General features: G+C 39.5%; 1 pseudogene; it reads left to right on the forward strand.

The window, feature by feature from the left end:
• The first annotated feature begins 20,032 nt into the window (after positions 1 to 20,032).
• LOC122814294 lies at positions 20,033 to 76,830 on the forward strand (annotated as a pseudogene).
• The last annotated feature ends 67,349 nt before the right edge of the window (positions 76,831 to 144,179 follow it).

Consider the following 144,179-nt stretch of genomic DNA (forward strand, 5'->3'; position numbering starts at 1 on the left):
GTCTCCTATCCTGCTCCAATCTCACAAAACTGGTCTCAAAGCCTATCTCTGTACATTTTGCCTATGGCAACAGATTGTGACAGGTGCATGGGTATTAAAGATAGTTCAGGAGGGATACAGTTAGCCCTGGATACAAAAACATCCATTCAAGTGAGTTCTACTCCACCCTCTCAGCCAAACAGAACGTTTTCCTCCAGTTCTTCAGCACTAGCTCATCTTAAGGATCATAGAACCAGTACCATTAAATCAAAGTGGAAAATGTATCTATTCCAGAATGTTATTGTTACCAAAGAAAGATTATTCTATGAGACTAGTTCTACCTTTTCCTTCCTAAATATGGAAGTTACAAAATTCAAGATGTTGACCCTTCATAGTCTTGCTACCTCTCATTCCTCATGCAAGCTTTATGGTAACATTGGACCTAAAAGATGCATACCATCACATTCCCATAGCCAAACACTTTAGGAAATTTCTCAGAGTTTCTGTGTCTGGGTCACACTGTCAGTTCTCTATATTATGCCTTGGGTTATCTTTAACTACTGCTGCAATGAATTTTATAACATGTCTAGCTCCATTATAACTCATTCCAAACTGAATGGCACTCATATTTCTCCTTATTTAGATGGTTTGATTATCTTTGCAGAGGCTTTTCCAAAGGTCAGGAGTCCTTAACATTAGTTTTCTGTCTCTTCTAACAAATTTGGGATTCCAGATAAACACTGAGAAATGCTCCTTGACCCCGTCAAACAGGATTGTCTTTCCAGGATGTGCTATAGACTGTGATGAAAGGAGATACTGCCAGCACAGCTAGCTGCAATTTTGTAAATAGTTATATGTCATATAAGATGCTTGTGTTACAAATGTATTAGAACTATATGTCATATGTATATCAAACTTATTTGTTCAGATAAAAGACAAGAAGGTAGCAAACCCAGTAAGTATTTCAGAAATAAAATAAACCAGGTGCTTTAGCTAGGCACTCGGTCACCTGTGTGGGGTTTGATAAATTTATGTTTTTTGCTGTAGAACAAATTGATTTGGCAGCATACTGTGGGGACTGAAAGAATAAGTTGTTACTCAAAGAAATGCTTTCGCAGTTGAGATTCAATGCCACTGTGCTACCAGGCTTAAATGAAACAGATTCTACTGCCAGAGAGTTAAAAGAAAGATCAACAAAAATATAGGTTGTCTAAATGTAGGTTGGCAAGACACAAATTGATGCAATATACATAAGAACATGTGATTGTTGCTTGTTATTGTAGTATGGCTTCTGCAAGCACAGTTTGTATATATGTATATTATTTTATTTATTTTATTCATGATGTATTATGATTTATTATTTTGTAACCTTTTATAACATGCATTTATTAAGGTGAATGCTAGCTGAGTATGTAGCTTTAAATACAGGAATTGGCTTCATGATTTGTTTCCAATTAAGGGTGTGGTTTTGGATATAAAAGCCTAGCTGCTCTAAAGGCAATGGTTCTGATGACGTCATTCACTTGAAGGATGAAAGCGCTAAACCTGTTTGATTTTTTTACAACAGCAGTTTGTTTTTAAACTTTTATAATCTGTAAAATAAACACTTTGTGGATATGAGTTCTGATCCCTTGAAGCACCTGGCTTATTTTATTATTGTATCCATAGTGTGCCCTACTAGAAGAGAACAGAAATGTAATGCACTATTGTAACTGTTTAAATGTATACGTGAACAGAGGAAACTGGAGGGTTAACCTCAGTCCAGCAAACTTTAGGGAATATCTTAAATTAAATTACTTTATAGGCTACATAATAAAGAAGCTTTTTGACAGGCTTCAATGCAGCCAGAGACTGGGAAACTTTCTGTATTGTCTTTAGGGTGAATTACTAGTCTTGAAAGCATGAAGAAATGCAATTGTATGACTTCCAGCATCTGCCAAAGATCTTAGCTAAAGCCCTTATATAAGTATTTTTACAGCTAGATGCTAAATTCTTCCAGCTGCCATCAATAGGTGTTTTGGCCTGGGGTCTAGAAGTCAGATGACAAGATGTGATGTCATTCTGCAAACTATCCCAACAGTAATATTTGAGATATTAATTTGAGTAGTCTCTTAGTGAGACAGAGCAGTCTGTATTTGGTCTTGGACCTGATAAAAAACTTTCACCACATCTGCCTTGTTCTAATGAAGTAAGTTTCTAAGGCACAGTATAACCCTCTTAGATATGGTCAGGAATATAGTAAATCTTAGTTTAGATATTATTTTTCTTTATTTATTTGAGACTGTCCTTCAATGTTGTTTTAAATATTTCCTGTGGTTTTGAACTCTGATGTCAATGGGAATATATATTTAGTATTGCTTTCTTCTTTTATTATTTATTATTAAATATATTTAAACCTTTCATTGTGGTTGATCTGTGTAGAGCTATTCAAGTTTTGAGAGTACTTGCATATTTACTTAGTAACACTGTGTGGGCCTCTCCTAATAGCCTTGCTCTTGGTCCAACTACCATTTGTATTAATATACTGAGTGTTATTAATATTAATACAAATGGTAGTTGGACCAACAGCCTTGCTCTTGGTCCAACTACCATTTGTATTAATATTAATAACACTCAGTATATTTGGGTACCCCTGGAAAAGCCTTAGGATAGCTGGCAGGAGTGACTGGTGGCAGTGAAAACTATCTAACAATCTGGAAAGAAGGGGACATAGCTAGTAAGTCTGTGCCAGCCTTTCCCAGGTTTTTGTGTGTGTAAATCAGACCTCAAGGGGGTGTCAGCTACTTTGGCAGGGACATGAAGAATTGGTTGGAAAAAGAAGGTGCAGGAGGTCTTGGCTTGGTCACTCAGCTGAGATCTCAACTCTACAGCTGTGCCAGTGGGGAGCCTTACTGGGAATCTGAAAGAAGAGTGAGAAACCAGCCTAGGACTGACTGTAGTCTCTGTGTGCTCTTAAGGGAAATTGTGCTTGATGCAGAGAGCTGCATCTGGAAATACTGTGTGTGTACTTGTCATCCACCCAGTGTGCGTCCCCCTCAGGAGCCAGTGGTAAGGATTGACTCTCCTTGATTACTAGTCCAGTGGTGGGTCATCACATTTGATGGCAGTGTGGGATCACCACAACACATATTGGGATTCAGTGATGTGGATATTGAACTCCTGCAGCCTGTAAACAGTAGTCACTAAAGAAGGTGTTTTAATGTCAAGCAGCCACGCAGTAGACATTCAGAGTTTCATATCACAATAGTTTTGTTTATTTTTTGTTAGCTTAGTTAGTGAGGGACAGCAGACAAGGATGTCAGCAGAGGCCAAGCCGAAGGACTGGTGCATGCCAACCTGACTAATGGAGAAATGACTCCAGCCTTAATCACAGATGCATCACATACCAGCAACCAGAAAGACAGCTAGACTAGCCTTTGAAATGTACAACTCTCAGAAAATGGATAGTTCAACTTTGCTCAGAGGACTTAAAAATCCACCTCGAGTTAAACAGACTTGAACTGGAGGCCAAACATTTGGAAATAGAAGAAAATTGCACAGGTAACATGAAAAGGAAATGGTGACTCTTCACTAGGGTCATGGAGGCAATGGGGAAGGGAGTAACTGAACCCCAGAAGCAGTAAAGGTCAGATAATTTCTTCCACAATTTACAGAGGGCGATAATTTTGATAGTATTATTCATATGTTTGAAAGGGTATGTAAACAATCTAATGTTGACCAAGGGCTCTGGGTACAGTTCATGACCCCCTTACTGCATGGTAAAGCTGTAACTGCTATTTCTAAATTGTCCGATACTGATTGCTTAAATTATAATACAGTTAAAAATTGTTTATTAGAATGTTTTAAGTTAACACCTGAAGCTTATAGAAAAAAGTTTTGTGAGCATAGATGCAAGGCACATGAAAGTGTGTGTGAATATAATGCTGAGTTAAGCACTTATTTTTATAGGTGGGTGAGTGGATGTCAGGTCACCACTTTTGAAGGTCTGGGACACCTATTGGTGAGGGAACAAGCCCTTAGCACTTTGCCTGAGGACATAAGAATGTGGTTGGCAGATACAGAATGCAATACTGCAGATGAGTTGGGGAAGAAAAGAGACCTATACCTAGCAAGCAGGGCATCACTGCACAGGAAAGGGATACCCAGTGCTGCACATGGATCTAAGGGAACCCATGGTGGGCAGCCTAAACCACCCCAACAGACTCCACAATTAGCAGGGGAAGCCACTAGTTCAGGTAGATGGCCAGGATCAAGGATTAAATGTTTTAAATCTAACCAGTTGGGCCATGTAGCATATAGATGTCCATGGAGGCAAGGTGGACAACAGAAGGTAGGGGAGCCAGCAAGTGGGAATGACAGAATGCCAGTGGTAAGATGTCTAGAGACAACAAGGGTACCAAACTACCACAAGAGTTTATATCCTATCTTAGTAGTTGGGAAACAGGCCATTGCCAAGTGAGACCCAGCCTCTGACCTAACCACTATGAAGCCTGCAATGGCTAAAAAGGAGAACTACTTGCTTGGGTAGTCTACTCCAGTCAGAGCTTTAGAAGGGACCCCAATCCAAATACCTTTGGCTAGGGTTCACCTTGACTGGTAGGGTGGAAAAAGAAGAAGAAGAAAGCAATTGGGTATGTTTGAGGATATCCCTGCAGATGTTCTAATAGGAAATGATTTTGATAATACAGTACCTTGTATGCATGCAGTTACATGCAGCCAGGCTTGGAAACAATCATGTGAATTTGGTAGCCTGGGTGGGACCCAGACAGACTGCACACTTGAAGCCAGGACTGGTGAGGTGTTTACTTCAGAGAGGGAGCTACCCTGTAGCAGTGAGATTGAAGGTGAGCCACAGCTGCTGGTGGGTACTGATGTTTTCTTGGACAGAGTGACTGAAAGGGCAGAGGTGATTAGTAGTACCCAGGCTGACAGTGAGACACCACTGTCAGACGATACCATACTTCCTGTGGAAGGGGAGCTGGAAAGGGTTACAAAGTGAGGGTTTAGACAAGCTCAGCTCTCAGACCCTACACTACAAGGTTTGAGGGAGGTAGCTAGGAAGGCACCTGATTCTCAAGGAAAGGGGGAATTTGTATACTGGGACAAAGGGTTACCTTATAGAGAGTGGGCCCCTGAGAGAGGTCTATAGGGTGAGAGAATACAGCAGTTGGTAGTGCCCAGAGCCTACCATCTGGCACTTCTAGCCATGGCCCATAGCATTCCCTTTGCAGGTCATATGGGCATAAAGTGTACCGAGAGATATGTTATGCAAAACTTTTATTGGCCTGGAATTTCCAGGGATGTAACAGGGTCCTGCAGGAACTGTGTGCAGTTCCTGCAAAAAGTAGGCAAGGGAGGAGACAAGGTCAAAGCTCTTTTGATGCCTTTGCCTGTGATTCAGGAGCCATTTCAGAGGGTAGCTATGGATATTGTGGGGCCTCTGAGTACCCCACATTCCACAGGGAAGAAGTATATCCTAGTGGTAGTAAATTATGCTACCAGATACCCTGAGGCAGTGGCTCTGTCCTCCATTGAGGCGGATAAGGTGACAAATGTTTTGTTAGAGATTTTCAGCAGGGTAGGTTTCCCAAAAAAAATACTAACTGACAGAGGTACCAATTTCATGTCAGCCTTGCTGGCTTTCTTGTGGAAGCATTGTGGGATGACGCACCTAAAGACCACCCCCTACCATTGCCAGACTAATGGTCTTGTGGAGAGGTTAAACTCTACACTAAAGACTGTTATACAGAGATTTGCAGACCAGTTTAAGAAGGAGTGGGACAAATATTTGCCCCATCTGTTGTTTTCTTACAGAAAGGTACCCTAGGAATGCACAGGTTTTCACCCTTTGTATTGCTCTATGGGTATAGGGTGAGGGGACCTCTAGATTTGTTCCGCTATGAGTGGGAGGGTGAGTGTGAATTCCACAAAGAGTATGTTGTGTCATATGTCCTAAACTTTCAGGACAAGGCTCAGGGAACTCATGGGCTTGGCCCAGGAGAATCTGACAGGAGCTCAACATCAGAAAAAGGTTTGGTATGGCAGGAACGTTCAACTTAGAGTATGCTGTGGAGCAGCAAGTTATGGTTCTCATTCCTGTTAGACACAACAAGCTGCAGGCAGCTTGGGAGGGACCCTTCAAAATGGTGAGGAAGGTCAGTGATGTTAACCGCATGGTAGAACTGCTAGGCAGGAGGCAGGGGCACAAACTGTGCGATGTTAACACCATGAAAACTTACCATGATAGGGAGGCCCTGGTGCTTAGTATTTGCAGTAGTAGGCAGGAGGAATATGAGGGGGATCTATGGCTACAGAGAGCCAGCCAGAAAAATCCCAAGTTACTATGATGGAGCCTAGGGTTGCAGGCATATGATATGACAGTGCAGCTCTGTACAGGGTCAGCAATGCAAAGGCATCTGGAATTTCAAGACAGGGAATGGGGTAATGTATTCCCAGATAGGCTCATCCCTCTCAAGCAACATTTCTCAAGGGTCACTTGAAAAACTAGCTTAAGTCTGTGAAGGGGAAAAGAAGTGTGATGAAAGGAGATACTGCCAGCACAGCTAGCTGGAATTTTGTAAATAATTATATGTCATATAAGATGCTGGTGTTACAAATGTATTAGAAGTTTATGTCATGTGTATATCAAACCTATTTGTACAGATGTTTGTGTTGAAAAGGGTATTTGTGAAGGGCTGTGTTTGAGATGTATCCACAGTGTGCCCTACTGGAAGAGCACAGAAATGTACATGCACTACTGTAACTGTTTAAATGTATATGTTAACAGAGGAAACTGGAGGTTTACCTCAGTCCAGCAAACTTTAGGAAAATATCTGAAATTAAATTACTTTATACGCTACATAATAAAGAGGCTTTCTGACAGGTTTCAATGCAGCCAGAAACACAGAGTATGTACTGAGAAACTTTCTGTATTGTCTTTAGGGTGAACTAATTACTAGTCTTGAAAGCATTAAGGAATGCAATTGTTTTATGACTTCTGGCATCTGCCAAAAATCTGAGTAAAAGCCCTTATCTATATATCTTTACAGGTAGATGCTAAATGGTACCAGCTGCCGTCAATAGTTGTTTTGGCCTGGGGTCTAGAAGTCAGATGACAAGAAGTGATGTCATTCTACAAGCTATCCCAGAAGTAATATTTGAGATATTAATTTGAGAAGTCTCTTAGTGAGACAGAGCATTCTGTATTCGGTCTTGGACTGACAAGAACCATTCACCACACCTGCCTTGCTCTAAAGAAGTAACTTTCCAGGGAACAGTATAACTCTCTTAGATACAGTCAAGAATATAGTAAAGCTTAGTTTAGATATTATTTTTCTTTATTTATTTGAGACTGTCCAATGTTGTTTTAAATATTTCCTGTGGTTTTGAACTCTGATGTAACTGTGAATATATATTTAGAATTGTCTTGTTCTTTTATTATTTATTATTAAACATATTTACACCTTTCATTGTGGCTGATCTGTGTAGCGCTATACAAGGTTTGAGAGTGCTTGCATATTTATTAGGTGGCACTGTGCGGGCCACTCCTAATAGCCTTGCTCTTGGTCCAACTGCCATTTGTATTAATATTAATAAGATTTTAAGTCTTCAGTTTGCTATGCTACCTGTATATAAGACTAGGTATCGTAATTGCACTCTCATTGTATACAATGTCACTACCTGCTACTACTGTAAGAACTGTCTTCTAGAAGCATTGTTATACAAGATTATTGGTCTTGTCTCCCACTTGACCAATTTATTCTGTTCTAGTCTTTTTACCATTACTATTTTTTTCTTTATTGTATTATACAATTTTCTTTCTACTAACAAAATAGTTTACTAACAATGGTGCTTTTCTTCCCGGGCCTCTGCTGAAAAAGGGTTTTATGCCCAGTCGGACTCTCCCAGTAAACAAATGTAAAATAAAATAAACAATAATATTGCTCAGTATATTGGGTACCCTTGGAAGAGTCTTAAGGTAGTGACTGGTGGCAGTGAAACTACCTCATAGTCTGTGCAGAAGGAGGCATAGCTAGTATGCCTGCATCAGCCTTTCCCAGGTGTGTGTGTGTGTGTGTGTGTGTGTGTGTGTGTGTGTGTGTGTGTGTGTGTGTGTGTGTGTGTGTGTGTGTGTGTGTGTGTGTGTGTGTGTGTGTGTGTGTGTGCTTGCGCGCATGTGCATGTAAATCAGACCTCATGGGGCATGTGTGTCAGCTACTTGGGCAGGGACATGAAGCACTGGTTGGACAGAGAGCATGCTATAGGTCTTGGCTTGGTCACTCAGCTGAGATCTCAACTCTATAGCTGTGTCTGTGGGGAGTCTTACTGGGGATCTGGAGGAAGAGTGAGAAACCAGACTCAAACTGACTGTGGTCTCTGTGTGCTCTTAAGGGAAATTGCACTTGATGCAGAAAGCTGCATCTGGAAATACTGTGTGTGTACTTGTCATCCTCCTAGTGTACATCCCCCACAGGTGCCAGTAATGAGGATTGAAGCTCCTTGATTACTGGTCCAGTGGTGTGTTGCCACATAGACAATCTGCAGCAAAATCCCTTTTTGATGCAGAAGAAAGTGATTTTTTATCTGGAAACCTTCCTCAGGTTCTTAGCTCAGTCTTAGTCTTCAATCAGTGAGTTTCTCAGGATTCTGGGGTTTGTGTGTCTAAAATTCTCCTAATTCCTTCTGCCAGGTTATATATGAAAAAAGATTCAATGGTATCTAAGAAAACACATGGACCCACCTTTGCATCCTCTGGCTTTTCAGATATCTATCTTGGCCTTTGTAAAAAAGGAAATGCAGTGGTGGAGACTACAAATGCATGCAAATGCAGGTCTCCCCTTTTCTCCTTAACCTATAAGTCAATCTGTAAGATTAGGGGCAGTTTCAATTGGGGTAGCAAGGCCTGTTTAATTTTTCAGAAAGACCAAAGCACATAAATATAAAGGATATGTTGAGTGCGATCAATGCCTTAAAATCTCATCAGCTATGGTCCTTAGGACCTCTCCAAGTGACTACAGAGAACACCACAGTGATATACATCAACAAGCAAGGGGGCACAAGGTATTACTCTCTGTGCAGGCTAGCTATCATCACTTGGACATTCGCTCTTCATCACTTTTTAACCCTCAAACTACCTTATATTCTGTCAGAGCAAAACATACTGGCAGACCAACCGAGCAAGACCAGGACAGACCCTCACAACTTGAAATTCAATGAGTAGTACTTCCAAGAATTGTTCCATTTGTGGAGAACATCTCAAGTACAACTGTTTGCTTCCTTTCAAAACAGATAACTCAGTAGACTCTGCATCAAGACTCACAAACAGGACAGGAAAACAGATACTTTTTCATTCCCTTGGATAGTAATGTTCCTTTATGCATTTCCACCCTTTCCACTGATATCCAGAGTAATTCTGAAGATTCTGAAGGACCCTCCAACAATAATTCTTGTTATTCTCTTTTAGCCCAGGCAACATTAGTTATCCCTTCTTATGGACTTGGCCAAGGGCAGTTACCACAAGCTTCCTCACAATCCTGACCTATTCACACAACACAGGGAGAGTTTGATACATTCCAGTCATGAATATCTTCAACCATCTGCCTGGGTGATTCAGTTCTAATACCTTTAGGCACCTCTTTTCAGAGGGTGTACAACAGGTACTAAAGGGGGAAAGAGAATGTGCTAGTAGAAAATCTTATATTGGCATGTGGAAGAAATTTTCTTGTTGGTGCCTAGTCAATAACCAGGGCCGTATCAGGGATACGGATACTCAAATGTTTGTGTGTGCTACTAGCCTCTGGCCTTTTGCACTCCTCTGTCAAAGTATATTTTACAGCAATTTCAGCATGTCTTCCCAAGAATCCTCTGCTTTCTTAATACTGTTAGTGAAACAGTTTCTGAAAGGAGTGTTGTACCTTAGACCTGCAAGCAAATAGGTTGTTCCTTCCTCAGATCTTAACTTTCTACTTGAAAAGTTGATCATATTTCCACCTGGACCTTCACATCAAGCATATTTAAAGTTCATTACATGGGAAACAATTATTATCATTGGGCTGACATCTGCAAGAATAGTATCTGAGTTACAAGCTCTTATGGTAGGTGAACCCTATCTGGTCTTCCAGAAGGATATGGTGTCATTAAGAAGAAATCCCTCATTCATGCCTAGAGTTGCTTCAGAATTTACTTTGAATCGGGCTATCAATTTTCCAGAGTTCCAGCTTGAATCACAGAATGAGGTTGAAAGGCTTCTACAAACTCTATATATCCATAGGCAGCTCAGGCACTAGCTTTAGAGAACCAAGCTGGAAAGCCTGTGTCAAAGCAGAGTATTTCCAGATGTTTGTCCTCAGGTATTGATTTCTGTTAGACCCATCATGGTAAATCAGTTCTAGGCAGTATCAAGACACACTCTATGAGGGCCTTGTCTTCTTTGAAGCGTATTAGGAAGGGGTGGATTCTAGAAGTATGCTAGAGGCAGCTATATGATCCTCTATACATACCTTTATAAGCCATTACAAACTCAATTTTGTTCTCTAGATCTAGGACTGGCTTTGTTAGGACCATTATCCAAGGGCTTCTGGTTTCATATCCTTCCTCCTCCCATGTTGGATAGACTTTGGTAATCATCCCTTATAACCTAAAGGCTACTGCAGCAGTAGGAATGATGAACACAGTATACAACTATGTATGTTGCACTGACCAATAACAGTAAATATTTGAACTGCTCACTGCTGCAGTGAGAATGATGAACACAGTACAGCTGTGTAAATTGTGCTGCAGTAGGAATGATGAACACATTACAGCAGTGTAAGTTGTGCAGCAGTAGGAATGATGAGCAAAGCATAGCAGTGTAAGTTGTGCAGCAGTAGGACTGATGAACACAGTACAGCTGTGTAAGTTGCCCAGCAGTAGGAATGATGAACACAGTACAGCAGTGTAAGTTGTGCAGCAGTAGGACTGATGAACACAGTACAGCAGTGTAAGTTGCCCAGCAGTAGGAATGATGACCACAGTACAGCTGTGTAAGTTGTGCAGCAGTCGGTATGATGAACACAGTAGAGTGGTGTGAGTTGTGCAGCAGTAGGAATGATGAACACAGAACAGTAGTGTAAGTTGTGCAGCAGTAGGAATGATGAGCACAGTACAGCAGTGTAAGTTGTGTAGCAGTAGGAATGATGAACACAGTACAGCAGTGTAAGTTGTGCAGCAGTAGGAATGATGAACACAGTACAGCAGTGTAAGTTGTGCAGCAGTAGGAATGATGAACACAGTACGGCAGTGTAAGTTGTGCAGCAATAGGAATGATGAACACAGTACGGCAGTGTAAGTTGTGCAGCAGTAGGAATGATGAACACAGTACAGCAGTGTAAGTTGTGCAGCAGTAGGAATGATGAACACAGTATAGCAGTGTAAGTTGTGCAGCAGTAGGAATGATGAACACGGTACAGCAGTGTAAGTTGTGCAGCAGTAGGAATGATGAACATGGTACAGCAGTGTAAGTTGTGTAGCAGTAGGAATGATGAGCACAGTACAGCAGTGTAAGTTGTGTAGCAATAGGAATGATGAGCACAGTACAGAAGTGTAAGTTGTGCAGCAGTAGGAATGATGAGCATGGTACAGCAGTGTAAGTTGTGCAGCAATAGGAATGATGAGCACAGTACAGAAGTGCAAGTTGTGCAGCAGTAGGAATGATGAGCATGGTACAGCAGTGTAAGTTGTGCAGCAATAGGAATGATGAACACAGTATGGCTGTGTAAATTGTGCAGCAATAGGAATGATGAACACAGTATAGCAGTGTACGTTGTGCAGCAGTTGGAATGATATACACAGTACAGCAGTGTAAGTTGCACTGACCAATAACAGTAAATGTTTTTACTGCTCACTGCTGCAGTAGCCACACCCATTCTCCACCCCCTAGTATTGTATATGGTTACTGCTGGGGAAATAGTGTGGTGGTTATTTCTTGTTTGTTTAGGTCAGGATGAAAACACTACTGTTTAACATTTAGGCAAGAAAGTCTTGAAGATTTTTCATTCTGACCACTGATTTTCCCTCCTCGAGCAGACCAATCTGCAGTGAGGAATTTGAGCTCCTACTATGAGTAAGTGCAATTTACAGAACTGTACTAAATGTATACCATCCGCAATGGATTACATGTAAGATCAGTAAGGTTATTAGCCATTGTGGAAATCACCTCAGTGGTACCTGCAATGGAATCTTCACCTTATCTGCAAAGAATCTCTCCTACATTCAAACACAATGTAATGCTGTCAAAATCTCTTTAACTAGGAATATCTGCAACAAACACTGAAAATTTTCAACTACTTCTTCCACAACTGGGGATAGAGTACCACAACACAGCAGAGCACATTGCCTTGTATCTCTGCACATCACTGTGGTCTTATGCATGGGAATGCAGAGACAATGATTTTAGCTCCTCACTGTTACCAGTCTGAAATGCAACAGCCCACCCTTTGCATTGCAACTTCAATCTGCATGGGGGGGTCTCTTCTGGAGTTCACATCTCTTTCCTATGTGCAACTATACCCTTTGATATCCAACAGTTGTTTTTTTGTTTGGCTGGGAACTGTTGTATAAGTTTCACCAATGATGCCAGTTGTATACTTTTGTGGCTCTCCAACAACAGCTGTTTTTTTGAAGGTAACAGTAATAAAAGAATTGGTAACCCAGGTCACCAACAGTTATGTCCTAAACTCACTAACAGCCATTATGCCCACTTTAATACGCATTATTGTTAAGCTTCAACAAACAGTCTTCATTTTACTTAGCAAGCACAATGAACTGCATGACTGCAAACTAAAAAATACAGGCAGCCCATATTTTCCACATATATTAACTTATACATAAAACCAATAAATAGTAGTAACATTTTTATTATATACCACATTAAATACATACTTATTGCTATTATGGCCAACATACACAAACAACAGTTATGCACACTTGATATGAAATGTTTTATTCTATTTCACAGCTATATCTACTATTCACATAAATTTCAGGCAGAAGTCAAACTTTCATAACTAGGGAAAAGACTGATTGTATTATCCCCCACATTATAAGAAAAGTACACACCATCAAAAATTTTAATCCAGACCTGTTTCAGACTGAACTTGGGTTATGTAACTGGAACCCCTTAAAAATGCTTCCTCTTAAAAATGCGGTAATCTACTTTAATACAACTTTTTTATCCATTCTTGATAAACATGCTCCTGAACATAGTATTAGAATGAAATCTAATTCAGCCCCTTGGCTCTCCCATGAAACTAAAAAACTTATTCTTACTAGAAATAAAGTCTGGGCCTCATGGAGATCCCACAGAAATAACCCTGACTTTTTACACTTCCGTCAGCTTAGAAATTTAACTAAAAAGGCAGTAATATCTGACAAAAAGAAATTCTACCTTGAACTACAGCAAAATCATCTTAATAATTCTAAGCTCTTCTGGTCCTCAGTCAATAAACTCCTCTCCCCAGGAACCTCTAAAACACCTTCCCCAATTAATGCTGACCCTAACACCCTTCAACAAACTGCAGATGCTTTTAACTCTTTCTTCACTGAAACTATGCAAGCTCTAGCTAAACAACTAAATGCCAACAACTTCTGTCTACCAAGTAACCTAACTAACTCCTCCTTTAAATTCTCTCTACAACCTATCTCTACATCTTACATTTATAGACTCCTTCTCAAACTAAAACCTTGCACCCCCTCTGCTGACAAGCTCCCTTCACTATTTCTTCAAAAGGCTGCCAAGGTCATCGCATATCTTATATCTATTCTCATAAATAGGACCATCAAAGAAGAAACCATCCCTGATATCTGGAAGGCCTCTCATATTATCCCACTTCATAAAGGTGGAAACTCCACTGACTATTCTAACTATAGACCTATTGCTCTCCTCTCACCCTTGGCAAAAATTATGGAAAAATGTATCCATCATCCACTTGTGCAATATCTCTCTCTTCACAACATTATAGCAGACTGTCAACATGGTTTTAGACCACATCACAGTACTACTACTGCCTTGCTTTCCTTTGTAGACACTATTAATCAGAACAGTAACAACAACTTACTCTCTTCTGCCCTCTTCATTGACCTTTCTAAAGCATTTGATATGGTCAACCACACTTTATTAATTAAGACTCTAGAATCTCTCTCTTTTGATACCTCAGCCATTACATGGTTTAATTCCTATCTCACAAACAGAAAACAGGCAGTTCTATGGGATAACCACATTTCTTCTTTTTTGCCTGTTTCTATCGGAGTTCCTCAAGGCTCTATCCTTGGCCCACTTCTCTTTTCTCTCTTCATTAATGATCTTCAAACAATAATCCCTCAAGCTACATGCATTCAATATGCCGATGATTCTACGCTCATCTGCTCAGCATCTTCCACTTCAGAACTGATCTCTCTTACCCAAAATGTCTTTAATACCGTGGAAACATGGTTCTCCAGTCGACTCCTCTTACTAAATGCTAAAAAAACTAAACTTCTTCTCTTTACTCCCACTTCCAGGACCTCCCCCTTAAACTTTAATATCTCCTCCAACAGTGCCACTGTCATCTCACCTGACTCTACAACTAAACTGTTAGGTATTACCATTGATAATAATCTCTCTTTTGACCAACATATTAACAACTCTATAAAACTAGTCAACAGAAAAATAGGATCCTTGTATCGAATTAGACCATTTCTTACACCAGCTACTAGAACTAGGATCACTCACTCCCATCTTATTTCTACTCTTCTTTATGCTTCACCCATCTTTACCAACCTCAAGAAAAACAACCTTAACAAATTGGCTACCTGCTACAATAACATTGCTCGCTTCACTACTGGGAACCCCTACAGAACCCATCATTGTCTTAACCTGAAACTACTAGGCTGGCTTGAAATTCAAAACTATCTTGCTATCCATCAACTCATTCTGGCCCATAAAATACTGTACCAACCAAATAACACCCCTATACTCTCCCAACTCATCATCCCCTATAACAATCTAAACTCTCTCCGCTCTTCTAGTAAACTCTTGACTACTTCTATAAAATCTAATAACACTGCTGGTAACTCCCTATTCACCAATTCTGTAGGTACAAAATGGAATTTGTCACCTACTAACATAACAATGATTTCCTCTCTGCCTCTTTTCAAACAAAATATTAAACGACACTTCCAAAATCACTGGCTTTGTTCCTGTTGTAAACCTGATTAACTTTCCACTAGTACTACTTATCTTAAACTATCTCTCTTACTCTGGTTTCACTCTATTCTCCACTGGGCTTTTTCTTTTCTCCCCTTTCATCCTCTCCTTGCTTCTTTCCCTGTTAACTATCTTAACTTGCTTTCTTCTCCTCTAACCCCTTCATATTCCTTACCCCATTCTTATTGTTCTACTTTTGTTACTTATTATCTTTGTATCTTTATCTCCAAGTATTTTTATTCCTGTATGATGTTATTTGGAATTTCTCTGTGTGTGGTAGTAATTAATTCATGTTATACTAACTTATTAGAAGAATTTTGAAGAATGTTGCTGTTTTGTTATTACTAACCTGATTACTAAATGTCTTATTGTTATGTATGTTGATTTTTATGTATGTATAAATTTTTACTTCTTTGGAGCTTTTCTCCTCGGGCCTCTACTGAAAATGGAAATATCTCCAGCTAGACTAGCCCGGTCAACAAATGTAAAATAAAAATAAAAATAAATAAAGTCTATGGTATATTTCTGAAAATACAGGCAAATTACACTAACAACTCTTACATTTCAACAATATAAAATAAAGCTTAAAGTAGCACTTGCATATAAAATAATCAACATGTTCCAGGAACATGCAATAATACACATTATGTAAAACTGTTATAGCTATATATAAATACATAGAGGCATACACCATGGAAAATGCTTACACATACATGAAATCACTTTTGCAAATAAAAACCGACAATCACTAGAAGAAAATATTAAATACTGAAAACACTTCTGAAAACTAAACTGAAGTGAAAAAAGAAAAAAATATCACTGAAATAAAATAAATTCAAACCCTCTGATGTGTTAATAAGCTTTTGTTCCTTTACTGTGCTGGAACTTCTTCAGAATGAGCCAAAAGTAAAAAAAACTGTAACTTTAACAGTCAGAAAACATCAGAACTGTAACTATGTACACACTGTCCAATTAAACCTCCTTAGAATTTAATGACATAAATGATGAAGAGATTATAGTAAAAGTGGGTGGGTAAGAATATAAAATTACACAATATAAGCATGTAGAATACAGCTATAGAAGCCATCTCAGTGCACATTTAAGATTTAAAGACTTGTTTTAACATGGGTAGAATTCAGCATTGAGCCTCAGTTGCCACTTCAGTTCAAGCAACTGTAAAAGGTTATCAGAATCATCAAAAAAGTCAGGAACTTGTTCTAAAACAAGGAACAAAAACTTTAATGAAATCAGGGCACTTACAGCTATGTTTGCCAAGTTCATTTGTTAAGTCTTTGTGTCTGATGGCTGCATTATGTTCTTTAATTCTGTCACTTAACTTTCTCATAGTCTTGGCAACATAAAAGCAATGGCATGTGGAGCAAACTGCAGCATAGGCCACCAAGGAACTGTTGCAATTAAAACTTTTAACAAAATTAATTTTAACATTACAATGTTTAAAGAAATAGGAGTCACCTCTGAGAATAAAATCACAGCAAACACAATGGCCACAAACTGTCATTTCTTTAAGGGTGGAACTACTATCTTGACAAGACAACAAAAAAGGCTGGGCTTTGTTCTCAAAAAATGATCTAAGAGTTTTAGTTCTTTTAAAAGTGAAATTAGGATATGCCCCTACTAGATCCTTAATATTGCTTTCACTCTGAATAATTTTCCAGTTGTCTGTGATGACATCCCTGATGGCTTTTACATCTCTCTATATAGGGAGAGAAAAACTCAGAGTGTGGTCATCTTCTGTAAGAGTTCTTGGAGAAGGAGTGAACCCATATTTTAAGATAGGTTTGAATTTGATGACCCTAGAGAGTCTAACTTCATTTCTAATGTTGTGCAGTAAAACTGCAGGGTAATGCTTCTCTTTAAACAAAGAAATCAACTTGTCAGACCCTAATTCAAAAACATCATCTTCGCTTAATAGTCTGGATAATCTAATGAATTGGCCTTTAACTACATTTTTCTTCATGACGTGTGTATATTGACTGTTAAAATCCAAATAATTGTTACAAAGAGTGTCTTTTCTGAAAATAGTGGAAGAAATCTTCCCTGTATTTTTATTAATCGAAAGGGTGGTGTCTAAGAAAGAAACTGAAGAGCCTTTGTTAGCTATGACAAATTGCAAAAAAACAAGTGAGGACTGCACGAAAAAAAGGAGCTGCTGTTCAGTCCCATTCTACACAAAAATATATATAGTCAATATAACGTTTGTATAGCTGGGTGAGGTGATAACCTGGCAGATGTATAAGAGTGTCTAGCTCCCATTCACTCAAAACCAGATTAGCAAAAGCTGGGGCCATTTTAGATCCCATAGCCACACCATGTACTTGTCTGTAAATGAGCTTGTTGAAATGAAAAAAAATTATTCTGTAAAATTAAGGCCATAGGTTGGTAAAGGGTATCTAGATTCTTCTTCGGGAACTTGGCAAACTTATAAAGAAAGTGTTTAATGTAGTTAAGACCTTTAGTGTGAGGCATACTGGTGTATATAGCAACTACATCTAAAGTGACCAAAATGCTGTTGGAAAAATCTAAGTCAGCTAAAAACAGTTCATTCAGAAAGTCCCATGAGTCCCTCATGTAAAATGGGGTGGCTTGAGCAAAAGGATTCAAAATGTAGTTTATGTATTGTGAGATGCTTTCAGTTTTGGTTTGCTTGTTAGACACTATCAGTCTGAAGGGTGGGTCTAACACATTTGTATGAACTTTGGGGATCCCAAATAACTTTGCCAGATTGGAGTTGGGGGTGTTCATGAACAAAAATTCTTCAGAGGTTATAAGGTGATTACTCTTTAAAGTATTAAGAACATTGCCAATGTAGGCAAGCTGCTTATAAACTATGTCAATAGAAACCTGTTCATAGAAATCGTCTTTTAAGGTGGCTTCAATTTTGTCAATGTATTTAAGTTGTTGCATGAGTACAATGCCAGTGCCCTTGTTTGCTTTCATTATTCTGAGATTGTTGTCTTTAGAAAGATCATGAAGGGAAGATTTCTCAGAGGCACTAAGATTAAACCACTTGTGTGAATTATGTGCACTAAGAACTTTCCTGAAATCAGTGTCGCAAACCCTTAAAAGGGAAGATAAGGTATGATGCAAAGGAGGGTTAAATAAACTTTTCTTTTTCAAAACAGACACATCTAACTTGTTTCTGTGAACTACTGGGGAACTGGAAACAGCAGAAGACTGAGTGGACACACCATGAGTTTCACTGCCATTATCATTAAAAATAACTTTTAAATTCAGTTTACGAATAAACAGTCTTAGTTCTAACAATAAATCTGGCAAACTAGCTCTTTGAGATGGAATGAAAGTAAACCTTTTACTAAGAATACTTAAATGGTCTACATTAAGAATTTTGTCAGACAAATTAAATACTGGAGAAACATCAGTAGCTGGAGAACCTTTAGAGGCTGGATATGCATCTTGGCTATTGGCTAAACAAGAAATGGTAGTAGCCAAAACAGAATAACTGCTAAGTCTAAGGAACAATTAATTTGTAGCTGCTCCTCGTGCCAATATGCCTTGGTGGAATAGACATGATCCTTTTCATTCTGCCTTTTCCTCTCCCTCTTGTAGTGCTTCTAGTATCTGACCTTCTCTGAGTGTCTGATTCGCTGGTGATCTGAATAGGAGTCCGTGTGGGTGACGTTAAAAAAGGATGGACTCCACCAGTCACTTCTGTTGTTGTGTAACAGTTGAATTCAGGTAAAGATGAAGAGAGTGGCTGAAAAGACTGGCCCTGCTGAGGAGTAAAATCAGGTTGGGGGGAGCTGAACAGACTGGCCTTGTTGATAAACATTGTCAGACCTAAGATAAACATTTTCAGACCTAAGAGATGGGAAATCATTTGGGTCTAAAAAGGAGTTACTCTTAGAACCGTTACGTACAGTCCTAATAACGTCAGAGTTTGAAGGCTGAGTACTCTGGTGCTAAAATGGCATCTGACGAGAATCACTGAAGCCCTGCTGTTTACCTGCATGAATGGGATAAGTTTGATTCATGCTGTACAGTTGCAAATCCCTGTCTAACTTTTTCTTTTTCTTATAAGCAACAGTAGCAACATGCCTGGTGATTTTAGGAGAAATAGAGTCATAAAGATGCTTATACAGGATGAATTGTGAATGTTGAGTGATATCAGCCTTTAACTCAATTAGTGTATTAGTGTTATCAGCCACCAATATCTTTAAGCCACTTAATCCAGCTTCGTTGTAAACATGACATAAGTTCTTGTATAGATCAGAATTAATAGTGGTTCTGTTGGGAAATTTGTTGAAATGCAGTGCCTTATGCACTGTACTGTGTTGAATGCAAACCTTCAAATAATGGTTGCCTACTTCTATACTTTTGAAAGTCAAAAGAAGTTTTTCCAACTTAAAAATCCATGGCTTACATTCAAAAACATTGTTCTGTCGAGAAACAGAAACATGCTCTTGATTGCGGTAGTAAACTGACTCTAAATCAGTAGAGAAAGGGTTATGCTCACTGTTGCTTGTTACAAACTGCAGTGGGTCATTAATTAAAGTGAAAGCATTCCTCGTAGTAGAAGCAGGGCAGGAAAATCCTGAAGCAACCATTGAGGGAACAGTAAACATCCCTATGTTATGCTCAAGAGAAAAAGCATCAGGATTAGAGTTAAAAGCAACTGTAAATTAATTTTCACTAATTAAACTGGTGGAAGAAAGGCCAGTAGTAACACAGTTCAATGTATTCTTAGCTCTCAAAGCTTCTGTAGTAGACGCTGTGTCAGGCACCACTTATGCAATAAATTGAATATGGTTGGCATCATTAATATTAGAAGCGTGTGCTGGTTCAATAGATAAAATGTCAGTAGTAACACCAATAGGAGAAGAAGTACGAATTGACCTTGCAAAAGACACAGATGTGTTAGACACAGATGCAGCTGTGTTAGACACCGATGCAGTGACAGAAGCACTCATTACTGTCACTAAAGCTTCCTTGTGTATCATTGCAGAGGTAGGGTGAGCAGCGTACACTTGGACATGGCTGCTAGAGAATTAAATCACTTTTCCCAGCTATGACATTTGCTACAGATTTGTTAACATTTATAAACAAGGGTTACCACTCTTTCAGATGAGTCATTAAGTCAAATGTCATACTCTCTCCTGCATTACTAGTATTTGGAATGCCTATCACTATTGAAAAATAGGCTTATGAAAATGTGTAGCTAATGCAATTCTTGCTAAATGGTGTTCTTTTCCTAAGGGCTTGGAGGGAGACAGTCCTAAGTTAAATTTGAGGTTTCTCATCCATTCATTAAGACAGTGTTTTAAGACGTTTAGGGAGCTGCTTTGTTTAATACAGAAATGCGAACTTTTGTGGGACAAACCACCCTGACTACCATTGCAAATGAATGGACTTCATTTTTCTGACAAAATTAAAGCACATTACTGTAGAAATTGAGTTAATTGTTTTGGTTAATACAGTATCAGGTGAAGGGGTAGAGACAAAATAACTGTTTTATGCAGGCATTGGAGGATACTTAAGAAATATTTTCCATCCTAAAATCCCAGGGCATTTGAGATTTTCATGTTTTTTCACAGGATCCAGCTGCTGGATAGAGACTGTCCTGCTTAAAGATAGACAGGTGGTAACCCTGGTTACAGACTTTACTACCAATACCACAAGGCACCAAGTCAAGTGTGATGCAGCAATCAGTGGCAAGCAACACCATCTGACACTGATGAGTCAGTCATAACATGACTTTAGTAATTATAGCTCACACTTTGCAATCAATTGTACTGTTACACAATCACTTCTTCTTTAACATATTCAGTTTTAGATTGGTGAAATGTCACTTAAATATTGCAGTCTGCGCAGTGCTGCAAGACTACAAGTACATACATTTTATTTAGATTTACTCAAAATGTTTACTATAATACTGCCATTGCAACAGTTTAGTATTGACACAACATTACAACACAGAAATAGCATTGACATATCCTGTGCCAACCCTCTATTATATTTGTATTTTTGTAATAGTTTGACAAACAGCTCTGCTATTCACATCACATACATGTATAACTGCTCGTGATCTAACAATACATACAAACAAACCACACTTCGCGTGTTGTTATATCTGAAGTCTAAGACAAGTACATATATAAGTTGTAAAGGTATAAACAAAGCTGTTAGTAAAACAGATAGGTTTGTACTTCCAAAGGTTGTTGCTAGGCAGTTGATCTGAGAGGATAATTTGTACCCTAAACAGTACAATTTCCACTAAATGTTGCTCCTTTCCATGCCGGTTTGGAGAGTGGCATTCCTGGGATATATTTGTGGATTCTCATCCATTTGTTGAGGTAGTATTTAGAAAGGGTTAGGGAGCTTTTAAACTGCATCAGGTCTTCAGATAGTTGTAAACAGGTTTGCTTGATTTGGATCCTTACAGATACTGGGGTGTGACAGCATATTGAGATGGGTTCTAATGGTCAGGACCACCAAGAGTGTGTAGAGCACAGTGGTATAATGTTGCTAATAACTAAGTCAAGTAGATTTCACCCTCTAATACACCTGCTCAGCACCAAGATAAACTATATCCCTAGATGTGAATAAATACCTGTTCATACCTTACATCTCCTTACTCTCCCTTCTTTGCTCACTTCCTTACTTCTATCAGTTTCTCACCACCCTAGCTTTCTCTCTGAATATACCATAAGCTTGATTTTTCTCTCGCTTCATATTGCAATTCCAGTTTGTAGTATACTAACTTACCTTTCATTTCTGTACAAACTGGCTAAAATTTCTCTATTAAATCAACAACATCTAAATTATATCTATTCTTAACCTATTATTTCATATTATGTCTAAATTTGGTATAATTACTTAAACTGTAGTTATTTTTTGTATTATTTTTAAAGATTGTAAATTATTGTTCTTAAATGTTTTGCAATACTTTGGATATTTCTCTCTGGGTCTATAGAGAAAACTTTTCCCCAGGTCACTTCTGAAAAGGCACTATGTGTCCAGCATCCCTACCTAGGTAACACATGGGTATTATTCTTATTCTTATATTCAGTTAGTCACACCTAGTCAAAAGGAATTAGGTGAGGGGAGTTAGGTCCAGCTGCACACAAGAAATTTGGTGGAGGAGAGGTTTGCTTTGGCAACACATTTGGTTCAGCTGTCAGGTTTAGAGGCTGCAGTAACAGTGAACTGAGGTTTGAAGTCTTTAATGAAGTAGGAATAAAGTAAAACCCTTCCACAGTGCTAAAGGGAGTTATTTACGAGTAATCTGGAAGCATTGGAAGAACAAATACAGGGAGACTATATTCTGAGTTTGCCTCAATACGTTTGTGCCCACAGAGTGCGCTGTATGATATGAAGTTTGCCTCGATATGTTTGTGCCCACAGAGAACGCTGTATGATATGAAGTTTGCCTCGATATGTTTGTGCCAACGGAGTGGACTGTATGATATGAAGCTCTTTGGTGCCCAGCCAAGTGGAGCACAGAAGCATACAGGTCACAGTTTTCTAAACAATAAATGAGGAACAGACTGCACTAGTCCTAGGGATCTGGATTTAACCAAGGGTACAGCTGAGTTTCTTTGTCGTACAATGCATTTGATGGTTCATAAGTTCATAGGTAACCTGCAATGCTAAAAATCTGGATAAAGGCTCATGAAAAGCTGGTACATCTGACTAAAATAGTGAGCACTTCCAGTACATTTGTGGAGTACCACAAATCAGAAGCACGAGTTTAAAAAACACTTGGGTAACAAAATGACAGAAAATATAACCTCACTTTACTATAAGAGAGATGATATGACAACACTAGTAATTATGAAGACAGATAATATTTGCATATCTCAGCAATAAAATAAGGAAAGCAAGTGGAAGTACACACAATATATTAGTAGACAGTACAGCAAAATCCCTGAATGGATAAATACCCATCAAAGGAAAAACTGAGCTGATGATAACGCTAGCACAAAACTTAAAAAAAATGGCAGATATGATGAAACCAGCTACACTAGCACATATGACTTCAATAATTTCATAGGGAAGAGTTCTTTACAGAAATTGTGTCAGTGAACCAGCTGTGATGTTACTCCTCTGGGCCAGTTATCAAGAACCTCAATCCTCACCACTGACACCAGTGGGGAATGGTCACTGTGAGAAAAACAGACACACACACACACACACACACACACACACACACACACACACACACACACACACACACACACACACACACACTATTTTCAGATGCAGCTGTCTGCACTAAGTACAACTTCCCTTAAGAGCACACAGGAAATGCACACTCCAGTCCAGAGGATGAACTTTCTCTACAGGCCCCAAATAAGACTCCCCACTGACCACTATAGAGCTGAGTCCTTAGCATGGTGCTCCAAGCCAAGTCCTCCACCTCCTTCTCTGTGAAATCAGTGCTCTCAGTGTCCTTGTTCAAAGTAGCTGTCACATACACTCCCTTTGATATTTCATTTTCACACACACACACGCACACACACACACACACACACACACACACACGCACACACACACACACTTGGGAAAGGCTGGCACAGCTTACCCACTCAGCCACCTCCAATCCATTTATAAGATAGATTTACTGTCACCAGAACACCCAAAGCCAGCTACTTTAAGGCTCTTTGGGTACTCAGTTGACTTGGTAAAATTAATACTTATACAAATTGTAGTGTTTAACCAAGCAGCAAGACTTTCAGGAAAATTGCCACTAAATAAATGTAAGTACTCTCAAAGGTTAAATATTTTCTAAAAGACTAGCCACAATGAAAGGTTTAGATATATGTAATAGTCAATAATAAAAAAAAGAAACATGAACATACTGAATATCTGTTTACAATATACAACAGAGTTGCAATCACAGAAAATAAACACCAAAGGAAAGACTCAGATACAGAAAAAAACATTTAGCTTATCTCATTATATTTTTTAACTGACAAAAGAATTACTGTCCCCTAGTTACTTATTAAAGCAAGGCAAAAGATGAAAGTGGATGAGTGTCTTGTCAGGTGCAAAAACAGAGTGCCCACCCCACATCTTTCACTAGTATTCAAACACAATTTCAGTGCTAGCTACAGAATGACATTACATCTGGTCACCTGACTCTCTGAATCTCACACTATCCTCTCACTAGAAACTGAGCCAGGATCTGGCACTGATGTGTCACATAGAACCTTAGCTAAGATTTCTTACAACATCTGGAAACTGTAAACTATTCCAACACTTCCACCCTTTCTGCAGAAACTAACAAGCCACTCTCTGGCACCCCAGGGTAGCAATTAGTTCACCACTAAGGACAATAGAGCATGATCCCAGCCCAGGCTTTTCACAGACAGTGCATCTCTGGCTGCATTCAGACTTGAAAGATAAAATCTTTGTGGCCTAAACCAAGTCATTTAATTTCAGGCCATGTTTCTTAGGGTTAGCTGATCTAAGCCTAACTCCTTCCCTTCTAGTATCATGTAATAAAATATATACATTTCATCAGTTACAACAATACAGTATGACATACATGTATATTTCTTTTCTGTCCAGCAGGACCCACTGTTGATACATATTAACACAAGCAACTTTACAAATACATTTTTAACACAAGCATCTGTACAAATCAGTTTGATATTCAAATGACATATAATTCTTTACAGAACTCCAGCTAGCTATGCTAGCATATGATCCACATCCACTGTCCTACTCCCCCTGGCACAGCTGGCACTACCTCACATCATCACACCAGCACTAGGAAATAATGTGTTAAAAATTATTTAAAAAATACATCCTTGCATCTCCTGGACAGAAGACAGATAAATGTGACTAGAGTACCAAAAAAAAAAAAATTAAAAAAACAACCTGATACTTAAGCAATAATCCATGACTGTGCATGGGAATATCACAAATTACCTACAGTTGGTGTGGTTTGCTCATGAGGGCAAAGCTTGACTGATTAAATAAAGCCAATCATGGTTAAATCCTGATATATTCACAAAAAGAAGTGGATTATTGCTTTTATACATGTCACACCTCTAGCAACTTACACACATCTTGCATTCCTGAACATTTTCTGAAAAGTAAACTTAAAAAGCATTACACAAACAAATGCAAATATTCTGTGAACAGTAAAAGCTGGAAAAACTGTACATATAGCAATGTTATCAGAAAGAAGTATTATTTACAGTGATAATAGTCTGTGCATTCATAGTCCTTTCCATACATACTGCAATACATTATAATGCACACAATCCCCAAATTATATTTTTAGTAAACTTTCACAAAAAATGTTAATATCTTGAAAACTTAACAGCCCAGACATATATTGTTAGAACATTTGTGTTAACCAGATATAAGGTTTCACATGACAACAAGAAATTCCTCTATAAGTGCATGTTTAACAAAGACAGTTTTCTTCAACAATATCTAAGGTTTCATTTAATGTCACATAGCAGTTTGTAAGTCACTTGGTTTTGGAATATTAAGTACATATGGAAATATTGCTTATTTTCATAATTACTAACAAACAACTAGCAATATGGTGGATAGGCAACTGGCTCACAGACAGGACCCAGGAGGTTAGGATTGGGGAGTCCACCTCTACAAAGAGGCCATTCAAAAGTGTAGTCCGTCAGGGATCAGTTATTGGACCGCTCCTTTTTGGCATTTGCTTTTCAGAAGTCAAGGCCAATGTCAGTGGTCTCTTGCTGACTAAATTTGCAGATGACTACAAATTAGGAGCTGTCATTAAATCTCACACTGACCCAAATGCTGTCCAGGAGGGGCTGACACAGACAAATAACTGGTGTCACAGCAATGGACTAAAACTAAATGCCAAGAAATGCATAATAGTATCCTTTGGGAAGTTATCCATCCCTGGTAACTATCATAATAACAATACACCCCATAGAGTTGACCCAGTAGTCAGGGACGTAGGGACACACTTAGATAGTAATCTAGCCTTTGATCATCACGTGTCTACAGTGGTGAGGAAATCATTCTATGTTGTGGAACTTATAAACAAAGGTATAAGTCCAGGGAAGTCATTGTTCCACTGTATTCATCATTCATCAGATTTATCATTGAGTACAATGCACCCTTTAGTATGTACCTAACCAGGAATATCCAACAACTGGAATGTCCACAGGGGGTTCCTCACTAAAAGAATATGGGGCATAAGTAATATGTCCTATGCAGACCACCTGAAGGCTCTAACCCCATATTCTGTCTCCTGCAGGCTTTTGAGGGAAGATCAATGCCTGGAATACAGGGCATTGTCAGAACCCACTCTGACGGACCTCCTGTATATCCACAAAACAAACAGTGGCAGAATTATCCATTCTAAAGACTTAAACCTTGCCTGTGATATAAATAGGACCTGCTGGAGAGATATGTATGTATCCCAGAGACTACCCTGTCTATGGAATAGGCTCCCCATCCATGTGAAGCAGAGTTCCTCCCTAACCCAATTCAAGTACAACTTGGACAATTGGATGAGAAACTGTAAATTAATCCCTGGTTTTACACCTATGTCTCTAATGGACACAGGTAACCTGTAAATGGTTCATCTCCAGGCCCACGCTTACACTCATCAAGGGTATCAAAACTTGTCAGAGATTTGGGATGCATGGCTAGGCTTAAAAAGGCCCTTGTGGTCGTTAGCCTAGTAAACATCTGTGAACCTCTGAACGTATAATATTTCCAGTACAGTGCAATATAAACCAGCATTTTCATTGAACCGTCCTATCTCCCACATTAGTGTTTCACACCATACACCTCAATAAAATGTTTGTCTCTCAGTTATGAAAATATGAGCATAAATATGTAAATTAGAATAATAAGTGGCAAAGATTGATTTGTCGACTGCAGGGCATGTTGGACTAACCATCTTAGTGTCATTTTGTTAAAAACTCATTGCCCTTTCTAAAACTGCCTATTATTAGCTGGTAAGTCACTTAAAGAAATCAGACTCCCGCAAAAAATAGAAGTATACTAAAAAGGCATTATAGGCTTGAATGAGTTAAGAAAGACATTGTTTATCTTTCTTAAATAAATGTCTTTGTATAACAAAGTTATAGTAGCCCTCCTCATTCTTCCTTGATTACTGCGCATGCATATGGGACTTTCCATGCTTGTACAGTACATCAGTGACGTGCAGGAGAAGCAACAGAGAAAACAGAATCTCTTACTGTTTTCTTTTTTTTTTCTGTTGATATTTTAAGAGGGGCATTGCAGAAATACAAGGAAATTCAAGTATGTTTCTGATTTGTAACTGATTTTTCTCATATTTTGTTCTGTCCTCTAAGTGTATGCCAAAGGACTGGGGAGACTTTTTTCTGTTGGTATATTCTCGATTTACAATGGGCAAACCAGTTGCCAATCAGCATGTGTGTTTTTAAATACAATGAGCTGTTATTGTATATTATAGCAATAACCCACGCCTGGGTGTGGGTAATGCTGGATTTACCCACGGTTGGCGTGGTTTCGCCCTCGGGACCAAACAAAGCCAACCGTGGGTAAATCCAGCATTACCCACACCCAGAAGTGGGTTATTGCTATTATACAATGACATTATTTAAGAAAAATAATAATTACTTTTCTTAAATAATGGCATTGTATAATGCCTCCTTGCTGCCCTTCCGCCACTGTCTGTTATCCGCGGCAGTTCTGATGTACTGCGCATGCGTAAGCCTACGCAGTACATCAGAGCTGTGGGCAAAAGCAACGGAGATCTTCTCCGTTGCTTTTTACTGTTTCACTATGTTAAATGGGTTTAACATAGCGAGACAGCTTTAAAAAAAGCAACGGAGAATCTCCGTTGCTTATTTTAAAGCTGTCTCACTATGTTAAATGGGTTTAACATAGCGAGACAGTTTTGGAAAAAGCAACGGAGAAAGCAAGATCTCCGTTGCTTTTTACAAACTGTTTCACTATGTTAAAGGAGTTTAACATAGCGAGACAGCTTTAAAAAAAGCAAGGGACATCTCCGTTGCTTTTTTTAAACCTGTGTCGCTATGTTAAACTCCTTTAAGATAGCGAGACAGTGTTTTAAAAAAGAATTATACTAATGGAAAAAGTCCGGGTGACTGGACCTTTTTCCATTAGTATAAGTCGATTTACAACATGCACGCTGGCCAATCAGCATGCACGTTTTAGAATATTAATGGGGGGTCATGGTATAATAAGCAATAATGCTACTATTGGCAGGGAATGAGCAGACTTAAAATCATAATAGGAATATTCAGCTGTGATGGAACAATCTTTTATCTGAAAATGAATAAAAAATATTGTACAGTGAGATATTTTGCAAGGAACTTAACTGCATATTTGCTACAATTCAAAACTGATTTTAATTTTGTATGTCATCAGCAGACAGATATTTTCACATGCTTCTTGGCACAGTTCTGTTTGTAGGTCTACAGACTTACGGTTCCAGGCCATCTTCAGACTACACTACATGTATGTTCATTTTGTGTCCTACTTTTACTCTTCAAAATTAATTCATTCATACCTTACGCATCTTGGAAATTGCAAAGACATTGCTTTCCCCTCAGAATCTACCAACACATTAATTTTAAATATAGCTCTTGTTACTGAGGAGTTCTTGGGGGTGTCAGTTATTTACTTTTTCTGCATGGAGATCATATAACTGCAGCATAACAATCTGTCCTCAGTGCATTGTTTGAGGCTTTAATGGAAGGTAACTCTACCGACAAAGGCCATGAGTGGCACTGAATTGCAAATCGCATTCGTTTCTTCCACAGCTAGCTAGTTTCAGTATATAATCAGCTTTCCAAAAACAAAATTTCTATGTTTTACTGCATTGTTTACAGCTTTAAATACCTATATTGAAGAACAGCCATTTCTGTTAAACAGTAGCTATATTTACCTAGGTCTATTCCCAATGTATAGCATGAGAGTCAGTCTGTGCATGTGTGTGTGTGTGTGTGTGTGTGTGTGTGTGTGTGTGTGTGTGTGTGTGTGTGTGTGTGTGTGTGTGTGTGTGTAAATATATATATATATCCACAAACCGAAAAAAGACCAGTAGTATCTTGTTCTTCCATTGATTAAACATGTTTTTATTCCAAAGTAAAAATCTCTTAGCGCCTCGGCCACAATCAGCCTTTACAGAGTAAAATTCTTTTCTTCTATAACTTCCCTCTTATATATTAACATCACAAATTTACTTTCAATTAATTAATTACACTCAATTAATTAAAACTCAAATAGATTTTTCTTAAAGCTAAAACATCATTAAACGAAACTTTGCCAACTACATTCTTTGTTCAAACTGTTAGGCTGTAAAGTATTATATTTGATGATAAAAATAGATTCATTTTTCCTAAGTGAATGCTTTAACATTTCTACATTTCCAAATAGCTGTAAAACCTGCTCCAAAACTGTTACTTTTAAATTCTTATCACCCAGATGTACCTTATTAAAGTGTTCTGCTATGGGACTTGCGCTTTATTTTTCTTAATGTCTCTAATGTGTTCTTTTATTCTCTCACTTAAGCTTCTTTTAGTTTCACCTATATAATATTTGTTACATGAACATTCTATAGCAAGTGTAATTAATTAATTGAAAGTAATTTTGTGATGTTAATATATAAGAGGGAAGTTATAGAAGAAAATAATTTTACTCTGTAAAGGCTGATTGTGGCCGAGGTGCTAAGAGATTTTTATTTTGGAATAAAAAAACGTTTAATTAACGGAAGAGTAAGATACTACTGGTCTTTATTGGTTTGTGGTTATAAGGAACTGTTTTTGTGGTTTTATAATATATATATATATATATATTAGTTAAATATGTTATATGAATTTATGAACTCAGAGACCAGAGAAAAAAATGAGACTCACCTTTGGTAGTGGACAGCACACTGACTAGAACAACGACAGTCTGTTAGAGTAGACTATTAGATGAAGTGATATACTGCTGCTAACTGTATTTGAGGCATAAAAGAGGGAAATACATAGCAGGACCAGGGCAGATGGGTCAGAAAAGACAGAGAAAGGCAGCCAAACAGATGGAAGTACAGGGAGCACTGATCCAAGTCTAATAAGATGGTCAACATAGTTTACAGTACAATAAATGGTGCAGGCAGTATTAAGGAGTACCACACTAGAAGTCATTATAACCTAAGCAAGGGGATAGTGAGATACTCACCAGCTAAATGACGTACATCTTTTACATCTACCCAATGTGGGAGTAAATGAGGAGTGAGTGCCCCAAAAGGGAAGGTAGGACTGTATGTAGAATCACACAGCACACTGTCCAAGATACTACAGAACAAAAGGATACCACAGCAAAGGAACAACACACTGCTGACACCTTAAGCAAGGAAAGGTGGGACTGTATGTAGAATCACACAGCACACTGTCCAAGATACTACAGAATAATAGGATACCACAGCAAAGGAACAACATACTGCTGACACCTTAAGCAAGGGAAGGTGGGACTGTATGTAGAATCACACAGCACACTGTCCAAGATACTACAGAACAAAAGGATACCACAGCAAAGGAACAACGTACTGCTGACACCTTAAGCAAGGGAAGGTGGGACTGTATGTAGAATCACACAGCACACTGTCCAAGATACTACAGAACAAAAGGATACCACAGCAAAGGAACAACGTACTGCTGACACCTTAAGCAAGGGAAGGTGGGACTGTATGTAGAATCACACAGCACACTGTCCAAGATACTACAGAACAAAAGGATACCACAGCAAAGGAACAACGTACTGCTGACACCTTAAGCAAGGGAAGGTGGGACTGTATGTAGAATCACACAGCACATTGTCCAAGATACTACAGAATAAAAGGATACCACAACAAAGGAACTACGTACTGCTGACACCTTAAGCAAGGGAAGGTGGGACTGTATGTAGAATCACACAGCACACTGTCCAAGATATTACAGAACAAAAGGATACCACAGCAAAGGAACAACGTACTGCTGACACCTTAAGCAAGGGAAGGTGGGACTGTATGTAGAATCACACAGCACACTGTCCAAGATACTACAGAATAAAAGGATACCACAGCAAAGGAACAAGATACTGCTGACACCTTAAGCAGGAGGAGTGTTTTCATTTGTTTCTCTATGCAGCAAGATACAATTATTACTGAAGATCCCTACACTTAATATGCTGGACAATTCCAAAGTATATCACTTTTGTATTTTTTGCCAATGTGATGCATGCCATATCCATCTCTCTCTTTTTCTCTGAATAAATATTTACCTCTCCTCCACTAATCTATTACTTATGTGTGCAACCCTTTCCCTAAGCAAATACTTTAGTAGCTTACCACCATATTTATTCTTTTTTTCAGTTTAACATTTCCTTCTTCATTTGTAAAAAAAAATGGTTCTTGGAAAAAAAAAAAACTTTACTTTCCACTGACATGAAACATTCTAGTGCTGGTGTCCTTCAGGCACAATCAACCAAACAATTGCATCTGTGCATGTGTGTGTGTGTGTGTGTGTGTGTGTGTGTGTGTGTGTGTGTGTGTGTGTGTGTGTGTGTGTGTGTGTGTGAAAATATATGTATGTGAGGCTTGTTCGTTTGTGAGGCATTCATTATAATATCTGTGTGTGTGTGTGTGTGTGTGTGTGTGTGTGTGTGTGTGTGTGTGTGTGTGTGTGTGTGTGTGAGACACCACATGTTCATAGCTATGTATAATAATACTAAGCTATTGATACAGAGGACCATTAGTAGCCTTGCTACAATACCCCATATTGTAGGTGTCCATTGTCATGACTAATTTATACCTAGTTTCAACTACTTTCACTGAAGACTGGAGCGAGAAGACCTAGGATGCATTTACACTAGCCCATTCTTTCATCCAGGTTATGTTTAGGGGGTCAGGAAGCTGCTTTCCTTTATCTTTGAAGGAAATCTATTTCATAAAAGAGGTTTCTCTGGGATATATATCAATCTTGCCAATAGGTCCTGTTTATGTTTTGGTAGAAGTTAAGATCCTTTGAGTGGGTATTTAATGAGTTATTAGCTTTGTGTAAGAACAGGAGGTAATATAGGACTGAATTCTTCAAGGCTAGGTAGGCCTGACAGAGGTCACCTCTCAAGAATCAGTTGGAGAGCTTTAAGGTAGTCTGGGTAGCTCAAGGAAGACATATCCCTGATTATCCTAGTGAGGAAAAACTGCAATCTCTCATGCTGGATAATATGCTTAGACAAGTATATACTAAAGGGGTTCTTATACTCTATTATGGCCTGAAGAGGGAGGAGAAAGAGTAGAGAGGGATGAGAACTTCTTTAGACCTGGAAGAAATATTCCAGTTGATTAGTATGGCTAGTTAAAAGCATTTCATACCAAAACTCGATACATTGTAATCAAGGAATAGTTCATTGTTAATGGAAGTACTCAGGTATTATTAATTGGGTCAACTTTCAAAGAGTATCACCTATGTGGTAAGAATACAGGTGACCACTTTTGGCAAAGAACACAACGGCATATTTCTTGTCATTTACTTTTAGGCCATGGTGCAGGTACCACTTATTGATGCATATTAGTCCCTCCTGCAGAATCAGGAAGTCAGATGGAGAGTTAATGACAGCTCCCATTTTACAGCCATCTGCAAACATGATCAGCCACAGGCCCTTGATGTCATCCGTGGCATCAGAAAAGTAGATCCAATAGAGAAATGGTCTCAGAACTAATCAATGGGTAACACCACTGGTAACTACTATTTTTGAAAAGTCTATGCCTCCCACATTAATAGATTGGGTTCTGTCCATTTGCCATTATGCAATCCAGTGGGTAACACAGGAGTTTACATTTAGTTTAATTAACTTATTGATAATGCCAGAAGCTGGGATGGTATCAAAGACCTTGACCAGATCCAGGTGAGCAGTATGAACTGAGTTGTCTGAGTCTAATACATCACTGACTTTCTCAAAGAAGTCCATCAGGTTCATGAGGGAAGATCTGCCTTTAACAAACAGAAATTGGTTTGGGTACAGGCCTTGTAGACCGTCAATGTCCTTGTTAATAACTTCCATAATAATGCGTTCCACTGGTTTACAGATATTGCTGCTTGGAGTCATAGCTCTGTAGTTTCCTGGATCAGTAGTAGCGCCCCTCCCTGTGAAGAAGAATGCATACCTCAGTTTTCCATTACTTTGGCATGAATACAATAGAGAGACTGAGGTTGAATAGGCTTAGTAGCGAGTCTACCAGATACTGTTTGTGCTGACAACAATACAGCCTGGTACATTATCAGTACTCATGAGGTTAGTGCTTTTACACACATATATACAAATATTTCAAGTATGGGCATTAATGCCCTTCTAGACTGCTAATATACCAAAACACTTGTTCCATAATGTGTCCTGGCTGGTCTCAAACATTTCTAAACTAATAGTTGCTTTAATGTAATTTGGTAGTCTGTTCCATGCATCAGCTTTTGGCCTTGGAGAGGGCAATCAGGACTTGCTTGGAGATGATCAAACAGGTTGGTGTGAGTGTGCTAATAAGTTGGTCAAAGTTAGGGTAGAATAGGGCAGTAAAGTTAGAAGTGAATTTGTCTGCTAATATATTGGCTATGTCCTCAGGGGATATGTATGTCTTGTTGCTGTGTATTAGCTTGCAAACAACTTGCAATATGTCTGCAACCACTCAAGTAACCCACATACTGTTATTAACATTTTGTTTATTCAGCTTGGAGCTTTCATATGAGGCTACACAGTTCTGTCTGTGCTTAACTGGTTGTTGAGATATTTAGAAAAGAATGACATTTATGACAATATAAATAAATATTATAGGAACAAAAATTAATATCTCTTTACCCGCAGTAGACAGAGGTCAAATATCAACACAGTTGTGTTTACATTGTGTAAGCTTTAAGATGCAATCTTTTAATACTTTGTATGTAGCAGACTTTTAAAATTATTAATGCAAATATGAATAACCAATAGCTGACACCTAGAGACGTCAGTTGGATGTAACTGCAGAAACACCTACAGGCATCACCCAGCTGTAATGCATTATTTATACTAGGGTTCAATCATAGAGGTTTTTTTTTAATTTGGTATTGTAATTGTATTTTATGCAGACAAATGCCTTGATACATATTTTGAGGTGGGCATGGAAATTATCTGGGAATGTGTCAGTGTGTGAACCGAGATCATTGAGGTGAAGAATGTGCTTAAATTTCATCATTGTATCAGATAGCTGGATTGTTTGCTTTAGAGTAGTCACTAAAACCAGAAGGGTTTTGTGGTCAGATAGGTTTTACCATCATAGTGAGGGTTAGCGAATAGTGGGGAGAGTTGAGGGTAGCTATATTGGCGAGAACCAGAAACAATATTTTTGAACTTCTAGTTGAGACTTGAACCAGTTGGTCTAGGGATTTGGCTTTAATGAAATCCATGAATTCTTGTAGGTATTTGTTTGAGGTGGTTCAGGTTTCACAGTTAATGGTGCTTAGTTGAAGTCACCAAAGAGAACAGTGTCAGGTACACTATGGAGGAATATCAGTTTATTTAGATATACCTCATAGCCTGCAGGTGACAAAGAGAGGGTACAGAAGTTGGCTATGATAAGCTACACGGTTCTATTTACTGTGAGACAGATCTGGAGGAATTCAGTGTTATTGTCCTTGCTTACAAGTCTGGAGATGAGAAGGTTTCTTAGGAATACTGGCATGCCTTCTCCAGCACCACTGTCATTTTCCATATTGGGTCTGAAAAAGTGGTAGGTGCTATCACTGTTCTGAAACTATGCCTAAGCTACTCTGTAGACATCTATATTTTAAGAGTTAGGAATGTCTGTAGAGTGCAACTTCTTGTTTAGGCCTCTAGCATTGATCAGTGTTACCTTTATATATCTGATTTTGATTAGCTATATAGGTTATTGGAGGTGACTGACCTTGCCTAAAAAACTGCACTACGGGGGAGGAGAAAGTCCTGCTCAATATGTGGAAGCAATGAGCAGAGAGAGATGCAGGCCATCCTTAGTAAAGCAGCCAGGGTTGTTAATCATCTTCTCCCAGGCTGATGTATATTATATCTCCTTAGAATGACACCAATAGCTAAGACAATAATTGAAGTCAATTATCTTTTGTCTGTGTTGTGGCATCATTCTTGGTGATGAAAGATTCTTCCCAAAGCTACTTCCACACCAATTTCAGATGCATATTCTGGCAGCTCCATCAAGTCCCTTTGCATATGATTAAGGAAGTACATCTCAAGTCATTCACTCCCATTTGCACATCTATTCAACATATGTGAATTTAGGGTGAAAAGATTTGAGGGCCCTAATAACACTGTAGATCCTGACACTAAGTGGTAGCTGACATGTTCCTCTGTCCTTGCTCAGCCTGATGAGTGGTGCATCTGTGTGTCTGCTTATGGAGACACCTATGACTAAGACATTACCAGATGTACTCTCTCAGCCTTGTTGTCTTAAGGGCTTCAGCCTGCCCAGTTGAGTGACCCTTTCTGCAGTTGTGTTTTCTACAGTGTCTGTGTATGTTGTTTTCCTGTTAGTATGATGCTGTGTCCTCTATACAAAAGTTTTGTTTAGGAGGTCTTTGTGATTTAAACAGGGACTTTTTTTAAAGTACCTCAGTGTAAGAAAGCTAATTTGTTTATCTAGGATGTGGTGGGCGTGGTTGTGTGAGTGTTGGACTGACAGCATGCTGGCTACAGTCTATCGACTTTGAAAAAAGGTCGGACTACAAGGTTAGTAGATTCTTGAACTTCTCATATATAGAATAATTTATAGGAAGAATCAAACAGTTTTCATTGAGCATGTCAGGTCTTGCATTGCCTGAACATTCCTGTTACTATAAGGCCGACAACAGATGGTGAGGTATACTGTGACTTCATGATATTTAGTGCCTTGTGAAACAGGGAGTATTAATGAGTGCTAAGGAAATGAATTTGTAGGAAGGATCTAAATACTAGAACTCTAGGCTGATCAATGAGTCAAAGCAGCAGAGTTGTAATTATATACATACAATAGAAATAAACAAAGGATATTAAGCTTAGTAAAAGTGTAGCAATGATGAATCGATATGGCAAGCATTAACTACTAGTCTGTCTCATTGTCACAGCAAGAGCTTAGTACAAGTGATTTGGCTCTGTTGCTACAACAGCTTAGTACAGTGAGGAGACAATCAGTACTCTGCAGCTACAACTGGACTCAGGCTTTGAATGTCTGCAATAGTCAGAAAATAGTGAATGCAAAAGACAATAAATGCAACTGCAATAAACAATGGTTTCTTTAAGATGACAACTTTAAATTGGCTTGAATGCCCTGACATTAATTTTACTACAAATTTACAGATTACAGGAAGGATTAGATTTAGGCTCTGAATCCTTGCAGCTAGCAAAAGTGGTGAAAAAGAAAATAAGCAATACGACTACAGCAAGATGAACTCAGCCTTCGTGGCATGCCTCTGTGCAAGTGTTCTTAGGTGCACACAACTGTGCTTGCACATCTACAGCTGTCCACAAGTATGCTCAGTCATCAACAGAAAAGTGTGGTTGTGCCCAGATGGATACTGCTGTCCCCTTAGATAACTGTCAGAGGTAACACTTCATAGTTTATTTTTTTCCAGTAAAAGAAAGTGCAAACACTTGGGATTCTCATAAATAGTTATAACCAGTATGCAACCCTGAGTAGAATATGTGCTACTTCCCAGATACAGTGGAGTTTGGTTATGAGGTCGTGTCTGATTAGGTCATAGGCCACAAGAGAAGACAGACAATATTTGCAGAAACCTTGAGACTAATGAACAAACCAGAGCACACAGGCCAAACAAACAAAAACTTCCCTTGCAACCAATATTAGATTTCAAGACCAGCCTCTACTCTTAACAGGAGATAGCTTTTCCTAAATCAGTTCTAAATGCAGCAATGCAGCATAGCACAAAGAATGCAGAAGAGTATTTATATGTACTAGCCCACTGTAATTAAAGAGCAAAAGCAGAAACTTGAATTTCCCATGATTAGTGAGGTTTGTTCTGTGGTCAGATATGATTAAGTATCCTCATATAGTTGCAGGCCAGCAGATTATGTACATGTGTTAATATGTATGCACGTGTATGTGCAAATGTTTGCGTGTAAATGTATACATATACATAAATATATATATATATATATATATATATATATATATATATATATATATATATATATATATAAAACCTGCATGAAAGCTGAGGCCTAAGCCTTCTACTCCATACAGGGTAGCAGAGCTGTTATTAGATGGATGCTATCTTTTACTGAGCAGCTGTTCAGTGCAGATGGAGTCATTCACTCTTACTGATTTTCATGAATACCAGTGAAGTCAGGCAGCAACAGGACTTCTGTGTTGAGTCTATGTACAATTTCTCTTGTAAAAGGTATTTATTGTTTCGGCTTCAGAAGACATTACCAGTATAAGTGTATAGCTGAATTCAAAGAAAATGGAAATTATCTTTTACCTGTGCATGTTCTAACACTGGCAGGTTATTATCTCCTCTCCCCCAGCAGCGTGTGCATTGCACAGGCATGGAGATTTTTTAAGTCCAACAACTCTATTTTCTGGGAAATACTGGACAATTGAGAGGTACATAGGTATAGCCTTGGTTGAGGAGTGAAGCGAGACCCACATTTCACTGGGACAAGAACAGCACCACCTTGGCAGAGGATGGTTGAAGCAGATATAAGATAATCTTGTGGTTGCCTGGATGACAGTCCCCTTCAGACAGATGTCACATCTATGACTGGTAATCTGTGCAAGGAATGAATGGTGGAGGCCTTGATGGTGGGTAGGCCTAGGGGCAAGCAACACCTAAAAAGGGAAAAAATACAGGTGGTTGTTTCGAGGATAACTTTGTTAAATGTTACACCTACCAAGAGAAGACAATCCCTCACTTGTTTGAATTTTCATATATTAGATATTGTTGTGTTTCCTGAAATAAAGCTTAAATCCCTGGAAGCCCAAAAGCTGAAACATAGGTCAGGCAGGTACAGAGCAAAATTTATGCTCACAGTTCTGTATGTGAGGGTATCTATTCTAATGAAAAAGAGAAAAAAACTTGAGATGGCAGAAGACTTTAGGATAGCACTGGTAGATGGATAGGAGTTTGTGCCATAATCCAGGAAGGTCCCATTTTTGTGCTTAGGTCATAACTCCTGACCGTGGTATGGCTGATGTATTGGAGACAGGAAGATCATTCAGGATATTGAGGAGTGCAGACAAGGTTCTCTGGAGTGCAGACATCATTCTAACTCTGAGTTATGAGATGGACCTGTGAGATGGTTCACACACTTCTCCTTTAGTGGATGTTTGGAGCTTATATTACCTTCTTAGGTAGAATTTACATGCCAGCAAGTGAATTTCAGGATGTTTAGTTATTTGAACATATTTCTCTATCCAAACCATTTTGTTCTTTTGGTTAATTCTTTTGAGACTATTCCTTGTTTTCTGTTGGATGAGGCTTTTGTTGTCTTTACCTTAAAGGGGAAAGTAGATGCAGTGTAGCTTTTGAATGCTAAAGTCTTCTCTGATTTGTTATGAGGAATTCTCTTTTTAAGCTAGGAGTGCAGTGTTGGTATGTCTTGACATAGTGAAGTCAGACTCATTTCTCCAACACTTTAGTTCTCCAAAGGCAATGGTTCAGGGCAGAATGATGAAAGTACAGGTGAGGCATATGGGAAAAATACTAAGGTCCAACAGAAGAGAGAGCTCTAGCTTGTGGGGAATATTCTCCAGATCATAACAGGTGTATTCTGCATTGCATTATATGCACCAGATGTACAACAAATGAGTTAAACGGTATAATGCAAGGGGAGAAATAATTTTCTTACTAGAAGTTGAACAGGAATTTCTAGACAGTGAATGGGAAACATACAAAAGACTTTTGGACAGCAACCGGAGGAAAAGTGATTCTGAAAAGCATTTTGTTGTTCTAAAGGGCACAAATGGCACACTTATCTATGACAATGTGATGACTGTACAGAGTTTTTGGACATTACACCTTTCTGTATACAGATGGTGAGGCATCCAGTTTGTGCATAGGACAAAACACTCCTGAGTGCACAGTAAAATTTCTAGACACTCTTCTGATCAAAAGGTAAGAAGCAGGTTTCATTTACATTGTTTGAGATTCATAAGGAGATTAAATATTTATGGCCATACAGAACCCTGGGGCAAGACAGACTTCCTAGTTAATTTTGTAACTTGGGTTAGAGAGCAGTGGCTCCTGTTATTTTTGGAAACACACAGCATGACTTTTGAAAACTGGTACTTTTCCAAGAAATTCCTGGTTTCTCATATTGCTATCCTGGGTCTATATTAGAACACTGAACTTTCAAAATTTCGAGTGTTCTAATATCGAACCCTATTAATCGAAAATTTAAAACATCGAACATACAGAACAGCGAATTTTTCCCTAGGGAATAAATTTGCTGTTCCAAAACACATACACACAACACAAGCACACCAAACAAACAGCAATCCACACACATACACCTAAACTCTTACACCTAACCCTACACTAAACTATACATACACCACTAACTATCCACTTACCTTAACCCAAACCCTAACCCTAAGGTCCGTCACTATCACACAGTCACCTCACCTGCGCCCTAACCCTAACTCTCCTACCCCGCCCTAACCCTCACGTCCGCACAATCGCACACTTAACTGAACCCGACCTGTAACTTTCCACCACAGCGCAGAAAATACCGAAGCAACAGAAACAGACAACCAAATTCTTTCTCTAAGAAAAAATTTGGTTTTCTGTTTCATTGATATTTTCAGTGTTTGCTGAAAATGGGTCGATATTAGAACACTCGAAATTTTGAAAGTTCGGTGTTCTAATATAGACCCACTATCCTTCACAAGGCTACCAAATAACCTCAGAAGGTGAGGGTGGGTTACAAGCTTATGTGATTAATTAGTGCAGATGTTAAAATATTTGCAAATATTTTGATGGCCTGTCTTTCACCGCTTATCTTGGATATGTTCCTTACAGGTGGGATTGGTCAGTGGCAGGAAGAGTGCAGAGAATGTAGGGCTTCTCCTTGATATGTTAACTGCTCTCTGCAGGTCTGCAGTTGGCAGGAAGGGATTTGCATTTTGACAAATGATTTTCATATTATCCATTGGTCTTATTTGGTTAGTGTCTCATTGTGATGAAATTGATTTATGTGATTATGATTGGGTCTCTGATCATAAGTAGGATGTTTATGTGTTCAAGACGTGGATGTCAAGAAATTCACCTTGAGAGTGAAGTTCAAGAGGTGAATCTTGACATTCACGTTGAGAATACGTAATTAGTTATGATTGATAAGACCCTTTTATAATACTTTCTAATGCGTGTACCTTTACCCTTTAACTGCTTCAACATACTACCAAACGTTTATATATATATATATATATATATATATATATATATATATATATATATATATATATATATATATATGTTGTGTCTTTCGGCTTTTCCCGGTTAGGGGTCGCCACAGCGGAACTCCGGTCTGCTAATGATTGGCAGTAGATTTTTACATGCTGGGTTGCTAGCTCTGACGCACAACCTTCAATGAAGGTATGCCCATTCACGCATGTCTCCACGCAGAAGATGCTCTAGCTGAGAATCGAACCGGACAGCGTCTTACTGTGAGGCGAACCTTTACATCGACATATATTCAGTGAAGCAGAATGGAACCCAAACGTAACTAAATGAAACAAACCCAAGTAGGGATTTCATCCCCCACACCCCACCTAACTATATATACCAATATACCATATCCGGGATCACACTACAGTGGGGAAAAGGACAAACTTGTGTTGGCCAACTACTTCATTGCCGTTGGAAAAATCAGCAAATTGTGAAAGTGATTTTGCTGAATATGTGTCAAATGGCTTGGCTGAACATGCAGTTCAAAGTGCAAAACAGCTGTTAGAGAAATCCAAATGTAATAATGCCAATATTTTTCTCAACTTGTTAAATCTCAGAAACATTCCTCATGATAAACATCTTGGTTCACCTGCCCAGAGACTTATGTCGAAACAAATCAGAACCGCATTACCAAACAGCAGTAATTTACTGGTTCCAAGTGCTAGAAACAACAAAGCAGTATAAGCCCATCTGTTGAAGAAGCATTTGTCCCAGAAGTCTTCCTATGACAAAACCAGCAAACCACTCCGTTCTTTACTAAAAGGGGAGATAAGACTCCAAAAGGTTTTGATCGCATTGGATTGGTGAAAAGTTTGTATCCAGAGCTGAGAATGTACATTGTGGAATCACAAGGAGTGGAATTCAAACAAAATCAGAAGCATTTGTTACCAGTGTCTGAACCAGTGTAACAGCATCTTGCCTGTGACAAACACTCTAGTTGTCAGAGTGACATGTCCAATGTTACTGTTCCAAGAACATTCTGTCAGCAATCCCCACTCCTGAGAAAATCCCTGAGACTCCTCAAGCAGAACATTCCCCAGTGACGGTCCCTGTTGTTAAACCCAGTCCTAACTATTATGTCACGAGATCAGGTCGCATCTCAAAACCTACTTCCAGATACACAGCAAGCTGGACATGACTGTTGTTTTTCTTTATTAGTGTCTGTATAATTGCATGCCTATTGAAATGTCATTGTTTATATGAGACAGCTCAGTAAAGATGGAGGATGTAGATCATAGTGTGGGATACACCTTTAAGAAGCTTTCCAGTGAGCCAACACATGCATGTAAGTACTGAGCACGTGCAAGCAACAATGCCATTTTTTTCAAGCAGTGGATTCTCTAGGATGGTTTATCTAGGTGACCCTAACTTTCCTTCATTGGACCAGTTAGACAGACACTGCAAAAGCACTGTGCACTTGTTTATGTGATGATTCTCCTACAGTAGAGGCAACCCTTTTTAGGTGCTTTAGGTATACTGGAGAAATGTAGTAGTTTTTCTGGTCTTGCCATTAATCTGTATAAGTAGGATCTGCTTTGAAACCTCTGAATCCTAACATGCAGTAGGTGAGTTGCCTACGAAAGCTGTCAGGTTTGTCATTTACCTACTGCTTTTAATACCAAGGGGTGAAGAAAACATACAGTTAAGAACTACGCCACACTTCAGGAAAAGGTCAGGGGAGTATTGGCAGGACTGAAGAACTTGCATTTGCTCTTTATTCTTAGGTAACTAACAGCAAGATGTTACTGTGAAGGACAACTTCATGGCACTGAAGGGTGAAGCCCAGAAGTTAACTAAGAGAAAATGGAGGTAGTCTAGTTTGTTGCAAAACGTATTCTCACAAATAAGAGGGAGTACAGCAGACAGTATACTGTTAAGGGATGTGTGCCTTGTGCCAGCTGTGAATGCAGTACCCTTATTGGTGAAAAAAACGTATACAGAGGGGATTCTCATCTCCCATCTTTCTTTCTTCTGCTCTGTATATTTGTTTATCAGTCACCCCCTCCAGCACTTTCATGCAGGGTTACAGGAGTTTGATGCCTCTGTACTGCCCACATTTGTGTATGCCTTCTTTGTTCTTGTACACTGGTATTAGAGGAGTTTGTGTATGCCTCCTTTGTTCTTGTACACTGGTATTAGAGGAGTTTGTGTATGCCCCCTTTGTTCTTGTACACTGGTATTAGAGGAGTTTGTGTATGCCTCCTTTGTTCTTGTACACTGGTATTAGAGGAGTTTGTGTATGCCTCCTTTGTTCTTGTACACTGGTATTAGAGAAGTTTGTGTATGCCTCCTTTGTTCTTGTACACTGGTATTAGAGGAGTTTGTGTATGCCTCCTTTGTTCTTGTACACTGGTATTAGAGGAGTTTGTGTATGCCTCCTTTGTTCTTGTACACTGGTATTAGAGGAGTTTGTGTATGCCTCCTTTGTTCTTGTACACTGGTATTAGAGGAGTTTGTGTATGCCTCCTTTGTTCTTGTACACTGGTATTAGAGGAGTTTGTGTATGCCTCCTTTGTTCTTGTACACTGGTATTAGAGGAGTTTGTGTATGCCTCCTTTGTTCTTGTACACTGGTATTAGAGGAGTTTGTGTATGCCTCCTTTGTTCTTGTACACTGGTATTAGAGGAGTTTGTGTATGCCTCCTTTGTTCTTGTACACTGGTATTAGAGGAGTTTGTGTATGCCTCCTTTGTTCTTGTACACTGGTATTAGAGGAGTTTGTGTATGCCTCCTTTGTTCTTGTACACTGGTATTACAGGAGTTTGTGTATGCCTCCTTTGTTCTTGTACACTGGTATTAGAGGAGTTTGTGTATGCCTCCTTTGTTCTTGTACACTGGTATTAGAGGAGTTTGTGTATGCCTCCTTTGTTCTTGTACACTGGTATTAGAGGAGTTTGTGTATGCCTCCTTTGTTCTTGTACACTGGTATTAGAGGAGTTTGTGTATGCCTCCTTTGTTCTTGTACACTGGTATTAGAGGAGTTTGTGTATGCCTCCTTTGTTCTTGTACACTGGTATTAGAGGAGTTTGTGTATGCCTCCTTTGTTCTTGTACACTGGTATTAGAGGAGTTTGTGTATGCCTCCTTTGTTCTTGTACACTGGTATTAGAGGAGTTTGTGTATGCCTCCTTTGTTCTTGTACACTGGTATTAGAGGAGTTTGTGTATGCCTCCTTTGTTCTTGTACACTGGTATTAGAGGAGTTTGTGTATGCCTCCTTTGTTCTTGTACACTGGTATTAGAGGAGTTTGTGTATGCCTCCTTTGTTCTTGTACACTGGTATTAGAGGAGTTTGTGTATGCCTCCTTTGTTCTTGTACACTGGTATTAGAGGAGTTTGTGTATGCCTCCTTTGTTCTTGTACACTGGTATTAGAGGAGTTTGTGTATGCCTCCTTTGTTCTTGTACACTGGTATTAGAGGAGTTTGTGTATGCCTCCTTTGTTCTTGTACACTGGTATTAGAGGAGTTTGTGTATGCCTCCTTTGTTCTTGTACACTGGTATTAGAGGAGTTTGTGTATGCCTCCTTTGTTCTTGTACACTGGTATTAGAGGAGTTTGTGTATGCCTCCTTTGTTCTTGTACACTGGTATTAGAGGAGTTTGTGTATGCCTCCTTTGTTCTTGTACACTGGTATTAGAGGAGTTTGTGTATGCCTCCTTTGTTCTTGTACACTGGTATTAGAGGAGTTTGTGTATGCCTCCTTTGTTCTTGTACACTGGTATTAGAGGAGTTTGTGTATGCCTCCTTTGTTCTTGTACACTGGTATTAGAGGAGTTTGTGTATGCCTCCTTTGTTCTTGTACACTGGTATTAGAGGAGTTTGTGTATGCCTCCTTTGTTCTTGTACACCGGTATTAGAGGAGTTTGTGTATGCCTCCTTTGTTCTTGTACACTGGTATTAGAGGAGTTTGTGTATGCCTCCTTTGTTCTTGTACACTGGTATTAGAGGAGTTTGTGTATGCCTCCTTTGTTCTTGTACACTGGTATTAGAGGAGTTTGTGTATGCTGCCTTTGTTCTTGTACACTGGTATTAGAGGAGTTTGTGTATGCCTCCTTTGTTCTTGTTCACTGGTATTAGAGGAGTTTGTGTATGCCTCCTTTGTTCTTGTACACTGGTATTAGAGGAGTTTGTGTATGCCTCCTTTGTTCTTGTACACTGGTATTAGAGGAGTTTGTGTATGCCTCCTTTGTTCTTGTACACTGGTATTAGAGGAGTTTGTGTATGCCTCCTTTGTTCTTGTACACTGGTATTAGAGGAGTTTGTGTATGCCTCCTTTGTTCTTGTACACTGGTATTAGAGGAGTTTGTGTATGCCTCCTTTGTTCTTGTACACTGGTATTAGAGGAGTTTGTGTATGCCCCCTTTGCTCTTGTGCACTGGTATTAGAGGAGTTTGTGTATGCCCCCTTTGCTCTTGTACACTGGTATTAGAGGAGTTTGTGTATGCCCCCTTTGTTCTTGTTCACTGGTATTAGAGGAGTTTGTGTACGCTGCCTTTGTTCTTGTACACTGGTATTAGAGGAGTTTGTGTATGCCCCCTTTGTTCTTGTACACTGGTATTAGAGGAGTTTGTGTACGCTGCCTTTGTTCTTGTACACTGGTATTAGAGGAGTTTGTGTATGCCTCCTTTGTTCTTGTACACTGGTATTAGAGGAGTTTGTGTATGCCTCCTTTGTTCTTGTACACTGGTATTAGAGGAGTTTGTGTATGCCTCCTTTGTTCTTGTACACTGGTATTAGAGGAGTTTGTGTATGCCTCCTTTGTTCTTGTACACTGGTATTAGAGGAGTTTGTGTATGCCTCCTTTGTTCTTGTACACTGGTATTAGAGGAGTTTGTGTATGCCTCCTTTGTTCTTGTACACTGGTATTAGAGGAGTTTGTGTATGCCTCCTTTGTTCTTGTACACTGGTATTAGAGGAGTTTGTGTATGCCTCCTTTGTTCTTGTACACTGGTATTAGAGGAGTTTGTGTATGCCTCCTTTGTTCTTGTACACTGGTATTAGAGGAGTTTGTGTATGCCTCCTTTGTTCTTGTACACTGGTATTAGAGGAGTTTGTGTATGCCTCCTTTGTTCTTGTACACTGGTATTAGAGGAGTTTGTGTATGCCTCCTTTGTTCTTGTACACTGGTATTAGAGGAGTTTGTGTATGCCTCCTTTGTTCTTGTACACTGGTATTAGAGGAGTTTGTGTATGCCTCCTTTGTTCTTGTACACCGGTATTAGAGGAGTTTGTGTATGCCTCCTTTGTTCTTGTACACTGGTATTAGAGGAGTTTGTGTATGCCTCCTTTGTTCTTGTACACTGGTATTAGAGGAGTTTGTGTATGCCTCCTTTGTTCTTGTACACTGGTATTAGAGGAGTTTGTGTATGCCTCCTTTGTTCTTGTACACTGGTATTAGAGGAGTTTGTGTATGCCTCCTTTGTTCTTGTACACTGGTATTAGAGGAGTTTGTGTATGCCTCCTTTGTTCTTGTACACTGGTATTAGAGGAGTTTGTGTATGCCTCCTTTGTTCTTGTACACTGGTATTAGAGGAGTTTGTGTATGCCTCCTTTGTTCTTGTACACTGGTATTAGAGGAGTTTGTGTATGCCTCCTTTGTTCTTGTACACTGGTATTAGAGGAGTTTGTGTATGCCTCCTTTGTTCTTGTACACTGGTATTAGAGGAGTTTGTGTATGCCTCCTTTGTTCTTGTACACTGGTATTAGAGGAGTTTGTGTATGCCTCCTTTGTTCTTGTACACTGGTATTAGAGGAGTTTGTGTATGCCTCCTTTGTTCTTGTACACTGGTATTAGAGGAGTTTGTGTATGCCTCCTTTGTTCTTGTACACTGGTATTAGAGGAGTTTGTGTATGCCTCCTTTGTTCTTGTACACTGGTATTAGAGGAGTTTGTGTATGTCTCCTTTGTTCTTGTACACTGGTATTAGAGGAGTTTGTGTATGCCTCCTTTGTTCTTGTACACTGGTATTAGAGGAGTTTGTGTATGCCTCCTTTGTTCTTGTACACTGGTATTAGAGGAGTTTGTGTATGCCTCCTTTGTTCTTGTACACTGGTATTAGAGGAGTTTGTGTATGCCTCCTTTGTTCTTGTACACTGGTATTAGAGGAGTTTGTGTATGCCTCCTTTGTTCTTGTACACTGGTATTAGAGGAGTTTGTGTATGCCTCCTTTGTTCTTGTACACTGGTATTAGAGGAGTTTGTGTATGCCTCCTTTGTTCTTGTACACTGGTATTAGAGGAGTTTGTGTATGCCTCCTTTGTTCTTGTACACTGGTATTAGAGGAGTTTGTGTATGCCTCCTTTGTTCTTGTACACTGGTATTAGAGGAGTTTGTGTATGCCTCCTTTGTTCTTGTACACTGGTATTAGAGGAGTTTGTGTATGCCTCCTTTGTTCTTGTACACTGGTATTAGAGGAGTTTGTGTATGCCTCCTTTGTTCTTGTACACTGGTATTAGAGGAGTTTGTGTATGCCTCCTTTGTTCTTGTACACTGGTATTAGAGGAGTTTGTGTATGCCTCCTTTGTTCTTGTACACTGGTATTAGAGGAGTTTGTGTATGCCTCCTTTGTTCTTGTACACTGGTATTAGAGGAGTTTGTGTATGCCTCCTTTGTTCTTGTACACTGGTATTAGAGGAGTTTGTGTATGCCTCCTTTGTTCTTGTACACTGGTATTAGAGGAGTTTGTGTATGCCTCCTTTGTTCTTGTACACTGGTATTAGAGGAGTTTGTGTATGCCTCCTTTGTTCTTGTACACTGGTATTAGAGGAGTTTGTGTATGCCTCCTTTGTTCTTGTACACTGGTATTAGAGGAGTTTGTGTATGCCTCCTTTGTTCTTGTACACTGGTATTAGAGGAGTTTGTGTATGCCTCCTTTGTTCTTGTACACTGGTATTAGAGGAGTTTGTGTATGCCTCCTTTGTTCTTGTACACTGGTATTAGAGGAGTTTGTGTATGCCTCCTTTGTTCTTGTACACTGGTATTAGAGGAGTTTGTGTATGCCTCCTTTGTTCTTGTACACTGGTATTAGAGGAGTTTGTGTATGCCTCCTTTGTTCTTGTACACTGGTATTAGAGGAGTTTGTGTATGCCTCCTTTGTTCTTGTACACTGGTATTAGAGGAGTTTGTGTATGCCTCCTTTGTTCTTGTACACCGGTATTAGAGGAGTTTGTGTATGCCTCCTTTGTTCTTGTATACTGGTATTAGAGGAGTTTGTGTATGCCTCCTTTGTTCTTGTACACCGGTATTAGAGGAGTTTGTGTATGCCTCCTTTGTTCTTGTACACCGGTATTAGAGGAGTTTGTGTATGCTCCCTTTGTTCTTGTACACCGGTATTAGAGGAGTTTGTGTATGCCTCCTTTGTTCTTGTACACTGGTATTAGAGGAGTTTGTGTATGCCTCCTTTGTTCTTGTACACTGGTATTAGAGGAGTTTGTGTATGCCTCCTTTGTTCTTGTACACTGGTATTAGAGGAGTTTGTGTATGCCTCCTTTGTTCTTGTACACTGGTATTAGAGGAGTTTGTGTATGCCTCCTTTGTTCTTGTACACTGGTATTAGAGGAGTTTGTGTATGCCTCCTTTGTTCTTGTACACTGGTATTAGAGGAGTTTGTGTATGCCTCCTTTGTTCTTGTACACTGGTATTAGAGGAGTTTGTGTATGCCTCCTTTGTTCTTGTACACTGGTATTAGAGGAGTTTGTGTATGCCTCCTTTGTTCTTGTTCACTGGTATTAGAGGAGTTTGTGTATGCCTCCTTTGTTCTTGTACACTGGTATTAGAGGAGTTTGTGTATGTCTCCTTTGCTCTCCTACACCGGTATTAGAGGAGTTTGTGTATGCCTCCTTTGTTCTTGTACACTGGTATTAGAGGAGTTTGTGTATGCCTCCTTTGTTCTTGTACACTGGTATTAGAGGAGTTTGTGTATGCCTCCTTTGTTCTTGTACACTGGTATTAGAGGAGTTTGTGTATGCCTCCTTTGTTCTTGTACACTGGTATTAGAATGCTTATTCTCTAGTCATCTGTGATATGGCTTTCTGTCCATACTATGGTAAGTATCCATAGGAGCCATTTCTCCCCTTACTCTCCCAACATCTTGATAATATCTGTTGGGACTTCGTCTGAGCCTGCTGCTTTCCCTCACTTCATTTTTCTTTGTTCTTACTTCCTCTTGAAAGGTAGGTTCTTCTTGCACGTTCATTGTAGGTTGTGCTTGGGGCATTATAACTTGTATGGAATTTTCTTCATTTAGAAGAACTGGAAGTATTCTGTCCATCCTGATGGCCTCTGGCCTGGTGAGGAGATTGTTGCTGGCATCTCTTATGAATGGTGTCTGATGACTATCTGGTTTACATTTCGGTCTTTGCCTTGCAACCTGATAAGTCTCTTTGTGCAAACTGCTGAGTCCCTTTCCAGGAGCTGGTGTAGTGCCTTTGATGCCCTCTTCTTCATCTTCCTGTCCTTTCCTTACAGCCTGACAGAGTTCCTTTGTGCCCCCTACTGAGTCACTTCCAGAAGTTGGTAGAGTGCCTGTCAGTGCCTCTGATGCCCTCTTCTTTGCTATTGCAGCTCCTTTCATAGCTTCTTTGTTAGCCAGCCAGTATTCCTTCCTAACCTGGTCCATCCTTTCTATCTGTCACTTTCTGCTGCACTCCTTTCTTTTGATGATTTCCTGGACTTGTGCATTCCACCTCCAGTTTTTCTTATGTACCTTTTTTCCAGACTGGACTCAGCCAAATATCTCGTTCTGTAGTGCTCACACATAATGTTTTGAGGTGCTATCATTCTTCTTCAGCTCCACCTATTTCTTCCTGTGCTTGGGGTGCTAGAGCCCTGAGTAATTCCTTGAACTTTTATACTTTCTCTCCAGTCAGCTTCATGGTCTTTAGCCTGGTCTCTGTTGACCTTATAGACTTCTCTGATGACTGATTGCAGCAGAATGTGGCAACCAGTGATTTATGCTGTGGGCCCACTGTTTTACTGGGAATGACTTTGCAATCACTGATTCTACCCCATTGCCCTTTTCTTACTAGGAGGAAGTCTACCTGAGTTGCATGTTGGCTACTCTTGTATGTGATCTTGTGACTGTCTGTCTTTCTGAACCATGTGTTGGCTACTATCAAGCCATTTGCTAGACAGACATCTAGAATGGCCTCTCCTTCTTTATTTCTGTTTCCCCACCTATGTGGACTTAGGCAGTCCTCATATCTTATGTCTGTCCTGATATGTGCATTCAAGTCACCCATTATCAACTCCAATCCATGTTGTCCTGCTTTATCTAGCAGGTCCTGCAACTGCTGTATGAATGCACTCTTTTCCTCACTATCCTAACCCTACTGTGGGGCATAGGCTGATGCCCAGTCATTACATTGGAGTCTGATTGTCATGAGTCTGTCACTCATTCTGATGACATCTCTGACTGCCTTCTGAAACCTGTCAGTCACTACATTTCCCAGACCATTTCTAGCATGTCCACCTTCTGAGTAGTAGAGTCTGGATCCCAAGCCAAGTGGCTTTGCCTCTTCCATCTTGTTTCTTAGATACATAGGATATTCGGTCTTCTCCGTACCATCATGTCATCCACTTCCAAGCTCCATCCTGTCAGTGAAGCTACACTGAGTGTAGCAATTTTTAATTCATGTTTGTCAGGTTGGCTGGTTTTACATCCAGCTTTCACTCAACACAGCTATCCCATGTAAGCCAGGCCTGGCATCTGGACACATTCGAAAGCCAGTATCATATTGACTTAGGGCAGCAGGGCTTTATTGCAGGTACACACTGGCCCAATAGGGGCACATACTCACCTCCCACCATTAGCATGGATCCCTAACAAAGGTTGGAGTAAGCCAGGTCCTCACCTCACGTATCACCGGTAACTTCCCATGCCCATTTGGCGACATTAGTTCAACATGATAGAAATCACCTAGAGCCATATTTTACACCGTCAAGTGGCTAGCCCTGCCACAGAATGCAGTCTGTGATCCATGTTCTCTCATCTTGAGGCTACTTTGCACCACAATAGATGCCCAAAGCGGTTGGTCGGTACAACTCTTCCACCTATAGAGCACCATGTAGAGTTTGTGCTGCTGCCCACAGCTCCACTCATTGGTGAGTTTAAGATGGAAACACTCAGCATGTTTTTTGGAGGTGGAAGGAACCCCACAAAGACACAGAGAGAAAATGCAAACTCTGAACAGGCACTGGCTGGAGGTCAGGGTCAAACCTTGTACCATGTGTAGGAGAGGCAGACCTTAGCCATTATACCAACATAAAGGTGTTATTTTGGATTTTGTGGTTTTGGTAAGGTACTTAAAATGGTGTGAATTATTTCTAGATGACAACAAATAGGCATGATACAGCCATGTTAAATATACCTCCAACCTCATCTTTTTTTTTTGCTGCCATGCACCATTGTTCCAGCATCTTTTCAACCATTTGCATTCTCTGTGTAGAAGGAATATTTGTATTTTATTAAGACTATGTTTGCTATACCTCTCTGCTGTCTGCAGCTAACAGTGGGGTATGAAGTAGATTAATCAAGTTCTTTGGTGCATGTTATATTAAATGGAATGTGTTTCTGGAAAAGGTAGAGTTACACAGCTTATCTACGAGATGAGCATTTTTTGCTTATTACCAACAATCACAGTGTAGGTTTACTCAGGTGTTATAGGTTACTATTATGCTGTTGGTTATACTTATGCATCTTTTGTGGAAAGATTCTCTAAGCATCACCCTGAACATGTCAAATCCATCTTTTTGTGATTAGGAACCATTCTGATTCCTGGTGTCCAAGGTTGCATTTTTTACACTGCTGAGTTCTTATGTCATGTAGTGGCTTTCTGTAGCCATCAGTTATAGTAGTATCTGAATCTGAGGATATTTTCTACAATTGGTCATATTATGACTCAGTAATCTAGTTATAGAATTACACAACCACCCACATTAGCTGTAGATATTTCCATGTAGAAGAACTTCCTTTAAGTTATTACTTACTTGCATTCCCTTCTTCAGTTAATGCTATCCAATTTCTTAAGTAGCACAGTTCCATTTTTTTACTGATACACAGCAGAAAAATGTGTTTGTTCCGGCATTATTGGATGTGTTCACCAATACAAATCAGTGATTTTTTTTTTATACACATACACTCATGCATAAGTCACAGCAATACTAGTTTTGTATTTATTTCAGCAAATAACAATACATTGTGCAACACTGGTACTGCCAGATCATATCAGTGACTGCTGTTTAGCAGTCATCAAACAGCAGGAATAAGTCACTTTCTCTCATTGAGGAGTAAATGAATACCAGTCACTGTCACTGATTTCATAGATATTCCTTGATTTTGCCTCATAATTTGCTCTGTCCTTCATAAAAATAAAAAATAAAAATAAAAAGTTTTACTTGCAGGCAAATCATTTAAGATTACAGACAGTAAATCCAGACATCATAGTTTTATACTTCTTATTGTCCAAAAAATGCATGTTGTTGCAAAATGTGCTATTCTAGTAACTTTTTAAGTGAATTAGAGCAATATTTAAAATATGATCCTCCTTTTGAGCATTTATTCTGCTATTATTTTTGGCACAGAGCAGAATTCTTCAGCAAAGACATTGAGAGTTACAGTGTCTGGTGTTCTGGCAGCATTTATTAAATTTCTTGAAAGAGAACGCATCCCTGAAGATCAGAAGCATTAGCTCTTCTGAAACTCTATGATGTGCACTGAAATCAGTCACTCGGGCTGCTGATCTTTCTCTAGTTCTAACATTATTCATGTTTATTATCAGCTTTATCCTAACAAGGTCATATCACAGCCTGGTTCCGATTAAATAGTACAAGCAAAAATTAATTACATTTTTTTCTCCTCATTTTTCCTCAACCAAGAGCACCTTTTGTGGGGCCCCCACACAGTCAGGCATGATTAAGGTCCCCCCGGCAACCGCAAGTGTTGTAGGTACCTACAGCTAGTTATGTTGTTAGTTTTAGTGGAGAGGATGTCCACCAGCAGGGTTTAACTAATCCATGGTCATTATGTCAGTGGTAAAACATTTAATGTAACTGTGAAGCCTGTTACTTGGCAAAACACTGTTACTATAACTAAAGATCTTTGACTTTTGAAGGAGATAAAAATAAGAGTTATTATTAAGCCCCCCCCCCCTCCATTTATTAAGCATACAAGATTACTGTACTAGCTTTTGTTGGTTTAACAGACATGTTACAAAATATCAGGATACGATAACTTGCTGTGGTTGGGGGCGCCCCCAGTGACCGCAGGGTTCGCTGGTGCCTAAAGCCGGCTATGTATATAAATCTTCACCAGCAGATAAATAATACACTGTAGAAAGATAGGTTCATTATACAGTGACTTACTCACCTGTAGAATAGACTCCCACTGCAAATTAAACTGTGTGATACATTATTTTCATTCAAACATAAAATGGATAATTGGATGGGTAATCAGTAGTTCACCCTTGGCTTGATTGGCCTACACCTCCTTAAAAAAGAAGGTATGATCTACTGGCAAGGTATAAATGGTCACAAAACTCAGTTGCCTTGTATTTCCTATAATCCTATGAAATCACAGTACCTTGAAGAACAGGGATATACCCCAGTAACACTTAAATTGTCACAAGTTCAAGGAGTGCACTTACATCTTCAAATTTACTATATGGTCCTCTATTACAGATACATAAAGGAGAAAAAAACTGAACAAGAGATTGTACAATAGAATTAAATAGATGAAGGGTAGGGCAAGGGGAGAGCTAAGTATTTTTTCAACCTGAACTTAATGAGACAGAACCTCTTGAAATTCAGGAACTTTCCAAACACAGCAGTGACTTTTTATATAGCTTATATAACAGTCTGGAATTAGTACAGTGCAACACACAAAAAAATCCTTTGTTTTATATTTTTGAGTCTCCATTTCATCTAATTCAGCATATGAGGACTTCTCTTACTAACACATGAAAATCAGATCTCATAATCAGATAATTTTGCTCAGTGTTCATGAAGGACAGTTTGTAAAAGAAAGCAGTACATAAAAAGTTTAGCTGAATCAGTAAACTAATAGATGCAGGTGAGTCTTTCTATATTGTGTGTGATGTCCCTATGCCAGGCCAGTAATCAAGAAGCCTGAATCCTCACCACTGACACTGGAGAGGGATGTGTGCTTGGAATAGAAATAGATACACTCAGTATTCCCAGATGCAGCTCTCTGCACCAAGCACAATTTACCTTAAGAGCACACAGGGAATACACTCAACCTGGGGTCTGGATTTCTCTAGATCTGTCTCCTGCCAGATCCCCAGTAAGACTCCCAACTCATACAGCTGTAGGGTGAGGTCCTCAGCCAAGTGTCTAAGCCAAGTCCTCTCTGTGAACCCAGTGCTTTGCGTCCCTGCCCCAAGTAGCTGACACACACACACACACTCTTTGAGATTTAATTTTCACACACACACACACACACACACACACACACACACACACACACACACACACACACACACACACACACACACACACCTGGGGAAGGCTGGCATAGATTACCCACTTTACTAGCTTTGCTCAGACGATAAGGTAGATTCACTGCCACCAGTCAGTTACTATAAAGCTCTTAAAACGGTATCCAATTATGCTGAATTAAGTTAATATTAATATAAATGTTGACCAGACAGCAAGGCTTTCAGTAGTGACCAGAGTTATCACCAAATAAAAATGTGCAAATTCTCTCAGAGCTGAAATATTTTCGAAAAAAAGACCAGCCACATGGAAAAGTTTAAATATATTTAATAATAAATAGTAAAAGAACAAGAAAATACTAAATATATATTTAGAGTACACAACAGAGTTCAAATCACAGGAAATATTGAAAGTATCATTGATGGACAGACTCATACAAATAAAGGAAAAATAATCTCTAAACTAAGCATCACTATATTCCTCACTGAATCTAGGAGAATTACTATTCCTTAATAACTTACCCGATAGAGCAAGGCATAATGAAATATGTGAGCAGTCTTTCTACTCAGGTTCCCCAAAACAGAATACTCAATACTCAGAGATTACTCCCTGTAAAATATAATATCCAAGGTGGCTTACAGAATGACCTCATCTAGTCACCTGACTCTAGGTTCTCACAGTATCCCCCTTTGAAGCTGGGACAGAAATTTAACATAAGCGGCTACAAAACACATCTAAATGTTTATGGCAGTGCCTGGGGCTTCCCCCTCTTTTTACTGAGCCAATAAACAAAGGCTTCTTCCAGACCCATAATCTCTGGTCCTATTCAGTACTGTGGGGTATTGTTTTAATGGTTTAACAGCTCTTGTACATGTCCCTTATATTTCTTAAAGTAAGCTAGTTGGTTAACCTCTGCTATCCCACTATCCTCTATTAAAAACATATACATTTAATTCAGTTATAATAATACATGTACATTTTTTTATTCCAGCAGGGTGCACTGTTGATACATTTTAACAAAAGCAAACCTCACAAATACATTTTCAGGACAAGCATCTATACAAATCAAGTTGATATGCAAATGACATATAATTATTTACAAAATTCCAGCTAGCTGTGCTGGCACAAGTCATACATCCACTGCCCTACTTCTCCTGGCATAGCTGTCAGCACCTCCTATTGTCACATGGTGTACTGTTATAAACTGAATGAATAGCAGCAGTGGAAGTTTATGTTGCACTTGGCATTTCTGGTGCCATGCTGAGGGATGCATACTTGTTTACACTATTGTTACTTCACTAACTGCAGTTTTTTCCCTATTAATTGCATTGCATTGCATAACCTATCCACCTTGACTTTTGTGTCGCATATAACATTGTTTATAAGAAATGGTGAATAAGCAGCAGTTTGAGCATGCTTTTAATCTTTCTTTCTTTCTCTGTGGCTATGATACTTGGGTGACACAACAACACCATTGTGGCTCTAGTAATTTCCCAGCAATGAAATGGAAGATCACTAAATTACTATCAGTGCTGCTACTGAGGCCAATGTCATCAGCATTAAGGCAGTAATCCTTATGCATCAATTTCAGTGGACCGAATACTGCATTTATATCTTTTTTGTACTCCTATCTAATTCTTATTCACCACTAATTCTGCTGTAGGCTAAATGGAATTCTACAGAAATGCATGTTGGTGCACTTCAGTAAAGCAGATCTATCACATGCTAATAGTCACTATCCACAGTGGCCTCAGTAGCAGCACTGATAGTAATTTAGTGATCTTCCATTTCATTGCTGGGAAATTACTAGAGCCACAATGGTGTTGTTGTGTCACCCAAGTATTATAGCCACAGAGAAAGAAAGAAAGATTAAAAGCATGCTCAAACTGCTGCTTATTCACCCTTTCTTATAAACAATGTTATATGCGACACAAAAGTCAAGGTGGATAGGTTATGCAATTCAATGCAATTAATAGGGAAAAAAACTGCAGTTAGTGAAGTAACAATAGTGTAAACAAGTATGCACCCCTCAGCATGGCACCAGAAATGCCAAGTGCAACATAAACTTCCACTGCTGCTATTCATTCAGTTTATAACAGTACACCATGTGACAATAGGAGGTGCTGACAGCCATGCCAGGAGAAGTAGGGCAGTGGATGTATGACTTGTGCCAGCACAGCTAGCTGGAATTTTGTAAATAATTATATGTCATTTGCATATCAACTTGATTTGTATAGATGCTTGTCCTGAAAATGTATTTGTGAGGTTTGCTTTTGTTAAAATGTATCAACAGTGCACCCTGCTGGAATAAAAAAAATGTACATGTATTATTATAACTGAATTAAATGTATATGTTTTTAATAGAGGATAGTGGGATAGCAGAGGTTAACCAACTAGCTTACTTTAAGAAATATAAGGGACATGTACAAGAGCTGTTAAACCATTAAAACAATACCCCACAGTGCTGAATAGGACCAGAGATGGTGGGTCTGGAAGAAGCCTTTGTTTATTGGCTCAGTAAAAAGAGGGGGAAGCCCCAGGCACTGCCATAAACATTTAGATGTGTTTTGTAGCTGCTTATGTTAAATTTCTGTCTCAGCTTCAAAGGGGGATACTGTGAGAACCTAGAGTCAGGTGACTAGATGAGGTCATTCTGTAAGCCACCTTGGATATTATATTTTACAGGGAGTAATCTCTGAGTATTGAGTATTCTGTTTTGGGGAACCTGAGTAGAAAGACTGCTCACATATTTCATTGTGCCTTGCTCTATCGGGTAAGTTATTAAGGAATAGTAATTCTCCTAGATTCAGTGAGGAATATAGTGATGCTTAGTTTAGAGATTATTTTTCCTTTATTTGTATGAGTCTGTCCATCAATGATATTTTCAATATTTCCTGTGATTTGAACTCTGTTGTTTACTCTAAATATATATTTAGTATTTTCTTGTTCTTTTACTATTTATTATTAAATATATTTAAACTTTTCCATGTGGCTGGTCTTTTTTTAGAAAATATTTCAGCTCTGAGAGAATTTGCACATTTTTATTTGGTGATAACTCTGGTCACTACTGAAAGCCTTGCTGTCTGGTCAACATTTATATTAATATTAACTTCATTCAGCATAGTTGGATACCCTTTTAAGAGCTTTATAGTAACTGACTGGTGGCAGTGAATCTACCTTATCGTCTGAGCAAAGCTGGTAAAGTGGGTAATCTATGCCAGCCTTCCCCAGGTGTGTGTGTGTGTGTGTGTGTGTGTGTGTGTGTGTGTGTGTGTGTGTGTGTGTGTGTGTGTGTAAAAATTAAATCTCAAAGAGTGTGTGTGTGTGTGTGTGTGTGTCAGCTACTTGGGACAGGGACGCAAAGCACTGGGTTCACAGAGAGGACTTGGCTTAGACACTTGGCTGAGGACCTCACCCTACAGCTGTACGAGTTGAGAGTCTTATGGGGATCTGGCAGGAGACAGATCTAGAGAAATCCAGACCCCAGGCTGAGTGTATTCCCTGTGTGCTCTTAAGGGAAATTGTGCTTGGTGCAGAGAGCCGCATCTGGGAATACTGAGTGTATCTATTTGTATTCCAAGCACACATCCCTCTCCAGTGTCAGTGGTGAGGTTTCAGGCTTCTTGATTACTGGCCCAGCATAGGGACATCACACACAATATAGAAAGACTCACCTGCATCTATTAGTTTACTGATTCAGCTAAACTTTTTATGTACTGCTTTCTTTTACAAACTGTCCTTCATGAACACTGAGCAAAACTATCTGATTATGAGATCTGATTTTCATGTGTTAGTAAGATAAGTCCTCATATGCTGAATTAGATGAAATGGAGACTCAAAAATATAAAACAAAGGATTTTTTTGTGGGTTGCACTGTACTAATTCCAGACTGTTATATAAGCTATATAAAAAGTCACTGCTGTGTTTGGAAAGTTCCTGAATTTCAAGAGGTTCTGTCTCATTAAGTTCAGGTAGAAAAAATACTTACCTCTCCCCTTGCCCTACCCTTCATCTATTTAATTCTATTGTACAATCTCTTGTTCAGTTTTTTTCTCCTTTATGTATCTGTAATAGAGGACCATATAGTAAATTTGAAGATGTAAGTGCACTCCTTGAACTTGTGACAATTTAAGTGTTACTGGGGTATATCCCTGTTCTTCATGGTACTGTGATTTCATAGGATTATAGGAAATACAAGGCAACTGAGTTTTGTGACCATTTATACCTTGCCAGTAGATCATACCTTCTTTTTTAAGGAGGTGTAGGCCAATCAAGCCAAGGGTGAACTACTGATTACCCATCCAATTATCCATTTTATGTTTGAATGAAAATAATGTATCACACAGTTTAATTTGCAATGGGAGTCTATTCTACAGGTGAGTAAGTCACTGTATAATGAACCTATCTTTCTACAGTGTATTATTTATATGCTGGTGAAGATTTATATACATAGTCGGCTTTAGGCACCAGTGAACCCTGCAGTCGCTGGGGGCACCCCCAACCACAGCAAGTTATCTTATCTTGATATTTTGTAACATGTCTGTTAAACCAACAAAAACTAGTACAGTAATCTTGTACGCTTAATAAATGGAGGGGGGGGGCTTAATAATATCTCTTATTTTTATCTCCTTCAAAAGTCAAAGATCTTTAGTTATAGTAACAGTGTTTTGTCAAGTAACAGGCTTCACAGTTACATTAAATGTTTTACCACTGACATAATGACCCTGGATTAGTTAAACCCTGCTGGTGGACATCCTCTCCACTAAAACTAACAACATAGCTAGCTGTAGGTACCTACAATACCTGTGGCTGCCGGGGGGCCCTTAATCATCCCTGACTGTGTGGGGGCCCCACAAAAGGTGCTGTTGGTTGAGGAAAAATGAGGAGAAAAAATGTAATTAATTTTTGCTTGTACTATTTAATCGGAACCAGGCTGTGATATGACCCTGTTAGGATAAAGCTGATAATAAACATGAATAATGTTAGAACTAGAGAAAGATCAGCAGCCCGAGTGACTGATTTCAGTGCACATCATAGAGTTTCAGAAGAGCTAATGCTTCTGATCTTCAGGGATGGGTTCTCTTTCAAGAAATTTAATAAATGCTGCCAGAACACCAGATACTGTAACTCTCAATGTCTTTGCTGAAGAATTCTGCTCTGTGCCAAAAATAATAGCAGAATAAATGCTCAAAAGGAGGATCATATTTTAAATATTGCTCTAATTCACTTAAAAAGTTACTAGAATAGCACATTTTGCAACAACATGCATTTTTTGGACAATAAGAAGTATAAAACTATGATGTCTGGATTTACTGTCTGTAATCTTAAATGATTTGCCTGCAAGTAAAACTTTTTATTTTTATTTTTATTTTTTGAAGGACAGAGCAAATTATGAGGCAAAATCAAGGAATATCTGTGAAATCAGTGACAGTGACTGGTATTCATTTACTCCTCAATGAGATAAAGTGACTTATTCCTGCTGTTTGATGACTGCTAAACAGCAGTCACTGATATGATCTGGCAGTACCAGTGTTGCACAATGTATTGTTATTTGCTGAAATAAATACAAAACTAGTATTGCTGTGACTTATGCATGAGTGTATGTGTATAAAAAAAAAATCACTGATTTGTATCGGTGAACACATCCAATAATGCTGGAACAAACACATTTTTCTGCTGTGTATCAGTAAAAAAATGCAGCTAACAAGTAATTATATTTTAAAAGTAAGGCATAAAATATATCACAGAACATTCAGACACTTAGATCTTCTAAGAATCTGGTGGCCCCCACTCCCCATACTGTATAAATGGATACAGACAGGGTCCATTATTCATCCTTGAATGTGTGAGGGCCTCACAAAAGCCGTTTCTGGTTGGGAAAAAATGAGATAAAATGATTTAATTTTCTGAATATGCTCTTTAACCTGAACAGGGATGTGATATCACCTTGTTAGTATAAAACTGATAATGGCCTCTGCTATCAACCTCACTCACTTTCCTCACAATCACACATCAGGCATGAATACCGGTGGCTGCCTTTGAGGGTTAGGGTTGAGGAGTGAGGATGCATGCTATATGTATATATATTGCAGCAGTCACTTGAAATACATGACTGTGGCCATTTGAATCTTTGCTTCCATCCCAATCTAACACCAGAGGGATGCATAGGCAGTGACTGTCTTTTGGGGGGAATTAGAGAGGCAGGCAGTATTCCAAGACAGGATCTGTGTATCTTCACAGCACAACAAACTGGCTTATTATTTTATTGTGAGCTAAGACTTTGTCAGGTTTGAAAATTAAGCCTTGGGCATAATTTATGTCTTCATTGAAAGAAAAAAGTACGACTGCAATTCTTTTTCTTACTCTTTAATTTTGTTTAGGTTACTATTGGATTAAAATTTAGGAAATGCTTTAAAATACATTCTAGAGCCTTTATAGCCCCTATGGTTTCTGGGAGAGTGGCTTAATTGAGTTATTTCCTAAATGGTTATCACTGTACTGTCTTGGTCAGGAAAGGTATGTTAAGGATGCAAAGAAAATTAAAGCTGAACACCAACACCACATTTCTTTCTTTAATCATAATTTTCGTTCAAGCCATCAAATATTCAAATATGAGAAATGGAAGAAAAAAGTAACTTGCATGGTGTGGGGTACCCAAGATGGGGAGAAACAAAGGGGAGCACTGGAGAATGTATGGGTGTTTTGAGGGGCTGAAACAGTAGGCAGTGCCCTAGGGCACTATTTCACCTAAGTCCAGTAGTGTACACTTGTAATGTATTCTTGTTACATCTAAATGACAATAACTGTGAATGTCCCTTTGTGGGAAGGGCCAACATACTGTGGTGCTATACTTGCTGTAATGTAAGAGCACTGTAGCTACAGGCCAGTCTGTGTGCACTACTCCTAAAAGTTTGCAGCATGAGCTAAAAGGATGGCTAGGAAGTCTGGCAGTGACAGGGTGATACTTAGGAAGTGCTCAGGGGGGCCCCCAACTTGACATTTGCTGGGGGCCCCCCAAATGCTAACACCGGCCCTGGTTATATCCCTGGTTCTGGTATATGTTTTACTATCTGATTTGTGAAGACACAAGAGATCCAGGACCACTGGGTCTCTAATGGCACAGAAGGCTAGGTACAACTCTCCCCTCAGCAATATATAAGATACTGAGTTAAGGGACAGTTCTTTCACTCTTTTCTGACAGTTTTTTTTTAAGTCAGTGAACTTCCTAGTTAGGAAGTCTGCAGTCTTTTCAGTTGTTTGATATGTCTAGTTAGGTCAATCCCAAAGTTTACATTATATTCAATAGCAGGCCTAATCAGTGCTGGATATAAAGGGGCAATTACCTCTGTAGATCTTGATGATGTTCCTTTGGCAATTAGTTGCATTAAGTAAGAAGGGTGTAGGGTGCAGGAGTGCTTGCCCCCAAGAAAAAAATGTTTATAATGCATAACAGTGAGTTTTATAAGTCACAGTTATTTCTCTTGAGTCATGGTTAATTTTACAGAGCTTTGGGATTCAGCATTGAGTTTCATTCTTCTAGTAGAGCATCCTGTAAACGGATTTAATCTCTATTCTTAAAACAAAATGAGATAGCTTAGCATGCCGATAGATCTGTCTGTGGTTTTTCCGAATGCCTATTTTTGCTTTCTGCTTTAATTAGTGATAGTATCTATCTTACACTTCTGCATTTCTTTATATTTTCCCTAATGTTTGATGTTACCTCATTTGAGAGTCATGATACTGTTTTTGATATTTGTGTTTGTACATTTATTTCACAATAGTATTTACAGCATAACTGATAGTGGTTTTGACGTTTCCCTATTACTGTTTTCATACCCTCTTTGTTCCTGCTTGCTTCAGCTTTTGTCTTTAGGTACTGATCCATTTTGTAATGAATTAAATGGAGATTCCTCAATATTCAGATGTTTAGAACACATAAAACAAAATTAGTTTTTTTGTTATGGGCTGCGCTGTACTAACCCAACAATCTTATATAAACTGTATAAAAAAGTCCCTGCTGTGTCCTGAATCTCAAGGAGTTCTATCTCATTAAGTCCAGGTTGTGAGAATGTTTACCTCTCCCCTTGCCCCACCCTTCATCCATTTTATTCATTTGTAAGATGTCTATAACCATCACTTCTTGGTGGCTAGATTCTGTAGTTAAGATGCTGAACCAAAGTTTTTGGCAAACATTTGCTCCCGAATGTTTTTCCATTTTCACAGATAAGACTTTTCTCTCTTTCCTGTTTAGAGAATAAAGTACACAACTGCTGTTTCTTACATATGAGGTTTGCCCCTTGCAAGACAAAATGGATTTAGTTATGTATTTATATATTTATTTACTTACTTATCTTTACTGATCAGGAAAGTCTTACTGGACAAAGACCCTTTACAGCTGGGGACTGTTTATGAATCCAGACTGTAAGCACAGGCCATAGTATTATATTAATAAGCTCTGAGCTGTCTATGCTACAGGTGTGCTATTGAGCAGTTACCCTAATATAGCTCAACAACTGGTGTATATTAACATCCTTCAAGTATTTGTTGAAATGCCATTTAACAGAAGCTACTGTGGAGTGATATGGGTAAGCATTTAGCACAGTGATGAAAGAGATGCTGAAAAACCCACAAAATGCAGTCTAGTAGCATTTCTAGCTATGCAACTCATTAATATAGCAGTCTTTTGCAAAAGAAGTGTATTTATGATTGAGGTATACTGTTTTTTAAATAGAAATCTGTGAATTTGCTTTAACACACTAATAATGTGATTATGCACAGTATACATCACAGTTCTTTCCAAGTATGAGTCCTATTGCTACGGCATAGTCCTCATTAAAACTGTAGGGTGAAGCATCCTGTTGCAGTTGAAAAACAGTAGTTACTTGTTTACATGCCAAAAACGCTGGACAGAGGACTCTGTGCTGAGAATCCTATGTGTGCTATGGATTAAAAAAAGAATGATAATGTAGTGCAGGTAATGTGCTGCAGGCAAAATCTTGCATTTTAAAGCCCTTCAGAAACAATACCTTCCTATTTTTCCATTTTAAGAATATATTATATAATTCAGGCTATATTTACTACCTAAGCTAATCCTTGAGCCTGGAAGACTAAATCAGCAAAGTACTAATGACTTTTTAAATAGGTTTCAAAGCTCTGCCTGCTCATGTTGGATGCTGTACTTAATGAAAACCTTTTCTGATGCAGCTGACAGGTATCACTAAACTTTGGCTTAATAAACTGTATTATTTACAGTGGGCTACTTATTCTGTCTTTTGAGTTCATATGAATAAGCTTTGACAAGTTGGGTGGTGATAGTGTAAAGTACACCCTTTATGTCCTTAGCTTTTTCTACCTTATCATGAGGGGTCAGTGCAAGACTGCAGTGTGAACTGTGCTGCTATTTCCAGTTCCCAGTGGGATTCTTGGTGCCATCTGTCTTCTTTATATACTCATTTATTTTACCAGTTTGGTTCTTTCCCTTTTAAACAGAACTATGCCTGTTTTAATAACACCCTTCCTATAGAATATATAGCTTAGTATGTTAACATGTCATATATGATTCCTTGTATACCATGTTTCTTCTGCTGCTGTAAAATCAAGGTTAATTGTGTCATCTTTCCAGGAAAGGCATTAGTTAGATACTTTTTGTCAAATCTGTCAGCAACAGCACTCAGTAACTATAACTTTCGTGTGTGGTGTCCCTTGTTTGTCTGCTTTTTATTTAAATTATACATATTTTTTTACTATTATATGTACAATGCCAACATGATCACATTGAAAAGGAAAATGTTGCCTGCTCAGAAGATGGGAAAGCATCAAAACTCTCTACTGCTGTAGACCCAGGAACAAGTGCTAATATGGCTTCTGCAGGAAGTGCAGGTCCAAGAGTTTGAATGTTTGAGTCCTGTCATTGGGAGCTATTATTTGTGATTGTCTCAGCATTGTGCATTTTGGCAATGCGTTCTACAATATTATAATAGTAAACATATCTATCTTTCTTTGCATTTTGCCCCATTTATTCAGTATGGTGTCAACTAACTAATTAGTGAATAAGTGATAGAGAAGTTAAAGAAATGTAGTCAATTAATGCTACTTAAATAATTTCTCAAAATGCTTTCTTCCAAGTATATGTGATTCTTCAATGACTGATACAGTCCAGGGAGTGTCTGCAAGGGCAGAACATTACATCTATTTATACTACAACTTTTGTTTTTACATTTATTTTAATAGTTTACTAGTGTATTGTCTGATACAGACACTTCCCTAGTTCTGTTTGGATGAGGATTGGGTGTAACAAGTAGTTGTGTTTTCTCAGTAATTTAGTCATTGAATATCCCTGATATAAACACCACACTGTTAGGAAACATTCTTGGAGAACGATTTATTAACAGCAGGATAATATATTAAAAAAATAATAGTCCTCATAGCTCATACTGACGTCCTGTGCTTTCTTTTTCAGGCCAAAACAAAATTTGCTCTTTAGCTAATTGAGTCAGTGAAATGCATGCTGCTTACGTTGTAAATTCTTTCATGCTGATTCATGTGCACTTGTCTTATTTTCTGCATTTTCTCTGGTGTACTGCCTTTGTTTCCTGGCATGGAAATACTAGCATCCTGCCAGCTTCCTCTTTAGTATCCTCCTGGTGTGATTTGTTTGCAAGCACTTGAGGTCAGTTAAAATTCAGATTATCATTTAACAAAGTGATCTTCATCAAATCACTCTTTTACATCTGATTTTGTGCAGCATAAAGCTATACACTGTAACTCTGACAGAAGTGAGTACTAAATGGTACAGACAAAACAACTGCATACTGTAATAATAAAAGCATAGTATTTGGAAATGGCTATTTTTCTAATTTATACATATCCATTCAAAACACTCCACAGAGCAATATTTGTTGTCTAAATTTAAGACAGGAAGATCACTAAAGTTAAATCAATTTAAAAATTAATCTTGTTTTGTAAAGTAGCACAGTGTTAGCAGCGTAAACTATATTGTGGTGTGTGTTGTAATATGTCAGTTTCGATGTGTGTAGTTGTGAGTGTGAGTGGGTGCGCTTGTTTCTTTCAGTTAATTTTAATAAGAATTCCAAATAAAAATGCACCACCAAGCATATTTTCTTTAATAAATGGTACTAAAGGTACTTTGACTGTGTCTCTTTTTCATTAAGCTTGATTGTTTAATACCCCAGACTTTCTGAAATGCAGTGGCTCCTATCTACCGTACTGAAACTGCACCACTAGATTCATGTTATCTTGTGCCCGATTCTGTGCCTTGTTAATAAATCGAGCTGCTCAATGAAATAGCATTAGACATATGAAATAGTTCATTTTCAGAGCAACTTATACCAGTACTGTATACCTGATATACATATTGTGCAGAACTGCAAGTGAGGGGTGAAGGGACAGGTTGTTAGGGAACATGATCCTCAGGTGCCACTCGGAACATTCTGGTTTCACAAATGAGTGAGAATATTGTATTCTGCACATACGGTTCTGTCTGAAGTGCTGTATGTGTCTCTCTGATATTGCGGTATAAAAATATGCAGCAGAGGCCGTCTATTCATATAAACAGCTCAGTTTTATGAAGAGATGAAAAATAAAAAAGCTGGTGTAAACTTTTTTCAGATATAGAGTACCTATTTTGTAGAAGTCCAGTCCAATTAAAAAAAAAAATAAGTCACTTTTACAATTCTGGCACAGTCCAAGATGCTTTCCTTCACTGGATTCCTTGCAGGAATATGTCCAGGTTTTCTCAGGTAATTCTGAAATGTCTTATCCTTTGCTATAGCACTTTCCCCAAAGCCATTGATCTGATATTGTCTTTTCTATCTGCCTCAATAATTGGGTATACTAGATCCATACAAATCTGAGTTCTTCACTTTAGACAAGACTCTTAACTGCAAGGCACAGGCTTTCCTCTTCTCATAATGCACTGCCACCCTACCAGTCCTTCCTATCTCATTTGACACTTTGTAAGACAGACATGATCTCCAGGTTCAGCACTCACCACAGTGTTATTTATTAAAATAAGTGATTAAGTTTTCTTTTCCTCTCTCTAGTTTGCATGCTATCTTTTCTCATCAGATAGCTCATGCTTTCAGTTGTTGAATATTTGTTGTTGAATTTTTTGCTTTTTTGGGTAGTTATCCTCATAGTTTTTCTTGTGGTTGGTGGGTTTCTGTCATTTTTCTCTCCCCTTTCCTTTTGTTTGTAGTATAAACAAAAAGATAAAGGGGGGAATTTAATAAAGCCTACACAGACTTTTTTCCATGTAGGCATCACGGCACACTACTTACATGAAAGTAAGCAGGTTTGCGATCCAGTAAACAGAGCTGGGCATTGCACACGCACGTGCCAACACGGAAGTATCCATGGCATGTAAATCACCTCATAAGTAGGTGAATTGCATGCAATTGAGGGAGGTAGAGCAATCCAGCAGGCAGATAGACAGTCCTGCAAACCCCATGCTAGTGTCTGTAGTGTACACAGAAAAATTCCATGTACAGGATTTTAAACTGACAACAGGGGCTGCAAAATGTATTATAGGACCCTGCGTGGAGTATCTACAATGGTGGAATGGTGCTGTTGCTAATGATGCAGGGCATGGAACCGTGTAGTTTCCAGGTTGTGCGCATGGATCCCTATGGGGTTACTGAATAGCACAAATGGGTATCTGTGTCCAGAGATCCCATTTGTGTAGGCACAGAACCATGTTGGTGTCCATAGAAGAGGTAACTGACATCAAGGTGGGGGTGTATCTGAGGACTTGTAAGCTCATTGGAGCTCAGTGGTGTCCGTTTGCATGATGCAGTGCTCTGCTGAGCAGGGGGGGGGCATGTACAGTTTCTGCAAAGCTTTTTTTTACCGTCGGGGCTAGTGTTTCCATGTGTTTGCGCAACGTGCCACTGTGCTGAGCATGTCCTCTCAGTGGGGTATGTACAATGACTGCTGAGCTTTGTTTACTTTTGCAATGTGTGTTTGTACAGTGCGCCACATTGCTGAGCAAGGAAGGCTGTCTAAAAAAAAATTGGCTGAGAAAGGCAATTTTATGTTAATTACTGATGACCCCTGTTTCACTTAAACTAGGGCCATTAACAATCCATAATGATGTACTTGGCAGGTGGAATGCATCATAGGTACCCAATCAAACAATCCTACAGCAGAGCACTATAAAGGTTGCATACACCCTACAATCTGATTTCACCCTCAATACTCTGCACCAGTAGAGAACAGACTTGAGATTTTTAACTGAAGGAATGATAAGGGCTGCTGCAGGTCTTCTACATCTGTATGTGCTAGATGCTGAGGTCAATGCTGCTGCTGCAGCTGACAGTAGGCCTAGACTGAGAAGGAGAAGAGTGTTCAGACCCAGGGTAACCTTCCAAGAGCTATATGAGCTGGAGATTGTACAGTGCTACAGGGTGGACAGAGACATACTACAAGAACTCATTGAGCTCTGCCACCCTCAACTCAGACCTAGAGCCATCAGAGGAGAACACATCCCAGTGGAAACAAAGTGTGCAGCTCTTAGGGTACTAGCTACAGGTACATTCCAAAGACCAACAGGAGACATGATGGGGGTCCCACAGGCATTAGCATCCAGGGTACTCCAACTGTTCCTGGGGATGCCATGCTACCACATGCCAGTGAGCACATTTATTTTCCCCACAACCCCTGAGGAGATGGCTAGCTGTATGCAACACTTCTACTGTGTAGCACACTACCCTGAGGTACTGGGTGCCATAGATTGCACTCCTGTACACATAGAGGCACTACCTGGTGAGGAGGGTAGAATGTATGTCAACCACAAGGGGTATCACTCCATCACCTGCCAGGTCGTGTGCAATGCCCAGGGCATTATCATGAATGTGTGTGCTGACAGCCTGGGCAGTTATCACAACTCCCATATCTGGCATGCATCACAGCTGTACCAGATATTTGCTAGGGGGGACATCCCACATGGCCATTTACTGGAGGATGCTGACTGCGCACTGGAACAGTGGATGATGATACCCATCAGAAATGCACACACACCCACAGAAGAACACCATAATGAGGCACACACACAAACTAAGAACATCATAGAGCATGTGTTTGGGCTGCTGAAGTCATGGTTCCGGCGACTCGATATATCTGGTGGAACCCTTCAGTACTCTCCAGCCACATGTGCACAGATGTTCACAGTATGCGCCATGATACACAATATGATCCTGCGGAAACAGCTGCAGCAGTATCAGCAAAGGAAAGGGATGCACAGCCCCCTACCAGTGTCTAGGTCCCCACAGCCATACCCACAGAGGGACTCGGAGGAGGAAACCCCAGAGGATGTCCCTGTAGACAGACATAGATGTGCCCAGTATGCTCTGGCCTTTGCCAAGAGACAATGCATAGCACATGCACTGACAACCTAGGACCCTAGGGACTGACACCTTACTCCAACTAGCATACATATAGTAGAAATGATGCCAGACAACCCATACAACCTGTACCTAACCATGTATTGGCAATGTACTACGTGCATCAGAGAGTCAGCCATGAATTACAGTTCTGTCAACTGCTGCATTCACAAGGTAAGTCATTCACCTACACACCACTTGTAAAGAGTACTACAATATGCTATCATATGTATGCACCTGCTGCATGTATGCAAGGGAATATAGTGGGCTATTTGGAGAGATGTAACATCCACATGAGACTACAGATACCCAGTCCAATAGCATGTCTTCCATAATGTTCACTAGGCCTCATGGCTGGAATACTCACTACAGCAGTCAAGGGAGATGTTAAACCGTATGGTCACATGATATTTGCACTACTGTCTATGCCAGCAGATCATATGCTGTTCTTCCCCCACCCCCAACACACCAGCGTTCCCATACAACTGCTGTAACAGTAAGTCAGCAATGATATATCAGCAGACCAGCCAATTCCAGGGCTGCATGTCTCGTGTAATGCAGGGGTGACAATGTATGTCTGTATGCTGTTGATTGTGTGAGGAATGACACCCCTCTGTCTGGCAGATGGTGTGGTTCATTGGGTTAGGGATGTTAGTATGGGAGATGGTGTTGATGGTTTGAATCTGGCAGCATCCACATCTTTTGCATGCGAGGTACTCGTATGGTGGTATTCCCACAAACTGTCATACCCCTCAATCTGTTACTGCAAGACAGCTGGACAAAGTCAGAGAGAATGGTGGGACAAAGGGCCAAAACTACAGACAGACATTACACATGCTCTGATGAACCTAGAAGGTGACTAGTATAACAGCAGGTTGCAACAGAACAGAAAAGCTGCAGGATGTAAAGGCCATTACTTAAATGTGTCAGTAGTTAGTACAATTCAGTGATTGCATCATACAATACTATACCAGAACACCACAAATGTATGAGGAACAGACCAGACATACAGGGCGAAATGCTGAACATTCTGCAAAAACATGTACAGTGAGAGGTATGCAGACTGTCATCCTGCGTGTGGTGTTACGTTATGTCAGTCACATACTAGGTACAGCACACAGCTGCGGAATGCCTTGCATAATTTCAGGAAGCTCTACTGTGGAAACAGGTGCAGCAGCCAATGTATGCAGCACAGAAAATCCCGGACCGGAATACAGGTAGCTGTGGCCTGGAGTCAGCTTGTAAGTACTGACAGTCCCACTGGACATGCTCCTACACTTAGCTAACTTGAGCACAAGTCTGTTGTCTCTTCCTCACAAAGACCGGCTATGTGCAAATACATCTGTACATACAGACAGCTACGTATACATATCTGTCTGTCCCCCTTACACATGATTAGTGTATCTATCAGTATGTATCACATATACATATACATATGATACCGATATATACATATAAATTACAGTGATACATAGACTGTCCACATATATCTACCTAACACATGTAAATAATGTACACACACAGTGACATTTAAAGAGACTTCCCTGTTATACACACACACACACACACACACACACACACACACACACATATATATATATATATATATATATATATATTTATTTTATTTTACATTTGATTGCTGACACAGGTCCTTTTTCAGCAGAGGACCGGGGAGAAAAGCTCTTAATACAATTTATGACATTTACAACTGATAGTATTGATTCCATAAGACACTTAATATACATAGTAATAGTTCACAGTAGTATGATTGTTTTTACATTTCATAAGACATTTAGCTATACATAGTAGCAGCTCATAGTAGTTTAATAATATTTAATAGTGTAAAAGCTAGAGATAGGGACTTAGTAATAGAGCAGCTGGAATTATAAAAGATTAATCTGGGTTGTTACAGTTACAGAGCCATGATGTCTGCAGGTGGGATTTTAAGGCCTTTTTGAAGGAAGCAATAGAAGTTATGGTTGAGATATTGGGGGAAGGTTGTTCCAATATTTGCCAATAGTGTTGCTATAGAGGAATATGCCTGCAAAATTATTGGCTTTGATCACATCTAGTAGGAGTTTTGATTGGATCGTAAGACCCTACTTTTGGAGCTTGGGTGTAGTATATTTTGTAGGGATGTTTTTTTTTCAGGGTAGTGAAGTAGTTTGTGGGTTAATATAAGTTGATTATAAAGAATAAGGTGGGGAAGTTCCAGCTATTTAAGATGTTTAAGGGGAATGCAGTGGTGTGTTCTATGTGGAGTGTTGGTTGCAAATTTGGCAATTTTATTATAACACGCTTGTAGCTTGGAAAGGTCAGATTTTCTGAGGTGGGTGAAAATTGGTGAGGAGTTTAAAAGAGTGGAGATGGGTGTGTGTGACCAATGGTGGTTCTGGTAGAGTCATTTAGGAACTGTTTGTTTCTATATAGTATGGAAAGTTTTTTATGTACTTTCTTTATGGTATTGGATATATGTACATCAAATTTGATGTTGCTGTCTATAACTACCCCAAGCAGTTTGATGTGATTGACAGGAGATATAACTTTTATTACTGGAAGTGATGTTAAATGTGAGGTTATGAGAAGAATGTTGTGTGGATGGAAAGGTAAGAAGCTGAGTTTTCTTTGGATTTAGTATTAGTTGTAATTCAGAGAGCCATTTTTCAACAGCAAGAAAAGAAGATTGTGTTTGTTGTAGCAGTGCTTGGAGAGAGGAAGAAATGCAGATTAGTATGGATTACAGATGCATGTGGTTTAGAATTATGAAGGTTGTTAGAGAAAATAGAAAACAGCAGTGGTCCAAGAATGGAACCCTGTGGGACTCCTAGTGAGACTGGTAGTAATGGAGAGAGTTCCTGGTGCCATCTGACTGCCTACTGTCTGCCTGTTAGGCAATTTCTAAACCAAGAAATGGTGTCATCAGAGTTTAGATTTAATTCAGAGAGAGTGGTGATGAGTTTATCATGATTAACCATATCAAAGGCCTTGCAAAGGTCTAAGAATATAGCTGAGATATATTTTCCATTGTTCCTGTGATTGTTGACTGTCTGAGTGAAGGACATGAGAGTTACAGTAATGCTATGTGATGGTCTCAAACCATGTTGTGTCTTAGTGAGTAGATTATGAGAGTTTAGAAATGTCATGATTTGTGTGTGTACACACCTTTCAAGGATTTTGGAGAGGCAGGCTAATATGGCGATTGGTTGGTAGTTGGTTAGCTCTTTGGTGTTGCCTCCTTTGTGGAGTGAAGTGATATAGGAGATTTTCCAGAGGTGAGAAACTAGGTTTTTAGCTACAGAGCAATTAATGAGAAATGATACAGGATATGCAATTGCACTAGCTGCAATCTTGAGGAATTCAGCTGGTAGCCTATCTGTGGAGCAAGTTGTGGGTTTTAATTTATTAAGCATCTTTTTAGTAGTGGAGTTAGAGACAGGTTGCCGTGTAAAGCTGCGTTCAGTAGTATTATATTTGGGTGACTTGTTAGCAGTAGAAGACTTCTGAGAATTAGCTAGAGCTAGAATAGAAACTTTAAAATACTTGTTTAATTGGTTTGCAATGTTTGTTGAGCTATCAGAGGTTGCAGGGGCACTGGTATTGCCTGGTTGAAGTACTTTGTTGATGGCTGCCTAGAATTTCTTAGGATATTTTTGAATATTATGGTAGCAGCTTATTTTGTCTTCTTTTAGACATACATGTGGGATGTAAGAATGGGACATAAGAAGAGAGACATATATATATATATATATATATATATATATATATATATATATATGTGTGTGTGTGTGTGTGTGTGTGTGTGTGTGTGTGTGTGTGTGTGTGTGAGGATGTAAGAATGTCTCCACATACCCTTGGAATGCTGAGGTTATCTGCACGTACACATCATAAAAGTTGTCCGAAGGAACCACACCAAGACCACAACAGTACATAATTCACTCACCCACAGACCCCTGTGCCTGCGAAATGTCACCTTGTAGACAGACACAGGTGAGTAGGTGTTGTACTGTGCAATGATTTCAGTGCATGCCCTTAGACAGGCCATATTGTCCCTGGCCACATGTTTGCCTATCTAACTGCAACCAGCCACATATGGCCATACTGGTAACTGTATACACATAGCAGGGATATTAACAGGTATCCCACTCCTAGGACAATAGATACAATAACAGTATCAAGCAATATTACTCTGCAGGCCACACATGCTGTCCAACAAAAGGCTACTTTGTGTACTCCACAAGTATTGTGCTTGCAATCACATATACAGCAGATGTAACCTGTGGCACATGTGATAAATATTGCTAGCTATAATCTATAATAGCAGATAGGTAGTGGCTCTACTCTCACAACAGCCAACTCTGTGTGTGTAAATATATCCCCTTATAGCACTATGGACATGCCCATATGGGCATCTTTGTGCAATGGTTATGCATTTTATGGCCCTGTGACTAGCTGCTGGCCTCTATATTGCTCTCCTCTATAAGGCCTGCTGACATCTTCCACCATAAGAGCACTGGCAGACAGTCTAATATCAGATAAACTCTGTGGTGCATGTGATAAGAACTGCAAGCTAAACTGTGTAATAGTAGGTAGATACAGGTTCTAATCTCACATCAGCCATGTGTGTGTGTGTGTGTGTGTGTGTGTGTGTGTGTGTGTGTGTGTGTGTGTGTGTGTGTGTGTGTGTGTGTGTGTGTGTGTGTAAATATATCCCCTTGCAGTAATATGGACATGCCCATATGGGCTATCTCTGTGCAATGGCTATGCATTTTATAGCCTTTTGACTAGCTGCTGTCCCCAAATTGCCCTCCTCTACATACTCATAACTGATGTCTGCCACCTGTCAGACCGGGACACAGGATATTTGTAGATGTGTCAGCTCCATCACCACACCTTCTAGATTTGTAAGTTCAGAAAAATCAGGTGACAAGTAGCAAGAGTAGCAGACCTTATCACAAAGTATAAATGCATGATTACGCTGACTGCCCCCATTGCCCCTGATAGACTGTTCTACACATATGTACCTAGGGAGCCATGCACATATACTGCCGTACCTTGCTAATGTCATATTTCTGCTGTGCTGCCATGCCATCTTGTGCCGGTGTATTGCTGCCATGTGTCCATAGGTTATCCCCTCAGACTCCTGCAACAGAAACATACACAGGTCTGTGACACACCTGTCATTCTGTAACAGTACTGCCAGTCCAACATCATGCAACAAAGATATACAAAGTGTGATGTATAGTCATGACACATCCCAGCATACAGTACCAGCTGTGACCTACAACAAGTGGCATGGCAAAACAGTACTGCAGCACACAAGTAAATGTCACGTAATATAGATACCCTGTGCATCAGACACATAGTACCATTTCTCTGCATTAATGGCATGGATGGCAGGGATGTGGCACTGGTACCATCACATGCAAAGGGTGTGGTGTGGGGGTGCCAGAGGCCTAGACTGTGATGAACAGTTGACAGCATGTGTGAGAGTCAGGAAGGGCTGCAGGTTAGATGGGCCATGGAGAGGTGGCATGTGTGTGTTTGTTAGTGACCTGCATTTGACAGTGGTGTTTGAGGGTGTGCATGCACACAGTCAAGCCCAGTGCTAGCCCTACATGTGTGTATGTTGGACAGGTGTGGACTGTACATGGTAGAGTGGACAGTTCACTGTCTTCAGCCACGAACACAGGAACTGGTTCTGCCAGGAGTAGCACTGGCACCACCATGCCCAAGGTCAGATGTGGTGTTAGTATCTGACAGTGGCTGCTGTCTGCTGAGGCTGTTTCCCCCATGGGACTGCCCAGGACAACAAGTCCATGGCCTTCCACATCATGCTGTGGACAGCACACTTCGTTCTGCAGTGCTGGAGGTATTGCCACTATGGGAGCGTGACTGTGCATGGCCACATGGACAATCAGTAGATGGTGTTGCTGACCTACGTCCACATGTCTGATGCCCAACTCCAACTAGATGTACCAACACAAACAATGTGCGATCCAAGACAGACACTGTCTCAGTCCGCCATCTGTCCACTGCATCAGTGAACTGATCCAGGATGTCCCCAATGCAGTGGAGGCAGTCACGGATGTCAGACTGGGCTGCATCCATAATCCTAAGCATCCATCTGGTGTTTTGTTCAGAACATGCCTGTGCCTTTATGACGTCCTGAAACATGTACCGAGTGACCCGTGATGTGACACCTGCAACAGGTGGTAGATGGACAGCAGTCATCCTATCAGCACCCCTGTCAATCTGCCTCTGTGGGATCTCTAGTTATGGACAGTGTCTACACTCACTGATACCTGCACTTTTATGTATGGTAATCCACACAGACTCATACAAATGAGGATCCACAACTGCATTTCCAGTCTCACATCTTCTCATCTCCGCTCCCATGCACAACAGACAACCTCACAACAACATACACAGGCAAGTCAAGCCCTTTATAACATGCACTTCAGCAACATCCAGTTAAACTTGCCAGTATAATCTGCATGTAAGGTATGTAATATGACACTATACATGATAGAACTACACATAAAACCATACCTCTCAACCTTGAAACATCAAAAATCTGGACAAAGGCCCATGAAAAATAGGTACAAATCTGTATACTGGATTAACATAAAAATTGCATACATAATTATGTAACCCCACTCACCCCAATGGAATTCTGGGATACCAACTTTCAAATGCAAACTGAAGAACAGAGTATCAAAATATGACCCCAGACCCTGTAGCAAATGGTAACTATTTTTTTTAAATGTGTAGCAATGATATTCACCGGGAAGGGAGAAGATGAACCTTAGGATTTTGTTTTTGGTGACTTGCAGTATGTGGGTTTTGTGGTAAAAGTAAGGCATTTAATGGTAGGTAATATTCTAATCTTAGCAAAAGAATATTATACTTTGCTAGGCCCTCCAGATGTCATTTTCCATGGCCTACTGATCAGTGGTATAGCTAGAGTTTGTGCCGCCCAGGGCTGTCTGAGTTTTCCACCCTTCCCCATCACAAAATTATGGTCGAATGGGGCCCCCCCATACACAGCCCTCACTCCTGCGGCCATTCCACTGTCCCATTACTTGGCTGTTTCACCCCATTTACAATAAAGTCTGTAATGTGCATACTGCTTTACTTCTACAATAATTTGGATTTCATTTAAAACTTTTATTTTACATTTTATAGCACAAACACTAATAGTTATCTGCTAAACAAAGCAATACAGTCTCACAATGAAAACAGACTTAGCATAAAAACTTCTGTGCCCTTGAAAGTAAACTCACATTAATTGAAACAGCATTGAAACCCACATTCAAAGAAAATCCATCTGGCCAGTGGCAGATGAAGATTACCTTTGGGCCATTTTCAAATCATAGGTCCCTTGCACACAAAACATAACACCTTCCTGATTGTATTACATTATGTTCCTTTTATAATACAGCACATCTGTTAGAGTGCACTTTAAAATTATTGTTTTGAACATTTTTCCAGTAAGCAATGAAACAAAATGCATGAACCAATAATGACAAAACTGTCTAATTCAGTACATTTCCATCATAAAAGTCTACTCAAACTTCTACAATCCACCAGTATCAGTAAATATGCACAATCTCTGCAGAAGTAAAAGTCATCTAAATAATTCCATATTAAAGAGATCTGTAATTAATGAAGAGGTTGCTGCTAGCAAACAACTTTATTTTTATCTATTTATTATTTATTTATTAATCTATTATTTTCATCTTTTTAAGCCTCCACCCCGGAGATGGAATACATAAAGGAGAACATACAACAAAAGTTTCAAGACAGGAACACCATTAAATAAGTTGCCAGTAGACAAAATAGCTGAAGAAGCTTGCCTTGAAGCTGAAGTCTACAGATGCACAGGAATAGACCTGATTTTATCCGAGTTGGAGGGTATGCCTTTTCTCATACTGCTGATGAAGGTTTCCTTAATGCCTGCGCAGGGGATCGTCTAAGGTACTGCAAACACATTGGAGCAGAACATATTCAGATATTTACTGATATCAAAAAGAAACACAGTTCCCATGCTGTAACATCTGATGTCAGTGTACCCGAAACTGCAAAAGCTGCTGAGTTTTTCCTATCTGATGGTGTTATATTGACTGGGATAGCTACTGGAGAACAAGTGGATCCCAAGGAGCTGAAAGACTGCGCTGGCTGTGAAAATTCCAGTTTTGATCGGATCTAGTGTGACCCTTGAAAATGTGCAGCAATATGTGGATGCCAGTGTCATGATCATTGGTTGACACTTCAAGAAAGGAGGCTATTGGGGCAATAATGTTGATCCTGAAAGAGTTCAAAAATGTATGGATAAAATACATATGCTTTGTAAATAAAATGTTATACTGAACATCGCAAAACTACTCATTTTTAGGTATTAATTGGTGTCTGAATGGCAATAATTTTAATTTTGCAAAAGACGTTCAGAACTCTATAAATAAGAATCTGTCACTACAAATTATTGTATTGAGCAACTTGAGTCAGGTTATTGGCTGTGCTCCCTCACTACAAAATTTATCCAGGAATTCCTCCTTCTATAAGAAGACGTCCTTGGACTGCTTACTCCCTAGGCAACATCACTGCTCTTAAAAGTGTGATGTCCCCGCCTAAAAGAAGCCTGCATGTATGTAGCTTAATTATTACTTGTAGCCTTGGTTATGTTTTAGAGCTGTAATCTACCCTCAGAGTGCACAATAGCAGCCTTCTGCAGTCCGTGGCCAACCATCCCTCCCTTCCAGATTTTACAATTCATTCCCCTGACTGCTTCTGCTAAACATCATTATATATACAGAGACAAAGGACTAAGTATAATAAATTTCAATTCACCATCTCCTTTTGCCACTAGGTGGCAGCATACACCCATTACACTATAATTTTTTTTTTGCCTTTTCTCCACTGTTACATTTAATTATATTTACTCTTTGCGCTATAATAGAGTATTGTGGAATACCCATTTAATTCTTGGGCTTCCCTCTTAACTGCTGACACTACTTACTCTCTGCCTGTAACTCCATCCCAGCTTCAGAGTCCCACTTGATTGTTTTTTTTCTGTGGACTACCACTCCTTCTTGGCTATTGTCCCGCCCACCTTCCTCCTTTCCCATCCTGTCCTCCCACACCCTCACATCTTCCTTCTTTCCCATCCTATCCTTCCACTCCTCCTTATCCCCTCCCCTTAGGCTAACTTCATTCCCAAAGTTTACATCACGGTGGTGCTAGCTTCAACGCTATTGTTAAATACGAATAACGTATCCTCAACCCATGCAACGGTACTGCTTTGGGCTGCTCGTCTCACTTTCCAGTAGGTCTAGCACTATCTAATTTTCAGCAGAACAGTTGGAACTCTATTTGTAATGGAGTAATCTAAAACTGTTGTCATTACATTTAAACATACTGATTTGTGGCTGATATGCATCTATGCTTGTCTCACCACCAGTGACTGTACATTTGCTGTATTTGTTGCATAGTAACTGAGTTATATATGTGCTTTTGGCTACATGGCTTAACGATTGCTGGTGTCTATCTATATTTAACTAGATGCTGCATATAAGTGTTTTGTTTTTGTAACTATGTGCTGCATTATATCTTCCTAGACTGCTCTTACTAGATACTACATGAATATGTATTTTAACTAGATACTGCATAATACTGCCTAAGTACTGCTTTAAATTACACTTTGTAATCTACTAGTTATTCATCCTTCCTGCCTGTATTATTGTTGTATTGTTATCGCATAGCTGCATGTTATTCTCTGGCCATACTTATTCTAGCATTTAGCTCTGCCCTCTCAGCTTTTTTGTATGAACTGTAAAACTCATTGGATCTACAAGGGGAAATGCTTTGTACATATATCTTCCTATACACATATTTGTTGGTCTGTTACTAAATCTACTACCTCTCGTTTCTTATTTATCTCCCACTACCTACACTCATTCTCTTTTCTCTTTACCTCCTCTACCTGCAGTTCTTTCTAGTACAAACCTCTAATGCTCTAAACTTCCCTATATTCCCCTGTCCTTCTACTTTATCCTCCTCTGTTCTTTGCCCTTTAATGCTGAACAATTTTTTTCTCTCTCTTCACAGCTTGCTACCTGCAGTGCCACTTACTGATTGTTTTTTTCTGTGGACTATCACTCCTTCTTGGCTCTACCCACTCCGTTCCCCCTTCGGGCTCACTCCGCTCCCCTACCCTGCACCAAATCTCACCCGTCCCCACTACCTGTACATTTATACATCCCCTGACTCCTCCCCACCCCACACCACACCAATCAGAATAAATCTATATCACACCCCACCCACCTGTAAACTTATCACTACACAAACCAACTCCTCCTACAATGCTCTACATATCATCACTCCCTAAAACACCATTTGCCCTACTAATCTCTCTCTCCTGTCTGTCCTATCTCACACATTTCCCCAAGCCATACAATCCCTCTCATACATACTCCACTGCCTCATACTATCAACCTCACTCCCCATCCTACTCATCCATCTCACATGAACTTTTTTCCTTTAACTCAGCCTTTCTATTCAAACCAAAACTACTTCCCTCCCAACCCTACCAGCACTCTTCTCTTACATGTCATTCCAGAAAATTAGTAGTTTCACACAATCTAAGTTACCCATCCCCTACACCCTACCTCACTCTACTCCTTCACCATATCTCTCTCTCTTGCTGGTGACATCCACCCCAACCCTGGACCCATCTCTAACATCAATCTCACCAAACTCTCCACTCAACCCACGAAACCAAAGTCCATTCGCCTCACTACATTTAATGCGCAAAGCCTTAGAAATAAAATCCCTATCCTCCATGCCTGGCTCTCCCATAACCACCCTGATATAACCGCCATTTCTGAAACCTAGCTCAAATCCTTTATAAAAGACAATGAAATTCTACCACCAGGATACCAAATCATTCACAATGACAGACTTCACAAAAAAAGGAGGTGGAGTAGCTATTATCTACCCCTCATCCTTTACCTTAACTCCCTATACCAATAAAATACCAACCTTTGCCAATGCTGAAATTACAATAGGTCTACTAAAAATAAACAACCACAAGTCCATATGTATCGCTGCCATCTATATTCCCCAGGCGATAACATCAAAACACTTGAAGACATCCTATCTTGGTTTTCTTCCAACATAAAAAATGAAACCTATATTCTCAGTGATACCAACATCAACTGGACCACTATTAACTCTGAAGCCCCTTCCCACACAAGCAATCTGTACAATTTCTCCCAACTAATACATGCTCCAACCAGACCAAATAAAGATGGTACCTCTGGAACCATCATTGACTGGATCCTAACAACTCACCCTAACCATATCACCAAAGCAGGAGTAATACCAGGCCCTCTCAGTGATCACTTACCAGCCTTCGCCAACCGGCTCCCATCTCCTCTACAAAAAAAAACACCCTTCCTCTAGATGATGCCATATCCTATTTCAACCATTCATTCCTAACACTCCTCAACCAGCAAACCCCCCCTCAAACCAAATGCATCAAAACCAATACCTGCCCATGGTTATCAAAAGAAACTAAACTAGCCATGCACCAAAAAGACAATAAAATGGAAACAATATCAGAAACAAAAAAACCCAACTCCCTCCTAGAGTTTAAGCAACTTCGAAACTCCACAAAAAAGCTAATAACTAAAGACTGCAAAGCCCACTACTGCAAACTCCAATCCTTGCACTCAACAAATCCCAAAAATTTCTGGAGCTCTATCTCATCCATTCTCCACCCTGGTAATAAAGTAAACCCCTGTCCAAATCCCACCCTCACTGACCTTGACACAGCCACCAAGTTCAATTCATTCTTCATAGACTGTATAGCTAAACTATCCACCTCCTTCCATCCCCCTCCTCCAGCCTCAGCCCCTCTAGCCCCAACCACCACCCCAATCACCTACCTTCCTCCACACCCTTCCACCTAACTCATATTCCCACATGGACAATAAAAAGACTTCTCCTCAAACTCAAACCCTGTAACAATGCACCTGACAATCTTCCACCTACCTTCCTCAAACAATCTGCAGACAACATCACCTATCCTATCTCTATTCTTATCAATAGATCCATACAAGAATCTTATGTTCCTTCTATTTGGCACCACGCTTACATCATTCCCCTACACAAGGTGGCAAAAACACTGATACCACCAACTTCAGGCCTATTTCCATCCTTTCCCCTCTTTCTAAAATTCTAGAAAAAACTATCCAAGCTCAAATCATGACACACCTAACCCTAAACAATCTCCTCTCCTCTACCCAACATGGCTTCCACCCTGGCTACAGTACCATGCCTGCCCTTCTTTCCTTTCTTGAAACTATCAACTTTGAACACGACTCTGGCAAATTTGTATCTGCACTATTTCTAGATCTGTCAAAGGCATTTGACACCATCTCCCACACCTTACTCATTTTCCAACTCTCCACCCTTCATCTATCTCCCACCACCTTAGCTTGGTTTTCCAGCTACCTGTCTAACCGCCGATTAGGTGTCCAGTGGAAAACTTCAACCTCTCCCTTCCTACCTACACCCACCGGTGTCCCACAAGGTCATGTTCTTGGTCCTCTACTCTTCAATATTTTCATTAACAACTTCCACCACTCCATCCCAGAATCCTCTGTCATCCAATATGCAGATGACTCTATAATCATCTGCTCAGCCTTCTCCCCCTCCAAGCTCCTAGCAAAAAAACCCAATTAGCCTTCTCCAAAACAGAAACCTGGATGCAATCAAACCATCTGGCTCTAAATGCAAATAAAACTAAACTTATGATTTTTCCCCTACTAGAAACTCCATGATTGACAAAAACTCATTCATCATACACTGCCAGAACAACACATCCCTTGAACTTGTTCCCAACACCAAGCTACTTGGCATCATCATTGATGAACTAAAATTTGATACCCACATCCACTCCTCAATCAAGAAAACCCACCAAAAACTAGGTCTCCTTTACAGGCACAAATGCTTTGTCACCCCCTCAACCAGACAAACCTTTGCATCTACCTTCCTTCTCCCCTCTATTATGTATGGTGTCCACCTGTTCACCAATCTCCATCTTGGCTTACTATCCAAACTCAAATCTTGCTACCACAAAATCTGCAAATTTGCAACCAATTCAAAAAACTCATCCCACCACTGCCACTCTCTCTGCACCCTCACATGGCTTGAACTACCGAACTACTTTAGTTACCTAGAACTCAACATTGCCCACAAGCTTATCTTTAAACCTGCCAACTGACCTTCTCTTGCTACATCCTTAAAACCCTATATTCCCAACCGTTCACTCAGATCCAAAAAACAAAATCTCCTTCAGGTCCACAAACCATCACACCATCCTGGCCAACTTCTACTGTCCTACTCTTTAGCTAAACAGTGGAACTCTCTCCCCTCCCACCTACGAAACCTACCAAACCATACCAATTTCAAATCTCAGCTATTCTCTCATCTTTTTTCCAAATGGGAATGCCCATGTCACACTCCAACATAACCCCTTAACCCCCCTCTCTTTTTCTACCTTGCTCTGTAATATTCTCCACTTACCATCTACTATTGCTTATATCTTAACCAAAGACAATCTGTCCCTTACCAGGGACAGATCTTCTCTCTTCTATCTGATGTACTATACTTTCCAAATAAATATACTGATACTTCCTCCATGCAAAAGGTTCACCTTAACTACTGAGGGCTAGTAACTATATGTTTAAATGTTAATCTACTAAGGTCTTATAACTTAATGTTTAACCTCTCTGTTTGAACTATTGTTTTTCTATTGTAACATGAAAAATGTAATGTCTTGGAGCTTTGCTCCCCTGGTCTCCATTGAAAATGGTCTCTTTATGGCCCAGTGGACTTCCCCGGTCATCAAACTTAAATAAATAAAATCTACAAATAAAGTGGCTGTTGCCCTTAAAGAATAAATTGCCTTTGTTACATTAAAAAACAATGATAAGCTAGTAATATAGCAATAGGGAATGGATGGCAAACTAACAGGTTCATAGTTACTAGGTATCTCCGCCAAAGAGGACATTCTAAGGACTGCAGCATCCACCCCCTTTAAAAGTACAACACAGTACAGTATCAGCAATCCATCTACATACTGTGGCAGTAGACCCACAGCTTTCTGCATCAAAAGCAAGTATTCTACCTATTGTGCTACTAACACAAACAGACTTGGCATAAGCAGCACTAAACTTCTCCCCCTGAAGAACTATGCAGCACAAGAAACCTGTAAAAAAACAAAATTTATTGGGGGGACAAGTGCCCAAAACCAAAGATACATTTTAAACATTGTATAATCTTAGAAAAGTTGTTAGAATAAAATGTTTTGTGTTATCATGCTCTTCCTGAAAGATAGGAAGACTGACACTTAAATGGCTATCATTATTTAGTGAATTCATTCTCACTAATTTGCTAGAAAACCACAAATTTAAGAGGAACAGACCAAAGAGCCAAACATTTCAACCACTGAAGACAAGTGGTGGTGTGGGTAGGGAATTCAGGCTCTTGCTCATTGTACGTAAAGTACAGGGTTTGAGCCTGAGTAACACAAACCACCAAGTATAGCACACGCACACACACACACACACACACACACACACACACACACACACACACACACACACACACACACTTAAAATCGGCTAATCACATAAACCCTAAACCATAAACACCTAATTACACAAACTCTTAAAATTGGCTAATCACACAACTCCTAATTAAACACACCTAAAATTAGCTAATCATACAACTCCTAATTACATGCACTTAAAATCAGCTAATCACACAACCCCTAATTACACACACTTAAAATTGACTAATCACACAACACCTAATTACACACACTTAAAATTGGCAATCACACAATGCCTAATTGCATACACTTAAAATCAGCTAATCACACAACCCCTAATTACACGCACTTAGAATCGGCAAATCACACACCTCCTAAATACACACTTAAAAGCAGCTAATCATACAACCCCTAATTACACATACTTAAAATTGGCTAATCACACAACCCTTAATTGCACACACTTAAAAAGGGTTAATTACACAACCCGTAATTGCACACACTTAAAATTGGCAAATCACACAACCCCTAATTACACACACTTAAAATCAGCTAATCACACAAACCCTAATTACATACACTTAAAATCAGCTAATCACACAACCCCTAATTTAAAATTGGCTGAAAACACAACCCCTAATTACACACACTTAAAATCGGATAATCACACAACCCCTAATTACACACACTTAGAATCGGCTAATCACACAACCCCTGATTGCACACCCTTAAAATCAGCTAATCATACAAACCTTAATTACATACACTTAAAATCAACTAATCACACAACCTCTAATTACACACATTTAAAATTGGCTAAACACACAACCCCTAATTACACACACTTAAAATCAGCTAATCACACAACCCCTAATTACACACACTTAAAATCGGCTAATCACACAACCCCTAATTACACACACTTAAAATCAACTAATCACACAACTCAATTACACACTTAAAATCAGCAAATTACACAACCCCTAATTGCAAACACTTAAAATCGGCTAATTACACAATTAAAATCGACTAATCCCACAACCCCTAATTGCACATACTTAAAATCGGCTGATCACACAACCCCTAATTACACACACTTAGAATCAGCTAATCACATAACCCCTAATTACACACACTTAAAATCGGCTAATCATACAACCCCTAATTACGCATTTAAAATTGGCTAGTCACACAACTCCTAATTACACACACTTAAAATTGGCTAATCACCCAACCCTTAATTACACACACTTAAAATCATCTAATCACACAACCCCTAATTACACACACTTAAAATTGGCTAATCACACAACCCTTAATTACACACACTTAAAAAAGGGCTAATAACACAACCTCTAATTACACACACTTAAAATTGGCTAATCATACAACCCCTAATTACGCATTTAAAATCGGCTAGTCACACAACTCCTAATTACACACACTTAAAATCATCTAATCACACAACCCCTAATTACACACACTTAAAATTGGCTAATCACACAACCCTTAATTACACACACTTAAAAAAGGGCTAATAACACAACCTCTAATTACACACTTAAAATCAGCTAATCACAAAACTCCTAATAACACTCACTTAAAATCAGCTAATCACACAACCCCTAATTACACACACTTAAAATTGGCAAATTACACAACCCCTAATTACACACACTTAAAATTGGCTAATTATACACTTAAAATTGGCTAATCATACAACCCCTAATTACACACACTTAAAATCAGCTAATCAAACAGCCCCTAATCACATACACTTAAAATTGGCTAATCACACAACTCCTAATTACACACACACTTAAAATTGACTGATCACACAACCCCTAATTGCACACTTAAAATTGGCTAATCACGCAAACCTTAATTACACACTTAAAATCAGCTAATCACACAACCCCTAATTACACGCACTTAAAATCGGCTAATCACACAACCCCTAATTACACACATTTAAAATTGGTTAATCACACCTAATTACGCACACTTAAAATTGGCTAAGCACACACCTCCTAATTATACTCACTTAACATCAGCTAATCACACACCCCCTAATTACACACAATTAAAATCAGCAAATTACGCAAAGCCTAATTACACACACTCAAAATCGGCTAATTACACACTTAAAATCAACTAATCACATAACCACTAATTACGCACACTTAAAATTGGCTATTCAAACAACCTCTAATTACATACACTTAGAATCGGCAATCACAAAACCCCTAATTACATAAACTTAAAATTAGCTAATCACACCACAACCCCTAATTACACACACTTAAAATTAGCTGATCACACAATCCTAATTACACACACTTAAACTCGGCTAATCACACCCCCCTAATTACACACACTTAAAATCTGCTAATCACACAACTCCCAATTACACACACTTAAAATCAACTAATCACACAACTCCTAATTGCACACACATTCAGCAATCACACAAACCCTAATTACATACACTTAAAATCAGCTAATCACACAACCCATAATTACACACACTGAAAATTGGCTGATCACACAACCCCTAATAACACACACTTAAAATTGGCTAATCACACAATCCATAATTACACACACTTAGAATCTGCTATTCACACAATCCCTAATTACACACACTTAAAATCGGCTAATCACACAACCCTTAATTACACACACTTAAAAAAGGGCTAATAACACAACCTCCAATCACACACACTAAAAATCGGCTAATCACACAACCCCTAATTACACACACATAAAATCGGCTAATCACACAACCCCTAATTACACACAGATAAAATCGGCTAATTATACACTTAAAATTGACTAATTATACACTTAAAATTGACTAATCACACAACCGCTAATTACACACACTTAAAATTGGTTAATCAAACAACCCCAAATTACATATACTTAAACTTGGCTAATCACACAACCCCTAACTACACACACTCTTAAATTGGCTAATCACAAAACCGCTAACTGCATACACTTAAAATCAGATAATCACACAACCCCTAATTATACATACTTAAAATTGGCTGACCACACAACCCCTAATTACACACACTTAAAATCGGCTAATCACACAACTCCTAATTACACTCACTTAAAATTGACAAATTACACAACCCCTAAATACACACATTCAATCATCTAATTACACATTTAAAATCGACTAATCACACAACCCCTAATTACCCACACTTAAAATTGGCCATTCAAACAACCCCCAGTTACCCATACTTAGAATTGGCAATCACACAACCCCTAATTACACACACTCAAAAATTGGCTAACCACACAACCCCTAATTACACACAAGGAAGTGTCACTGGGTGGCCTAATGGTTTTTTTTGGCCTTACAAAAGGTAGGGGTTTGTTTGAGTCTCACAAGGGATAATTGGCTAGGCTTAAAATGGCTCACAAGGGCAGTTACCCTAGTACTAATCTATGAACCTATAAAAAAGCAATTACATTTTTAAGGGGTTGGGAGGGTGGCCTAATGGTTAAGGTGTTTGCCTTACAAACACAAGGTGCAGGGTTTGAGTCTCCCAAGGGATAATTGGCTAGGCTTAAAATGGCTTGCAAGGGCAGTTAGCCTAGTACTAATCTATAAACCTATAAACCTATAAACTTAAAATTGGCAATCACACAACCCCTAGCTACATACACTTAAAATCAGCTAATCACACATCCCCTAATTACACACACTTAGAATCTGCTAATCACACAACCGCTAATTACACACACTTAAAATCAGCTAAGAAAAGAACCCCTAATTACATACAATTAAAATCGACTAATCATACAACCCCTAATTATGCATACTTAAATCGGCTAATCACAAAGCCCATAATTACATACACTTAAAATCAGCTAAGCACACAACCCTTAATTACATACACTTAAAATTGGCTAATCACACAACCCCTAATTACACACACTTAAAATCGGCTAATCACACAACCCCTAATTAAAAAGGACATCACACAATTCCTCCTTAAAAAGGACAGCTTATAAATAGACTTACTTTCACTGCAGAAATAAGAAAATTGAATGGGCAGCAGATGCAGATAATGCACGCAGCTTGCTTTAATTGTAAAATAAACAGATTTACTTACACACGCCTGGACTTACTTTCACAGGAGATTCTTGAGCTTGCTTACACACAGTTCTTTCGGCCCTGGACTTAGCAGAAATAAGTTCTCAAGCTTGCTTAAACTGTAAAATAAAATGCTTGCTTGAAGGAATAGCAGCAGAGAGAACATTACAACACAGCTGGCTTGAACAGACAGCAGCAGATAAGACACACAGCCTGCTTAGCTAAATGGACCGCAGAAAACTGTAAAATAAATGGAAAGCAGCAGAAAATACACACAGTTCTTTTGGACCCGGACTTACTTACACCCAGCAAATATACACAGTTCTTTCGGCCCTGGACTTACTTTCACAGCAGCGACAGCAGATAAAATAAAAAAACAGAACTAAGTTCTTGAGCTTTCTTAAATTGTAAAATAAAATGTTTGCTCGAATGGATAACAGCAGAGAGAACTTACAGCACAACTGGCTTGAATGGACAGCAGCAGATAATACACACAGCTTGCTTAGCTAAATGTACAGCGGCAGATAATACACACAGTTCTTTTGGCCCCAGACTTACTTACACACAGGAAATACATACAGTTCTTTTGGCCCTAGACTTACTTTCACAGCAGCAACAGCAGATAATATAAAAAAATACCACAGCCAGCGGAAAGGATAAAAAGCTATGCCACTAAGCAGCATACAGACCCAACCCATTAGTTCTTTTTTTCTTACCTAGAGGCTGGCTGGGACATGTGGGCAGACTCTGCAAAACTTATCTCTGCCATTGCTGTTTCCCTCCAAGTAGTTCAAAAAGATTCTGACCAAGTCTAACAGGCAGTAGCTGATGTCATTATGCATGCCCCTGTAGGCTGGTGATGTGTGATGATGTCTGCCATAAATTTAAAGTGGGAATTTAAAGGGGCACTCAGGAATTCGTGGCACCCCATTATTTTGCCCTCAAAACTGGTAAATGCCAAGGAATTCAGTATGGTTGAGAGGTCTGCATAAATCCCAGTACACTTATCTTGAGAATGATGCACCAGTACTAGTGTCACTGCCTCAGGTATGTACCATCTTAATGTTGTTGGACTCTCTTTCTATATCAAAATAAGACTCTCAGTCTCCCTACTATGTTAACATATATACTTAACATAAGATACTACAATCAAATGTGTTTTGAACTGAACACATTTCCTTATTTACTAAACTACTTACTCCAATATGTTCTTTCAAGCATAAAATAGCTTAACTTTATATGGTACTTCCACCTATTAAACTTTGAATTGTTTTATTTTTTGATTTAAGTAAAATATTGTTCTGTACTCTCGAGGAGCTTTTCTCCCCGGGCCTCTGCTGAAAATGGAAATGTATCCAGCTGGACTAGCCCGGTCAACAAATGTAAAATAAAATAAATAAAATAAATTGTGTTTGAACAGGCATCTAGGAGTAATTGCCTCATGTATACCAGGATGTGTAGCAACTCATAACTATAACTACAAATATGCTGATGATCATTCAAATACACACCTGTGATTACCCAGTCTATGAACCGTAGTTAACTGTTCCTGAATGGAACATGCAAATATACTACTCTGGCTAAACACATTTGTACATACAGCAATATGGCAGCCCTTAACTTTCATAGGGCATATATGATCCATAAAAACAGTATGACACTTACCAGGTACAGGACCATGGACTTAGGCCACAACTGATGGACCTATGAAAAGGTGAGGGAAAGGTATTCTCAGCACGTCTATATTACATAGTCGAAGTTACGTAACTTTGAACACCTAATGGTTGAACCATAATGTTCGAAGTTACATAAATTCGACTACCTAAAATAAAAAACACAACGGACAACAAAATAAACTGTTGTAAGCAGGGGGGCAAGCCCCCCTGCACCCCCCACCCCCCGCTACTTAAATATACCAACTCCGAGATCGCACCACATTGAAGTGAATGGAAACATCTGCCTATGGAGATTTCCATTCACATGCTCAAACTTTTACAGATTTGAACATATGGTCATGACCATATGTGGTTCGAACTTGTAAAAGTTCGATGATGTGATAGGAACCCTTGTCAGCACCACCAAATGTTGCAATTATTCTATTCACTTTCTTACTTTGTGCGGGCAATATTTAAACAGAGTCGCTAGGCTTGGGCCTTTGTCCCCCATTAAGTATGCCTTTGTCCTGATTTCTTGCTGTAAGAGGTTGACAGGTATGTTAGGCATAGCTCTCAAACAAACAGAGTCAATGTCAACAGAATCGAGAACATTCAGGGACACTATGAAAATGTTAGAACTATTTATGTGAGACATTGACAGGATGAGAGAAGGTGTCTTACAGTATATTGTTTGATGTTACAGGAGTGTACACTCTTACGTATTGTCACTATGTATTACGTGTACTCCACTAGCTTTCCTATAACAGCCAACCATTGTAGGAGGATTAACAGTGACAGAGCTAAGATGTGAGTGAAAATCAGGGACAGATGAGAGGCATGCCTGTAGGTATAGGACAGCAGAGTATGAATGACATGTCATCACCATAGATCTAAGACAGACTTACTGCTGTAATCCTATTCCCCATACCTCTTTCCTCCTGTCTATATCCTGTTATATGGAGAAATCTATTACATTTCTGGTGGAGTGCAATACTCCTTTGTTGAACTTTGCTTCCAGTAATCTTTTGAAAATATGCTCTCTGTGTGAGTAAAGTCTCATACAGACCTGTTCCCCATAACCAGCTGGCTGCCTTTTGAAGGTACTGCTGATTAGCAGATAATTGCCTCTGCACCAATCTGTGGATCAGATTTGCTAATTGCAGCCAAAACAGCTGAATTTCACTATTAGACAATGACATGCCACTACAATGCAATATATAAGGCCTTCATGTAGACCTGGACCCCTTTCTTAGTTGTGAAGATGGACATTACTGAGGCGTGGAGACTACAGTATCACAGAAGGTAGGTACCATAACTGTCAATTGTAGAGATTTATGAAATATGTCTACAGTTTCACCTAATATGTATGGTCAGTGTCCCATGACATTGTGGTCATCTGGCAGTCCACTGGCACACATTGTGGGTTGAGGTCAGTAATGAAAGACAGACATTTGAGTGTCAGACTTCATACCCATCAGAATATGCCTGCTAATGCAACAGCTGTTGTTCTATCAACTATCTTTGTAGGAGAAAACTGTTACACATGTCGATATCTCTGGGCCTTTGTCTTCCCCATTATGTATGGCTGTGTCTGGATTCTTTCTTCTAGGGGGTTGAGAGGTATGGTATGTCTGTAGCACCTGCCTTTACATAAAGCTGTGTGAACACTTTGGTGGACAACAAGCTGTACATGTAGCTGTGGCAGCACTGTCATTACAGCAAAGGCAGGGTATGGGTACCCTTTACAGTCCATTTGAGGCATGTGATTAAGCTACGTCTGTTTTGCAACAGTGCCAATAACAGAATAGTAGGTGACATATAGTTAGGTTATACGGATATGTGCAGTGTGTCCCTACCTGCAGGCCTTTGACTTGCAAAACTGAATAGCAGTTCATGAATTAGCAGCAAGCTGTGCGGATAAAGACTGTATGGCTTAGTCCTTACATGCTCTCTTCACAATAATGTAATGTGTGGCAAAATGTACTGTATGCAAGGCATTTAACAGAATGAGCTACTGAGTCACTGCTGCAGCAAGAGTATTTGCAAGATATATGTGCATACATACAGGTTGTGACACACATTGTCTACATCCATCGGTATGTGCATGGCTTTCTATGGCTGTATTTCTGATTCAGAGTCGTAGCTGAACATGTACTTTGCCATTGATGGTTTAGCAGGTGTGTTTCAACATGTTGCTGATAAAAGGGCACATTTACCTGCAATCACAGGCCTCACTTACATCCATTATTATTTCTGTGGCTGTCTAGTGGTGTATTATTGCATCAGAGTCCAAGGTACACTCCCATTTTTCCCATTAAATTTTATTCCAGTTTGCACAGTGCAGTGTGGTGCACAGCTCCACTGAGACACGTCCACTGATTGTAAGTGCCAATCACTATATTTTGCTGAAACACCTGTTTTAATTAAGATCTGTGTGGCATGGTTGGTTAATGCAGTGTGCTGTAGGTTTAAGGGGCTTGGGTTCAAAACACGGCAGTGGTATTTATTTTGTTTGTACATAGGTTCATAGGTTCATAGGTAGGTACTAGGCTATTGGCCCTAGGGCCTATACAAACCTAGCCAAAAATGTACCCTGGCTTTCGCCACCCAAGAAAATTATTTTCCTGTGCCCCTGTCAAGCAGAACCACAGAAGTGATCCTCGGGGTGAATTTCCTATTACCCACCCAATCATCAAGATTTTTCTTGAAGAGTGCTAATGAGGAGCTCTGTTTGACATAAATAGGTAGTCTGTTCCAGAGTATGGGAAGTCTCTGGGACAGGAATCTATCCCTCCAGCATGTTCTGTTTATTGTGGTGACACGGTTTAGGTCCCTAGAGCATGTAGCTCGGAGGGATTGGGATTTCTTTAAGTGGAGCATGTACAACAGCTCTGGGTTTGACATAGCTTTGTATGTTAGGCAGAGATCGCCTCTGAGTAGGCGATATGCGACGGAGTAAAGCTGGAGTTTTTTGAGATGGTCTGCGTAAGGCATCTATTTGAGACCAGTAATCCTCTTTGTGAGGTATTTTTTTGGCCTTTCCAGTTGTTGTAGATGTCTTGTGAGGTACATACCAAAAGGGGCGTTGTACTCTATAATGGGTCTAATGAGTGATGAGTAGAGGGGAACAATGACCTCTTTTTTTCTGGATGAGAAACCTTTTGTGATAAGGTGTGCCATGTAGAAGGATTTCCTGATCACTTTGGCAATGTGATTATCAAAGAAGAGACTACTGTCCACCTGTGTCCCAAGGTCTCCTATCACACTTTCAGTGTTAAGTAGACTACTGCCTATGTGGTAGTTCATGGGTACAGAGTTTTTAACAAAGGGGATGACAATGCACTTTTTGGCATTGAGCTTGAGACCATGTCTTTGACACCAGGCATCTGTCTCAGTGAGGCCCTTTTGTAGGATGTCCACATCGTTAGGAGTTTCAATTATGGCTCTTAGTTTGCAGTCATCTGCAAATTTAGTTAGCCAAAGACCTTCTGTGTTAGCCTGTACTTCAGAGAAGTAGATACCAAACAGGAGAGGACCCAGGACTGAACCCTGTGGTACTCTACTTGTCACTGGTCTGAAGTCTGATTTGGAGTCTGCTACTTTCACAGTGTGGGTTCTTTCAGTAAGCCAGTTGGCAACCCATCTTGTGACATAGGGATTTATACCTAGTTTAGTGAGTTTATCTATAATTCCAGAGTGGGGGATGGTGTCGAACACCTTGGCGAGATCTAGATAGGCTGTCTGAACCACCTTACCCTCATCTATGGCTTTGGTGACTACTTCAAACAAGTCTATCAGGTTTAGGAGACATGATCTGCCTTTTACAAACCCAAACTATGTGGGGTCCAGGGTTTGAAGATCTCCAATGTCTTTGTTTATGAGTTCCATGATGATACGTTTCATGGCCTTGCAGACCAGGCTTGTCAGGCTAATGGGGTGGTAGTTCCCGGGGTCTGTTGTGGACCCCCCTTTGTAGAGTGGGATAACTGTCATGGTGCACCATTCAATGGGCACAAAGCCTGAGGTGAGGCTATGATTGAACATGGTACTTAGGTGGGGTGCCAGTTCATTCTGTAGTTCATGTAGAAGGCAGCCTGGGATGTTGTCAGGTCCCATGGATGCTGTGTTCTTAGCTTTGGAGAGTGAAGTTTTTACCTGTGCAGCCGTGATTACAGGAACTTTGCATTCTTCTGGTATAAAGATGGGCCCTTTAGGGGGTGAAAGGGGTGTAAAGTTAGCACTGAACCTATCTGCCAGGATGTTGGCAATATCAGTTGGTTCTGGATATTTAGTGTCATTGTGCTGTAACTCAGAGCAGATCTGAGTGTTGCCATTGAGATTTTTGACATAGCTATAGAATGCTTTGTGGTTGTCTTTAGAATCAGTGGCAATTTTGTTTTCATAACTAGCTTTGGAGGATTTTATGAGGGATCTCAGCTTCTTACTGAGGCTGACCAGGGTGTTCCTCCAATCGTGGGATTTTACTCTTTTTGCAACAGTTTCTTTCTTCTGTTGTAGAGTTTGTTTATGGCAAAAGACCACCAGATTGGCTTCCTTTTTTGGAGGATAGCATCTTGGTTCTGTTAGGGATAGCACGATCCATGCACTCGTGTAAGTGCTTATAAAGTGCATTTGTGTAGGATTCAGCAGTCGTACCTCTATTGTCCATCTGCATGGGTATCATGAAGTTTGCCACTTCTGTCTTAAGAAGTGTGAAGTTGGCTTTGGAGAAATTTTTTACAGTTGTTTTCCTAATGGGGGGTGGGAGCAGGATGTGGATGTCTAGGGTGATTAGCTTGTGGTCGGATCTGACCAACGAGGAGCTGACCTCTGGTGTGGAACACCGGTCACCCATGTTGGTGATGACCAGGTCTAGGATATTGCTGCCTCTGGTGGGGGTGTGGATAAGTTGATCCAAAGCATTGGAATTGATGATTTCCGGAAAACGTTGAGCAAAAGAGTTGGTACATGAGTAGTTTTCCCAGTTAATGGTAGGGTAGTTGAAATCACCCATTATTAGAGTGTTGGGTTGTACCTTAATATTTTCCAGTGTATCAAGAAAAGAGGAGTGGGAATCCTGGGGCATGGTAGGGGTCTGTAGCAAGCTACAATCTGGATTGTGGGTTTGCCCAGAGTTAGTTGAACTTGGATAATCTCGGATGCATTATGCTGAGCAACTAGCTTGGAGGTGTGGATATCCTTAATGAATATGGACACGTCTCCACCTTTAGTGTTTCGGTCCGGGTTTGGTGGCCGAAAGGTGTGGTATGAATTATAGCCTGGTAATGCAGGGGTGCTCTCTGGAGCTTTGAACCAGGTCTCTGTCACTGCACAGATGTCAATGTTCTCCATTTTAAGGAGTGTCTGACAATGTACTAAACACATTTAATCATTAAAGCTTCATTTAAGCTCAGCTATGCACAAATGCATGCTATAAACTATAAACAAAAGAAAAAGGGAGTGATAGGAAAGTAGAGAAATGGGAGCAAGTAGGGGGAAAACATAATGAAAGGAATGTGCAAGATGGGTGTAGGAAAGAACCATAGCAATCCATTTATTGTACAGCAATAGCTGTGCCCTTTGACAGAATTTGTAGATGAATTTGGACTGTCAAACCCCAGAGAGAGGGGTGAGGACAACATAACTGCATTGTCAAGCCAAATGGACCAAATTACTTGTGTCCAGGGGACACATGTGCAAAATGGAGAGCTATGTATGGGATGATATTTTTTTTGGGACAGGTGCCCATTTTTTTTTATAAAGGTGAGAGTGGAATGTTGGGGAAGGGACACAGGTACATGTGGGGAGGTAAGTTGGGTAGGAGAGGATGCATTCACAGACAGAGAAGACAGCAGACAAGGGCAGTGTGTGGTGAACACTTTGGATGGGGAGGGTGTTGTGGAATCCAAGTCGCACATGCATCCAGATGGCAGCAGCATGACTCATGACCTCACCCATGGGCCTATTGACACGGCTCCTTCACTGCCCCAAGGGTGGCATGTTCGGGAGGCTGGGCACCAGGGTGAGGCTGCCCCAAGAGGTTGGCCAGCATGCCCTCAATCTGGTGCAGGCAAAGTTCATAGCTCTGAAGAACAGTCATGCACACCATGACCGGCAGTTCAGCCTGGGTGACAACAGCCCTTCTGCCTCTGCTCCCAGGGGAGGCCAGGCCCCATATCCTGAGGTGGTCCTGCCAGAAGCTGCAGGTGGTGCAGGGACAGTGGAGGGGGCACCACCTGTCTGGGTTCCATATGTGCTAGGACTCGGTGCCATGGCTGGTTGAGGCAAGATAGGTGGTTCTGCCAGAACTGGTCTACCCTGACATGCTGCAGTAATGGAGGTATAGCAATGCATATAGGTTATTTGTGAACAAATCATTGTTAGCAATAACAGTATGGCAGAACATTGGGAATAACCCAATTACATATCAATGCATATTATGTGAAACACAACAATAAATAACAGAACATTCAGTATGTTAACAGCATGCCAGTAACAGTTACAGTATAACGTCAACAAAACAGGTAATGTAACAAGATATGTTAATATGCTACCATTATAATACACAACAATAATAAAACATACATCCCAAAATGCAGTTAATGTAACAATATATGTTAATAGTAAACCATAACCAAGGAATAATAATAATAAATAAATCAAGATAAGGTGTGGGGAGAGAGAGAAATACAGTCAATTAGTAGCATTTCTGGTTATTTCTTCAACAACAGTACTATCTACTCTACGGGTCTGTATTTTGTGTATGTGTACAGTGACTACAAGTCTCCTATAGCTGACGTAGCATGTACACACCTGTTAAGCTATTTGCATGGGACACTATGGGCCAAGCAGTAACAACTATGGGCACACAACTACATAGAACACCTAAACATCAGGTGGACCTATATAACTGCCAAGGTGTTCTGTAGGATGATTTCTTAATACTTTGAAATCTAGGTAATCACTTCCATGGTAATCCTGTGACAGATGGATTATGCAATATTAATTACATAATGTGAAATTATGACACTTGAGAGACATGTATGTGTACAGTACAGACACTGAACAGCTGTCATGCCTTGATTGGCAGACATGGGAATAGAGCTCAATAGCAGTGACTGCAGAGGACATCAGCATAGAATGTATTAATTGACTGCAGTAACTGTTAACAGACACTCCAGGCATACAGCCATACTGGGATTACACATTTTATTTCTGACTGAACATTCTGATGAACACATTCTTGCTAATGATTTTAAGAGTCTGTGACATCTAAACACACAATTATCTTTTTATAATACGGGCTACCTCACCGACTTACTTGCAGCTCCTGTATAGAAGAAAATTGTGAGCATTACATGACTGCTGCTGTAATATTTACTACTACATACCAGTGGATTTGAACCCTGGATTGTGCTTGGCAAAATATACTGTATACAGAGCATTTAACAAACTGAGCTACAGAGGCACTGCTGATTACTGACTGACTGATATTTCTCTAGAGCTCACCTGGAACTAAAATATGACTTGACACTACTACTACAGTGTTATACTAGACTGCAGTGACAATAGAATGCACATCCATGAAATACAAGTATAACACAGATAGTAGGTAAGCTATATTTCAGTATCTCATCTGTGAAGTCAGTAAGCAATATCAGCTCATGGACTGGGCTACCTCACCCATATACCTTTATCACCTAATGTCTGTGGATAGCAGAGCATGATGTGACCAATATTGGCCTAGAGACAGCCTTGAACAGTATTTATATGAAATAACCATTACAATTTACAGCCATTAGATTTGCATTCTACAGCTATTACAGTGTTATACCGGACTGCAGCTCCTTACCTTACAACAATGCATACAGCTCTACTGCAATGGCTATGACAACACAATCCTGATGTACAGCATTTTTCTTGGTGTTATTGGTATTGTTTCAATTTTTATTGTAGTACACTTGACATTATTCCTTTATTGAAATACAGCTCTAATTGACATTTATTGTACTACAAACTTTGCTGTATATACTTTAATGCATTTATTAGTATTGTTTCATGTTTCATTGCGCTACACTTGACATTATTTATTTATTGCAATACAGCTCCAATTCCACATTTATTGCACTACAAACCTTACTGTATATACTTTAATGCAGTTATTTGTATTGTTTCATGTTTTTATTGCAGGACATTTGGCATTATTTATTTATAGCAATACAGCTCTAAGTCCACATTTATTGTACTACAAACTTTATTGTATATACTTTATTGCACTTGATGCTTTATTCTTTCTTGCTTATTCCACTACAGTTAGCATAATACATTCATACTCACCACACTCACGGCACAACCTGGCTAACACCCAGCATGTGACTCGATATTGCGAACCCTCTCAACTGCAGCTGTTGGGAGAGAAGCACATCATTATGCATACCAGTTTTGCAAACATTCAGAGTATATATTGGTAAAACAGAGGAAAAAGTACTTACATACTTGTGGGGCATTCCCTGCCCTCGCTTCTTGGACCCAGGTGTCCAAGAGTCCCCTCTTTCATCTTTTCAGGTTGTCATGGTGGTGACAACACTGCTCTCCTGTGCAGGGGATACCAGTGACACTGGTGAGATCTCTGGCCAGCTGGACCCAGACCTCCACCTTACACCCCGAGCCCTGGAAACTGCCTTGCAGCAGCCTGTCATCATGGTTTTTCATGAAGAAACCAACCATGACCCTGGACTCCAGAATGCCCCAGCGCTGCAGCCAAAAGCATGCACCTTCACCACCGCCAGCCATTGTATATCATCAGTGATAGAACTCCAATGGATTCTGGTGTATTCCCACCTAATTGTCTTAAATAATGTTGGGCGACACAATGCCAGGTCACTTCTATGGGCAAACTTGTAAAGGCTCCAGGGCCATTTGCCTAGTACATACTGATGAACCTATGAATATAGGCTGTTTTCCTGCCCTTACATGTCATGGGGCAACATTCAAAAAAGCGCCATGTCACTTAGCACCACGCAAACCAGCACAGCTGAGCTGAGAAGTGCATATACTGGCAGAACTATAGTCTTAACAGAGCTTAGCAGCACGCAAACCAGCCAAGCAGAGCTGAGCAGCATACAAACATGGGCAGCCAATACAATGTTTATGCGGTACTTAGCAGGTCTAAGCATAGTTGTGCAGAGTTTAGCGGTGTGCAGTGAGGCCATCTTTTATTAAAAAATGCATAATATGTATATCAAAATTAAATACATATTTTCCTTTTATGTTTTCAAACCCTGGACCTACTACACATGAAGCTGTAACTCTACTTATTTAGCTATGGGGATGTTAAGAAATCTGGTATACCTTCCCACATACCACTGAGCTACCTATAAACAGTGCTGAGCACTGAGCCGCACAGAGTAAACACATGTAGACATGCTTAAACACACCTTTAAATAAATAATTACATCCATTTTCTATTTTTGGATGTCTGGAAGATGTCTGCTATCTTACATATGAACGCAAGTTGCATTGCTGCGCTCTGTTTGTGCACCGCACAAACATGCTTTTTTTTAAAATAAAATAAAAATAAAACATAGGAATAAAATTAAAAAACACATTGGAAATTGCAGGGAGTCTCATACTCATCTGCAGCCATAGTTAGCACCACACCTCTCCCTCCACTGATTCAATAACTGTGTTCCATGGCTCTCCTTTGGCAACGTGCCATCATTAATATGCATGGCCCACTGCTGAGGGGGAACTGTGACGACAAACATGGATACATTCCATGTAGGCCCTACACAGTGGCTACATGGATTTTATTAAATCCTGGGGAAAGTTAATATATATATAGTATACTTTCTCATAGTTCTTGCTACACTTTGGTACAGAGCTCAGTGCCTTAAGTTTTTGTTTTTCTCTTTGTTTGGATTAACACTTATTTTCTCTTGTTGAGGAAGTAGTTCTTGTGTTTAGCTGTAGTGGCATATTCTTTCTGTCAGGATGCCTAACAGGGCTACTGGATTTAAGAAGTGCTTCACAAGAGGCACAAATCCCACCCCAAGACCTGCATGCTAAGTGTGTCTATTGTTTGGGGGTGGCTCACTTGGATGAGACTTGTAAGCTGTGCTCTCCCCCCTGGGCCTCGAGCCTGTCACCATGGGAGAACTGTCTGCTTCTGTCTGTCTCTCTTCAGCCCAAAAAGCCATCAAACAAACATTCAGAGAAACATAGAAGGGATAAGGATGCTAAAGAGATGTGAAATCATTCCCAGGACCCAACAACAGTTCTTGTTTTGGCTTCAAAGCTTTCACACCCTTCAGATTTAACTTCCATTACTTTGACTCGGAGCTTAGATTTGGCTAGGATGTTTTTGTGCCAGCAACATGTTGCTGGCACACAGACATCCAAGCCAAATTTGAGCCCAGAGTGCCAACAGGATGTTGAAATATGTTACTGTATTCTGTTTGTTCTTTCAGTTTTGACCACATCTTACAGAGTGATATGCAGAAGCTGGCTGACTTTTGCAGATAGGGCAGAGGAGACATGCGATATATACGTTTGATAGCAGCCTCTTGAAACATATAGCTGCCTTGATTTTCATCCCAATCTAACACCAGAGAAATATATAGAAAGCAACTATGTTTTTTAGTGAGATGAGTAGGAATGTAGCCACTATTCCTAGATGCGTCCACACACACATTTATCTTCTCTGTTTAATGTAAACTGCTATTTTGCCAGAGACAACTTATCTCTCCCTTCAAAGAAAAATATAAGACTGGATAAAAAGTTTGAAAAAAGCTGTAAAAAGCATCTCAGGGCACTCCCTACCCTTCCCCCAATTCCCACACACCCCCAGTGGTCCTATCTTTATTACAAACCTATAAAATCACCACACCTATACTTCCTCCTACAACTTCTCACTATTATCCTTCCTACTCAGCTAATATGTACAAGCACAACATACCTATAGTCACTGCATGTACACTCTTTGCATACATCACATCTTACCAAACCTCCACCATTCCTGCACTCAACCACTACCACTGTACCACCACACACCACCACTCATATCCCACCTCTACTCTACTACTCTCTCATCAGGTCAACAACCTTCCCAATACACCCTCTATATAGACTACAGACCACAATACCTAAACTAAAAACAACCCCTCAACCTAACATAAGCCTACCACCATACCTATTGCCCACAGAACACAATCAAAAAACTTCCCTTATAAGCAAGCATATACAGAAATTGATAAAACGAATACGCTCATCCATATCCAATCTAGCACTCAGTGGAGACATCCATCCTAATCCTGGTCCCTCTATCTCCAACCCCTCCCCTCATAATCAAACTACAAACCACATCTCCCAAATCACAGCCAATAGAAAGCCAACTGACCTCCTTCTGATAAGCCTAAATATTAGAAGTATATGCAACAAGGTGCATGAATTCCATGCCACCATAGACTTCTACTCCCCTGATGTAGTGATCCTTACAGAAACATGGTTAAAACCACACATTACTAATGAGCAAATCCTCCCTGCTGGTTACAATATACTAAGAGTGGACTGACTAAACAAAAAAGGAGGTGGTATAGCTATAATATTTAAGCAGCATCTAGACATCCATATCATAAAGTTTGCAGCTCCCCAAATAGGTAAGGAAGAAATAATATATGCCAACCTTAAAATAAACCAAAATAAAACCCTAAACATAATAGGTTGCTACTTCCCACCTGGCCGCAACATCCCTTCACTTGAAAACCTCCTCAGCTGGACTACCCACCACATACCCCAATAAACTTTAATTCTAGGAGAATTCAACACTGACTGGCAATCCTGCTCTAGCAACCACCCAACCCATCCTGTAAATCTTCATGGCTTCACCCAACTAGTCCAGTCACCTACTAGGATAAATAACTCCAACAAACACACTACCCTTGATTGGATACTAGTCAATAAGAGCCCCCAGTCATATATAGCAGGCTGCTTATCTGACAGCCTCAGTGATCACTCCCCAACCTTCTTACAAAGAAAACACCTTTATAAAGCAAAACCCATCATCTACCGACAAATATGCAAAAAAACTAACTTCAACCCTCTCTCATTCAGCTCATCCTTAAAAGACTGTAACTGGCAACCTCTAAAATACCTCAAACAAGATGACGCAGTTGACTACTTTAATAAAACGTTCCTAAGCATCCTTAATTACCATTCCCCCATAAGATGTTCCTGAACTAGAGCCCAACAATCCCCATGGCTACAAAAAAACACGAAGTCTGAAATGAAAAACAGGGATAAAGCATGGAACAACTGGCGCAAAACCAAAACCCCCTCTACTAGGCAAAAATTCCTAGAACTACACAATAGAACCAAAAACTTATAAAACAGGACAAAATCCAGTACTACCAGTCTGCCCTTACCTCCTCCCAACATATCCACAAACAATTCTGGTCCTCAATAAACTCCATCCTCCACCCAGGTAAAGTAAGTACACCCACTCCTAACTTAACTCACTCCTCTGAAAATATTGCTACCTCTTTCAACAATCACTTCACACAAACCGTACTATCACTAGCTAGACAACACAACCCCCCCATAAACCCACACCATCAACTAGAACTAACAATCTCCCAACTAGCTTCTCTTTCTCTCTTGTTCCTACCTCCAAAATAAAACAACTACTAAGTAAACTTAAAACCACCAGATTAGCAGCAGACAACCTCCCTGGTGAATACATTCAACTTGCAGCTGACGCTCTAGCCTACCCCGTATCACTCTTGATTAACAGATCTCTGTCAGAAAGTAATGTTGCTACACTACGGAAAGTGTCACACATAACTCCCCTACACAAAGAGGCCCCTCCGCAGATCTAACCAATTACTGCCCCATAGCTATTCTCTCGCCACTCTCCAAAATACTAGAGAGATGCATTCATTCTCAAGTCTCAGATCACCTCCTTGCTAATAACCTCCTTTCCAACACACAACACGGTTTCCAACCTAACCATAGCACCACCACCGCCATACTCTCTTTCTCTAACACTATCCTACAAAATAAAAATGCAGGTTAGCTCTCCTCAGCTACCTTCCTAGACCTCTCTAAGGCTTTCGACATGGTCCCACACAAACAGCTCCTCTCTCTTCTCAATAACCTATCCTTCTCTCATCCAGTCATCAACTGGTTTCAGAGTTACCTATCTGACCGCCAACAAGCAGTTGTTTGGCAGGACAACCTATCCCCCCAACTACCAGTCTCCATATGAGTTCCCCAAGGGTCCATCCTGGGACCCCTACTCTTCTCTGTTTTCACCAATAATCTAGCCTCAGCCACAACACATGGTACACTCGTACAATACGCAGATGACTCATCCATCATCTGCACAGCCCACTCCCTCCCAGAACTGCAAAAAGTCACACAGGAAGCATTTTCTTCTATTGAAACTTGGTTATCCATTGCCCAACTAATACTCAACCCAAACAAAACAAAATTACTAATCTTCCAACCCACCAAACGTACCCTAGACAGCTCTTACTTTAACATCACAGCAAAAGACAACACCACCATCCATCCTACAGAACACACCAAATTACTAGGAGTGGAAATAGACAATAAACTGAACTTTGACATTCACATTTCCATGACCATTAAAAAAGTGCACAAAAAAACTAGGAACATTGTATAGAAATCAGCAACTACTTACCAAAGCAGCTAAAATTTCAGTAGAAAAATTTTCATCTTATCTCTACCCTACTCTATGCCTCTCCAGTATTTACTAACCTTAGACAATGTGATCTAAATAAGCTCGAAACCTGCTACAACAAAATCGCCAAATTCGCCACAGGGGCTTCCTACCATACTCACCACTGTCTCTCACTAGCAGAACTGGGCTGGCTAGAGCTCCCCCACCTCCTTCAATGGTACCAACTCACACTCGCCCACAAACTAATAAACCAACCACTAAAAGTCCCATCCCTCCAGAATCTACTCCAACCCTACATAACCATGGGAACACTAAGATCCAGCCACAAAAACCTCCTACAGGTCACAAGAGTCATTAACTCTGCTGGAGAAGCTTTATTCTCCTGCACTATGGCCAAACTCTGGAACTCCCTCCCATCCTCAATTACCTCTGTAACTTCTTGCACCCACTTTAAATCCTTACTAAAATCACACTTCAAAACTTGCCAGATATGCCCTTGCAACCCCCCCTCTAATACCATCCACTCCCCCTACCCACTACCTCTCTCAGCCCCTATCAACAACCTACTCTTAGCAAGGTTGGCTACTAATGTTCCCAGCTACCTACCACATAATATTAACTTCTTGTAGCAACAACTGCTAATGGCTGTTATGTACCTCAAAAACAGTTTGTATCAATTGTTCACTGATGAATCTCAACTACATTTTAACCATGTTTAGTATGTCACCATATTTTAAAATTGTACTATGCTCTACAGCTGTTTTACATCTGTTTTCTTCTTGTATTGTGTCCTTAACTGGACTAATGTCTATATTTAAATGCTATGTTTTTTTAACTGTATAATGCAAATAATACTTAATGTGGCACTTTTCTCCCCGGGCCTCCGCTGAAAACGGACCTGTGTCCAGTCTGACTCTACCAGTTAACAAATGTAAGTAAGTAAATAAATAAATAAATAAATAAATATAACCTCATGGTTTCTGGGAGGGGGGTGAGTCTAATGAGTCCAAGACCCATTTCCTATACTGCAGTCTTGACCCAGTTAGAGTGTGTTGAAAAGATACAGGAGAAAACTAATCTGGATGGACTAAGGAGGTCAGGATGGGGGGAATCAGGAAGGGAACACCATAAGATATGTGCTATTGGGAATAGTGGGCAGAGGAGGCTCCATAAAACCCTTTGCCTAGGATGACATTTTATATAAAGCTGGCCCCCAGTATGCTGAACAGTTTATGCTGACACGAGAAAGGACTGTTTCTAGTAACATTCCAGATATAGTGTGCATGAAATGAATTTTGCATAGTTAAACAGTTATAAGAACGTAGGAACAATCTGAAGCAAGTGATCATGAGGACCATAAGATGCCCAGTATATATATATATATATATATATATATATATATATATATATATATATATATATATATACCTTTAAGGAGACATACTTAAAAATCTGTGCCTTCCTTTTCAATCAATTAATAGTACTTACCTTCCAAACTGGGCAAGGCTGTACATGGCAATCCTGGTGTAAATTTGTGTCTACCTATCCAGTCATTGAGACTAACCTTAAAGGTAGTCAAAGTAGTACTTTGTTGACCTGTAATGGTAACATATTCCAAAGAGTGGGCATACACTGAGTCTCTCAAGTGAGTTTTGTTTATTTGCTGGGTGCACATTTATGTCACTAGTGTGAGTGCTTATAGAACAACTGGTTTTACAAAGAAACTGAAGGTCAAAAAGGATTTTTAGGGGGATTCAATAAAGCTTACACAATAATTTTTACTGTATGCACATCACAGCTCGATGTGCATATGGCTGCGAAAAGTTTTAGATTCAGTAAACTCCACATAGCAGTGCGCAATCATCCACAAATATGTAAACTTTTGCGGCATTCAAATTACGGCATAAGTAGCTGAATTTTATGCTAATGAAGCAAATCAACACATTGGAGCAATTTAACAACCTTTAAAGCAAAACCGTAGTCTCCATGTTCATGTTGGCTGCATATTCCAAAACATTCTGAATACAGCCATGGAAATGAGTCTACACATAAACAAAAGCTCTTATATTTGTACAGAACTGACCTTAACATGTAACACCATACATATTCTAACCTAATTACACAGGGTGGATGCTAGAAAATTAACAATCATAATGGTTCCTTTTTAAGTGCCATGATATAAATGCAACTTTGCTCCCCCACCCCCAAATGAAGAATATACTTGTAAGTAATACAAGCTGCTAAAATATGTAAACCTCTAAGTAATAAAGTATTATACTGTAATGTAAGCATATGCAGGATGTAGCTGATAGATTACAGTATTTCTCTGTTATAGCATTAGGCTCCCTTGCAGTTGCCCTGCCTACACAATTACTGACTGTGTAGATTCCTGGCTGTCAGCATGGTGAAGATGTAAATGAGGTCAAAACTCATTAGAATTGTGGAATCACAAAAAAAAGAGTAACCATGTAGGGATGTTCACTTCATGTAGGCACTTCCACAGTATTTGTGTTGAATGCATGCAACAGTGAATGCTGACATTGGGGGTGTGTGTCAGGTTACACTTGCAGAGGTGAACATGTAGGGCTGTGAAGAGTGAAAGTGCATGTAAACAATGTACAATTCCTAACGTCTATGTCTTCCTCATTATATGTTAAAATGTGTCCAATTTACCCTTTTTTTAACTTTTGCCATTTTTTGTGTGATGTAGCACTTAGTGCAACCATGAGAAAGAGAGGAATGAATGGCAGGTTTCTCTCTGTTGTTATGCAACTATTCTTGTGGCAGCACATATATGTGTTAGGGCTGGAATATATATAGCCCTGGGTTCGACTCCAGAGTATACAACCTTTCCTTCACTTTTTATGGTCCATATTTGTGCAATATCCCAACAAAGAAGGAAATATCAATTTTGCCTATGCTTACCTTATTTATGCAAAGGTGTGTGGAGGTGTGTCTAATGAGCAAGTAACAGGTGTGTTTAGTAAATGCAAGTTATAGCATAAACAGGTGAATTGCATGTTAATCAACCAGTCCAACTCTGTGGAGCTATTCAACAATGTATAAAGTATTAATGTAGCCTACATCCTGGTTTTCCTTTATCCTTCAATACCATTGGAGTAAAGACAAGAAATTTTTAACTGACACAAAGCTAGGGGCTGCTGCAGCTTTTCTACATCTGCATGTGCTAGAGGCTGAAGCCAATGCTACTGATGCTGCTGACAGTGGGTCTAGAGAGAAGGAGAAGAGTGTGCAGGCCCAGGGTAACCTTCCAGGTGCTACATGAGCTGGAGATTGTAGAGTCCTAGAGGGTGGACAGGGACACATTACAAGAACTCTGGTGAGCTCTGCCACCCTTAATACAGAGCCAAAGCCAACTGAGGGGAACCCATCCCAGTAGACACTAAGGTATGTGTAGCCCTTAGAATATTAGCTACTAGTACCTTTCAAAGACCAAATGGAGGCATGATGTGTGTGCCACAGGCATCAATCTCCAGGATTCTCCACCAGTTTCTGTATGCTATTCATACATGCCAGTCTGCACATATTTTCCTCCATACTTCTGAAGAGAGGGTCAGTAATATGGAACTGTTTTACCATGTAGTGCACTACCCTGAAGTAATGGGTGCCATGGATTGCACTCATGTACACATTAAGGCATCACCTGTGAGCCGGGAAGAATCTACATTAACTACAAGGGATACCACTCCATCAACTGCCAAGTTGTGTGTAATCCTCAGGGAATTATCTTCAGAGTGTGTGTGCTGGCAACCCTGAGAGTTATCATGACTTCCATATCTGGCACACATCATAGCTGTATCAGATGTTTGCTAGGGGGGACATCCCACAGGGCCATTTACTGGGGGATGCTAGCTATGCCCTGGAACTGTAGCACACACACACACACACACACACACACACACACACACACACACACACACACACACACACACACACACACACACACACACACACACACACACACACACACACACACACACACACACACACACACACAAGGATGCCATAATGAGGCACCACTCTCAAACTAGACACATCATAGAGCATGTGTTTGGGCTTCTGTGGTCACGGTTCTGGTGCCTAGATATATCCTATGGAGCTCTGCAGTACAATCCATGAACATGTACACAAATATTCACAGTATGTGCTATGCTCCACTATCTGATCCTGTGGAAACAGCTGCATCATGATCAGTAAGTAGAAGGGACATGCATGCCCCCACCAATGCTTAGGTCACCACAGGCACAGTCAGAGGAGGATTCAGAGGAGGAACCCCCAGCTGCTGTCCCTGTAGGCAGACATAGGCATGCTCAATATGCCCTTGCTTTGGCTAAGAGACAACACATAGCATATTCACTGATCACCTAGGGAACTAATACCTTTCTGCTACTCACATACATATAGTAAAATTGATGCCTGGCAACTCACACAACCTTTACATCCCCAGGTAATGTCTGTGTAATGTTTGCATCAAACAGTCAGCCCTGAACTAAAGCTGTGTTAACTGCTGCATTTGCAAGGTAAGTCCTGAACCTAGAGTGTACAGTAAGCAAGTAAATAGCAGTGGATTTGTGCAGAAAGTACCTTAATATGTGACACCAGACACTTATTTTACTTATATTCGGCCATTAGTAATTAGCTGGCCTCAGGTATGAAAGATTCACACAGTCATACCTCTGAAGAATGCTGATATTCCCTGCATGGCCTCAATTTAGCACCATAGGTTTGTACTGGTAAATCATTAAAGACAGAAGTTAGAAAGTGATGATACACATTGCAGTTTCAGACTTCAGACTTGTTTGTGTCATAACAGTAACTGAGCTTTGTTCACCTCCCCCAAAAAAGAGGAGTGTACCCTTGTTCCTGCCATAACAGTAACTCAACTATGCTATCCCCAAAAGAACGGTATATGTGTTTGTGCCATCCAACTTGGACTTCATTTGTTGGCAACTGCATATCATATTATTCCCACTTAATATCCTGTCACAAGTTAAGGCAATGATATAGAATGGCTTACACACTGTGCATGCGTTAGATAACTGATGAATGATCAAGAAACACAGAAAGGTAACACAGAGCTGTATATTTGTAAGCATAATTATGACAGGTTGTGTGATCATTAATGCTCTATGTCCAAATATAGTAAAGAGAATTAAATGTACAAATCACAACTGATGGTTTGATAGTAGTGTACATTCTGATGTAGGTGGTTGTGTGAACAATGACTTTTCATTTAGTTGATGGAAAGCTGTTCGTGTGGCTAAGAGAACTAACACATCCCTCCTGTTTTCTTTTTTTCCCAAATGTTATTAATTTTTCCAAAAATAAATATGCTTTATTACCGTTGAAATATATACACACAATATATACAGATTAACAGCAATTAGATACATCAAACACAAATAACAACAAATCAAACTATTTAAAGGTAAAAACATGAAATTAATTTGTACATTAATAATTCACTTCATAAATTGCTACAGTCATTACTCTTCAGTATCTCAGTTACTTTTTGCCATGTATTGTACAGTGATGTAGTTCTTTCAGTTCTTTTTCAGATGGTATTCATTTCCATTTGCAACACATTCAACACAATGTTTCTGTATTATTTGAATGTAGGAGAAGACTCACATTTCCAATTTATTGTTATAGTCTTTCTTGCAATGGGCAATAGAGTCCATAGAAGTGCAATGTTTGCTTTTGGAACATGACTGGGTATAGGAACATTAAACAGGATCAAAAATTTGAATAGCTGGAATTTATCATTAAAAATTGCTTGTAAAAAATAATTAACTTTATCCCAGAATGATTAGAAGCTATATTGGCTGAGGGTTCAAATCCTCACATATGTAGAAATTTGTGATGTGTGCTATCAAGTTTTACTATGATTTTACAGATTTTACATATGGGTTCCTCGTTTTAGTATCTTTTCCTATTTGTTTCTTTTAATTCCAGTTTTGTGTGATGCGCAGCATCCTGAAAAAACATCTGGTTAAGCTTATCTTGTTTGCTCAAAGTGCAACAATGCAGAAGCAGGGGAAAACCATTCTTCCTAGAAAGCAGACACCCAAAAACTAGAAAACAGATACATTCAATTAATGCTCTTAGCCATCGCGAAATGCTGGCCTGGAGTACAGATGGAGCTGGGGTATAGTAGCAAGCATTGGTAATGTGCCTCACATTTGCACACTGTTTCCCTGCACATAAACAGGCCTATCTTGCATGCGTGTACACTTTGTAAACTAGAATGCAAATGCAAGGCTTGTTGCATTATGGAATTGTATATGTGATATTTTATCATTGCTTTTTATTGTACAATTCCTTTGTATGATGTAAAACTACATGTGGAAACACTGCAAACTAAGGGCACAATATAAATAAATGTCATATATTTGCAATACAACCATTTGTTTCTCCCCCAAAGCCAAGCCAAACAAGCACTACGACCTTGGGGTCTGATTACTTTTTCCACGCATATATCAACCACAATACAAAGTATTATACATAATGTTGTGCACTCACTCATGGACAGGACCACTTGTTGGTGCTCACAGCCTTGCTCTGCAAAAGTCAAACAGCCATGTATGCTCATTCAGGGTACTTGTGTTGTTACACAGCTAGGCTTCCAAACAGCCGGGTGCTATTAGGCTACTAGCCTCAGATGACAATATGAAGCAATGTAACTATGCAGACCTCCCAATCTCTTGTCTCCCACATCGCCTGCTGATGTCATCTACTATAAATTCACCTGCAGTAATGTTAAAATCAGACTCGAGCTGTGGCATGTGTGATAGTTACTGTGTTCTGTAGTCTGTGTCCTTAGGTAAGTAGGGGGTTCTATTCTCACTGCAGTCAACTTGGTATGTTTGTCTACAGAGAAGAGTATAAATGTTTATCACAGTTACTTCTTCAGTGGCATGGCTTGCCAAGGTTTTGAGCATTACACAAGCCTACACATCCATTTCATGCAGACTTCCTAACCTACTGTCTCCCACATGGCCTGCCGATGTCATCTACTATAGGTTCACCCAGTCCTTAAAAAATCAGACATGTGCAGTGGCACATGCGATATGCTGTAGTTTGTATACTTAGGTAGAGGGTTTAGTCTCATTGCAGTCAAATGGGGGGGTTGGTTTGTGTGTATATGTGTGTGTGTGTGTGTGTGTGTGTGTGTGTGTGTGTGTGTGTATTTGTGAGCTGTTGCTAGACTTTACAGCGAGTCTTTTACAGCAGCCTGTGGGACACTGTTATCTTGTCATCAACAGACACTGCTGATATAATCATCTGTAAAGTGTTGGCTGACACACTCCAAGTCAGACTTAAGCCATGGTGCTTGAATTAAGTAATGTGTTCTGTAGTGTATATACTTAGATAGGTAGGGGTTCTATTCGCACTGCAGTCAAACGGGGGGGGGGGAGTTGGTTATATATATGTGTGTGTGTGTGTGTGTGTGAGCGAGCTGTTGCTGGATTGTACAGCAGCCTGTGGGACACTATCTTGTCCTCAACAGGCACTGTTGATGTCATCATCTATAAAGTGCTGTCTGACACTCCAAGTTGGACTTGAGCTGTGGTGCTTGTGTTACGTACTGTGTTCTGCAGTGTGTGCCCTTAGATAGGTATGAGTTCTTTTCTCACTGCAGTCAAATGGGGGAGTGTGTGTGTGTGTGTGTGTGTGTGTGTGTGTGTGTGTGTGTGTGTGTGTGTGTGTGAGAGAGAGAGAGAGCTGTTGCTGGACTTTACAATGAGCCTTTTACAGCAGCCCATGGGATGCTGTTATCTTGTCCTTGACAGACATTGTTGATGTCATCATCTATAAAGTGTTGTATGAAACACTCCAAGTTGGACTTGAGGAGCGGTGCTTGCATTAAGTACAGTGTTCTGTAATGTGTATACCTTAGATATATAGGGTTCTATTCTCACTGCAGTCAAATGGGGGAGTTGGTGCATGTGAGCTGTTGATGGACTTTATAGTGAGTCTTTTACAGCAGCCTGCAGGACGCTGTTACCTAGTCCTCAACAGACACTGCTGATGTCATCTATAAAGTGCTGTCTGACACAATCCAAGTTGGAATTGAGCCATATCACTTGCATTAAGTACTGTGTTCTGTAGTCTGTATACTTAGATAGATAGGGGTTATATTCTCACTTCAGTCAAATGGGGTGGTTGGTGTGTGTGTGTGTGTGTGTGTGTGTGTGTGTGTGTGTGTGTGTGTGTGTGTGTGTGTGTGTGTGTGTGCGTGCTATTGCTGGACTTTACAGTGAGCCTTTGACACTAGCCTGTGGGACACTGTTATCTTGTCCTGGACAGACACATATCTATCATTACTACATTTTACAGTAAGCAAAGAAGCTGCTGTCTACAAACAGAAAAGTGAGAACCCAGAACTGGAAGACCATGCTGCTCAGCCTAAACAAAAAAATAAGAGAACTTGTGTAATCCCTAACCCCAACCCTTATTTTCTCTTGTTTTTTTTTTTCTACACAGCAGAGTGGGGTAGGCCTGTCCCATGGGATTCACCTGTCCCCATTCTATTGGCTGTGGCACCAAGGCCCAGACACTGGCCTGGAGCCCAGACAGATGTCACCTTAGGTTCATAGGAAGTTACTAGGTAGAGGACAAGTATTCTTTGGGGTATGTCTGGCGGGGACAGGGGGGTGAAGTTTGTCCAAAGCTGTCTGGTAGCAGGTTGGTGATGTCCTCAGGGTCAGTATGAGTGGTATCATCCATTACTAGTTGGGCACAAAGCTGGGCCTTTACTGTTAGAAGTCTGAAGTAGCTAAAGAATGCCTCATCATTATCTTTACCTATGGATGCTATTTTAGGTTTGTACATTACTTTAGAGGACTTTTTTTAGATATTATTTTCTTCCACTTGTTGTATAACCTATGCATGCTTGATGCCCACTAGGGTGGCTTGTTTTCTGTGAGGAATTTGTTTTGCTCCATTGACATTCAGCTGAATTTATACATTTGTAAAACAACGAAAAATACAGAGGAAACGCAGTGCAGGCTCCAGATAAACAATGTTTATTATAAAACAACTCGCTGAGATGAAAAAAGTTTAAAAATAATTCCAGACTAATACATCAGTAAATATACTTCCAAGATAAAACCTTAAAGTTAAACAAAGATTTAAGCGCTTTCACCTACATAATGTAGGCTTCCTCAGAACTAAGGTATTCAGGTGCTACAGTGTTTAAATAACTTTTTTGGTGCCAAAAGTTAGTGACAGCCCTTAAAGTCACATTGCTCCATTATTTAAGTATAACACTGAGTATCCTGTTGTTGTTACATCCACACAATAGTAAATCTTTGTATTCTACTATTTCATTACTTTACAATAAATCAATGATTAAAAACATATGTATAAAAAATGTATAAATAAAATATATTATTTGAAATAATATATTAATTAAAAAAACATTTATGCACTGTTTCTTATGCAACAACCACATTTGGATGTGTATACCTTAATGTAATGACTTCTTAGGGGCTACTATTCTCTGCTTTATGTAAAAATAAACCTTACATCAACTATTTTATTATAATAATAATACGCCAACTACTCTATTCTACGAACTTCCTATGGCTATTTCTTCCAGTTCACTAAATTTTGAACCATCTTCCTAATGCTAAACTTGTACAATATGTGTTAGAATTGAATACCCCAAGCCACATTTCTTATATTCTTGATGTTCTACATACCAATATAGGTTTGATTGAAATGTTGTCATTCAATCCTGGTGTATTCGAAGCATCTGTAAGAAGTTGCCACCATACTTCTCTATAACTTAGAAAATCTTTTCTGTTGCCTCCTTTAGGATTGTATTTAATATGTTCTAATATGGCAAATTTAAAATTATGTTCCGCCCCTAACTTTTCTATATGACTATACAAGGCATTATTCACATCCTTTTTCCTTATACTGTATAAGTGATAGTAAATTCGCCTTTTAAAAGCTCTCTCAGTCTTACCTATATAGTATCCAGGGCATCCAGGGCATATTTTATATTTTGCCATATATATTACAAAATTTGTGCTACAATTACCTGTTTTAAACTTAATTTTAGTCTTATTTGTATTTCCAAGTACAATCTATTTTTTCTTCTATTATAACTCCACATTGGTTGCAATTTCCACACTTTGTAGTTGCCTTATTAGAGGGGTCTGTGTTACTACATATGTTGTTCTCCCCTTTCTCTAACATCCTCTTTAAATTCTTTCCCATTTTATATACAAAGTGAGGTCTGTCTCCTATTAATCCAACCAAATTATCATCCACTATAAGTAACCTCCAATGACTCTCCATAATTTGCTTAATATAATGTACATAAGGGCTATATTCTAACACACATGCTCGTTGATATTCTGCTGTGTTTACTTTTAAATTAGTACTATCTCCACAGCCTCTACCTCCATTGTAACTCCCTAATAGTGAAGTGTATTTTTTACCCCACTGCTGAATTATATATTGTTTCACATCCCTCATCATTCACTTGTCATATCCCCTTTCTTCAAATAGCCCTGTTATGTATTCCATTTCATGTATCATTTCATCATGTCTTGATGTCATACAGACTACCCTTAAGCACTGCCCTTTATATATATTATACAATAATTTTTTAGGATGATTACTTGTATGTTGTAAATAGTCATTGGAGAATGTGTTTTTCCTATATATGAAAGATTTGAAACCTTCACTATCATGTGAAATGAATGTATCCAAATATGCTATACCATTGGTACTAACTGAATGTGTGAATTTTAAAAATTCACTACATTTTTCGTTGTTTTACAGAGAAGATAGCATAGTAGTAGGACTCAACGGAATTTTTTATTCAGGAATCTATACATTTGTATAGCTGTTTATACAGGTCATTTGTGTACACCTCTGTATAGCAGTCATTGTTGACAGTGGTAGCAGTGGGTTTGCAATTCTTTATGGCATCAGTTAGGAGCCTGTAGTTTGCTTTGGAGAAATGTTTCATCCTTTCTGATTTTCAGGGAGTATTGTGTATAACTGAATGTGAAAGAGACTGAAATGTGATCTGACTTGACTGGGGGGCCAACACACAGGGGGTTAGTGCAGAGAACCACCGTGTTGGTCATTACTAAGTCTAGGGCATTCAAGTCCCTTGTGAGGGTTCAGACTATCTGTAACACAACATGTCTATTAACAAAGTCCAGGAACCTTAGGGCGAGTGTGCTTGTGCACATATATGACTCCAAATCAATGAAAGGATAGTTGAAATCACACATGACCAAGGTGTTTGGCTGTCTAGTGAGTGACTCAATTAGGCCCAGATAGACAGAGTAGTCCTTGTAGGTCATGGTGGGGGACCTATAGCTATCAATGATATAAAAGGGGGGTTTACATACAGTTAGCAGTGTTACAGAGTCATACTCTTTGACCAGTCTTGCTGTGTATTTGTCTTTAATGAAGATGTACACACCTCCACCTTTGGTTCTTTCATGCTTGTTTTAATGTGTTATCATGTGGGAAGCATTGTATCCCTGCATGTCCAGGGTGCTCTCTGCGGCCTTGAACCATGTCTATATGACTGCACAGACATAGGCATCTTCCAAGGTAAGGAGTTCTTCCAGTGAGTGCAGTTTCTGATTTACACTCCTTGCATTAAGCAGCATAACTTTCAATTTGTTTGGGGTGGATTCTTTTACATTGGGACTTTACTTCTGATATTGTCTAAAAAGGCCACTCTGGGGTGGCAAGTACCTTACTATAGCACATTGAGGTATGTCTCCAGTCATTCACTGCAGCATGGGCTATTTCAGTCATAATGGAACTTGTTGTTGAGAGACTTGAGTGCATGCATGATCTAATGGACCCTGGCACCTGTCAGGCAGCTGACTGTGATCTTCTCCTTGTTCAGCCTGGCGAGGGGGATGTCTGTGTGTCTCATTATGGAGTCACTTATGAGCAAGATATTTGGTTTTGAGGTGTTTTGTCTGAGGGGCTTATTGGCTAAGACACTGTTGTGTCTATTATTATGTGTAGTGGATTCTGTTGGGTCTGCATTGTGTGCAGTAGGTTTGTGCTTAGGAGGTCTCAAATCTTTAGTTAGGTTTCTAGCAAGTACCTCCATGTATGTGGGTTTAACACATGTGGGTTTATGTGTTGTAAGCTTATGTGCAACAGATGAATTTTATGTGCTGACAATATGTTTGATATCTGGTTTGTTGTTATGTGACAGAATTGAATCCAAATTCATAGTATAGATACAGCTCTCACATGTTGTATTAGTTTGTTTTAGCAGTAACTGGTTGTCAGTATACATGAGGCAATTGCTCTGTTGCCTCAGGATGCCCATGTAAATCAGCTACCTGGAGACATGGTGAGAAACTGTCTGTCCATTATGGAAGGTAAATAATGTAGTAACTAGTGAGGAGTGGGCTAGATGGACCAGGCTTTTGTGTAAGACTAACAAAATGGATATATTCTATGGACGGCTAGGGTTACAAAAATGTGCCAGTGTTTCACAATGAACACCTGAGTTTCTCACTGGGAAGCACTGCAAGCTCTGAGCAGCTATGGTAAATGGAGTGCAAACACCCCAAACACAATGCTGGAATACAACTGAAATTAAACTATTTAAAACAAGGGAAGAGCCAAAAGTGAGCCTTATTCCAGCAATCCCCAAACCAGATGGGTTCTTGGCTGCACAGTTTTGCCACAAGAGTACAGTGGGGCTTTCTTAATATAAGAGGGCTGGGTTTAGTGCTCCATTGATACCAAACAGTCTAGATTCAGCAAGTCTGAATCAATTCTATGCTATAAAATGCAGATGTCTGAGAAATCCAAAGTGCAGAAAATCGCAATCACAACAGAATAACAAACATTTTAAATAAAGCAGCAATCCAGTAGAATGCTCCAACAATAGTATAGACAACAAACCTTCCTAGTGTGAAATAAGTGATCTGGAACACAACTGCTTAAACCAGAACTAAGACACTTTCAGAATAGCAGACACAGTAAGCCTTCAACCAGTAATTCTCAGCATAGAAGGGTGTAGGCTATCCTCCCCTGCCACAAGAGTCTACACCACAAACCTTCCTAATGTAAAATAACTGGTTTGGAGACCAAGTGCTTAAACCATAACAAAGAGACTTAGAACAACAGTCACAACAAGCATTCAACCAGCAATTCCCAGGTTAGAAGGGCAGACGCTACCCTCTCCTCTCACCAGAGTATAGACTACAAACCTTTGTAATGTAAGACAACTGGCCTGAAGACCAAGTGGTTAAAACAAAAGGAACGGGCTTAGAATCAGAGTTACAATGTAATGCAATGCCAGACAGATGACCGTGACATGTCTTTTAATCTACCCACATAGATCATGTCATGGTTAGTAGGCCCTGTGTTATCTTGATGAGAAAGCCCTGTGAACTGTCCTGCTTCTGCATGTGACTGGTGAGGTTCTTGCAAAAGAGAGCATTACACTGTATTACTGTTCTGATGAGTTTATTTATTTTACATTTGGTCACTTGGAGAGTTCGACTGGACGCAAGTCCTTTTTCAGCTCCACATATAACACAGATTAATAAAGTACGATATCACAGGTACAGAAGCATAACACTACACATTTTGCATAAAATCAGATTAGGATAATAATACTTTAAAATGTGCAACAACTATATGATTAAGATGAAATAAGAAACACTATACGGTACAAAGATGAAACACCTTAAACTGTACAATTAGATAACATCCAATATGAAATAATATAATGGTATAAAGTATACACCAAGTGTCTATACTTAGAAGAAGTAATTGTTGAGAGGAAGAGAGATATGAAGGAGACTTGCAAGATAAAGAGAGATCAACATCCTGAAAATAAGGGAGGAGGTGAGAAAGAAGAAGATGGAGATAGACTAGCCTGTTGAGTCACAGTCACAAATCAAATTGGCTTGTAGGTGTGTTTTTAGAGATTTGTTTAAACTGAGCTAAGGATGTAGTGGCTGATATATTAGTGGGCAGAGTGTTTCATTTTTAGCTATAAAATTTGAATAGAGAGAGACTCCGGAAGAGTTGTTGGCTTTAGTGACTTGAAGGAGAGGTTTGTTATTGGGGCGTAGGACCCTAGTACTGGAGTAAGAATGTATTAGGTTTTGTAATCCAGGAGTTTCCTCATGGTAGTAAAGAATTTTATGGGTTAATATACACTGGTTGTAAAGGAGAAGATTGGGAAGTTCAAGCCAGTTGAGTTGTTTAAGGAATGAGCAATGGTGTTTGAAATGTGGACTACTGGTGATGAACTTTGCAATTTTGTTATAGCAGGCATCAAGTTTAGTTGTATCTGATTTTCTAAGATTGGTGAGGATAGGGGTGGGATACAGAAGTGTAGAGATGAGATGTGTTTGCACTACTTTAGCCCTGGTGCTGTTTGTGAGGAATTGTTTATTTCTATATAGTTCCCCTAGTTTTTTTATGTACTTTCTTTATGGTGAATAAAATGTTAGTATCAAAGTTCTTGTTGCAATCTATCTCAACTCGTAAAAGTTTAGTGTGAGTGACATGAGAGAGAGTTGCTTTATTGTTAGAAATGATAGTAAACATGGATATGGGAATAGAGTGATTAGCCAGCTGGAATATGAGGAGTTGGTCTTATTGGGGTTTAGTATTAGTTGAGAGTTGGTAAGCCATTCTTCTACAGAAAGGAAAGAGGCCTGTATTTTTAATTGCAGTTTTTGGAGGGAAGGAGAGGAAAAGATTAGTGTTGAGTCAGCAGCATATTGGATGACGGAGGCATGTAAAGTAGAGGTATGGAGGTTGTTAGTGAAAATAGAGAAAAATAAAGGACCAAGGATGGAGCTTTGGGGAACTCCCAGGGTGACTGGTAATAAAGGAGAGAGTTCTTGCCTCCACTGTGCTGCTTGACTATAGTGCTGTCATACAATCCTGAGATCTGAATGTGATGTCAAGTCTTATGATATGCACCATATGTATGCACTGGAAAACATTAAAGTGAAAGGTTATAAAGTAATGACACATTGCAGTTCCTGACTTCACAACCCTTACAAGAGAATACACTAGAAAGTACTTTCAAGGCAAATATAACTGACAGGTACAGTTATCAGTTCAACAACACAAATGCAGATATACTAGGCACTAATGTAGCTATGTATCCTGTGCATCAGACACAAAGCTTTTGTATCACTGAATCCAAAAGAAAGAAAACAGGGATATGGCACAGTTATCATCACTTGCACAGGGTGCTGAGGAGGGCAAGATGTCTAGGCTGACACAAAAGGTTGGTGAGTGGTTGTGAGGGAGAAAGGGAAGCAGGCAGGCTGTGTGTGTGTCTGTAGGGCTCCTCCATGTGAAAGTGGTGTGTGAGAGTCTACATGAACACAGCCAAGCTCAGCGCTAGCTCTAAGTCTTGGTATGTTGGACAGGTGTGAGCCGTGCATGGTAGAGGGGTCAGTTCATCGTTATCGCCCCTGACCATTAGAACTGACTCTGCCAGGAGTTGCACTGGCACCTCCAGGCCCAAGGTCAGATGGAGTGCTGCTACCTGAGCATGACTGATGTCTATTGGACGTGCTCCCTTCATGGGAATGCCCAGGACTATGACCCCATGGCCTGCCATGTCTGGATGTGGACAAGCACACTCCCCGATGGACCAGTGGAAGTGCTGTCACTATGGCAGTGTGATCAGGAATGGCCACATTAACTATCAGCAGATGTGGCTGAGTTATGCCAGTGAGGACACCGTTCCCTTCCCAGCAGACATCCCATCACAGGCACTGCTCATTCCATGACAGAACCCTTTGGTCCATCACAGACATCCCTCATTGCACGTATCATTCATCCGATCAAGGGAATCGGCAACATGGTGGAGGCAGTCATGCATGTCAGATTGTGCCACATTCACAACCCTAAGCATTTGTCTGGAGCACCTTTCTGAATGTGTCTGTGCCTCTGTGATGGCCCTAAACATATGTTGAGTGACACTGGAAGAGACACCTGCAGCATGTAGAGGAGGGACAGCAGGCCCATCTGAGTGCCCCATCAACCCTTATGCATGGCATCTCACCAACACTTTCGCTAGGGCCTGACTCAACAGGCACTGAAGCCGCAGTAGCCACACTTCCCTACTCAATGTCATCACCCTCCACCTGTCCTATATTTGTGGGCTCAGTGGGCTGTGTCCAGGGAAAAAGAAGACAGTGGCTGGATGTCAACCTCTGTGTTAGATTCAACCTGTGCAACCCCCTACTGTGCCTCAGTTTAGCCACCGTTATCATCAGTGTCTGATGAGACACTGACATCAGGTGGCACAGGGCCCACACTCCTACTGTCATGATCACCTGTGAAAAAAGGGAGAAACACAGGCATACATTAATACCGGCACTACTGTGGTGCAATATATGCTAAACAACTAACAGTGCTACTACTATTACAGACAGTGTCACTAGATGTCCAACAGTAAAGGCAAGACACAAAAACGGTTAACCTGTTTATTGAATAAAGCACTTTTCGTTGTCGTAAATGCAGCAACTTCATTAGATTCATCCAAATGAATTCATTGCAAGTTTAAATAAGTAAGCAATAGTCACATGACCACCATCAGCTGACATATTATGCGTATCTAAAAAAGTACTGAGACCAGTGGCACTGTTCAATTCATAATATTACGTACAAAAATCTAAAAGTCAGCCTAAAACGAACATCATTAAACATCATTAAACCAGCAAAACCCTCCAAAAACAACAATTAAAATTGGTAAATGAAAATAATTACGTACACAACCAACTCATTAATACATCTAAAGTAACACATAAAAATGAACACAAACTACTCAGTGTTCGAATTAACTAATGAACCATTACTACGAAATAAAATAAACTAAAATAAATTGACCACATAAATTTATCCACTGTCCTCGAATTTTGTATGTTGGCAAAGTGAATGAAATACTGTCAATATATTGTTTATCAGTATAGATGAAAGTATCCTTCTTACGTAGTACTTAACTTATGCCATTGAAAGAAAAAAAGAAGAGAGACCCTTAGTTAGATATCTTGCTATTTATCACAATCATAGTTTTTTATTTAAAGCTATTGACCAAGTGTATATTGACTCCAGGGGTGGGCCGTTTAACTTGATGCTTGAAGAAAGAGAGTTAGCATGGCAGGTTAGATTAAATGCCTTTTCAAGTCCTGGATTAAATGATTCCTGCAACATCTCTTGTCTTTTAAAACTCAAGAGCCTGATTAGATGAACTATTAATGTCCTTTAGTATACTCGATGAATTCTCTTTTTGTACAGTATTTGTTACGTAACATGTCTGTTTTTATGTAGACACCTTTTATATATGTATCCTGTGGTGGGTTTAATATGCATTTATACTTGTGGGAATTGGATACGATGTGGTTAAGTACTACGTAAGAAGGATACTTTCACTATTTTTATTAGTTTGTTGTGTTTTTCGTTTGTTAACTATTACAGACAGTACAGTAATGCACACAACAGGCCTAAAATGACACATTAGATTACTAGAAAGTGATCTGTAGTACTGAAATAACTTGATTTGGCTTACCACCTACAACAGGCCTATGTTGCTGGATTCCTGATGGTCCTGAAAGAAGTTAAGCAAGAAGTAAGGCCAACGTCATCACGTTTAACAATAAGACAGGAGGTACTACATATACTCCTCTCAATCAGCATGATGTTTTGCTTTAACAAGAACATGGCTGACAACTCCAAACTGAGCTTATCACCCCCCCTAAAAAATACGCAAGTGACACAGAAGCAACTTTTATTTCAATTGTTTTGCTATACAACAGTATTGAACTGGTCATATAACAAAGCCTACCTGGAAGTTGCTCCTGGGATTGAGAAGAAGTTCCACCCAGATCAAGGACATACTGTGGGCCACTCTGCTGTAAGTTGTCCTTTGTCAGAAGATTCACCAGGAATTCCTCATTGGGGGTGAAAGTTGGTTCTGCAGCAAACCCACCCCCGGTTACCCTCTGGCCTTGGGCAACAGCAGCTGCACACCTCCATGCCGATGTGAGCATGTCAGTGGCCCTGTGGCACACCTGCTCATAAGTATGGCTTAGGCGACCCACAGCATTCATGTTATCAGTGATTTGCTGCCATATCCTCAGCCTCTCTGGCATATTGGGGTGACCCCTTCCAAGAAGGAAAGCACCATGTCAAGGTAGTGCGTCCACTATTATGTTGTTTTCTGCCTCACTGAAGGGGGTTCTGCGCCTCAATGACATTTTTGGTACTAAAACACAGTAGAATGATAATACACATAACTACAAAGTAACTGTTACCAGATAACACAGTTAAGGTAGTCATTCAGTAATACCCACTGGGCAAACATAACACATACAACATATGTGAAATACTAACAACAGGCAGGATGCAAAACAAGGAGAGTAGCAAGGGCAACATATCCTTGTATGTGCAATAGCATTAACTCAACTGTGCCACCCCCAAAAGAACAGTCCATTCTAGTTTTTGACATAACAGTAACTTCTCTTTGCTTCCCCCACCCACTAAAAAGCAATCCCATGAACCATGTTGCTAATAAAACAGCCTGGAAATGCTAAACATGCATTCAAAGGACATGTCCCTGAAACATTTGTACATATCTATCACACAACTTACTATTTTCTTGTATTGTCAGTCACTTGTACCTCTGAAATGGCTTGTTAAACATGGCTATGCCATGAGTACACATCTAACTAATGCATACAGATAATAGTGTAAAAGGCTTTGCTTTACATTATTCATTAATATATCCCAGCATATGCATTATGTAGGTAAACAAATTACAGCATACCTGCTGGAGTTCAATAGCCCTCTGTAAAGATAGCTTGGGAAATAGTTTGCTTTGATGAGCATGCAGCAAGTATCCTTACCATCAGTTTGGCTAGCTACACATTTGTCTTTTTATAATGAAGTAGATTGTTAATGGACTGCATCAGTCTAGGCTGTGTTTCAAAGATGCTAATTACAGCATAAGCAGCTGAATTGCATGCTAATCAACCAATCCTGTGAAGCTAATCACAAAGTTATAAAGCAACTATTTAGACTCCATGCTGTTTTTTCCTGTTGATTTCAAAAGTAGTGGAGTATGGACATAGAAAGTCTACACAGACAGAATGTTAGGAGCTGCTGCTTAACTCCATGTTGCTGCTGCTGCTGCCAGTAGGCCTACGCTGAGACAGAGAAGAGTTTTCAAGACACATTTAACTTATCACAACATAGCTGACATGGACATTGTAGAGTGCTACAGGTTGGACAGGGACACAATACAGGAACCTGTGACCTCTGCTGGCTTCAAATCAGAGCCATAGCTTGTACCTCCAAATGTATTGGCTGTGTACTGCTTGCATCATTGTCAGCCCTGAACTAACAGCGTCAACTGCTGCATTTACAAGTTAAGTCCTGAACATGTACAGTATTACTGTATTATATAATAATATTATGACATGTCAGGACATTTCATCACTTGGTACGCTAAGCAACTACAAGGTGGGAGATTTGTACAGAAATTAATGTCACATGTGACAACAGAGACTTATTTGACTTGTATGTGTCCATTAGCAAGTAGTAGGCCTCAGACCTCAGATTTTCACACATTGATACCTCCCCAAAGTAATGATGATCACTGCATACCCTCAGTTTAGCAACATATGTTTGAAATGGTAAATCATAACAGAAAAGTTTGAAAGTAATGAAACACGTTGCAGTTTCTGGTTTCACCACCCACACAAGATCAAACTGGCAGGATGCAAAACAAGGAGAGTAACAAGAGCAACATAGCCTTGTTTCTGCCATAACAGTAGCTCAACCTAGCTCCACCTCCATGAAAGAATATTATATCCTTGCATGTTCCATGACAGGAACCCGCCTTTGCTCCCCACCATCAAAACAGCAGCCTGTGCTTGTTTGTGGCATCCAACTTTCTATTAATTTTTTGGCAACTGCATATCATATAGTTCCCAGTGAATATCCTCACATATTTTAAGGTAAATGATATAGACTGGCTTATGTACTACATGTCTCTGAGTACTGGTCAGATAACTGATGACTAACCACAAAATGCATAAAGATAAGACACAGGTGTATATTTGCAAGGAATAATGGTAGCAGGTTGTGTGATCAGTAAATGCACTACATCAAAATATATTACACAGAATGCATTTACAAATAACATGTCATGCCTTGCTATCAGTGCAAATTCAGTTGCACTTGTTTGTGCGAGGAATTATTATTATTATTATTATTATTATTATTATTATTATTATTATTATTATTATTATTATTATTCCAGTTTGGTGACTGGGGAGGTCCACTGGGCTAAAAGCCCATTTTCAGTGGAGGCCCGGGGAGAAAAGCTCCATAATACAATGTTACATGACATAATAATCACACAATTACAAAAAGATAAATTGATTTACATACAAATTAAACATTGGATGATTATAGAAACAGTCCAGGAGGATGATAGGCAAATTGCATAGGGATGGAAGAAATTGTTAGTTACATTAGCAATGTAAGACAAATATGGAAGGTATGAAGGTTAGCCAGGTGAGAACGAAGAGGGGAGCTTGGCAGGTATAGAGTGAAGTGTGCAGTTACATTTTTGGTGAGTATGCAAGTAGGAGAGGAGTTTAGTTTTGAAGGAGTGTAAGTTGTCACAGGTCCTCAGTGTGGAGGGAAGGGCATTCCATTTTTTAGCAAGGGAAAAGGAGAGTAAAAGTTGACCGGCTGGGTGTTTAGGTTTGTGGATAGAGATGAGGTTTTGGTTAGAAGATCTAAGGGGTCTGGGGGGGAGTGTAAGGTTGGATGATATTGGATAGTGCGGGGCAGAGGGTGGGTTGAAAGATTAATTTGTGGGCTGAGACAATTTGGAGGTAGTCTAGTTGATTGGGGAGTTCAAGCCAATTTAGGGTTTGTAGGGATGTGCAGTGATGAGAGCGTGAAGTTACCTTAGTGGCAAATTTGGAAATTTTATTGTAGCATACTTCCAGTTTAGAGGTTAAGGTAGAAGATAGATTTGTAAGCAGAGGGCACCATATAGAAGAGATGGGAGGAGATATGTAGTGGCTAAGGTATGTTGGGTAGAGGGGGAGAGGAATTGACTATTTCTGTACAGTAGGCTGAGTTTTATATGGGTTTTCTTGATGTTAAGTTGGATATGGGTGTTGAATTTTAAGTGTTCATCGATTGTAACCCCTAGGAGCTTAGCGGAGGGAACAGTGTTAATGTTGGAGTTGTTAAGGCAAGAAATTTGAAATTAGTTTTTTCGGTGGTGGAGAATTTTGAGTGGGTGAAAAGAAGAATCTTAGTTTTGTTAGCATTAAGTGAGAGGTGATTTTGATGCATCCAATTTTCAGTGGTTGTGAAGGCGGTTTGAGTTAGAGATTGGAGTTCTTTAAGGCTGGGGGCAGAGCAGATCAAAGTAGAGTCGTCTGCGTATTGGACAATTTTGGTATTGGGAATAGCTTTGTGGAAGCCATTAATGAAGATGTTAAATAGCAGTGGGCCAAGTATGGAGCCTTGGGGAACTCCTGTGGGGGTATGAAGGAAGCTGGAGGAGGCTTGGCCCCATTTCACGGCTTGGGACCTGTCAGAGAGGTAGCTGGAGAACCAGGATAGGGTTTTAGGGGAGATGTTAAGGCTGGATAGGTGGTTTAGTAGATGGTAGTGGGAGATGGTATCGAAAGCTTTGGATAGATCTAAGAGAACAGATGAAACTAAGTTACCAGAGTCTCGAGCTGAATTGACAGAGTGTAAGAAGGAGAGAAGGGCTGTGTTAGTATTATGTCCAGGGCGGAAACCGTGTTGGGTAGGAGAGAGCAGCTGGTGTTTGATTATGAATTGCATGAGTTGCAGGTGGATGCATTTTTCGAGGATTTTTGATATAGGAGAGAGGATAGCTATGGGGCGGAAGTTAGAGAAGTTACAAGTTTTGCCACCTTTGTGGAGTGGGAGAATAAAGGCAGAGCACCATAGTTTGGGTACATAAGATTCGAGAAGGGATCGATTTAGCAGGATACTAATAGGGGAAGCAATACTGTTGGCGGCAATTTTTAAGAAGGAGGAGGGGATGTCAGGGGCATTTGTGCAAGGTTTAAGTTTGGAGAGAAGTTTCTTTATAAAGTGAGTGGCTACAGGTTTAAGTTCAAGTAGGGGGAGGGGATAGTGAGGATGTGGAGTCATGGGAAGAGGGGGGTGGGGGGTGTTGTTGGGGAAGGTTTTGGTTAGCTCAGCAATAGAAGAGGTGAAGAAGGAGTTGAATAGATTGGCAATGTCTTGGTCAGATTTGCTAGTATCAGGGCAAGGGTTGTTTGTTGTGCCTGGCTTAAGAAGAGAGTTTATAGAATTCCAAAATTGTTTGGGGTTTTTTCATGATTTATTTGTAAGAGGTTGTAGTGAGACTTTTTATCTGATACAGCATGCTTTTTGGCAAGGTTTTGTAATTGTTTGTATTTAAGTAAGTATTCAGGTTGTTTATGTTGGAGATATTTTTTCCAGGATGTGTCTCTTTGTTGCATAATTTTTTTGGTTTCTTTAGTAAGCCAGGGGGCGGTCTTGGCTTTGACTCTTTTAGTACGAATTGGAGCTAAGGAGTTCAGGATAGTAAGGAATATGGTGTTGAAGAAATCAACGGCTTCGTCCAGGGGTAGGGTTTTTAGTGGTTTCCAGTTAGTGAATTTGAGAGAGTCAGAGAAGGTGGAGGGATTAAAGCTGGTTAAGTTGCGAGTGTGTAAGAGTTTGTGGGAGAAGGAGGAAGAAGTTGTTATTCTATAGGTGAAGGCAGGGAGGTGTTCTCCTAGAGGGTCTGGAATAATGCCAGATGTTGAGGTTCGGTTTGGATGAGACACCAAGATCCAGTCTAGGATGGAGCCTGTGAGGTTAGTTTTGTTGGGTCTGGTGGTATAGTTTATAAGTTGTGTGAAATTGAAAAGGTTGATAGATAAGGTGGGATTATGGTCACTGATTTTTTGCCAGTTAATATTTACATCTCCCATAATATAAGTTTCATGTTTAATATTTAAGGAGGACCAAGAGAGGATGTCTTCCAAGGTAGTGGTGTTGTTTCCAGGAGGAATGTAAAGGGAGATTATGTCATCTGTCTGTTGCAAATGTGTTTGTGGGACAAAGCTGGATAAGTCCCCCCTCATGTTTTATGACAGTGTATTGCAGTGAGAGTTGGGACCCAGCCCTATGTAGTCATAGCTCATGTGTGCTAACAGTTTCTACTGCGTATGTCATAGACTGATTTTCCACATTTCAACTAATTCTCCATTTTTTATACTTTTTTTGGGGGGGGCACTGTTTGCACAATGTACCACTTAGCATAAACGGCTTTGGTTATGCGCATTTTGTTTGCCCGTTGAGCAGCAGTGCACAAACCAAATGGGCCACTCATATAGCAGACAGGACACAGACAGCCACACATATACACTGGATACACTCAATTAATTCTATTAGCCATCACTCAAACACATTTCCCGGCAGTGAGGACTCATGTGCAATGCGTTTGCATGATGCTAAGTGATGCGCAACACTTTCAAATGTTACACATACAGAAAGTGCACACTCCCAGTAAGAACAATGCCTGCAGTTGGTGGGAAAACATCTTTCTACATTGGTCTTGATCTGTGATAGGCAAGGCTGGCTTTTCTGGACAGTGTTTGAGATTCTCTGCTCAAAGTGTTTGTTGGACTCCTAGTCAATGAACATAGGCCGAGGCTATTGCTGAGGGACTATCATGGTTTAGATTACAAGGCAGATGCATGGAATAGTTTGGCCAGGGCTCTGACTAGTGCTACCAGTATCCGGGCACTAGTGAACAATGTAGGAACCACTACAGAGACCTCAGGATGAGGAAGAGGGTTAACCTTGAATGTTGAATCAAGGAATGTAGGACTAGGGCCACCCCACAAATGTGTAAGTATCACTTACAGAGACTACTTGTCAGAGGTAAAAGCTGGATATAGTCAGGATTGATATAGTTAATGATATTCTGTTGTGTTCTGTTTTTTCTGCAGCTATCACAGACCGAGCACTGAATGTGCGAACCCATGTCGCTAGATTGGCATGGATGCGACACATGTGGTATATGTGGATCCAAACAGTGGGGTTATTTTAGCATTGAAAGTTACTATGCATTTATTTGTTACTTATACAGTTGTATCAAATTGAGCATTCATTTATAACTAATAGGGAAGTATGCATGCATTATTCTGGAAGGCAAAACAACAGTTCATTATTACAAAATTACTGTACAAATTATTATTATTAAAATACTATTTAGACAGTACTGTTCTGATGCATGCATACCACATGCTTTACGCACCCTTACTTGAAAAGTGGCATGGGCTTAGAGCATTTGAGACTCTCTCCTCAGCAGTTGTGGAAAAAGAACAGAACAAAAACACCATTATGAATACCAGTCCTGACTATATTCAGCTTTTAACTCTTACAATTAGTCACTGAAATTGATACTTGCACATTTGTGGGGTGTCCCCTGCCCAGCATTCCCCAATCCAAAGGTCAAGGGTATCCTGCTTCCTTCTCTGGAGGTCATCAAAATAATGTCTGCATTGCTCACCTGAGTGGGGGATATCTTTTTCACTGGTTAAGGCCCTGGTAACACTATTCCAGGCTTCAGATGTATATTCTGAGCTGGCGTAGTCCCACTGTAGCAACCTGGGCCCATGCACTCTAACTAAAAGTCCAACAAAAATCTTGGTCCGCTGGACACCCCAACACTGTGCCCAAAAGTGCACACCCTCTCCAGCAACCCCAGACATGACTGCCATAGTTCAAGCTCAATGTCTAATGAGCATTTCCCACCATTTGCAGTTTATATGGTGCTGTTTTCTGCCTAGTGCACATCTCATGCTTACTGACAGTGTGTAGATTTTGGATTTGCAACATTTGAAAATGTAGTGCCTCTCTTACCATCACACAAACATGGAAGGCGAGGGTGCACAATGCTGGGCACTGTGTTTGCGTATTAGTAAGAGATGGACAATAGTGGCAAACAACATAATTTCTAGCTGATTAGGTGTACAGGCATTTGTGTAAATGTGCTAGTCAAATTTAGCATACATACTGTTTTCCTACACTTGCAGCTATTACAACAAAAAGGTTAAAAAAACAGTTGTCTATCTTGCACTTTATTGCTATAATCTGCAATCTCACAACAGTAAGACTAAACTTGCACACCCGGCACTAGAACACCATACCATCTGCACTCCACCCCTACACTTAACATCTGTTGCCATGGGATTAGTGAGATACTTGCATCATATATTTGTCCTGTTCCTTGTAAAATGGGTGGTTTGTTGTGAAATCACTGAAGATTACAGTCGATATATAATGACATATACATTTCTGTTCTGCACTTCAAATCGTTCAGAAAATGCATGCTTGCACTTTGCCCTCTCATTAGTTTAGTGTTTGAGAGGATCCATATTCAATCCTTATTCAGTATACAGGTTTTGCAGCCAGCAACACAGGGGTGAGCTGTAACACCTTGTCTATGTGCACTGCACATCATTAATATACATGGAGCGAGACTGAGCGATGCCACTCAATGTGCAATATCACATATGTGAATACACTCCGGGTAGGCTCTATGTGGAACCTACATGGAGTTTATTGAATCCCACTGTTGGTCTTTCATGACTAGAAAACTGAGACACAGGTCATCTCAGAGCAGCCTGTAGGCTACTTTATATAAGGAGAGCTGTGCTACACTATTTGAGTAGTTGAAGGATTTAAGGTCTTTAATTTTCTTGGTAAAGTATCTCTGGGGCCTTCCTAGTTGAGCAGTATTCTTTAATTTTCTATTTTTTTTTTATTTAATTTTTTTGGTAACCCACTTGTTTCAATTTTACATTCAAAGAGGGTACCACAAATGTTCACAACCTCCTCAGAAAGCAAGCGTGCAAAAGTGTGCAAATTAACAGATAACCCACGTGTCTGTATTACTTTTGTCTAATTTTTAACAATATCAGCATGCAGAATAGTGACAAAAGTCTTGGCCAGATCAAGGTAAGAAGTGTATACTGAGTGACCACTGTCCACAGCTTCTATACCCTTTTCAAAGAAGTTTACTAGATTTAGTAGGTAGGACCTGACCTTCACAAAACCAAGGTGATTCAGGTCTAGATTGAAAACATTGCTTGTTCTACATACATGAGTTCTACTTTGATATGTTCCATGGCTTTGCATATAAGGCTGGTGAGGGTGATAGATCTATAATTGCCTGGATCTGTAAAAGGGCTACCCTTGTAACGGGGAGTCACAGTGGCTGTTCTTCAGATGTCAAGCACTAACCCTGTGGATAGGATGAAGTTGAACAGCTTAAGTAGAGGCTTACATGCTTAGCACTGATAACAGTGTAGCCTGGTATGTTGTCTGGTCCCATGTCCCATGTAACTATTATTATGAGTCTTTGACAGGGATTTTAAGACTTGTCCCAATGTGATTTTGTGTGAAACTAAATTTTCAGGAATACTGGGGGCAAGTTAAGACTCAATTATTATTATAATTTTTATTATATTGGATATAGCTTTACACTGGACTATGTGATATCATTATAGATAAGGTATACATTGCTGGACATTATTCCTTAATTTCCTGACATAAATGAAGAAATATTTGTAGTTTTATTTTGGGTCTATATTGACCATAAGCTCATACTATGCTTTGCATTTTACATGTTTCAGTGTGGTCCTACGATAAGATACTGGGGATGTCTTAGAACTTTTCATAATGTTTTCTTGTTTTATTATTCTACCAGAGAGGTTTATTTCTGAATTTAGAATTATATAAGGCAGATGGATAGTGACTTTTTATACTGCTATTTAGATGCTGGTAAAAGTTGCAAATTAGTTTGGCAGCCCTCTCAGTTGGGTCAATTTATGGGGGGTGCTTGAGAATTTTGCATAGTTCTTCTACAAGCTGAAGTAGGTTTGCTCTCCTACAGTCCTTCATTTGGTGATGGGATGGTTCCACTAGACCTGACAAAGAAGATGACTGACTTGTGCTCAAATTTAAAAAGGTATGAGAAGATGAGGGATGGGGTCTGGCAACATGAAGGAAAAGCTAGCACATGAGGATTCCATTTGCATGGCAATATAATGGGCACATGATAAGGGCTTTGGACAGTTCTCTATGAAAAGGAATCTCCTTTATTTGTAATAGGTGCCTATCATTGCTCATATATAGTTTAGTTAGGGCACAAGAAGGCTGAGCTTAATTTATATATATAATTCTTTGCTTTCTTGTTTATAGTTGACGGTGTGCTCCATCTTGCCTCCTGTAACAGCAAGTGAATTGGTAGTTATGGTAATATCTTCATGTTAATAAAATCTTAGTATCCTTTCATCTGAAAGTACAAAGACTCATTAGTACTATTTTCAACATGCAACTCAGCACAAAGATAGTTAAGTGAAAGAAAAAACCTGTGGTCAACACAAAACCACAATCAATAATGTAACTTCAGTTTCCTTTGACAAGTTTAGTATCTCATCTCCATACCAACCCTCATGGAAAAGCTGTCCTTGTACGTTTGTGGTCTTTTCCCATAAGGCTCCCTTTCTCTAATACTGCTGCAGGCAATATGTTCCTCACTTGGTTGTTTTCAGCACAAAGCACTGCTGCATTCACCATCTTCACTGTCAGGCCAGATCAATAAAATGTGTACTTTACATGAAACCAAGCTATTACTGTGTTGTTAATGATATGCATGATACATATATTTGTTTTATATAAAACTTAGCATAAAGCAAAGTTTAATTTTCAACCATTTCTCACCTTTCTAATTCTCCTTTTTGATAATTTATCATAGTTTGCAACATATCTCAAACACATATATTTTTTTTAACTTAAATTTATAGTGCCTGGTTTTTAAGGCACAGCTTACATATACTTCTCAGAGATCAAATCACCATGTGGAAACTGCAAGATCTGCAGTATACTTCATACCTTTAGCCTTTGAAATGCAATGTAAAATACCTTGTCTTACTTTCACAGATTGTTAGAAATTGAACAAGTCTCTGAAATTCAGTCATGCTTAAAACTGTTATTTATCTGTGTCTAATTTATCATCATCAAAGGTGCTTCCTTGCAAATGCCTTGGCCATCGTTCTTTAAAATGTATTAAAAATACTGCTCTTTATAGTCTTGATTACTCAGAGGAGCTTCCTTGACACAGATAAATTTTAATTAGTGCATAATTCAAGCTTCCCAAATGATTTGAAATGCAAGAGTCTCTTCTATAATATAATGTATAAACAATGTAAAGTTCTATGCCTCTGTACTGTCATACACTGTGATACATGAAGAACCTTTCAGAGGAGGTTAGAAAGGACTGGGAAGAGAGATTGGATAAACAAATTACAAAGAAACAATGGAAAGACATATGTATGTCTGCCAAATGTTGTTGTGTCTTTCGGCTTATCCCAGTTAGGGGTCGCCACAGCGGAACTCCGGTCCGCTAATGTTTGGTAGTGGAATTTTATGTGCCGAGTTACATAGATATTTTTATACCCCAAGTAGACTCCAGAATTTTTCCTGTGGGACACAGTAAATGTTGGAGGTGTGACAAGGGGAGCGCTACAGAATCCTGAAAGCCCAAAATCCTGAAGACCAAACCAAAATCCTGAGATCAAAATTTCGAAACACAGGATACCAACACTTACTATATTCCAGCACAAGTACATACAGAAACAAATAAAACACAAACCATATTACTCTTCTCTAAGTATAAGCAGGGGGGCAAGCCCACCTGCACGCCCCCCATACCCCCTGCTACTTAAATATATCAACTCCAAGATTGCAATTAGTGTAGTGAAGTGCAATCTCGGAGTTGATATATTCAAGTAGCAGAGGGTGTGGGGGTGCAGGAGGGCTTGCTCCCCTGCGTATAGTTGAAGGGTAATATGTTTCTGTATGTACTTGTGCTGGAATATAGTAAGTGTTGGTATCCTGTTGTTTTCAGGATTTTGAGCTTTCAGTATTTTGAACGTTTGAGATTTTTAGTCTCAGGATTTTGGTCTTCAGGGTTTTTGGCTTTCAGAATTCTGTAGTGCTCCCATGATGAGAAGAAAGAGATAATTGGGAACATATTTTCTGGGAGTGCAGTGAATTGGCAGACTTTAAGAATTCTGTGTGGGTGCACTGTCGGAGATGCTGGGTAGGCAGATTTGTGTGACGAGAGAGATGATTTTTCTGAGCTATGATACAGAATCGGAATTGCATAGACATGATAATGCCTCGCTGTGTCTAATTATGTTGGCTGCCAAAAAAGCAATGCCAAGAAAATGGAAATCAAAATTTAAACCAACTATACTAGAAGCAGTGAATATAGTAATAGATAAAACAATCAGAATTGAGATCTTTAGAAAAGGGTAAGAGAAAACTACATAGGAAAAAATGAGAATTGTGGGAGCAATACATACAGGAGAGGAATGAGGTTTAAAAGAAGGCAGGAATTAAATGAGCTATGTAATGTTTGACTAAAAATGATTGGTAGATTATATGTGATGTATAATATTTGCAACTGGGAGTGTGTCAGTATGGTTTTGATGGAAAATGCTTGTAACTAGGATTGTGTCGGTCCGTTTTTTTTTTTCATTTATATAAATATACAATTGCCGATGTCTTACGTGATGGCTTAATAAAGATGTTTCTTGTTTAAAAAAAAAAGGCATGAATTGAATAATTTATGTAATGTTGCTTAGGTTATGTGATATAAAGCAATATATTTGAAGTATAATGTTTGTAAATGTGAACTTGTTAATACAGTTTGATTATTTTTATATAAATGTAAATTTGCCTATGTCACAAGTGATAATTCAATAAAGGTGTTTAAATAAAACACACACACACACACACACACACACACACACACACACACACACACACACACACACACACACACACACACACACTGTAATTAATGATCAAATAAAGAGTACAAATAAATCAGAAACTGTAGTTTGAGGTAATACTTCAATGGTTTCTTCAGGCAACCAGTAAGACAGACTGCTGTGTGAATTAATTATTTTAAATTTGTGGGTTTATAGATGAACATTATATTCTTTCTGTATTTTTTTTTTCATTTTGTTTTATTTATTTTGACACTCTCCTCCCAGCCCTGCAAAGCCTCCAGCTGAGGTCCTGTCTTTCGCACCCCCTTCTCCAGAGCACTATTTCCAATTTTATTTTTTAAATATTTGTCTTTTTTGAGTTTTGAAATCATCAGATGTGGGGGCTTTTAAGTGGAAAGGAGGCATTTGGTTAAGGGCTGCATAATTTCAGATCTTATTCTCAACAGTACAGGACACCAAGTGAACAAACTGCAAGCTAAAATATAAATACCTACCTATAATGACAAACAGGGACCTAATGACCTGTCAGAAATGCTTTCAAATAAATCAAAGGAGAGGGCTAAGGAGGTGGTGACAGTTTTAATGGCTTGAGGACTATAACAAACCTCTCAGAAATCCTACCTGTACAGAAAATCAGCAGAATAAGTAACACAAGTCTTAGCTCAATTTCTGGTTCTGGGAGTGGTGTAAAAAAGCAATGCTGGAGAACTATGGGAGAGTCTACAAGGATGAGTTGTTTGGCAGGGGCATATTCCATCTCCATCCCTAAGGCAAATTGATATAAGGGTGTCATTAAAATGAGACTGAAACTAGGGTAGAACTTGAATGCTTTTTCAGAAAAGCAAAACATAGTATCACAGGGTAGAGATGCTTGGAATGAAAAAGGAAGTAGCAGAGGAAGAAAGCAGATTAATATAGGAAAGAAAAGGGGGAGAAACAGAGGATGCTAACAGATAACTAGGATGGGACAACAGACAATGGAAAAGTAAAAACTTAGTACACTGATATGTAGCAGCACACTAGGACACTGACCATGTATTAATACACTGACATGTAGTAGCACACTGACTATGCATTAATGCACTGACATGTAGTAGTACACTGACCATGAAGTAGTACGCTGACATGTAGTAGCACACTGACCATGTAGTAGCATGCTGACATGTAGTAGTGCACAGGCCATGTAGTAGTACACTGACATGTAGTAGCACCATGTAGTAGTACACTGACATACACTGACCATGTAGTAGTGCACTGACCAAGTAGTAGTACACACTGACATGCAGTAGCACACTGACCATGTAGTAGTACACTGACCATGTAGGAGAACGCTGACATGTAGTAGTGCACTGACCATGTAGTAGTACACTGACATGTAGTAGTACACCGACCATGTAATAGCACAAAACTGCTTCACACTTGCTTGATGACATTTAACAATCTTTCATCAGTGCACTACCTCTCCCACTTTCTCCACCTGCCTTGAGTCCTTTTTGAATGATTTTGTGGATTACTTTTTCTCCTCCTACCCATGTAGCTCATTTCATGGGATTTACAATGGTTTCTATGAAGACGTACTTTTGGAAATTCAAGGAATCATTAGTTGATATAATCATACCTGTACATCCTCTTCTGCTGGTCTTCTTACTCAGGATGACCTCTTTCACATTTCCCTAACGTAATTTTATGCACCTGTATCATTACTCCCTCATCTCCACTGGTTTGTAGTAAGAACAGCTCCAGCTCCTTTGGTCTCTGGTTATAGCCTTTCCAGTACATCCCATAAATCTTTCTGGTGGCCTTTCTCTGGATGTGTTCAATATGCCTAACATCTTTCTCATTGTGTAACATACAGAATAATTGTAGTATGTTAAGTCAAAATGCAAGTGCACTAAAAGCTACATGGCAATTTTTGCATGAAACCTATTACTCACTCAACACATTTCTACTAGGAGAATGAAAATGTGTGCATTCCTGAAAAAGCACACACAAGCACATGAAGAGGATTTATATATTTTTGACTCTGAGGCCACTTAAATTTTGAAAAAGACATCAATGTTACAACATGAAAATAAAGGTCATTCCTTCTTCACTCTGCATTTATTGTGGTGAACTGCTGACCTCAATGGTTTGATCCTAAAGACATCCCAAAATTTGGTAGTGAGCATATGCAGTATGAGGAAATAAGAAATTAATCTGACAATGTAGAAGGAAACAAAACGTGAGTTCATGCAAGTGAAGCTAATGAATGTAACCTCGCTAGGATAATACACAGTACTCAAGGAGTGGCCTGAGCTGGGCAGAATAGAAGGGAAGCATTACCTCTTTCATTCTAAATGTACCCACCTGAAGAAACACCCCCGCATTTGGCTTTCTGCTACCACTGCTATCTCATGCTACCCCTGATGATCCATCCCTGGGGCAAGCAACACCCCATGACTTTGCGCAAGAGATTTTGATTCGCATGCATAGTTTCCATTTGCTTCACTGAATGCCATATTGTTGCCCATTTGGTCAGTCTTTCCAAGACTACCCTTAAACTCTTACCCGCAGCTTCACCGTCTTTGAGTTGTCAGTGAAAAGTGTGATACTGTTGTCTATGTATCCAGATATGCCAGAAGCAAATAAATTGTGGAGTACTGGACACAGGAATGGCTCCTGAGGTACTACAGGAATGGCTCCTGAGGTACTACAGGAATGGCTCCTGAGGTACTCTACTAGTCATTTTCCTTGTGCCTGAAACTGCACATCTCACTGCAACCCCTTATGTTCTACCATTCAGTCTTGCAGCAGTTCAATTCTGCAGTCCTTGTCCCTCTTCTAACCTCACTGGTTTTCTTCTCAGATACCTGTGTGGAACTGAGTTAAAGGACTTGGTAAAGCCCAGTGGAAAACATAAGCTGGTACTGCCCTTTCAAGTTCTTCTGTAACCCAGTCCTAAAATTAGATCAAGTTTGTCTGACTGCTTCATATTGCTGTGAACCCATGTTGGTTGCTCACAGGAGATTTTTTTCCCTCTAGCAAAGCACCCAAATTTCCATGAATTTTCTCCCCATGGGTTTACCTGCCACTCTTGCTAGGGTATTAGAACTGTAGAAGTTCATCAGTCCCACTGCTGCAGTAGCCTTTAGGCTATATGAGTTGTGTCCTGCTCAGGACACAACTGTCCAGCTTCCAAAATGCTTTGAAAGTTATGCTATGGCTAAGCGCAACTTACACAGCTGTATTTTCTCTGAGTTTTACCTGCTTTAGTCCTTCTCATACAAGGGTACCAGATATCAAGTAAGGAAAGTACTTCCACTATAAATAATGTGTTTTAAAAATAAACTATAAAGTAGCTTATTACTTTTAACACTCAAAACTGTGTCTGTGGCTGTTGATTTAGGGCAATTGTTCCTATCAGGAGGGTTAAGTTTCATAATTTCAAGATGTACATAGTTTTGTGTGTTTGTTTCAAGTTAATAGGTCCTGTGCTGTTCTGAGGATGTGCTTGTTTTTTTTTTTTTTTTTTTTTTTTTTTGCTTGAGAGTTTTAATTAAAACAAAAAGTCTTGAAAATGTGACATAGGTTCAAATGGAGAAGACAAGAAACAATGGTGTAAAAGATCAACCTGTGAAACCAGAAGACCGTGATATCTACCTTAACCAGCTGGACAAAAAAAAACACCTATAAAGCCCAATAAAATTATCCCGGAATATTTTAATTACCCAACAATTAACAGGGCAAACTTATACAGCTAACAGCAAATACACAGTAGTTACTATACTTAATGTGAAATCCCTAGAGCAAATTGTCCCTTATCCCAGTAAAGGCATACATCTCTTCTACCTCATCATAATAAATATTGTCCTTGCTTGTTCCTCACCAAAAATCATCCCCATACACTGTCAAATCTGACCATTATATTATTACATTCTCACTTAGAAATAAATCTATTTTGCCATCAAACCCTATGTGTTCAATTACTTCTCTATGGTAAATTTATCATTCTGTGATAACCTAGAGAAACGTAAAGGCTAACCCTGGGGACCTTGAGGACTCAGCTTGCAATGTCACTATACATACCTCCAACTTCTAGTCCCTACCTAAATTCTTTCTCAGAGGCATCCATCACTATCTGTCAAAAGTATGATAATAATAATAAACTTCTTGGCCTAAGTTCAAATCCTTCTATTACAAGATGGGTATTAAACAGATTTGCAAATAACTCAGACATGCCATCAGAAATGTAAGCCTAGCTACAAGTCAACTATTGCATTTACAGTAGGGAAAATCGTAAGACCTTTTAAATCTAAAACTAAGAGGGAACACTGCAGTAATGAACAGAACTGATATCAAATGGCACTACCTTTTTTATCCCTGAAGACATTGCTAGTATTCTCTTGAAAACATTTAGCTTCAACTTTTCCTCATCATCTTTTTCTACCATATTCCCTGTTATTCTGCTTTCTTCACCTCCTCAAATCACTTCCTCAAAGGTCCTACCCGCACTTTCAAGAACCAAATATGCCAGCTGTATGGGTCTTGAAGCTATACAAGGCTGTCTTCTAGTTAGCATTAAACATTGCCTCCCTGTTGCTCGTCTGGTCAGGATAAAACAGATGAACAGTTGTGGGTTCAGTTCAAGCAGCTTTATTACACACAAACACATCAGGACTGAGGCTTTGTAACTTAAACTTAAATAAACTTATAAACAGACTGACTATCCAATTCATACATGTTAATACCCTGGCTGTTCTCTCAAAAAGGCACTGCTGCCTGCACATGCTCACTATTTATATGCACATGCCTACATCTGGAAATGCTTCTTAAAGGTACATACACACACTCTGTTCTACATCCCCCATACATCATCCCGCTCATGCATCAAATGACAGTATTCAATGACATGTAATTATACAGAAATGATCTGTTGACATGCAATTACACAGAACTAATTCTTTGATATGCAGTCATTCAAAATCAGACACATATAAAACAATCATGTCCAAGTTGCTGTGTATTTTACACAAGGTCTAGAAATATGACCTGATCATGTAACATAAAAGTCAGAATTGGATTTAGCAATGGGGGCTGTCTTTAAGGAATGTTCAACTTTGGGGACATCTGGGACATCATCAGAAATGGAAATGGATACTGAGACATGTTCTTCAGTATGAACATTGTCAGGGCTGCTCTCAGATCTATGCATGTGCCTACATCTGGAAATGCTTCTTAAAGTTAAATACACACTCTCTGTTGTACACTCCCTGAGCTCCTCCACAACCTATTTAACCTCAGCTTCTAGATGCGGAACATAATAAAAGACAAGAAAACAGCCAGTGTGGTACCTCTTCACAAGGGAAGCCCACCACTGACCTGATGATCTATTGGCAAATTAGTCTTGCCAGTGTTATCTGTATGGTTATGGAATGAATTATAGTCAGGCTAATAAACAATAGTATAAGAAATCTGCAACAGAAATCAATTTGGCATTGCCAAATGTAGATCATGCCTACTTAATCTTGTAGAATTCTTAAAAAAATTACATATTACCTAGAGTATTAGCACTATTCCTGATTACATCTGTCCCCAAGGCCCTGACTACTGGGTCAACTCTTGGGGGTGTGCTGTCAATACAGTGATTACCAGAGGTGGATGACTTCCTGAAGGAGACTATTATGGATTTCTTGGGATTTAGTTTTAGCCCATGGCTCTGACACAAGTTATTTATCTCTGACAGCCCTTCCTGGAGAACATTTATGTCAGTGGGTTTTTTATGACTGTTCCTAATTTAAAATCATCTGCAAGTTTAGAAAGGGCAGAGGCCCTTGATACTGGCCTTGACTTCAGAGAAGTAAATGCCAAAAAGGACTAGTCCCAGGACTAGTCCCTGAGGTACTCCATTTGTGACTCCCCAATTCTAACTTCCTGGGTTCTGTTTGTGAGCCAGTTGGCTGTCCACTGGGTGGCATTATACATAATCTCTTGAATTTGTCAACAATGCCTAAGTGAAGTATTGAGTCAAATCCTTGGCCAGGTCAAGGTAAGCAGTGCAAACTGATCTGCCCTCATTTATTGCTTTTGTGACCTTCTCAAATAAGTCTACCAGGTTTAGTAGGTATGACCTGCACTTTGACAAAACCAAACTGGGTTGGGTCCAGTGTCTGGAGTATCCTGTGTCATAATTGATCATTCCCATGATAATTCCTTCCATGCCTTTGCATATGAGGCTAGTGAGACTTATGGGTCTGTAGTTTCCATGGTCTGTAGATGGCCCACCCTTGTGCAGAAGGATGACTGTTGCTGTTCTCCATTTGTGAGGCACAAAGTCAGTTTGAAGGCTACAGTTAAATAGCATTTCCAGAGAGCCTAATATGAGGTCATATTTCATGCTTTTTAGAAGCATCCTGGGATATTGCCTGGGCCCATTGATGCAGAGTTCTTAGGTGGGTTATATTTGATGGTATTTCCTGAGGGGAGTTTCAGGGGGAGAGAAGGGTAAAGCTAGAGCTGAATGTTTGCTATATCTTCTGGTTCAGTGTAGATGGTTCCATTAACAATGAGCTCTGCATACAGTTGTGTATTGTGGTTGTCCTTGGCTTGGGAGACCAAATTTACCTCAAATTTGGCTTTGGTAGACTTTATTTATCCTCTGAGTTGTTTGTTTAGTTGGATGAGATTGCTTTTATCCTGCTGGGTGATATGTCTCCTAATTTTTTGCCATGATTTTCTTCCTTCTGTTATACAGTCTATTGATGTTGTGATTCCACCAAGGTGGCTTGTTTTTTGAGTTACTTCTAATCTTCTTCCTGGTGGTTAAAGCTGCATCTATGCAGCTTTAAACATGCTTTATCAGGTTTCTGTGAACAGTTCTGTGTAGGTAGTAGTGTTCTTAGGGTTTATGGGGCTCAAAATGTTGTCAGTTTATCACTTAATGGTATGACGTTAGCCTTAGAATAGTTCTTGAACATTCCAGGGTTAGCTGCGGTTCCAGGTTTTATTTTATTTTTACCTCAAAGGAGAACATTTTGTGGTCTGACCTTACTAGAGAAGACATTACACTAGGGGCACGTGCAGCACTCTCCCATATTAGTGAGTACTAGATCCAGTATGTTAGCACCCCTGATGAGTGTATTGACAATCTGGTCCAGGAAGTTTGTGTTTACAAAATCCAGAAATCTTGGTGCCTGCACATTTGGTGTCATATATGATTACCAGTTAATAGAGAGGTTAGTTAAAGTTGCCTGTGAATATAGTATTGGGTTGGATGGTGTTCAGCTAAAAATAACACAACACCAATGCACAGTATATGCTCTCAAATATAACACTGCCTATCATGCCTGTCACTATATTAAATAATTCTGAAGCAAATTGGAAAGCAAGGCTTTACCAAGGAAGCAGGTAGTTTGGCAGCCATTAGATAAGGCTTGATCTGTGTACTAGAGATAAACACAGATGGGAGACATTGCTAGATAAGGTAGAAAGGGCAGTCAAGGACCAAGGTGAGAAAACGTAGAGCAGCCTGATGAGATCCACAAGGGATGCTAAAATGGGCTGCTGGAGTGCTACTAATACTCTGACAGAACTCAAGTAGGCCCTTATAGGAGAGGTGACTGCAGAAGAATTATTGCAAATGCTGTTGGGACCAGTCTTCAAGGAGTGAGCAAGGAGTAGCCTAGAAACAACAGATCAATGTGCCTGATGTCAGGGATGGGCAAGTGCTTGAAGCAGTACTGTATTCAAGACTAAAAAGATTCAAGGAGTAGAATGAATAACAAAAAATTTAAAGAATGGATTCTGCAGATACAGCTTGTCAAATTAACATTTCCAGATTCCGCAACTGATAATTATGGAAGTAGACAAAGGTAGATCTATGGATGTCATCCACCTAAATTTCAAACAAAGGCTGCGATCCAGACATGTACCACAAGGCATTCTGCAAAGATAAGAGTAGTATGTGGATTGAGGAAACTTTCTGGATATGATGAAAAGTTATTGTATAATAGGAAACAGAAGACAGCAGTCAGGAAGGGCTATCACAGGATAAAAAGTATGACAAGTTGTATTATAGAAGGTTCAGTCCGTCTTCCAGCAGTATCAAATACATTTGTCTTAGACATCATACAGAGCATGGAAAACTGGATAGGTTGCTGTAGATGACATCAAGGTAGACAGGTGGAGGGTGTGTTTATTTGACTTTAGTTACCAGGAAAGTGCGACCCAGTAATACCCATTTTCAGTAGAGGCCCAGGGAGAAGATCTCCATTTGCTTGCATTGCATTATACTAAGCTTCAGTTAAACAGAGTTACATTTCTATTTACATTTACATATAAACAGCAGCTACATTTATACATTCTAAGATTTTACAGAGGTGGAAGTTGCTAAACAGAAAGTTCATGTGCAATTTAGTACATTGTACAGGCAGCAGTTATGTATAAAATTGTTTTGTCATGTTAGTGAGAGGTCAAGTGTATTATGTTTAAGGAGATTATTTGGAAAGTATCATAAGGTAAACACAAAGTCTCAAACCTGAGATAAGGATGTGTTGTTCAAACAGTGGTTTAAAGCAATTGAGTTTGTTTGAGAGTTTTATTTGTGTGGACATACTATTCCAGAGTTTAGCAATGTACTGGGACTACAACAAGTATCCTGCAACATTATTTGACTTATTTGTAAGTAATAAGAATTTGTTACTAGAACGAAGGTCCCTTGTTGGATCTGGTGGTACTAGAAACATGGTGTAAAAGATGCAGATTTACTTCAGTACTTCCACACGCACAGTGCTACACCTAGGAATATCATTCCAGGGAATAAATATGCAACAGGGCTAGTCACAGTAAAAATCTATTACAAGAAAAGGGCTTGGCTGAGTGTTTTGTAATACAAAACATAAACCACATGGCATGAAGAGAGAGGGGAGAATCAAGTGAAAATCTAATGCTAGGATGCATTATATCAAAGGGAATATATGAAGTGGATACGTTATCAAGTTCTGGTTAGGCCCGTACCTCTCAGCCTGTTAGAACAAGAAATCTGGACAAAGCCATAAACAATGGCGGGGACAAAGGCCCCAAAATACAGACAATTTTTAAATATTGCTCTTACAGACATAGAAAGTTGGTAGAATTACAGGCTTTGAATTAGCATGATTTTTCCAAAAGGTATGAAGCCTGAAACTCAAATGTCTTTCATTATATTCTGACTTGAATTCTCAATGATTTGCTAGAAAACCACAATTTTGTGAGAAACAAACCAAAAATTTGAGGCAAAAATCTGGACATTGTCTAAAAATCAGGACAGTTGACAGGTATAGGCCACAAAAGGCCTTGAAGGGAAAGGGAGGTCACACTGCTAGACATACCTCTCAGCTGTGCAGATTTTCACAGAATATACACATTCTTGCCTCATACATTTGATTTGTTCCTCATAAAACTTGTGGTTTTCTGGCAAATCACTGGGATGATCAGAGGATTAAAGTCACTAAATAATGACATACATTTGAGTTTCAGTCTTCAAATCCTTCAGAATTTCAGTCTTCAAATCCTTCAGAAAATGCATGTTAATACAAACCCTGTTACTCTAGCAACTTTTTAAGTTTATAAGAGCAATAGTTGAAATATGTCCCTATTTTGGGGCCTGGTCACCACATTTTGTTAGGCTTTGTCCAGATTTCTTGCACTAAGAGGTTGAGAAGTGTGCTGCTTGAAGGTACTGATGCAGGGATGAGAGGGTATGATATATGAGGAAAGACTACTGCAACCTAATCTTTTTTTACTGGAAAAGTGAAGAGATTCAAGAGATATGATAAAATTATTCAGTACACTAAGAAGACATTTTATAAGGGCAACATTGCAAAAGAAGGACATGGCTAATCAGCAGAACAAGGCAATACAGTTTAATCTTGGATTACAAATCATTTTTATTTCACAGATAGGGTTGTTAAATCTGGAATGAGTTATTAGTATGCGTGACAGAAGTTGTGAAAGGTGACGCTTTTCAATCAGTTTGAGTTTCATAGAAATATGGGATGGGGTCATCTGCCTTTAGCAAGCTGCAAAAAATGGGACAACTAGAGTGACTAGCAGTGTTCTTCCTCTGTCTAGATTATGTTATGTTGTATTACAATTTAACTAATCATCTTTTCATTTCTGTCTTACTCGAGGTACTTTATTTCTAACCATTTAACATCTATTAATATCTCTTCTGTACAAACTCTCAGATCTAAATGAATGTTTAGCACTTGGGGTTTCAATGGAATTGAAGTGCGGAATGTAAAACAGCTCCCTGTAGTGTGAACCAGTTGTTCATGTCTTGCTAGAATGTTTTATGATCTAAATGTAAATGTGTTAAGCTTACCTAATTGTACTTCTGGTGCAGTGACTGGAACAGGAATGCTATACAAGCATACTTCATTTACTTCCAGAAAATATTACACACACAGCTTCGCTGGTGTATTAATAGTTTTGCTGTTTGACCTAGATTGAATTCTAGGAAAACATTGCTGACCTACATAAAGTTTTCCTTATGAATTAATTAATTTATATCTAGCACTAGATGGAATAGCTAATATATTCTCTGATTAAAGATGATTACTTAAATACATCACATAGTTCTCAAAGTCATCAAATACTGCACTTAATGCAATGTATGCTAAACATTTCCTCTATCCCATTTTAGAAGGTTATTCTGTATAGTTATGTCCTTTTTATAAAATGTTTCTTGAAAATCTAAATTAATCCTTTCTTACTCCTTTTCATAACCATGTGAAAGCATCAAAGCCGTCAGAATGCAGGTGTTATATGAAACCCTAACTTAATAGTTTGCAGGTTTATATACATATGATTTTGGTGCCTAAGTAAGCCTCTGTTTTGTCCTGGTTGTAGATTTTTTTCACTTTCTTTAACAAGAAGTCAAAAACAGAGTGTCCATGCTTCTTCTCCATGAATAGGCAGGTCAAATATGTGAGAGACTGGTAAATGGCAGTTTCTAGTTCTGAACCCAGGCAATGAGCCACACAAAATAACCAGACTGTTTTTGTGCAGTCTGATCAATACCACTCTTGAAGCATCAGAAATGCATAGAGAATAAACATACTGTTAGCAAAATGTTTCCGTGGCGTTGCCAAGCTATTTGCTCATTTACCCTCCTTATTCCTGCAATATGCAAATGTTAGGAGTCTGTCCTTCTTCCTGTTTAGTCATTCTCCTGTTTTTTTATGCTGTGCTTGAAAGAAGAATCTGGCTGGGATTACAGATTATGGCAGCATGTGCTTAGACCATTCCAGAATTTGAAGGAGGTAGAGAGAATGAAATAAATGTTGAGACAATACATGCAGGCTAACTGAAGGGATAACACCTGCTGAGGATAGATGGACAGTATGTAAGGTGGTGATAAAATATACACTGGTTGCTGTTGGATCAGTTCTACAAAGGCAGGTTTGGAAGGTAAAGGAAGATGTAAGAGGAGGTGATTTATTGGCAAATGCACCTCCTCAAGTAGTATAAGGTGCAACATGTTAAATTCTTAGTATAAGGACATTTGAGGAAGACATTTTAGAGACTGAATCCTATCTGCTTGTTTTTTTGTCAGCTAAAGGGCAGGGTCTATGTGTTGGGTTCCAAAATAGTACTCAGTAAGGAAGTCTGCAGCCAATTCGGTATTGTCAGGCAGCAGGCCAGGAGAAGTCTGTTACAATTTCAGAAAGCAAT

Source organism: Protopterus annectens, chromosome 10.part0 (assembly GCF_019279795.1).
Source record: "Protopterus annectens isolate FY-2018-M chromosome 10.part0, PAN1.0, whole genome shotgun sequence".
Taxonomy (NCBI): Eukaryota; Metazoa; Chordata; order Ceratodontiformes; family Protopteridae; genus Protopterus; species Protopterus annectens.